The sequence below is a fragment of the Scatophagus argus genome, chromosome 11 (assembly GCF_020382885.2).
Source record: "Scatophagus argus isolate fScaArg1 chromosome 11, fScaArg1.pri, whole genome shotgun sequence".
NCBI lineage: Eukaryota > Metazoa > Chordata > Actinopteri > Scatophagidae > Scatophagus > Scatophagus argus.
In genome coordinates this window covers 22702862-22847040 of record NC_058503.1, presented here as the reverse complement: position 1 = coordinate 22847040, position 144179 = coordinate 22702862, and the positions used below count along the sequence as shown (strand labels likewise).

The window sequence follows — 144179 nt, the reverse complement described above, 5'->3', positions numbered from 1 at the left end:
CTTCTCCTTCGTACGTCTCCGTCCTTCCTTTATTCATCTGCCCGTCCCTCTTCAGAATAAGGTGACACACACGGGACCAACACTGGCATATGGTTTAACAATAGACATGCGTGTTAAAATATTAACTCGCTGCACCTCATTAGGGCTCTCTAAGTCATAAAGCCCTTCTGTGAGGTGGCACTATAAACCCTGGTCCAACCCCTGGCTCTCCCAGTCATGATGCTTGTCAGGCTTAAACGCCAGCAGGAAGCGCCCCCCCTCCTGGAGCCTTCACAAAGGCCAGTATGGCATCGTTAATGGAGCATGTTGGCTTAAAATCGACCTGCAGCTTAGCAGGAGATGCTCTATGAAATGGCGTCTCCAGAGACACCAGGGGGGCCTGATGTTTTGTGTACCAGTGTGTGTGTGTGTGTGTGTGTGTGTGTGTGTCTTCAGAAAAGAAAGCTCGGAGCAGAGGGGCCCGGGGCTCTGGACACATGCTCACTTTGTACAATGATTCAGAACTGAAGTTAAGAGGCTTCTGCGCTCTAAACATAAGGTTTGTTTGCCTTAATGGTCTGCTTGCTCTGAATGTGTGATAAACTGTGACAGTTCAGGGACTTCCTGGACCCGCAGGCAGACTCAGCAAACACGATCAGTAAGGTAAGAACTCGCGTTTACACCCAAGTTGACATGTTAATTATTACGCAGGTTCCTGAAAGCCACAAGATCAGATTGTTCTGAGAGACTTGATTTGATTTAATAACTCACAGGTTGGTGCCAGGTGGGCAGGTATTGTGGAATGTAGGGCAGGTGACACATCAGGTTTTTCCTAACCTTCTTCCTGGTATACTGAATGTGGACTTCAGAGAGGTCGTCGGTCAGGGTTCGAGTACTGGCCCAGTTCAGTCCACATAGTCCAAAAGCTCAGAGGGAGTCTTTGTGCACATGTTTTCTTGCCTTGAGAGCCGACGTGTCTAAACCTCAGCGAGTATCATGTTATGTGTTTGGCGTTAAGCAGCGGCGAGGGCGGCCACAGCCAAAACCACAACTTTTATACCACAGTTTTCATCCTGCAACTGTTATCATGGCAGGGGTTCTTCTTCAGGGGCTGGTGATGTGAGCAAACACACTGAAATCCCACATGCAAATTACCACACGGTGCTGGACTCTGTGCTGCTATGGAACAAGTCTGCACAACCAAGCACAAAAATTTGTCTGTAGACCTCCAAGAGGGGTCCCAGTCAGACCTTCAGACAGCGAACCCGGACCACCAGACGTACAGAAGAGGGTCTGACTGACTATACTGACATGACTGCTGTTTTGCACTAATTGTCTCTAAAAGTGAGATGAAAGATGAAACACTCATTTAACATCTGGTGTGACAGGAAGTGACATCACGGGCCCGTGGCGAGGAGGATGACCACAGGATGTTAGCAGCCTGATGTCACTCAGCACAGAGCTGCTTTCTGTACTCTCATCGCAGCCGTCCTGGCAAAGTGAAATGTACTGTGTCTCTAACACAACAGCTGTCCTTTCAAAGGAACTCCTGTCTCTTCTCCACCCTCACTCCTGCTGCCTCCACCTCTTCCTTGTCACTGATCCCTGTCCTCTGGGAGGCTCCTTCCCCTCTGCGTGAGCCTTTGCTGTGGGATTAACTGTCAATCAGCACTGTTTTCCTTTTTCTCTCACCCCTCCTCCACCACCTCCACCTTTCTTTGGGCCTTTTAATTGAACGTGGAGTTTTTGCGAGGAGGGGGAGGATGTTTTTTTGTCCCGGTCTTCCATTCCAACACTTGATGCCTCCTTTTCCTCCACCCTCCACCTCCTCCTGGCAGGCCGTTTGCTCAGTTCTGGGTTGCTGAGTTTGGGGATGGAGGGATGAAGAAGAGTAAAGGAGGAGGAAGGTGCAAAAGTTTGATAAACAGGCTCTCACTTTTGAGAGCTCTCGCCCGTTTATTTTAAAGCTGGACGGCGTGTTGCCCGGCGACGTCTCCTGCGCTCGCTGTTGTCCTCCATAAACATATCTGTTCTTCTGGCCGGGAACTGAGATTTGTTTCCAATTATTCACCGTGATGAATCTGCATTAATACGCCGATGGTTTGCTCACACGTATTTCGTCATACATGGATGACAAGGTGCAAATCCGGCTGACGTGATAGCTGACAGTATACACAAGGGGAGCAGCAGGCGGGACGGCGGGAGAGCGAAAGCTTTACCTCCGCCTGCCTGAAGCCAAGCGGTCTGAACTGTTCGCTCAGGAAACAGAGCTCTATTTACATTCTCATAGCTTGAATGCGCGTTGACCCTTTCATGTTGTGTCTTTTCAAGGGGCCAAATATTTACTTTCTACTTTCCAAAAGTGATTTCATTTTTCATTTTCCCGCTATTTGACACTTTATGTTTGTGTTGGCTGCGATTTTTTTTTTTTTTTTGTCCATGAGCAGGAGGCAAAGTGCCGTGTGGTGGTTTGGCTTGAAACAAATACCACTTTGAAGCTAAACAGAGGTTTCAAAAGGGCTTTCAAACATTCCCAGAGATGTTTTTTTTTCCAAAGAAATGTATTTTAGATCCATACACACATGCATTGCCTCTGACTATACATCAGTCATGACTTGCAGGAACAAAGAAAGGCTGCTAGCTCATAAAGGCCAGGTAAAAAACAAGATTCATCCTGTTAATGCAATTATTCCTGAACTGATGCCAAGCTGCAGTCAGTGAGACTCAACACGTCTTTCACTTTAAAGTCCCACCATTAAAAGTTAGGTAGGAAGAGTTTTAATGTGACGAGCCTGCAGGAAGCGCCGACTTTTAATCAGGAACTATTTTCATTGCCATTATTATTAACTGGTGGATGAGACGCTGAGATGTTTATAAGCCGCACAAGCCTCTCATCCACATGCAGATTCAGGCCTCCATGTGCCCAGTGATACTGAGAGAAAATAGTCCCTGGATGAAACTGCTCACAGCACAGTCTGTGGGTTATCTTTGCTTTAACTGGGTTGTGATTTCTGGAAAGAGTATCTCTGCATTTATGAAAAAATATTCAAGAAATATATGATTTTTAGTCTGAACAGGTTAACATTTTCAGTTTAAATGAACCTGAGAGCAGCGTAAACAAACAAACAAATGAACCTTTTTCAGCCTCTTTCTCTGACTAAAACAATCAGCTCCCTCACTCTTTATCTGGTCTCTCTGCATCGTGACGCTCGCAGCTCCTATCACATCATCTCAGTGTCGTATTCTCTTTCTCAGGTCAGCAACAACTGCACTTACAGCAGTCAGGATCAGCTTTATCACAGCACATCTAACCTTTCCTTTGATTCTGGACCTTCTCCTGCTTAGTCTCGTGTTACACCAGGCACAAACACGCTCGCGTTTCAGGCTGCCCTGCAGTGACGACAACCAGCAGCAGCATTAGCTCTAACGCCACTCAGGATTCAGGCTTGGCTGAGCTAAAACACGGTCCGCTTAGTGCCCAGCATGTTAAGAACCTTGAAAACAAGCAATGCAGGATCAATAAAAAATCAATAGAAGCTAATGGCCAAGAGCTTTTTACCCCCTTTTAAAGGTCGGTTTGCTTTGTGGGTCGCTATCAGAGCATCAGCAGTTTCACTGGACCGTTAACCCCTGAAGGGGCTCCCGGGAGACCCCGAATTAGACAACAGATGTGTGAGTTCGGCACCAGGATCAACACTGTGAAATACAGAGGACTGAAAAAGAAGTACAGGTATGAAAATGCCATAAGTGTTGCTGAGGACGTGAGCCCTGAGTCTGCAGCCGCGGCCCTGCAGAGCTTCAGTGAAGTGCTGGAAAATCATGTGACTCATGTTTTAATGCTGATTGTCAAGGTGCAGGCTGGCGACGACTTCCACCTGACGGTTCTCCTGGTCAGAAAACGCTCGCACAGTACGAGACGTTTTGGCCAATGACAAACAACACGCAGTCTTCGGTCGTGCAGTGTTGGAAGACTCTGTTTGTTTCCTATGGGGAAATCGTGTGTTATAAATTGTGTACACAAGATGGTTTTGAGAAAATCGTCGCCGACGGGAACGTGTTATTTAGGGTCACAAATAAGTGAGCAGGGTCTTAAACTACGAAGTACACTTACTCAAGTACAGTTTCGAGGTAGTTTTACTTCATTTTCTGCTCTTTTACATGTTGACTCCACTACAGCTCAGTCGTGATTTATTTGATAAGTTGCTTTTCAGATTTAGCTCAGTCAATAATGATTAAAATAACATGTATGATCATCGACATAATACACTTTAATCTAAAATACGTCATCCTACACTCTGAGTACTTTCACTTTTGGCATTTTATGTTGATGCTATGACTGCGCACGACTTTCACTGGTGTTGCTACTTTTACTTAAATACAAGATCCGAGTACTTCTTCCACCTCTGCTCTTAAGATAAAATGTAGAAAAGAGTGGAGAGCAGTGATTTGTTCTGTCTGGGCCTCCATAAGTCTGACGTTCGCCTCACACGTCCTGCAGTGGAAACAGAAAAACGCAGACCCCACGCAAACAACCGACAATCGAAGAACACTGAACAACTGACGGAGTGGATGAGACAGAAGAAGGAAAACAACGGCGTCCTCCTCTCTAAGGCCTGCCACAAGTTTCCAGCTGTGGGAAACATGTGGGATGGAGTCATCAAGTCGAATCAAATTGAGGGTTTATTTGCCAACAACAAAGCCAATGTGTTACTTCACAGTTCAGCATAAAGCTGCTCCTTAATGCCCCTGAATATCACACACACACAGGGGGGAAACCGCTGGGCAGACTCTTCACTTCCACAGTGGAAAAACACAGAAAAGTCCTCCTGTGAGAGACTCTTTTGTTCCAGCTGCCTCCATCATGTCTTCACCCTCCACGGTGACGGAGTAGTCCTCTCATTCAAAGCCCCCAACTCTGCAAACGCTGCAGGTCAGCACCCAACCCGCAAGGCCGGATTAAAGGTCGGCTTCACCGCTGAAATGATGATCTGACGGCCGCCGTGTTTGTGTTATTGCTCATTCTGAGAGTGTGTGTGTGTGTGTGTGTACCTACCTTTTATCACTTGGGTGGTTGTGTGTAGTCAAGGTGTGAAGGTGTTTAATCCTCCACTTCGGAGGCGGCGGAGGCGCTTTGTGATCCTCATCTCACAGCAAACAGCAGGGAGGCCTGCAAACAAGCACACACAAGAACAAACATACACCTGAGTGCACACACCACTGATCTGAGATCTGCATGCACAAATGTAGTAAAGGTGCACACACACACACACACACACACACACACACACCCCACCCCTCATTAACACAAAGCTGTCAAGGCTTGAGTACTTTTTATTTTCTCAGTAGTACTTGCATGGATGACTTTCACTTTTACCAAAGTGATATTTCAGCATACTTCAGGTACTTCACTGATAAGAAGCATGCAGCTGGCCCAAGGCTCCGTCCTTCCACCGAGCAGAGTGGGCACAGATGATGGATGGATGGAAATAACACACTTCTAGCTGACCTCATTTTCAACAAATGTATGAACCGAGTGGACGCTCGCTCCAGGAGTAAACCACACACACAGTATACACAAGTTCCTTTTATACACACAAACATGCAACAACTGTGTTGAAGCAAACGTCCATCGCCCGCTCTGCGCAGTATACACACTGCTAACCTGAGTACACACACTCCACCAGACCCAGCAGAGCATCACGCACGAACAGCCCGAATGCAGCAGGCGTTTACAGCACGTGTGCCGTCTGTTCAGCAGGTATTCATCATGCAAATACATTCAGTCACACAATAATCTGTTCTGTGATCTTTTACTAAAAGAAACACACAAACACACACTTTCACAGACATTTTCATGCCCTCAAACCGCTCCAATCAATCGTCCAAACCAGCAGAATGTGTTTATATCCCACTGAAGTGAATTTACTCTGGGGGGTAACCTTGTTTTAACTTGCTCGTTATTTGGGCTAGCATGTTGCTGCGGCGGCGGCGGGGGGAGCGGACAGATGCGTGGCTGATTGGATCCAGGCTCACCGGGCTGATTAGGGTGATAAAATGGCTGACTCTGTGATGAAGGCACACTTCAAACATAATTCATGGAGTTTTAATAAAGAATCCCTGATGAGGAACACAGCTACAGCATGTTGGGAATTATATTCCGCTGCGGCAGGAAAGAAAAATGGGAATCACTGCAGCATAATATGAGCTCGTTAAAGACGAATTAGCACAACACTTTGAGGGATACGTTCTGTGCAGCCTTACGTTGGCACTGTGCTGTGCTGCTTCTGCAGACCACGGACGGGTTGGCTTTCAGTTTCATGTTGCGATAAAGCCTGGTCCCCGGTCAGGTTTGGCACATAAAATACTCGCCGAGGCTTTAGGAAAAGAAAATGTTTTGCCTTAAGATGTTTGCTGTAGTCTCCACAAACACAGCCGGAAACTCTCCCGACGTGTCGTTCAAAATGTCAACTTATGGCTCCACAGAGAAGGCAACAACATGTTGCCAAAGTGATGACAAAAAGCTCAAATGTTAGTGAGTTTTAAATATTGCAGAATGACTTTTTTTTTTAGTCAAACTGTGTAAAATGATTCCTCAGGCGTTTCAAAGTTTGGCTTGATTCTTGCCTGCCTGGCTGAGCGTTTGCTGTTGTCTGCGCTTTATCACGCGTCACATCTGATGCATCGCTGGGACCTCTGAGGGCCCCTCTTAAAGCGAGAGGAAGTGTGAGAGGAGAGGCCGAGCTGGATTAGCTGTGCTGTCAACACAAACACAGAGGTATCGGATGGATGAGAGGAGGAACAGAATACGAGATGATGAGAGCCGGCTCAAAAGACGGACTTAATCCTCTTATCTTATTGGCCAGGAGCTGGAGATTCCCATCATGCTTGGTTTTATGTTGTTCAAGTGCATCTTAAGTGAAGGAGCAGCCAGTCGGATTTTTGCTGGAGGTGACATCATGTGGGTGTTAATCGATCTGTGGCCTCACTGGTGGCTCTGGAAGGGATCGAGGATATTGCAGGAAGTCGGTGTTTCCTTAAAGTTTAGCTCAGGATGTTGAAAAGCTTCATCTGAAAACTGTTTCATTTCTACACTGACAGACGCACGTCTTTTACCTGCCAGAGTGTTTCCCCCTGAGAACAAACACACCGATTTTCTCCACGTTGCTTCTGACCTTAAAGGAGCAAAGCAAAGCTCTCTGAAGGCCGCGGCGAATAAACTAAGACGCTGCTGGGCAGTGAAAGAGAAAGAGCCATGGAGCACACAAACAAGCCTCATGGAGGGAAACAGGCAGAGAACAATGGGGCAAAGGTTCCCGTCACGGAAGGCTTGAAGGAGAGGAAGAGGCCGGCTGGTCAGGTCAGGTCGGCTATGTTATCGTAACAGCGGCTACAGCAGCGCTAACGTGGGAAACAAAACAGACATGCGAATGGAAACATGGAGGGTGCTGGAAGAGGGTGCAAAACACCTGGATACAAACAGGGAGGCAGTCTCAAACATGAGGTGACGGGCGGAATGGCAATGTGCTGTTTGCTGTTTTATCATCAACAGTGAGCACATGGCAGCAACATCATGTTGACTTTGTTTCGACTGAAACCCTGTCTTAGAGTGGCACGGGACCATAACCGCTAACACCTGAATCTGGGTTCTGCCCAATGAGCTCAACTGGTTTCAACTGCCAAACTGACAAAGGGAGAGGCTTTGGCTTAATTCCAGTCTCCTGAACCCGTCCACAACATAAAAACCACTAATCAGTGAATTCATTTGCTTGTATTCATCATCTTTATCAGAGCAGTTTTCTTAGTGGTTAACTCGCTTTGTGTTTGCATGGAGTTGCAGTCACGTAGTTCCATAACCTGAATCCAGATGCCTCACGCAGTAAGTCGCGTGGGCCTTTAGGTGCTCAGGGGTGGGTACCAAGACTCACCAGGAGGCAGCAGTGCAACAGGAAGTATGGGTATTTGTGCGTTCCATTTGAACTTGGAAATTCTGACTCCCGACTCAGTTATTGGGGTTTCCATTGGGGTGCCCCCTGAAGCCGGATTTCTGACTTGGAACGCTGGGAGAAACTCACCAACCCCAACCTCAAAATCCAAGATGGCTGCTCCATGCATCAACTGTAGTGAAAGCTGTACAATACACAGGTTATCTGCACTTCTGTCTTATTTGCAGTTTATCCACTCAGTTGCACATAGGCTGAAGTGTTTGTAAGTCCGAAATACCACGTCAAGTGCCCTGCTAACAATGGTGGACCTGCAGCTACAGCTATCCATCTTGGTTGTCCTTTTTGTACTGGACCGCAGTCAACTCCGGCGTGACGACATTCCCGACATCCAAAATGAGCGGTAAATGGAACTCAGCATCAGTGGTGGTGGGTAGAGAGCGACCTTAGACACTGGATGTGTCCCTTTAAAAATGAGTAAAACTATGGAGGGAATAAGAGAGATTCTGGTCCAAGGACCATTTTTGTTCTCTTCGCAGCTGGTTTTGTTTTAATACAGTTAAGCAGGTTGTTAAAGAAAAAGCCGTTCCAAGGCCGTCTCTTTCTTGATGGGTGTTGACTTTTTATGACAAAATCCAGATCATAACAAAGATGATTCAACAGCAAAAGCACGATCAGACTTGCTGCTGGCGAAGTGTATCAGCGCCTCCATGTTTGACAGAGCAGTTGTACAGGAAATTAGACGTGAAGTAGACAAACCTGCGCTGGCCTTCGAGCCGTTGCTCGGCGCACGTCAGCTGATGTGAGACGTTGTGAAAGACTATAAGACCGACTGACAGCAGGTGTTATTAGCTGTTATTGAGGGGCTGCATCACAGCAGCAAGCGTTAATCCCGATAAATGCTCCGACATGCACACGAGCCATCCTTCACCGCTGCTTCAGGCTGTATCAATAAGTGCACCTGTTGCCTGATAATGGACTTGTGGGGGAATAATTCATGATCTAAAGCTGAACTTTAAGTGATGCACAACAGCAACACCCAAGAATTCAATGCAGAGCTCAGAGCTTCAGGTGCTGTTTGAGGCGGGGCAGGACACACTGCTGTTTGATGAGAAACCATTAAATATATTTAACTTCATGACCAGCTGATTCCCTTTGAGCCTGTGAGAGGTGAGAGACTGTGACCTTTTTGTTTTAACTTGACCATAAACTTCATCTTAATGATGTGTCTTTGTGTTACGACAAGAAGATATTGTGGGACACTAATTCAATGCACTATCAGTGAACATTTTAACGTCCGTCACTTAGTGTTAGTGTTCTTAGTGTAATACAGATAAATATAAAATTCCACTGTTGTTTAAAAACACACATTTGCTGTTGCAAACAAGTTTATTTTAATTTGTAAAGACGGAAGGCTGCAAAGGGTGAAAAATGAAACCTGCCAGGAAGAGAATTGTTAAGTTTTTTCTAATTTGAAGAAATAATCTTGATTTACTCGCTGACGTGGTGTCAGACAGGCTGGTTTGGTGATACTGGAACCGGTCCAGTCTCAGTGGTTTGGTCCAGTTCTGGTTTAGATTCTCATCTCGAGCTTCTGGTCACAGTTGTGGTTCGAGTGAGGTCTGAGCTTTTACGGGGGTCACAATAATTATTTTCATTTGTGTTCCCCTCCACTGTTTTTTCCTGCAGTTGGTGACTAATCATTTTTTATTCCCATCCCGACCAGGAGTTCATACTGCAGATGCAAAGTTTTGGTCACGCGTTCTTATTCCTGAGCTGCACGCAGTAACCCACGTGTCACTGAGTCTTTACGTGATCCGTTTGTCCTTCACGACCGGAGCAGATGAAACAAGTGGAAACAATAAGCTTTACCTGGATGTACCTGCACATTGTGTTGTGAACAGGTGAGGCAAAGACGGCGTGAAAGAGACAGGAAGTCGCTGATCATCACGGTTAGCTCACGTGTCGGATCCGTGAACACACAGCGGACCGACAGACTTTATACTTCCTGAGAATTTCTCTGATGGTCGTGTTGGACTTTTCTGGTAAAACATGGCCGTTACTGCATAACGGAAACTCTGCTCTGAAAACCATGAAAACATCAGCTCACGCCTCATGCACAATAACGTGTCCTTCGCTCTCACACTCACCAGCCACACCGCAAGCACACCATCACTGCATGAGTGCACAGAATTGTACGAATAAAAACAGTGTGTGTGTGCGTGTGTGTGTGTGTGTGTGGTTGCCAGCCACCACAGCGGTCTCATTATCCCGGTCATGTGGATCAGTGTGTGGGCATGTGGTCACAGGCAGAGAAATCTCTCTGATTGATCGACCTCCCCGAGCGTGACTTGTGGAAACGCACGTATTGATTATTCAGAGAGGTATCTTCATACTTGTGGGCTGCTATTTGTCTCTCTTTGTCTTCGACACACTCCCCGCCCGACTCCTCCTGCCTCTGCTTCCTCGTTTCTTTCTTATCCCAAATCTCTCCGTCAGCATCCCTCGTTACCTGTCTGGTGCGCTTCCTTTTCCTGTTTGCTCTCAGTTTCAACCTGCCGAGCCCTAACACGAGGAGAAAGTCGTGATTAACCTTGAGAGAGGTTGAAATTTAATTCAGGGGTGTGAAGTGCAAATGGAGGCTGAACGTTAATGTTCTGTCTGGGAACTCGAACTGAAGCTCTGACGCCAGGGAGGCATGAAAAGAGTGCGAGGAATAAAAGGTGAGGAGCTTTAACGTGATCAGGAAGACGTCTGAGTGGAACTGAAATCAAAGGCAGGAGGAAAAGGCTTTAGCCTGCTGAATATTTTGTTGAAATTAATTCTGTTTCACACTCGAGGCAACACGACTTGAATTCCACCAGGCAACAGGAACAGACCTCAAACACCTCCAGACCTCGTGAGATTAATTCAGAGATAAACACTATCTCTGAAACCTTAACGGCTCTCTGTGTGGGGGAATATGATACTCAAAGTATTTGCTAAAAATCCTTTGGTGTAGTATCAGCCGCAGTACTGCCTCTCACTAAGTGCAGTGTGTACCGAGGCAATGAGGACGGAGCAAATGGGGCTGAATATTGGCAGGAGTGTCACTTGGCTGCTGTTTCTGTGCATGACCAGGCATGAGAGAACGAGCTCAGGGCGAGACTGAGAGGATTACTGGCCGAGATGAACCTCCAAAGTCGGGGTGAAAGGTCACGCAGCAGCGACAGGACAGTCAGAGGACGGAGGAGGACGGGTGGTGTGGCTGGTGTATGTGAGGAGTGGGAGCAGCTCGCATAAAGTGCTGCTCGACCGACATGGAGATGAAAAAGTGAAAACCGGCCGTGATGTAGTTTAAATATGGAGACCGCATGTTGCACCAGTTTCTATATCATGAAGCTGATATGGAAAAAATCTCAACTTATGTGGATTAATTCATCCATCCCTCTGTGAGAGCACCAAAGACCATTTAGATGTCAGCTCGTGTGAGACATGATTGTTTTTGCCATAAAAATATGAAACATGAACAGGATACAACAACATAATTGTAGGTATAAATGAGCAGTGAAGCAGTAAGCCACAACATCATTAAAACTCGGAGCTCAAACCACTGGCCACCCGTTTGCCTCTCATCACATCATTGGAACGTATTTTCCTTCACAACAACCACTTCTGAGCATCATTTGCCTCGTGTACAGCTGGTCAGTGTGTTAAACTTCAGAATACTCTTGTTTTCACGTGTTGAAACTCACTCTTCAGTAAGACTTGTGTATGTACGAGTTGGTTTTTACATCGCACTTCGTCATCACAGGCAGCACAGGCTCTCAGTGGAGGACGAAGCACCGAGTGAGACTTCAGCTCATTTTCATTTGCATTTTGTACTGCAACACCAGAAGAACAAAAACAGTCAGCTTGAAAGTCTTATCTGACTCCGAGGTAATGCTTTAAAGATTTATTCATGTTGAGTTTGACTGGCGGTGGGAAACCACTTCAACAACACACCACCTGAGGGGTATTCTTAATGAATTATCAGGTCAAATTCCCAATGAAAACCAGACACTTTTAACAAAGCACTGGGACGTTTCCCAGCAGTGTTTGTGGCCTCAAAACAAGGTAAGAAAAACACAATGTTTTCCTCACCAAGTGGAGTTTGAGCCTAAACGCTTTGAGCACAGCGTCGTCATAGCATAAAACTGAAAACTCAACATAAACAGCTGCAAAGTTTCAACATATCTGTGGTTTGCGTTAGCCTACATTTCCATCATTTATTCTCGGGTTGAATGGTTTGCCTCTGTCACCCCGGTCTCACCCCGGTCTCACCCCGGCCTCACCCCAGCCTCACCCCCGGTCTCAAGACTGACTCGCAGGTAGAAGAGGACACAGTCAAGCAACAGACGTGATTTTTGTAGGGAAAAAAGTCTGGATTTCGTCTTTAACAGGTGTAACCAAATGGTTTCGAGGCCCTAATCGAGCTAATCAAGACATTTGAGGAGTTTGTCTGGACGTGCAGACAACCTGCCGTTCATGAGATGTCTTCAGCTTGTATCTGAAGGAGGCAGTCATACGTTTTCCCCTCGTCTTTTAGCATCTGACTAAACCTGTCGCTCCCCCTCCATCTTATAGCCGTGACCGTCCTTCCTGTGATGCTCTTCCAGAAGTCTGACGGATCCACATGACGTTATAGTCATGTCATCCAAATCGAATCCCTGTTCTTCTTCTTCTTCTTCTTCTCTTTTCTTTTTCTAATGAGGCTGCGTGACATCGTGAAACGCTTAACCGCAGCGCTCTACGAGAAAATCCGCTTCGCCTATCATCAGCTATCTGGACGTCAGATTTGTCTCTCTAATCAACATTCAAGGGCCTAATGGACATTCTTTGGTTTCTGCAAGACTATCGAATGAGAGAAGGGGGAGGTTTTAATCTCTCCAATTACTCTGTATCTCCTGGTAATACAATCAGGCCACGCAGGCACGATGGCAAGCCTTCAATGACTGCAAATCAGAAACAAATGCCTGGGAATCGTGTATTGTCTGCTGTTCTGCGATCTCAGCTGAAACGCTGGGGGAGAGAGAGAGGAAGCTGGAGAGGAGGAAGGAGAGAGAGAGAGAGAGAGGGAGAGATCTGAAAAAATCTCTCAGCAAGTCAGATGAGGGGAGTCGATAAAAAGTTTTTTGGAGCGGAATTCCACACCACCATGAAATAGGATTTTCTGCCCAGAATCAAGAAAACGCCGCAGCTCCGATCACCATTTTCCCCCCTCCTCCCCCTCCTCCTCCCCTTTAATCTAATTTGAAGGTTTTAATGGGAGTAAGGAAACGATTTGGGGTTGCTGGATCTCGCTCATCTCTCATTGCCTGAACGATCGTAGATGTAACTGCGATCCTGCATTTATGGAAAGTGCTTTCCTAGCTGGCCTCTCTCCTGGTGAAACAGCGGTTTCTGGATGCGAGGCTGTGAGGTGGGCCTCTCCTGGCACTGCTGTCGGGCCAAACCCTTTGCTCTTTACACCCCGTCGACTGACTCACCTCACGCCGGAGCCAGAACCACAGAGACTATTAAGAAACGAGTGCGAAGAGAATATGAACGAGGGTGTAGAGCGACGGATGAAATGGGTGAGACAGACAGGAGAAACAGATTGTAGTCTGAATGCTGCACTGTCTCACTTTCCTTTCCTGGAAATCGTATCCTCTCTGTGTCGCCCTCTCGATCCAGTCCTGATCCAGTCTTCGAGGCCGGCAAATAAATGGAGCCATCACCCCTCCTGTCTTTCTCGCCTGCTTTCTGACCTTCTGTCTCTCCATCTTTACTCTGCTGTCCCTGAAACCTTCTCCTGGCTCTGCTTCAAACTCAGGAACGTCAACATAAACCACCATAATGGGCTGCTGGAGCCAACCACAGTGAGGGAGAGCAGGATATGAGGAGAGAGAAAGAGGTGGGAAAGAAGAGAGCGAGCAGCCCTGTGAGGCTGATGCACGCCAGCCTCAGCCACGGCGCTCACAGCGACGGCACTAAAACGTAGACGATGAAAAGTCACAAAGGGTCACCGAAGTTATAACAATTCATCCTCGAGGGAACACGAGTGTCTGAAGCACATTTAATGGAAATACACAGAACAAGTCGGTCAAGACGCAGAAACAAAAGAGTTACCAGGATTTGTGAATGGACGTTAAACAAAGAATAGACTGAGAGAACAAAACAGGAAACAAATCAGGGCAATAAAAGACAAAGAGAAACAGGTAAAGGGAGTGAGGCACAAAGAGAGCAGCAGCACAATGAGCTCAGAGTAAAGCCGAGAAAAAGAGGAAAGGAAGCTGAAAAAGGGAAGGTGAGAGACGTGGAGGCTGGTTGTGCACGTGGTGGGATAATTCACTAGTGACCGTGGCGACGGTGGCGCAGCTCCAGGTGATGCTAATTACTCCCATCCGTCTTCTTTAGCGCCACCGCTAAAGCACGTTAGCAAAGGCCTTGGAGCAAATCACACAGGTAGACAAATAAATAAATAAATAAATACATGAAGGCTTGATTTAGAGGATAAATCTTCCTCTCCCGAGCAGCGAGGAGGCAGCACGGAGACCACAGGCCGACCCCAGCCTGCAGAGGGTTATTACAGACCTCAAGTGTGTAGAAGGTCTCCGGGTAAAAACAGTACAGAACTATGTGGTGTTCAAGTACACATCAGCTTACACACACACACATCACCTTCATCCAGCTGCAAGAAACGGAATCACAAAGCGGGCTGCACCACTGACGGAGACATGGCCCAGATTACATTCAGAAGAAGAAGAAGAAGAGTCAGCTTTATTGGCAGTTTACATACGCACACATGCAACACCCAGCAAATCACATGCGGTGAAACACACAGGAGCAGTGGGCTGCCATGTCACGCGCCCAGGGAGCAAGTTGCAGGTTAAATGTAAATGCCTTGCTCAAGGGCACATCAGCCGGCTAAGGGACGGGAGGGGGGGGTATTTCCTCAATAATCACTCCACCACACCTGTTTTTCCTGGCCGTCCAGTGGGGGAATCGAACCGAACATCGAACATTTGTGCTGTTTTACAGTCCACTTTGTAGTCGGCGAGTGACTCGCGGCTGACCTCACCTCACTGGTTTGATCAAACACTGCGAGTCCTGACTGAAAGCCACCATCACAGAGTTCAGCTGCACAGATGAAATGACCAAAGAGAGGAAAAACCAGTGAGACATTTTGGAGATACTTATCGTTTTACTAGAAAACATCAGCCGCGCTTTCCGCCCTGCAGCCAGTCACACAAAGCCCACCTCAGCATCATATTGATGGGCGCCCTCCACCAGCACATTAACTCTCATTACTGCTCCAGTGAACCGCCTGGCATTTACTATGACAAATTCCTCTCAGCACAGGCCCACCAAGACCTCCAATAAAGATCTCAGAGCCCCACACAATCCATCAACAGGCCCTGAGCCTGCTGCACACACACTGCGCGAGTTTCACACGTTAGAACTGTTTCTGAGAGGCAAACTTACGTTTCTCAAATGTCACCAACCTGTAAACCGGCTAATGTGATTGCTAAAAAGTCTCGCTGCCATTTCCAGAATCTGTGAATGGTATTTTGTAGCCAGCAATTAAGTTATTAGACTGGATGTCCAATTTTTCAAATGGCTAATAGTCTAAATCACATTTAGAACGATCACTTAACCTTCAGTGGAACAGCGCTGTTGTGCAATGTTGAGGTGTTTTATACTGCCAGAGTGCTGTGAGAACTGATTAATGTTACCGAGTAACAAAGGGGACTGGAAAAAGAATTTTTCTTTGGCTTCCTTTTGTGTTTCAAGTCCCACTTCAGACAGTCTGTGGACAAACTGAATTGTCTCCCCAGAGAAAAGCTCCAGAATCTACTTCACGCTGATTGATGTCGCTCAAGTATGTGAGGGAGGAAGAGCTCAATTAATGTGTGTGTGTGTGTGTGTGTGTAGGGAGGCAGCATGTAATTGAGTTAAAGTCTCCCAAGGCCAGAACTGAATTAAGAGCAGATTAGAGGCCGAGTGCTGAGTGTGTGAGGGTGTGTGTTTGTGAGTGTGTGATGGTGTGTGTGTGTGTGTGTGTGAGGGTGTGTGTGTGTGTGTGTGTGTGAGTGTGTGTCCCTCTGCACCCTCCTGCATGTGGGCAGCTGAAACATGATATTAAATGTCGTTTGAATTTAAGGGCCTGTTTTGTTTTATTTGGACTCGCAGGCAGCCGTGAAACGATGAGAAAAACAATAAAGTGCATATTCAAGATGTGAGGAGGCCCACAGGGGATTTTTATAACACGGAGGAGCACCAGTATTCTCTACGCAAAGCTGTGCTAATCATCTTAAACAGCACTGTGACAAAGCCACAGGTCTCATGCACAGGTTTTAGCATCTCTCAGCTCACTGTTGTGCTTTTACGAGCGCCGACGTGTTAGCCTGACAGGAGGGAAGCTCTCAGGTGGAGGCTGCGGCGACACGCGATGAAACGCGAGCCTGAACGCAACTGCAGACTCCTCCGCGTGTTAACGTTGTTGTTTTAGGATAACGCAAGTACACAACTCGACAAAGTCTGTCACAAAGGACGCGTTAAACATTCACCTCTGAAATAAAAATGCTGTCCGAGTCCCATTCCGGCGCTGCCGAGCCGAGCCGTCGTTAAGGCCGGCGTGTGTGCACGCAGCCTCGTCCGTGTGCGTGTTTCACTGAGAATCTGCTTTGAAGTACGACCCGGCTGTCCCATTCAGGCCTTTAAGTGCACACCAGGTGCCCGGGATGACAAAAAGAGGAGAAGAAACACATTCTCACAAAAGCTTCACATTCACATCACAAATCCCCCGGCAACCGCCAGAGTCGAGCGGCGGAGTGCAGGAGCGAAGAGCGAACGACACTCAAACAACACTCGAGCCAAACGGGAGACACGCGACACGTTGTTGCTGAATTTATTTCAGACAGTCTGAGGCGAACTGAGATGATGAGGATCAAACTTGTCAAACAAATCAGAGTTTCTATGCGACAACGTGATGAGTCACGTTAAGATGGCTGAATTTTTCTGCCTGAAGACGTGACAAAGAGTTGGTGTACTTCAGCTGTATGATCTGAACGTATGCAGGGTTTGAACTTCGTCTTTTTATCTGTCATCTACTTTTTGAAGAAGAATCACTTTATTGGCAGTATTTATATTTTTACATACACACACTGATTTTGTCTTCTGCACCCGGGGAGCAAATTAGGGCTTATCTAGGGGTCACACCACCACCCGGTCCTGCCCAGTGGGGGAATCGAACCAGCGACCCTCTGATTACAAGCTGCTTCTCCGACCTCTGGGCCACGGCTGCCCCTTTCGTGTGTACATATAAGTGCAGTGCTGTGAAGGTCTTTCAGCGATCGTCCTGGTCTCCGTCCTCTTCGTGAAGACAGTCTTTTCACTGTACAGACTTTGCATGTCATCTGCAGCCCCTTCGTTAAATATCACACGTCCCATGAGCCTCAGCGGCCTTTTGAGAGAGAGTCAGCGGCTTAAAGAAGAGCTCGATGTGTTTTGTCTTGGGGTCAAATCTTGTGTCTGAATTCGTCCTGAAATGAGTTTATTGAAACTGATTATTGTATAATCTTTAGCTCCGCTGGCAGCACTCACAGGACTGAAGCTGTGACTGAATGTTCCTCGCTGAAATGCTCCTTGGGAGTCCTTCATAATTAAGCTTCATACCTCTGGAGGCGCTCTGACCGCCAGGCACCTCGTCTGCGCAGAGAGCAGCTGCAGACGAGCGCTTCGGTGGCATCTGCTGAACACACAAGCTGCGGTGAAGCAGCTGACTCGCGGCTCTGCGTCGCAGGTGAGCCGTCGAGAGGCCGACGGCGTCTGCACGGCCGACGGCGTCTGCACGGCCCCTCTGACTCCCACACGACTCCCATTCCCAGATCAATTCCCACATTAAGGATTCAAGGATTCAACTTTTATTGTCATACCAGCTCACATTTACATGTTTATGGTACGAAATTAGGACTCAGGTCCCAGGAGGAATAAGTAGAATATAAAAATATGAAATGAAAAGCTGAATAAAACAGAAGTATAAGCTAAATGCAAACAGAATATACTTATGCTAAACATTTAAATAAAGAAGCCAGTTCAGCAGCATAAATATGCATGTGTGTGCAAGTATGAGGCAGTCCAGTAGTAGTCTGTAATGTTGCACTTGTGGTATTGCAGACGGTTCGTAAACAAAAGGTTCGTATTTCCTCCTCTTTCGACATTGTGACAGTTTGCGTGCAGATGTAAACGCAGCTATTGTCCATCCAACGTCAGGTCAGTCAAAGCACGGTGATGTTGATGTTGAGATGTGATGCAGAGCCTCGTTTCTGAGCTCGGTGTTCCTCAGACTCGCCGTGCTTGTCTCAGTGCAGGAAGGCGTCCTGAGCTGCACCTTCTTTGAAACCACTCACATATGTTTTACACATTTTAAAAAGCCTCCTCCGCGTTCCTGCTCTGACGCACCGTCTGCAGCGCTGAAAATATGGATGTCGCACAAGTACAAATAAGGCGTCACGCACGGCTGCCCTGCCGCACTGATGTCAGGGTCCCACCCTGCGTTTTGGCAGACTGTGGGTCGGATTAGAAGCGAATTCACCAGTTTCAACCGGTGGCGCTCCTTCACTCTGTGTGTCCGGACGTTCCTCAGTGAACTCCTACATTTTCTTCCTCTTGCTGTGCTGTGTGCCTGACGGGCGCCTCCTCCACCTCACCTGGCGTGTGTGCGATTGAAGGCGGCTGTAAAAATGTCTAACGGTGAATCGACGGAGAGCCTGAGCCTGGCGTGTGGGGGAGTCCATTGTCCCCTCCAGATGTTTCCCTGAGCCACCCAAAGAGCTGCAGCCAGAGAGGAGAAAGAGGCCCAAAGCGCGATGCGCCGTAAAGCCAGGCTGTAAATTCGCCGCATGCCACGGCCCTTATTTGCACCTGAATGGGGCCAGGCGGTTGGGCTCAAGTGGGGTTAAAGGGGGGGCTGCTGAGGCCTACAGCACACACACACACACACACACAGGGGGAGAACTGCTTCCTCCCCCTCACTTGTTGACGAGGCTGTGTAAGAGAAGGTACTTCTCTGTTAGGGAAAAACAATTGTGAGCGGAGGATGAGCTAACGGGGGAGCGAGGGGGGAGCCATTATGTTGCTGTAATGACAGATTTGGTCAGCTGCTCACTGAGGTGAAAAGTGTACTTAATGTAAAGAGAAGCTGAAGCACATGTCGAATGAGATAAACTCTTTTCACAATCAGTTAAATGCTGGTACTCTGACTGTAAAACTGCTCAGCTCACTCCGATTACAAATAAACATTTTTTCCTGTTTAAACGTGGATAACCAACAGCTGATCTGCTGAGGTTCTAAGATACTCAAATCATCTCTCTGCAGTAAGTGACTTCTTAAATGTCTGGTTCTTGTAATCACGGTGGAGGTTTGTCCCTGAGAAAGTTAGTTTTATACACAGTATATTTAACTATAGGAATACAGGAATAAGTAAACCATGGCTGATAAACCTGATCACTGATGTGCTGCAGGTATTAAACTACTTAAACTGCATTGTACTGAGCTGACGTCTCTCGGTAAACTGGTTTCTTGTGTGCGTAGATAAACAAAATGTCCAGGCAGTTCGTGAAACCGCCATGAAATAAAAAGTGGAGCACTCAGTCTGGTTGAAGTTACGGAACAATCGCGATGTTGATTATATGTTCACAGAACGATCAGCTCGTGAAATACTTTGATCTTTAATCTTTGTGATTTGTGCACGTGGACAGGAATCCTAAATCCTTTACATTAAATTCTGTCACCACTGGAAACGTTCATGTGAGACCAGAGAAATGTTCCCCAGGAGTCTTTGTTAGCCAAGTGGTCACACACGCTCAGAGTGAAGTGTTTAGCATTTCCACTCGTGTCTGTTCTGGTTGCTGCTTTGATTTTCTAACGATTTACAACGACGGAGCTGAAAGTAACATTTCCTTTTAATCACACTCCCTCCCTCTCTCCACCTCTTTGTTTCTGCTGCTTACACACACACACATGTGCACATACGTATGTTTACTTTGCTCTGGTCGTGTACTCTGAACGCCACATTAACTCCATTTTGTCACTCATCGGCGAGCCGTGTTAACGCCGTGACCTTTCAGAGCAGGCTGACGGATCATTACTGATACCCCGCCAGAGCGCGGGACCCCCACAACACGACCCCCAGCTCCCAGACCATCAGAAAGCCGTCTAACGACCTTCACGTAATGAGCAAATCACTCCCTTACGCTGCGGTGCAGGCGCTTAATGGAACTGAATCGCGTACACAAAAGTCGCAGCTCGATCAAGCGTCGCTTCAGCTGACGTAGCAGCAGAGGAACGCCGTGTGAACAAACACGTTGGTGTCATATGGGACTGATGCTGAAGACTGTGGTGTGAGCGTTGAGCATCAGGTTAGTCCTGTGAGGGTCAAAGTCCTGTGAAACAGCACTTTAATTAGCTCGACTGGCCCTTTTCTGTTGGCTCGTGTTGATTTTGCGTGTTCATACCGCAGAGCTGCTTGCAAATGGGGTTCATTTTAAATCATTCCTTTTTGTCATTAATTTTCAATTGAAACTTTCAGGCTTTACATTGACTGTATGAGAGGTTACAGAATAAATTCTGTTTCCCACAGTGCTGATTTAATCACCACTGTGACCCTGAACAGCAGGCACAGACATCACAACGAAAGGAAACGAGAATTTGTATTTTTGTTCTCACTCAGAAGAAAACTATTATTTTCTTTGTTCTCCTTGAGGTTGATGCTGAAGGACTGATTTCTAATGAGGAGGTCAGAATTACCCGACGGAGGAGACTCAGAGAATACGTGACCCCCTTTTACAAAATGACGAGACAGAGAATAAGTCATCGTTCTTAAACGCTAACATCTGGACCGGCTGAGCTCAGGCACAATGCAGGAGGCTTTTCAGACCTCTGAGGGACCAAAGACGGGACCCGACCCTTCAGAGGCTCTCTGGGGTCCACGGCTGGCTAAGCCTGGTTTTATTATGTACAGCACACACACACACACACACACAGAGTGGAGAGAGCAGGAGTGGCTTGACAGAAGCACAGTAACGTACACCCGCTGATCCCATTCGAACGTGTTGCTAATTAATGTTTGCAGTTAAAAGTTTCACTGCATGTTGCTGCTGGAAACAACCTCAACCACAGCATTCTCACTATCTCAGTATTTAAATGTGGCCGGGGGGCTGTTAGATGTGTAAACATCACGGTGGTCCAAAACAAGCAGCTTTTCTCTAACGGTTGCCTGTGCAGTCGTAGGAGCACCAGCCGCCGGTCAGAGACTAACCCATCTGGAATGTTCTTCTTGCCTAATGAAAAGGCAGACAGGCCGTCTTTCTCAGAAACCACAAACACAAAGTCTCCACATTTTGCTGTTTGTCTCTGATGTGTCGCTAATTTCAACTTGGCACCTTTGGCCTCTGAGGAGGACTCACATTAGCATAGCGACGGGCCGTCGACAGCGCACAACATGTTCTCCATTTTAAGTCCCGGCCGTAACGCAGCTCGTTTATCAGACACTGGAGTCCTGATTAAGTGTAACAACATCGCCTCAAACGAAACCAGAGCCACAAGTTAAGTTCAATTCAAATCACTCAGCACTTTGAGAGGAACGGGGGAGTTTCGGTGATTCGTGTGAGGACCTTTTGCAGAGGCAGCAATATCCCTTCGTAATTTAAAGTCAACAGGCTCGGGGCTCTGCAGGCCAGACATGGATTACATAGTAAAACAAATGCTTTAGCCCCTGTCCGTGGCTATCAAAACAGCCATTAGCATTTCCGCGGCTGGTAATCGCCGGTGCTAAGAAAACAGGGAGGAAGCCCTCTCAGCTGGCTTCCCACACATGGCTACAAAGTGGCCTTAAGCTCGCCTGCCACTCATGTTGGGAGGCGAGCACGAGCAGCTCACACACACACACACACACACACACACAGAAACACACATGGAGACGTTTACTGGTGGACTTTCACACACACATTATGTGTCACCGGATTCCATGCCCTCAGGCTAATGGTGGACACAACTGGTTCCCAGGGGCAGATCGTGTTGGGCACTTTGAAACCAGTCAGAAAACAATTAAGTCATCAGCGTTGGCTCTGAGCAGGAGGAAAAGGAAATTGCTGGCCATAATTTTAAAGAGGGGGGGAAATAGGATTACAGCCAGAACAATAGGACCTTCTAAGATATCAAATTAGTCTTCCACAGATTCGGCATGAGGACAAATGTCCAATCTTTAATAAAACGGCTCTGATGTGGCCCAGTCAAAGGCAACAGCCGGAGAGGAACTTCAGAGGTCGCTGTGGGCTGCAAACGTCTGCAGCAAGAGGGCTGCATCTCATTAACTAATTTATTTTATGAGGACAGAAACAATTTGGCATCACACATCCTCTCGCAGGTCAGATACCACAGTCTGCAGATGTAAAGATTAAAGATTAAAGTGACATATTTTGTCATTGGAGGGAACTCACTCCAACGAAATTTGTTCTCTGCATTTAACCCACCCAAGTGACGTGCACACACACACAGCAAACCCGGGGCAGTGGGCGACCGCGTGCAGCGCCCGGGGAGCAGTGGGGGTTAGGTACCTTGCTCAAGGGTACCTCAGCCATGGACACCGGGACGGGGAATCGAACCAGCGATCCACCGGTTACGGGTCCGACACCCTAACCGCTGATCCACGACTGCCCCACAATGTAACAATGTAAGAGCTCTTAGAAAAGGAAAACTGAAGTACCAAATGAACCTCATTTTTCAGTTTTAAAAAAAAATCTTAACAATCAATAGTTCAGCCAAAAGCAGCTGCAGGTGTGTGTAATAACCTTTTTTTATCTGTTGCAAAAGCTTGGACCTTGTTGAGGGGACTGCAGAGTGTTAATGTGTATTAGGTTCATGCTTGTGTTCAAGTCTTGTCCTGAGGACATTTCGAGTTGTTCTAAGAAAGGTCAACAGTGAAATCCACAACGGCGGCTTGCGGATTGGCACTTCAGGTGAGCACTCGGCCTTTGAAAAGGGGGTGTTAAAACACACACCGTCACACAAGTTCAGGTTGGTCTGCTCTTTGAACTGCTAATTGTTAATTAACTTCAGCATTTCTCAGGCAGCTGAAAGGCTCAGAGACCATCTGTGATTGATTGTTCCGAGGTGCCGTGTGGCCTTTGATTTATTTCCTGATATTCACACAGCAAAGCCAAGCAAAGGCCAAGCCTGCTGTCTCACGATGGCGGCTGTGCGTTCGAGTCGAGACGATTTCCGTGACGAAATAGTTGTTCAACAGTCGGGGAAAAGCGTCAGCAGTCGACTGAGGGCCTGCATGATGGCAGCTGGTACATGCAGACCGAGTACTCCACTGGAACTACTTCAGGAACACGATATATGGAACTGATTAAATAACTTATAATGAAATTACACAACATGATCATTAAGAACATGTTTTAGTGCGACCAGTTGTTTAAACGTTGCTCCCCTCACTAGTCGGTTATTGATCTAATAATTATCATTCTGTTAATGTCCACGTAGGAGACGTTTCCAAAGCGAAGGACAGCAGGTCAGCTCTGAGTTGTGTGAGACCCACTTGGACAAAGTCTAACCTTACAGACTGACTTTTGTCTCTTTGCTTTTCAGTGAGTTAAGTTTAAGCTTCCTGTTGAGCACCAGCGACGTCCTCACGGTTGTCTTGAGGTTTGACTTCAACAGAAAGGCGTCTTTTACACGCTGAGTGAGTCTGAAAGGTCTTTCACCAGATGGGGAGGCTCTTAATGGTTCACAGTTGCATTGTGGGAAGTGTAGGATCCAACATGCTGCTTCACTTTTCTCTGTTCTTATTGAACGCTGAGAGACGAGATGCTAAACATTTTGTTTGAGCTACCAGAAGTGCAGACGTATAGCAAACTGATCTGTGAGCATCATGTGTCCTCTGAGTGTGTCTTGCCAAGCACCTTGTGTGTGCGAACGAAGGCGTCATTGAATGTGTGTGTGTATGTGTGTGTGTTTACAGTAAGTCCAGGGAGATGGTTGAGCCATCTGTCCTCACCACAGTAGACCTGATAAAGCTGCCAGACCAGCACCGTGTGAATCCCTCCTCCTCATCATCACCTCTATGTCACTAATTACAACCTGTGTGTGTGTGTGTGTGTGTGTTTGCTCAGCAGGAGTTTATTATGTAACTACTTTATTCCTAATAAATACATTTTACATGTAAACTTTCAGGTAAATTTCAAAGTAAAGTCTTTCCAGATTGTGTTATTTGTTCTGTAATTAATGCACTGATATCCCTTCAGCTGTGTGTGTGTGTGTGTGTGCGCACTGACAGGTAACTGCGTCACAGATGGTGACATCACAGCAGGTGGCTGCTCCCCAAAGCTGTTAACGCGGTGAGGGAGGCGGCGCCAATGAGGGAACAGTGACAGGGCCGTCGCCACGGGAGACAGATATACCCTGACAACGTCCTGGATGTGAACACACCCACTTCCTTCCTACCTCACACACACACTTGAGAAGGAGGGAAGGTGACTGATGAGCCACGATACCCGACTTCAGGTGTAACCACTGCGATTATTTCGTAGTTGACTTCCGGGATAAAAATGACGGGTTTTCTGGAAGAGACTTAACGTTAAGTCTGAGGTTCCTCCTTTGGATCCAATCAAGGACGAGCTTGTACAAACAGACGGGAGACAGAAACGGAGATCCTGAGCCATATGAAGCAAAGACGGTCTAAACCTTTGAGTCTGCGGCTTGACTTTGCATCGGGAATGTAATTATTCAAAGCGTGTGAGAGTCTCGGCTGGTGTTGGGCTTCACGTTCAGGTGTTTCACGTCTCCTGGAGCCTCAGACCTGGAGCAGAGCTGAGGAGCAGCTACGGATGGTGATGAGCTCCAGCATTCGCTCTGATGTTTCAGCTGGTTCAACTCTACTCCTTTTGCCTTTGTTTCAAAATGCGAGCACGTTATTCAAGATCAGCTTCATCCAGGATAAACAAATCAGACCTCAGACTGCATTTAAAGAACCAAATCAGTTGGAAGACGATTAACCGTGTAAACACCCTTCAGGTTCACAAAATATTTTCATGGTGACGCCAAACTGAATGAGTCACGCTTTGGCCCTTTTCCTCTGGTGTTTCCAGTGTTTCCTCCTGACAAACCAAACCCCACACATCACATCCAGAAGTGCAGCTAAAACCCCACAGGCTGCTGGTGTGAGCGGAGAATCTGTGAATCCTGGGCTTACGTCGTCCAGGGGGTCCGCAATGTCGAATCCCCTGAAACCTGCCCATGTTAACGTACTGACAGTGTGTGTGTGTGTGTGTGTGTCCTGCTGTGTGTGGGCTGGTGGGAACCTGAGTGTGTGAGCGTCTCCAAGGTCATTTCTCCTCCTCATGACTTCACTCTTTTTCTCAGTCCCCTCCGCCACAATATGACTTCCTGCCCAGGCAACAAAGGGACTATTTTAGACCACAATGATCTTCCTCTGACAGAGACACAAAGTCACATTGGCCAGAGTTAAGTCTCTTCACGTTCAGACGCCTCCTGCCAATAACTGACTTGACAAAGGTACACACTCACACACACACACACACTCACTCACACACACACACACACACACACACACACAGATCAGACAATAAGTCGTGGTAAACAAGATCCAAAATAAAGTGGACTCGGAAAAACTGACTCAGTGTGTGATGATCCATTGATTGGAATAATTATTTTCCCACATCCGTCTTTCTGTACTCACATACAGAAAGTCCAAAGTCAACCGCACAAACAAAAACTTTACAGAGTGACTGTTAGTGTTAGAGCTGCCAGTCCATTAATGGTTTTGTCAGACGAGGGAATTCAGTCACCAACAATAATTCTCAGAGCGAAAATGTCAAACAAGGGTGATAATGATTTTTGATATTTTATAGACTAAACAATTAACCGTGAAAACAATCAGCAGTGGCAGCATTAGAAGCTAAGAGCAGTGATCTCTAACAAGGCTTCTGCCTTACAAATATGAAGCACAGGTGTGGGCCACACCTGAAGGTACCTAACAGAAGCTGTGTTAGGATACCCAGAGGCTGAAGCGCCGTGAGTCTGGTGGTGGTGACTGAAGTCCTGAGGCTCCAGAGTCCAGCAGGTTTAGGAAAGCCTTCAGCCTTTTCACAAATGTAACGACACACTCGGGTTTGTGCTGGGAGAGACGTGGACGAAGTCATTGTGGAGTTCTGGTCTGTTGACAGTTTGTGAAAATCTAAAATAACACGAGCCGTCAGCCTTTAAAGGGCTGATAGCAGTCAGCAGGAAGAGGCCGATGTTGTTCTGATACCGAACACGTGCATGTCGGCTTCACGCCTCTATTAAAGCCATGTGTCCCTCAACGGTAATCTGACATCCAATCTAACATCCTCTAACTCCAAAGTAAATATTACATCATTTGTCAGACAAATCTTGCACTCAGAGCAACTTGGCTGAGCCTGAACCTGATTGGTGTTTGGGGAGAAGCCTCAGCTGACACATAAACCAAAAACAAAACTTTTCTCCAGATAAATCTGTGAAGTCTGTCGATGTCGCTCCGCCCCTGCAGCTCCACCTGGGCTTTGAGCCTGTGACCTGCCGAGCCAGAGGTTACGGCCCACGGGGCCCATTGCCACCCCCACAGATCCGCCTGGGCTGCTGCCAACTCACCCCTTCCCCTCACCCTCCTCCCCCGCTGCTTCCCTGCTCCCTCTTAAATACACTCAGGCCGAGGCCTTTCTCTGTGATTTGTGTTTCCTATAAGTGCGTCTGCTGTGATCGATGGACCTGTGATTGCGATTAAAACGGCTCAGACAGCAACACACTCCGACATCCCCGCGGCTACTGGAAAACTAGCAGAATACTGCTCGTGCTTTCTGGAAATCCTTTATGTGAATGCATTTGCAGCTGCACACTGAAGAAGACGACAGAAGTGGGACTGAACGTAGAGCACTGAGGTCCCACACTAATGTGCTAAAATCAACTCCTTTTTCCCGGGAAAAATGAGGAGCTGTGGATTTTTTGGGGGGGGTCATTCTCCCAGCATGCACTCCTCTGCATGAGGTGCAGGGAACAGGAAGCGCAGGACTGGGTGTTGCTGCTTGCTTCAGGGATGGACTCTGTGTTTGTATTCTTTTTCCCAGAGGCTGCTATATTTATGTCTATTGTTTTGGACAGGGAGCTCCCCTGCATCTCTGCACGCCTGTGCGTGTGTGTGTGTGTGTGTGTCCACTGTCCGTGTGCGCTGTTGTCTCTGGCTGGCCAATTGGCCGAAGTCCAGTAATGAAAATAACACAATGACCAAAGGATGACCGCTTAGGCCGAAGATGACAGCAGCGACTTTCTTGCTCTGTCTTTTGTTTTCTTGGGACTGAGAGATTCCCACCGCAGGTCACTAAACTGAGTTGTAAACAAACGCTGACAGGCAGCACAACAATAGCTGGGAAGATACGGCCACGTCCACCTTTCACCTGAATGCACGTCTGTCTGTTTAAAAATTATTGCTTCCAATCCTGTGAGAAATAAACACAGAAGCTTTAAATTCACCGTCTATGGAGGGATGAAGGAGGAAGAAACCTGTGAGAGGAAGAGGAGAAGAAGAGTCCGACCTTTGACCTGCCACACTACGGGAGAGGAAGAGAAGCCCGGGGTGTGGGCCAGGTGATGAAGATTAATTCTTCCCACCAGCAACAGCCCAGTGTGCACAATCTGTGAAATGCCCCTTTAATGTCAGAGCTATCGCGGGTGACTCAGGACAAAAGCTTAAAAGATTAAAAAGCTTCCAGTCGTCTTGACTTCTCTGTCTGCTGTCCACACTTTTCAGCTGAAAGACCAAGATGTCAAGCCAACTGCGACGGATTTCCTTTTACGAAACATTAAAATGGGTAACACCTGAAACAGCGAGCGTCACTTTGTCTCTACACAATAACATCATCAGAACATCATCATCGTCATTATGAATCCTTCACACTCCTCTTCAGACGCCTCCGTGGTTTGGCACACTTACACGCATCAGGCATTCTGCCAAAACATTCAAACAGCATCTTTAAATAGTTTCAGTGGTGGGAAAATCAAAACATTTCACGTGTGCTGAATACATTTTCTCCATCCAGGGTTTTAAAAAAGCAGGAAAATAAAAAACTTGCATCACCCACAAAGAGCCAGCAGGATGCTCGCGTGCAAAATAACGACTTCTTAACTGCAGTTTGTGCATATTTTCACGAGTTTGTTACCGAGTTGCTGCATGAACACTTTCATGAAAAACACGCAGTGAATGATGAAATCTGGAGAAAGTGGCTGAAAGTGTTAAGTGGCAAATTACTCATTAAACTCTGACAAAATGTCCAAATGTGCTCGATTTCTTTAATTATTCTGATGTAGAATCACACATTTCTACCACGGGAGGCAGGCTGGATTGTTACACACCAACGACCAAGCAGAGGTGAGCGGCGAGCAGCCGTGCTAGCTGCTATAATTAGCCATCAGCTGTGACGGCGGCGGCCGACAGCGAGGAAATGCCGTCAGACGGTAATAAACACAGAGAGGAAGTGGCCCAACGAGGCCAAAGGCACCGTCCTCTGGGATGAGCGCCAAGCTTCACTTTTTGGAAGCAGGGAATGAAATGGAAGGTGTGTGTGTGTGTGTGTGTGAGTGTGAGTGTGTGAGGCTGCTGGATAAGACACCTCGGCTTGATTTAAGACTTTTTGCGCAGCCTCACTTTAGCTGATCAATAGCACAAAGTAAATAAACATCTTTATGCTGCTTGTGAAAGGAAAGTTGGCAGCATGTCTGAATGGTTTACGCAGCTCAGAACTGGTGGATATTTTACAAATATGGAATAATAAATTTCATGATACCATTAAAAAAGTGAACGTGTAAGTAAATTTAATCAATTAAAGGAGCAGATCACCCAAAAAATGAATCTAGTTGTTTTTTAGTGTCACATATATGCAAAATAAGCAATTATTCAGTTTTTATTCATCATTATTCCTCTCTTTTCTCTTTTCTTGAATCATTTTGACTATCCTTTGCTCACAGATGTATAATTATCATTTCAGTTGTTGTATGGGATGACCTGTCCATCCATCCGCCCATCCATCCATCCTCTTTCGAGGTCGGGTCACAGTGGCACTGGGCTAAGCAGGCTATTCCAGACGTCCTTCACCCCTGTGATGTCTTCCAGCCCCTGGGGGATCCTGAAGTGTTCTCCAGCAGGTTCTGGGTCTACTCAGGGTTTCCATCCAGCTGGAAGAACCTCAGAACGGAGGCACCTTAATCAGATGGCCGAACCACCTCAGCTGGCTTCCTCCTACATGAACGAGCAGCAGCAGTTCTCCTCTGAGCTCCAGCTGGATGTCCGAGCTGCTCTTCCTGTCTCTAAGGAAGATCTCATTATGTCGGTCACTACCCAGAGCTCGTGACCGTTACAGGCGAGGGTTGGAACACTGATTGGTTGGTAAATTTGCCCTCCCTCATCATCACAACACCACTGGCGATGGTGCGCCAAACCAACTGCATGAGCCGTTCAGCAGAACACGTGACTGTGAGCTTTGGGCTTTGAGTAGACTCTTCATGTATTCTAACCGCCATCTCATTGCGACATCAGAGCAGCATTAAAGAAATGTGTCAGCCTGTCCTGGTGGCCGTAGACCACATGGCCACCCACCCTGATGGAGAGCAGGGTTTGTGTGTTATCTCAGGACCCTCCCGTGTTGTGACAGTGGACAGTGTCCACCTCCAGCAGCTCTGTGGGGGTGGGACATACCACTGCACCCACGGGGGGTGCACTCATGGCAGGGCTGCTGTGATTGAGCAGCACTTGTTGGTGTTTATCTAGCAAGTCTGGCTGGTTAATTGTTTCTGAGGAGGTCGTCGTCAGGTTGTGAAAACACGAGTTTGCTGCAGGAAACCGCAGCTGCTGATGAGGCGGAAGCTTCAGGAGGGACGAGTGTCGTGGTGGAACACGCACACTTTGTCTCGTGCTGGCTATCAGAGTGGAGCGTCTGATTTCTTGTTGTGTCGCTGTGCTAAATGCTGACTTTACTCTGATCAGTCAGCCTCTCTGGACAGCAGATTGATCCCCATCTCTATCGATCGCAGACCCTTCTCCTCTACTTGCCCTCTTTTACCCACAAATCCCCTCGTTTTGCATAATCCATCACCAGTTCTCACTTTCCCACTCGTTTTCAGCAAGCTGTCCTGTTCAGTTTGTTGGACATTCAAACTATTGTTTTCTTTTCGTGTTTCCACTGACAAAAGTCGTCCTGTTCTTCATTACGTCTCTCTTTTGGTTCCAGGGGAGCTGAGCCCAAAAGGTAGATCTGAAACACCGCCGGCCGCTGATTGGTCAGAATCAACCTGAGTCGTCTTAGTCGTCTTCCTGCTTTGCCCTCCCTTCATCTTTCTCTCACTTTATCTCAGAGCAGCCCAAACTCAGAGTGGATGAACCCTCAGCAGAAACTGAAATCCGTGATGTGACTTAATGCCAGTTAATGTGAGTAAAAGCAGCTTTGTGTGCAACGCTTCTTCAGGCGAGAGTTCACCTCGTCTTACTATCCCATCGGTTTCCTGTCGTGACTGAGTGCAGTGTGACTTACACTACAGAACAACAGCTGCGGGTTTGCACCACGAGGCTAAAACAACAGCTCCGACAGCCAGCGCTTTGACGAAGCTATGAATCTGACAATCCATCACTGGTGATGCTGTCAGCTGTGAGTGATCATCAGCTGTGCTTCAGTAACATCTGAGAGCAACGCAGCTGAGTTAACTGAATGACCTGAACAGCTGCTTCAAAGTTTCCAGATCCAACTTTATTTTCACCACAAATAAACCTGTCATCCCCACTCCTTCAGCCTGCCGGTTGCAGTCCATACATAACCTTAACCCTCTCAACATTTGCTATTGGTCAGCAGTGAAATAAGGTTGAAATCAACACAAAGGGTTTATTCAAATTTAATCCACTCCTGCACACAAATGAAGCTGCAGTTAAAGTGCTGTGAAATTTTGGCATTCAAACGTTTCGACATTCCTACCTGCAGTATTCAGAACCGACCTGAGAGGAAGCAGCAGCAGCAGGAAATGTGCCGGTTTGCATTAGCAGCAACTTAATACAGCTCAGATATGGCTGCAGGAAGCGGCCAGTAAACAGGCTGATATCTGTTAGATGGAATCATTAAGAGGAATGTGGCCGTGAAGCTGAACTCCAAACCACAGCGTGCCGTTGTGCAACAAAACGGGCGAAGTCTATGGAAAAAGAGCATCAGAGTGTTATGGTGCGTGCCTTCGCCCGGTGAGGGGCTCAGATCCACCTTTTCACTTCGTTCTCTTTGGCTGAGCTTGTAGAGCCACGAAGACTCAGGATCAGACATCTTGTGATGAAATGCGACCCTCAGGTCTTCTGCATGAGTCCCTAACGAGACATCTGACAGAGTGAGCGGACCCTTTGACCTAAAGGAGCAGTTCAAGGCATTTCATTTAAAGACTCAGTCAGTGCTTCCTGTGCAGCTGAAACAGAGTTCATTTGAGTTGGACGGCAAAAGTTTATGTGTGTGTGTGCGCGCGAGATGGCGTTTGGTTTGCCCTCACACAAACACACACCTTCAAAGGGTAGAGCTGGCAGTAAATACTGAAAACCGTCTCTCTGCGGCGGCTGGTTGCAGAGGTAAACAGGCAGAGTGGGCAGTGCCAGCTGGTTGAGGGATTATGCGTTTTCACTGGGGGTGCTGGATCTGCCATAACACCTCACAGCCTAAATCACAGTCCCCTCCTGTTGTGGCAGAACATGTCAGCTGGTATATTTAGATCAACCCTTTCACTAATGACTGGGAGTAGAGGTGAGGAGCAGTGAGAGTCAGAGAGGAGATACAGTACACACACGCACACACACACACACTTCAATGAGTGTGATTGACAGCAGCAGATGGTAGCGTGACCTGCAGCGATCCCCTGCAGAGATGAGTGTGGGGTCTCCGCTGACCCCCCCGGTGGTCACCAGTCACCGGTGGACACAATTAGTAACTAGAAGCAGTTCGAACAAACTCCTAAACACACAGAAGCGCAATGCAAACGGCCGTACGCAGCGCCTGCAGCCAGCTGACTCTCTACGCAGTCATTAGTAAAAGGTGATCTAAATATACCAGACAAGTTACGGTTCAGTAAGAGGTGGCTGTGAATCAGGCTGTGGGTTGTTATGTCAGGCTCCGTTCCTCTTTGAATATGCATGATCCCAGATGGCCACATGGCGCTACCCGGTTGCAGGGGATTCAGTGCCGTGGGGTGCGACCACAGTGTTTTTAATGATGGCTAATGCTAATAATGCCGTGTTGAAATTGTGCGACATCGCCACCGCATTGCTAATTAGGTTTGGCCACAATTTTAGCAGCCCCCCCCCCCACCCCAAAAAAAGTGGGCTGTCAGCAGGTAAGAACATTCAGAAGAGTCCAACTGTGAGTCACATTCTTTAACGTTTCCTTTAGTTCAGTACTTTTAACCACAAAGAATGAAGAAGGATCAGTGACTGCATGTTGGTGCTTCACAACAGAAATACAAACAGGATTTGTACTTGAGTCAAGACTTTTAAGACTATTATAAATGCAATTTCACATCCACACTGCCAAAAAAAACAGAAGCTCCAGAAGTTTTTCACGTTAAACATGAACTCTCAAACGAACATGACTACGCAGAGTCGTGTGTGTGTGTGTGTGTGCGATTGGCTTAACATTTTTCTCACTCTAATGTCTTTAAACTCAAATTTAAGCTTTTTCTTGCCTGGAGTGCAGCATTGGTCTGTTTCACCAGGCTTCTGGAGTCAAATCCCATCGAGCCTGCATTACTCACGTTAGTTTAAAGTAAACAGAAACGTTTTCAGCTTGGTTCCATGTTGGTTTTGTTTTCTGGCTTTGTTACTGAGTGATCAATACAAAATTTTCCCCCAAAACACATTTAAAAGCGAGACTGACATCAAGTAACATTAACTTGATAATCCAGTCAGTTTTCAACTGAAGACATTTTAAGGTTTAAAACTCTGATTACTTGTTGAGTTGTAATGTGATTCAGCTAACTTTTTTCAGGTATTTGTGAGTTTACGGGGGCTAACACTTTATTTCATATCATGCAGAGGCAACATAATAGTCATTCAGTGTGGACAGCCACTGAGATGCCTGAAACCAGGCGTCTGTCTGTGGTCCCACAGGCAGTGAATGTGCAGAGCGAGAACCTGAGAAAACTGCTGGGACCCGTGGAAATATTCTGCACTCAAAGCGCTTTCTCACAGGAATGCGTTGACACGGGCGGTGGCTCCAAATTGATATTGACTCTGACCTCGCGCTGACTGCATTATCAAAAATCTTATTTTCCACTACAACTGGAAGTTATTGCCTTTTCCTTCGCAGGGCTGAGACTGTCTCTTTATATCCTGACTCACCTCCTCCGCTGCGCACAGTGCAGGAGATAAAGTCGGCCCCGGCACACGTTTATTACGGCCATTATTATCAGGCAAACCTGTCAGAGTGTTAATGAAAGAGTGCTTGTTAACTCCTAATTTAACACCTGCAGAATGTGCCAGCTGGGGCAGATATGGCCTTATCAGCTGGAGGATGTGGGAGTGCTGGACATCCCCCACAGGCTGAGCAGCTAACCAGAGAGTGTCCAAAGGGTCAGCGGAAGGCCACACGCCGCAGTACACGACGCGAGCGTGTCGGTCATCTTGCTGCAGGGGAAGGCTACGACTGCCGGGGGACGGAGGCTCACGGTGCAGCGATGAGACAGCAGAAGGCGGCTGAAGCAGCCGAGCTGAAGTTTTCTTCACCGTCGGGAATGACTTCTTGATGACTTGCTGATGATGATAAGGCCCGGTGCAGCAGGGAGATGAAATGAAAGACAGCTGCTGGCGAGAGAGGCTGACTCAGGTCACAGAGAAAAGATGGAGACGCGCAGTCACACGCAGTCCAGATGGTGAAAGCGTATTTACAGTAGCACCGCCTGGCGTGCAGGGTGCCGAGAGACTCGGCTCGCTAATTAGATAACTTTGAGGTTGTGCTTGCCAAGAGCGTGCAACAGGAAAAAATGCAGTTTCAATCAAAGGCGAGTAGTTATATTTGATCAAGTCTTAAAGTGATAAATGGGCACATTTGTCGTGGAGACAATCGGCATTTTTCAGCATTAAGCCTTTGTAAAGTCCGGACGTGACAGTCAGCGTGCGTCATGCATGAGAAGAGTCCGCACGTTCAGCTGAAGGTTTGGGGATCAATGATTTGAGTGTGTTTGTGTGTTTGTACGCGGTGGGTTGACAGCGCTAAACAGCTCACCCGGGAGGTGTCACCGTCATGTCATCGGGTGTCATAAGGCCACTGGGCATGCTCAAATCAGGCTCGCACAGTTAAAGAGCCAGTGTCACGCCATTCACCTCCGTCAAAGCAGCTGTCAGTCACAGCTAAAAAAGGCAGCAGGGAGGGGGTCGGTCTCTGGAGTGTATTGGAGTGCTGAGAGACGAGTGTGAACGGAGCTCTTTGGGAAACACTGACTAGTCAAATTCCAGCACCACACTCTGAGATCGGGGACCTCGTCCCACATATCAGGGGACCTCTGAGGACTGAGGACTGCGAGTGGCAGTGTGAGAAACAGTTGTGTGGTGTGAGGCTGTGGTTTCTAATCTTCTGTTTGATCAGAGGTAACCGACAGCAGCAGTTTGGAAGGCCTTACTCGGCTTTTCCGAACAATAAACAGTCCATGCAGTCTTCTCAAAAGTTCAACGGCGTCTTAATCTAATGTTACTGAGTCCACAGAGTGAGATCTCCAAGTGAGCCTGAGCCTTATCTGTGCAATTTATTCACTACTGAAATGTTTTCCGTATTTGTGGCACTTTTTTTGGAGCAGTCACTGCTGTGAGCCAGTGCAACACTGGCTAATGTACAGATGTCAGTGACGATAGAAGTCTGTTCTGTTCTAACTGGATGAAGGATCTGAGTCGCCAGACGTCTGAAGTTCTCAGAGAAACAAGCTAATGTTAGCAGCCTCCTCCTCCTGCACGGATTTTTAAGGTGAAACTGATTCACTCGGTGATTTTACCAGCTTTAATCAGCTCATGTGTTTACTTTGGATGATGATGATGAGGAGGAGGAGGAGGCCTCTGCTGATAATTCAGCTCCTGGTAAAAACCTTGTAAACGCTGAAAACCAAAGGAATCGTGACCTGAAAACAAGCTGAGCTAACATGTGCTGCAGCTCGGCCCGCAGCCCCTCCTGACTTCCCGTTTCTTACAAAGAGTGACGCCAATTTTGGCTTGAAACGGCTTGATTTGGTGTTGTGACTGTTTTGACTGAGGTTGGTTTGTTTTGGAGAGAAGACCTAAAAACCTCCCGAACAACAACTCCCACGTAGCCTTCACTGTCTCATCAGACTATGTTTTTGGGTGTCGTCTTCACAACAAATACAAAAATACTCAATTTTTAAGTGCAAATTAAAAATGTGCATCAAAAACAGTCAATTCAAGTTCCAAAACTTGAATCTTGAAAACAATCTCTGTGACTTTTTCTCAAACTGAAGGGACAACATTTGTGTTGACCTTCCATGTCAGATCAACAGACCAAATAAAATGTTCTGGTCGTCAGACGGTGAGCAGGTTTTATTTCTTTTCCCCTAACAGCCACTTTTCCGGTGCTTCTGTCCCTCGAGGCTTTTATACAAGCCTGCACATGGACGACTTTGAAGTCCTGCAAACACGAGAATTAACTTACTGTCCCCAACATCAACATCTCTGGCTAACAACTCTCCAGAGTAACACGTTTACAGGTCTTCACTTTTCCTTTCCTCTTCCAATTAACAGTCTTTACAAGGCCGGCATGGGCCACATATATGACCGGGGGTTCACAAGGTTTTACTCCGAGTCAAAGGTCAGCTAAGTTTAGTTGCGCCCTGGAGAGGGAGCGAGTGTTTCACCGGAGAGTTTGATAAAAGAAGCCAACTCTTGCAGGAGCAGCTAGCTCCATATTGAATGTGAATTAGGGCGGGGGCTCATCCACCTCTATTGTCTGGATGAAAGAATGGGTTGTCTTTCATGTCGAGGAGTTTGAAGCCCTCTGGGTCTCCTGGTATCAACCCTGCTGATCTCTCCTGCTGCAGGGAGGGACTTTGAAAATGAAAACACTTTAGCTGAGATCAAACTTTGTGAGCCACGTCTTCATTGTGCACTTTGACTGATCACCACACACACTTAGAGACAACACAGATAAGTCTCATGGTGAATTTGCATGCTTTCAGCCTCCTTTAAGTCAGCTTGCAGTGCGCTGACAGTTTTTCCATTTGTCCCTGTACTCCTGCACTTCACTCTGCATCTTATGAAACTCGAGTCTCTCTCTCCACCCATGTTTCCCAAAAACACCAAGGTCACGTCAAATTATCCTTCACGTTTTCTAGAGCACCAGATGAGAGGCGAGTGCTGCATTAGGACGATTTGTGTGTGTGTGTGGTCACTGCCAAACTGCCAAAATGATTTTCAATTGCTTTCCTGTGATTGTCTCAATGCTTGGCACTTGTATTGTCTGACACTCCACCCATCTGGCACACCAGGCAGGTTAAAACAAACACCCAGAGTGATGCAAACACTGCAAAAGATTGCTCCCACTTCTTTTTATGCTCTCTTTCCTTCTTCTCTTTGTTCTGCAGTATGTCCTCCACTGAGTCACATCTTAGTCTGCCTTTAGATTTAGAGAAAGTGTGAAGAAAAAAATAACATCAAACGTGAGATGATTGTCAGGTATTTTCACGATTAATTATTCAGTCTGGGGAATGTCAAAAAAATTATGAAAGATTCTCATCAACAGTCAAAGACCCAAAGAGCCTTCATTAAGTGTCAGACAAAGAAAAGCAGCAGATTCTAACATTTAAGAAGCGGGAACCGGTAAATGTTTGACTAATGGGGACTAACTGATAACTAATCGATGCAGCTGGACCTGACAGAGCCACAAACGCGGCCGTGGGCTAAACTCGCCGCTACGTGAGTGTCAGTCGTCATGTATTTCTTGCATGTCCTTCACACACCAGACGAAATCAAAAATGTACGAATGTGGTGCTCGTGAAACCCGATGGGCCTTTCCAAAGCAGTCACTTTGAAGCTAATGGAAGAATCGATCAACTGTGGGCGACAAAGACAGACAGACATGATTAATAAATGAGCATTCATCATCTGCTATTGGCAAGAGATTAAGACCACAGTCTGCTTCGGAACTGCAATGTGAAAAACTTTCGCTCATATTTCGTGGTAACTCGAACAGCACATGAGAGGGATTTGTCAGATCATTTGTTTTAGTCTCATTTACAGCTCTGAAAAAGGTGAAGGGTCACGGATAGGCGTCAAAATATCCAGCAGACAAATGAGTTTGGGACCTGGCAACTCAATTCAGGTCCACACAGAGGTCAACCCAGTGACAGCGGGGTGTCCTCAACACGTTAACCCGACTGTGAACGGGCTTCCTCCAGCGGACAAGGCCTCCATACATGGCAGGCAGGGCCTCCTGCCGTTAGCCGAGGGCCCCGCAGGAGCGCTCGGGGAGGCTACTGTTTCTGCCACTGTCAGTGAGATGGATGATGGGGGAAACGCAGGGAGAGGGAGAGTTGACTTAGGCCTGGTGACATCTTAGACTGTCAAAATCTCACAAACCCCCACAACTTCTCCCGAACTCTCACAATGAACATATGGTGTCCCCAAACACTTAAACACATATGCAAAAGAAATCAGATTACCACTGACGATGACGACCAGATTAGATTTGTCACGGTCTCATGAGGGAATAGAGAGTGCTCTGCGCGCACACACACAGACACACACACACACACACACGTGTGCCGCACAAAGACTGGAATTCTGCACAAAACAGTTGAGGGATGACACCATACTGTGCCACAGACAGGCAGTGATGGATATGATGGATCAATCACCCTGTTTGATCAGGACATCAGTCACCAAACTGGATGGATGGTGATGGGTGAGGTGGGAGGAGGGGAGGGGGGGACTGGGCGGGGGAGAGCTGGAGGGTCTTTACGACCACATTTAACTCCTGATGGGAATCTTTACGGATTCTGCATTTTTAAATTGGCAACAAGCACACGCTGGTCTTGGGGGATGCAGTCAGGTTGACACCGGAAAAACAGGATGTCAAAAACTGGTTGTGACGTCCACAGCAGCTGATTAGTTTGAATCCTGTAGTGTTGACCAGTGAGCATATCATTTAGTCACAGACTTCACTAGTCTGAAAAATACTTCATAAGCTTCATAGAAACTGACTTTCCACCTTTGCCCTGGTACATATGTGTTGTTTCTATGTATCTACTGTGTTCAGTGCCATTTTTATGCATTGTTGTATTTAATATTCAGTATTACTGACTGCCGTCTGTAAGCCAAGTTGCCCTTCTGGGAAATTAAAGCTGTACTGTGTGGTGAGGGAGGATTTCTCTGCTGTCTCCAGCAGGCTGCAATCTTTGTTTTGATTCACAAAACAAAGGCCCAACTTGGGAAACGGGTGAGAAATCCGTTTATTTTAAATATTTGGACGTAATATCTTTTCATTCCCATGGTCAGCAGAATCTCTTGAGGATTCTGGAGATAAACAGCAAGAACAGAGCAGTGAGTGTGTTTCAAAGGCCTTGTGGGTTCTGCGTATGGCAGCATGTGAAGCACCCTCCTTCGACAAGATGCCCTAAACATTTAGCACAAAAAAGTCCATTAATCACCTGCTGCTGCTGCTGCTCGATAAGATTGTTGCCGCCTGGCAGTCAGAAAGTGAACAGATGAGGGTGTTGATATTTTAAAACCTTCTCTCCCCTGAACAGGGAGAGGATCCTGTTTAAAGCAGGAATTAAAACCGTAAAAACTATATGAAGACAGCCTTTTAAAAATGAGGGGGACATTTGCCCTCAGGCCCTGTGGAAACTACGGCCCTGCCCAGGCTCATTGAAGGGCGCTTCCTGATCCAGATAACACCTTGCTCACAGTTCTGAGAGGTGGCGTGCAAATACATGGGCCCTGAACTCATGCAACCCCTCTGGAGTCACGGCTAAAAGCCTGGAGGGAGCAGGGATGTTGGAGATCAGCACGAGGTGGCAAACTCATCTTAATCCTGCCAAACATCACAGCTGTGGGTGCTTCGTGAGAATGACAGAGCAGCTTCTTTTCACTTGAAGCTGGCGTAGACCAGAGCTGCCCTGACGCAGAGAGGCACAAACCCGACAAGACCCGACGGGCCTGACATCTCGTTCGCTCTGCTGGACTGTTGCCCTGCAGATATCAGACTCATACAGGGAGTCTTCAGTGTTTGGTGCTTGAATTACTACCTCCTCCTCCTCCTCCTCGACAGTTGGTGTACTACCCGTACCAGTCAAGATGAGTTGATTCCTGAACGGAGGCCAGAAAGTCTGAGAGGTGAAACTGTTCCAGTTTGTGAATAGATAGGAATCACTTGTACCGTCCTGATTAAAAACATGCTGTCAGACTGTATTCAGAGGCAGCAAACCAGTGAGCTGCGCCTTGCCTTGAGAAATGTTTGTGCAAGTTGATGAGTGAGGAAACGCTGTACGAATAGCTCTTCTGGAGAAAAGTCCGGTGAGTGATGGTTGGACGTTGAGCAAGACCTTGGCTCCTTCCTATTTGCCGGTTCTTGAGCTTTCACACACCGATGGCTCGCCGCTCATGACGTCACCGTGACCCCAGCCTTCAGGAAACATCCATTGTTCCTGTGGGGAACAGTTGCAAGCATGGAGAGCGAATTGTGAACCGCGCGTGTGTGTGTGTGCGTGTGTGTGTGTGCGTGTGTGTGTGTGTGTGCGTGTGCGTGTGCGTGTGCGTTCGGCGGCAGGAGGAGGGGGATGCGTGCTTGTGATGGATGTGTTTCTCTTCCTGTTTGTAGTTTCTCAGGAGTGCTCTTTTTCCCATGCTGTGGATCGCACACACACTGCCACGCTTTGGGAGAAAAGCAGGCACAAGAAGAAAGAGAGGAGGGACATGAAAGAGCCGCAGGAGTAAATCTCATTCTCCTTGGAACAAATGATATGCCAGAGACACACTCAGGAGGGCTGGGGAGTCTTTTTAACTCAAAGTCTTCATCGCCCGCCCGTTTTGACATGAAACCACAGCGGCGACCGTGCAGGTGCTGCAGCGGCACACAGTGCGGCTCAGGCTCCCGTCAGTCCTTTGCCCTTTCGTGCATCCTTTCAGCTGGGCAAACGCGAGCCCACCCTCCTGAGTTCACTCACAGTTTTTAATTTCAGCTGATAATTGCTAACCTTTGCCCGTTCCAGTTCTGAATGGAATGGTGGAAGGGAGGGACCTCCGGGGTGCTGCACCGGGACAAGAGGAGAAGCAGACCACTCGTCTCAGATGAAGATAGAGACAAGAGCTTAACCGGATCAGCTTCCCAGCCGGCCAATACTTCAAACCTGACCTTTGACCCCTCCGTTTGGCCTGTCAGAATCACCTGTCCTCCTCTCTCTGTCCTCTCATCCCGCCCTCTCGAGAAAGATGATCTTCGGCGCTGACCACCGCTTGTCACGAGTACGTGGTGGTGACAGCCAAGTTCCCTCAGAGTCTTTTGTCGCAGAGGTCATCTCTGAAGCTCCTCTAACACTTAATTACATCTCTTCTTAGGAGGACGAGGACAGGGCTGACACATGCGAGACGGACCCGAGGACTTCACCGGGCCTTGACACAAACAAATCGTCAGGAGGAAGACATTAGGCATATGGTGGTCGGAGTGAATGGGGAGCTCTTTTCAGGGTTAGTGATTTTGAATTGAGTGCATCGTCAGGATGGCTGTTCCTGAGCAATGGTCAATCAGGGCACGGACATCTGGTCAGTGGTCCAGTGGAGGTTGTCGGGGTCAGGCGGTAGCAGATAGAGTGTGACGAATGACAGAGGAAAGTGGCAGAACAAATGAGAAGAAGGTGCAAAAGAGAGGCCCTGTTACTTCTTCATCAGAGCAAACACACACACACACACACACACACACACACACACGATCAGCGAGAAGCTTTGCTAAACAACACATACAAGCAACAATTGCAATTATTTCAGTTTCAGTTTCATTGTACAAGGATATTTGGGTCATGAGTTAAGATTCCCAAACGGAACAACGGAAACATTTTATTCTTATGGAGTGAAGACCCTTTGGGGAACATCTTGGGAAGGACTTTGTCTCGGATTGTAGCCAAGACAAAACAAACTTTAGCTTTACGAGAAAAGTTCTGGTCAAGCTGTGATACTCGACTTTATTATCATTTTGCCTTGCAGCAACTTTAGTAGCCACTAGCCCTGACAGTAAGACACGTCTTCTGAGAGCTTTGAACCTCCATGACAGCAACTGAAATTGACTCTTGAATCTGCTGGTGCTTGCAGAAAATAACGCATGGACAGCTGGAGGATGCCACACAAGCTCAGTGTGTGTGTGTGCATGTGTGTGTGTGTCTGTTTCAGACTGGGTTTGAATGTGATCCTCAAGGCGTCATAGTGTAAAGAGCAACAGAGTCCCCACATGGACAAGGTTGGGGTGGTGGACGGGTCAAACAAACGCAGGACTTTCACCCAGGAGGCCAACATCCAAGTGTCCATGACTTCACTTACATAACAAATTTAATGTAAGTAAACATACTTTAACCCAAACTATCACATTTACATCAATCTAATCAAGGAGTTTTTATGCCTAAATTAACCAAAGTGTGACTGTATGACAATGAAGGTCACATGACGAAAGTCACCTGACTTTGTCCTTTCCTGTGTGTTGAAACCTTGTGAAATGTGGACGATATTAAATGACACAAGAGAAAGGTAAGAAATGCATCACATGACACAAAAAAGCTTTTTGCAGGCCATCCCCTGAGATCACGCAGTCTTCCCAAACTGATGGATAATTATTTAAACTTCAGACAGATAATAAATAACTGGTGCCACAGAGACTTTAAAGAGGCACACGCTGTGATTTATATCATCAGTCTGCAGTAAAAACTAAAGGTGACTCAAGCAAAGTACTGAAAAGTTTTAAGAAGTCAGTGATGATTGGTGCACAAAGGTCACAGTGGTTTCCCAGCCCTCACTGGTCAGTGCTGCAGACCAGGGAGACCAAACCACCCCCTCTCCTCTTTCCTCCACGTCCTCTTCGCTCTCCTAAAATCTCCACCTCCACCCTCCTCCCCCTTTGTCTCCTTCTCCTCCTCACCTCTCCCACAGCCAGCCCGGGGTGAAAGAGCTGCTCTCATTCAGGGCAGTGGAGGGGGAAAGCTTGCTTTCAGGTCCCCCTCCTCAATGGCCCTTTATGCCAAGACCCCTGGGCCATCAACATGACAATGTGACAATGTGGCGGGGCTTTTTAAAAGAGATCCTGTGTTTGTTAAGTGTTTTTGCCCCTGAAGAGCAACCACGGGGCAGGGTCAGGAGACCTGAAAAGTGCCCATGAAAGACAAGGGCCAACTTTGATCACACGATGTGAAAGGGATGGACTTTTTGATTAACTTGAGCCGGCAGATCTGGGTCCTGTGGGTTCTGCCTCGTATGGGTTTTTCCAGTGCAGTAAATCTGAGTTCTAAGGACAATCTGTAATTCATCAGAATTATTTGAAATCATTAAAACTTTACATGCACAAGTTAGATGTTCATCTACCAAGAATGACTTACAGTGTGAAGAAAAGGGATGTGGTATTGGGCTGAACTGGAATATTTTCCAGACTCAAAGATGGCCTTTGAATCTCCGTGTGCAGTTTGAGAGTACATTGACTGGTGAGGTTACTGAAGTTTATCTCCACTCATGGATCAGTCGGTGGGATCAGCAGAAGTGGCAGGTTAGACACCTTCTTTATAATCTCTGCTTCACCTGCTGCAGCGAACAGGAAGTGCTGTAATCCTGTTTAATGGTTTGGCATTAAATTAGTCACTTCATAAAAACTTTAACTGCAACACGTAACTTCAAGAGATCAGCTGTTTAATTAACGCTCGCTGTTCTGGCCTGACTGCTCTTGCCCCAAGAACATTTGCAAACTCGCAAAGTAGTTTGTTTTAACTCCGCCCCGCAAGCGCCATCCTGTCCCCACAAATACCCAGAAGTTCACCAATTCTGAATTATTGACTATAGTCCGCAACAAACTCACTTACTCGCTAACAAATGAATGTATTGTTCTTCCTGCTGTTCACACAACACAGAAGACAGGTTGATCCAGGCTGAAAAGAAGATCAGGACGCCAAAGTGTGAGAAATAATGTGAGAAATGATTTTGGATTTGACAAATGGAAAGTGAAAGTAAAGCTGTTTTAAAGTTAGTCTGTTGCACGTCGAGGCATTCGGGTAACGAAGAAAAGTCCGTCTCAGTGAATCCATATGAACAGATTACCTTGGAGTTCTCGTTCAGTCAGACTTGACTTTACAGTAATACTAAAAGCAGGTTATAAAATCATGAGGATTTTCACAGCTGAATTAACCCTAACACTGCGGGTCGATGGGACATCAAGCGACAAACTCAGTCAACCTGTTGGCTAAAGCTTCAAACAGGTCGTGACACACACACCTTTAAGCCTTGACTGACATGTGCCTGTTAGCAACAGATCCAGATTGTTTCTCCTGACGTTGCCTCTGCATGGCATCCTTTCACGTAGGGATTAGAGGAACACGAAACCTGCTCTTTGGGCTCTTTGAAACCCTCTCTAACAACCCCATCTTCCCGGCTCATGTTATTGCATCTCCTGCGACATTCACCCCAAGCCACCCAGGAGCAAAGCAAACACACTCTCTGCAGATTCTTTCATTTACACATCCACTGCTTCTCCAGCTGGGCTGCTCCCTTTATTATTATTATTTTTTTAATCTTTTTTTAATCCCGTCGGAGCTGCACTGAACTCTTTTGCTCTCCACCTCCATGAAACATTTTCTATTATTCATCAAAAGGCGCTTTAAGCACCTCTCCCTTCCTGTTACACGAGCGAAAAACAAGACATCGCTGGCTCTTTAATGCCAGTTCCTCTCATCTCTGGGAACAGAATTTGTGGATCATTAAAATAAAACACAACCACAAGTTACGGAAAATTGATTCTTTGGCTTCGAGCGCAGGAATAAGAAAGAAGTGGGAGGGAGGGGAAGCTGTTCCTGGATGGATGAACTAAGACTTGGCCTCGATCCTGGCACTAAAATCACATCATTTCTCTCTTTGCTTTAATTCAGAGGAAATTTGCTCACTCAATCTGACAATACAGGCACATGGATGACTGCACATGTTACTCAACACGAGGGCCCGTTTCATTTGTGTGAGTATGGAAGTGACTCATGTGACAAGCGTTGTCAGTTCACAGCAACTAAAAGTATTCTTGATCTACAAGGTGCGACTCCATGTGAACAAATCAGCTCTTTGTACTAAAATTAGACTCAGAGATGCTGAGGGCTGCAGGTAATTAGAAAAAAAATGACAAAACAAATCCCTCTGAAGTTGGAGGACTTTCATTTTTAGCTTGAGTGGTGCGACCTTTTTAAGCTGATTCACTGGGCTTTTGAGTTATGTGTTTTTAAATATAGTAATGCCAGTTTATTTCGAGCACAGCACTCCGGGGAGAGTTATCACAATGGCCTCATTTTAGCAGAGTGGGATGGCAATCTTTTAGTGCAGGACTGTGTCATTGTCAAGTTGTGTGTTTTTTCTTTCCTCCCTCGTTCTGTCTGTTGGTTATCTGATGTTCTTGTTGCTATTTTTTTTTTCTTGTAGCTCCATAGCTATAGTTAAATGTAGGTCAAATCGGGGCAAAAATTGAAATGAGTGTGCTCTGCTCTCTGTCATAAAAAGGCACCTGGCTGTGAACTTGAGTTTGAGGCTAAAAATGACTGGAAGCGACGGAGCTTTTTGTTCTCTCTCAGGTGTTTTTCATTTGAAGACATTAGTGTTTCCTGCAAACGTTTATCTCTTCATTACAGTGTCAAAGGAATTCATACAAACAGCTGGATGTGGTTTTGGGTGATTATTTTAAGAGACAGTTTGTGTTCAGCTCTCAGTGTGCGTTTAGCAGGATTTGAAAAACAGTGAAACATCAACACATTCTGTGTTAATATTGTCAAAATCTAACCTTGAAACTTTCCCAACAACAACATTCCCAACAGTTATTTGTATTGAATGGAAGGGCCTTGACACAGTATGCTAAAGAGAATTCATTTAACTTCAGGAAAAAGAAAACTATATATGACACATTTTGCACCACTGATACATATCTATGATTAGCTGGAGGGAAAAACAACGAGTTTGCACAATTTTATAATTAGATTTACTAATATACTCACACAAACAGCCTGAATGTGAATTATATCATGTGTCCAAAAGCATAAATAAACTGCATTAAACCCAAATGGCTCATTTCCATTACATTTACACACGGTCTGATGCTGTTAGCACTGAGAAGGTGTTTGTGCCCCTCATAACAACCGAAGCTGATGAGCATGACTGAAAAGCCCGTGAAAGTGCTAAGGGGACAAATGGAATGCTGTAGTATTGTGCAATATTAAAATGAAAGATGACTTCAGTTATTGAGAGAAAAAACGAGAACGAAGTTGATGTTGGTTCACACAAGTAAGACCTTTTTCCTCTCTTACATCCTGCAAGTCTCAGTAGGATTAAAATATATTCTGTGTAGCTGTATTTTATTATGCACACAGACGCACATTTCCAGTTACATCATTCACTGACAATATTACTGTATCTCCAAATAGGCGAGTTGGGGGCTGCACATTTGGCTCAGAGACGCTTGAAACAACAGGGTAATCCCGAAGACCGCCGGGAAATACCGAACGCCGCGGTGCCTGATGGGAAACTACAAGCTCGACAAACCGCCATCTTTCTTTACAGCGAGTTATAGGGCAAAAAAACAACCAATTTCGAATGCTTATTTCTGCAAAATAGAACCGTTTAAGCAGTTCCACTTAGTCAGTTATTTTATATAACAAGTTTAAACAGAAGCGAGTGGAACGTAACTCCACATACTGTACTCATATCGGACGAAAGGCACAGTAGTTTGGCGTAAGCGCTCGACTTGTGGAGGTGGTTAATATGGGCCGCTCTCGGAGCCGCAGCTCGTCCCGGTCCAAACACTCCAAAAGCAGCAAGCACAGCAAGAAACGGAGCCGGTCTCGGTCGCGGTCCAGAGACAGGGAGAGGTCTAAGAAGCGGTCCAAGTCCCGGGAATCGAAAAGGAACCGCCGCAGAGAATCTCGTTCTCGTTCGCGGTCCACCACAGCCTCGTCCCGCAGAGAAAGAGCAGCCTCGCCGCCGGAACGCATCGACATCTTCGGCAGGACTCTGAGCAAGAGAAACGCCCTGGACGAGAAGCAGCGGAAGGAGGAGGAGGAAAGAAGGGCAGAGATGGAAAGACAAAGGAAGATGTACGTATATCGCATTTCTGTCTGCACCTTTAACGTTACATAACGTTGCTGTCCTCACTGAACTGCAATATGAGCTAAGCTAAATGCTAGGCTATCTTCATTCAGTTGTATAGACAGCGTTAGTACTTTGTACTAGCAAGCTAATGCTAGCAAGCTATCTGCACCAGCATGCTAACGTCAACTAGGCTGTACAGGCCCCGTCTACACAGGACGATTATTGTCCCTGTCAGAGCAGACCGCAGCTGTACAGCAGGACCAGCTCACCTTCTCGGCTGCACCTCAGCTTTTGGTTTGATCCTGAGGCCAGTGGGATTTTAATATAAGTTATGTCCTTGCAATTCTTACCATTTATTGTATTTGAATACATGTGGTCTTTTTTTGTTCTTAATGTGATGAAACATTTGTCCAGCTACAGGTAGAGTACCACCTAACTTTAAGCCCCTGTTAAGGTCTTCAACGATAATGAAAAATATCTAAATGCTTGAATCGGTACGGGTGCAGCATGGGTCGGACCATCTGCTGCAGCGGTGAAGTTGCTGCTTCAGGATGTGTCGATAAAAGTGTAACACTGTCTCCACTCTGCATCTTTGTTGTCACAAACGATGACCACGACACATTCATTGTCTCCTGCAGCTCAGTGTGTTGGACAGGGAGGCTGCTATTGTGAAAGTGTGTGTGGTAGCCAGAGGCACGGAGACACCTGAGATCTGAGCCACAGTCCCACACCTGGCCTCCTGAGTGGCCCTTTTTTTACTGCTCAATAGCCACAGGGCCACTTAACCAAGCATACAAATGTAAATCTCACGACACAGAGGCGTTGGAGTGAGTTCCCTCCAATGACAAAATATGTCACTTTACTTTGGTAGATAAGGAAGGACTTGGGCCTGGGTTGGGTAAGGTCTCTGGTTTCTGAGAAGGGCTGACAGGGTGAAATCAAATCTGGGGTGGTTCGTTTGTGTGTTTACAGTTGTGCCAGAAGCAATGTGACAGCACAAGTCTTAATAGCTTCCTGTTCAGACTGCATTTGGAGAAGAAAAATAACAATTTAAAAGCATTTTCAAAAGGTAAACAGGAAGACAGGTGACCTCTATCTGCATTCACCTGTCATTCTGCTGCTGCTGTGGTGGACTGGGATCACTCATCCCTACAGGGTTAGCAGACTAACACAGTCAGCCAAAGTACCACACAGCTGTGCAGTATGTTGTCCTTTACCCTTGTTGTTTGAGGTTAGATGAAAGCAAGAATAAACTCTGTTGCCAAGGAGCTACAGAACTACTGCCTACTCATCGTCATGAAGGTCTGAAGAGCACTTTGTGCTAAGTGTCCTGCAAGAGAACATGTTGGACCAGTTTGTCTTGAGGACAAATCTGGCCCGGGTCCTCCACAATGCAATAACCCTGTGGTCGGCCCTGTGAAGGAAGACCGCCTTGTTTAAACCTACTTTGCTAAGCCAGCGGAAAAACTACGACAGACCAAAATCATCATGTTAACTGCAGGGACAGCACATGTAGTTAAACTGTGACGGAGATCACTGATTGCTACATCATGAAGAAACAATGCTGCAGAGGACAGAACGTGGTGTAGGGTGATGTATGATAGGAGCGCACGTCAGCTTCCTGTAAACCGTCCCTCTGTTTGCCTCTTTTCTTTCCCCTGACCTCCAGCCGACAGCAGGAGATCGAGGAGAAGCTGATCGAGGAGGAGACGGCACGGCGAGTGGAAGAGCTGGTGGCCAAGCGAGTAGAGGAGGAGCTGGAGAAGCGGAAGGACGAGATCGAGCGGGAGGTGCTGCGACGTGTCGAGGAGGCAAAGCGCATCATGGAGCGGCAGCTGCTGGAGGAGCTGGAGAGGCAGCGGCAGGCTGAGTTGGCAGCGCAGAAGGCCAGAGAGGTAACGCTCGGTCGTTTGGAACGCAGCCCCTCCTTTCCTTACGTACGTCCCCAAACCCTCAGCCCCCCCTCCCCTGTCCCCACCTCACTCACTGGTCACGTGCTCTGACCGGTGTCCTCCTGCGGGACATGGTGGAGGTTGAGGTAGTTCCCACCTCCCCTGGTTTTACTTTTCAGAGTGTAATCCTGCCATGGTACAAGTTTCACTGCAGGGAGGGTCGATGCAGAGCCTGGGAGTGGCTACGGTGACAGTTTGACCATGAATTTACCTGCACACAGCATAACATGCAGCGCAAGAGGAATCGCATCAGTGTGAGAGTCTCTTCGCTCTTGATCGTTTATCTTCTTGTGCTCTATCTTTCCTAATCCAGTGTTAGAGTAACTGTGGCGATGGTTAATGTGGTCCTTTCTTACAGTTTCAAGCATGTGCAGCAACTAAAGTGCACATGAATTTAACCAAAATAAAATAAACTGCATAGAACGTGCACACACCTGCACCTTAAGCTGTGGTTCCTCAGTGCATATTCTTAATTTTCATGCAGCCACTTAAGGTTTTGCACCGATATGCTGGACGTACAGGACTTTGGATTTCTAACAGCAGGAGTGAATGTCGATTGTCTGTTTTAATCTGAGTGGAATTTCCCAGCCCGTCAGTGAGAGTTTTGCCATGGCAGACGGTTACAGAAACTGACTGACTTCATTTCTTTTGCATCATTTTTTAAAATCTTCCCTGGATCTCCTTGATCTTTGGTTTTTGTATTTGTATGCATCCCGTTTGATATCTGTAATAAAGAGCTCACTTTTTTTTTCTTTTTAAAGATGACACTTTTGTTTTACATTTACCGTCTCTGTACGTTGCTGGCCAGTTTCAAATGTTCCCAAATGCTTAAAAATTGACTTTAAAAAAACAAAAGAAAACAGTAAAACCCTGTCATAGTCATGTTACGTATGGGGTCAGCCAGCCTTTAGTTTGAGTGCTAATACGAAGCTCGGTCCTGTTCTCAAAGGAACCTTTGCTTCTTTGTTTTCTTTTGCACTAAGGTAGACAGCAGTGTGACAAACCCTGTGGCCCACCTCCCCAGGCGTCATTAAGAAAAGGAGGTCTGTTTACACTACAGTAATATTGTATTGTGAAGAGAGGGCCAGCTAAAGCCTAGTGACCCTGACGTTCTCAGCCAGTGGCTCGGCACTAATAGGGTGAGAAATGTAGTCCGAGCGCACCTCCTGTACCGACTCGGACTTATTCGGTCAGCCCTCTGCTGTCTCTATACTTCCACTCCCAGTCAACAGGAGCCGTAGAACTAACGGGGCTCTTCTGTAATTCGGCTTCATCTTTGATGCGGACGGCGGCGTCGACAAGGCGCCGGGCTCTGACGTTTTCAGTCAAACCTGATGTGTTAGAAATGTTGATCACATTTGTTTGATTCACAGACAGTTTGTCCTGTACAGGTTGTCTTTACCACCACCTCCCCCTCCCCCCACCTTCTCTTTAACAAGCCCTGTTATGAGAATCTTCTGCTGTGGGACACATAATGACGGACCACCTCACTTCCTGTTTCCGGTTTGACACGGTTAACTCTCTGTGGTCTAACATCTATCTGTTACTGCATATTTTTACAGTTAAAGAGCTTTTTCTCCCCAGAGGAACAAATGTACTGTGTTATGTACTCATGACTTGCTTCTCCTATAGGGTTGCTGCCAAGTTTTTTTTGACATTGTTATTTTGTAAATACATCTTGTGTTGTTATTTTTGTAATTCTGGAAACACGACTCACCACCTTCCTAACTAGCACTCGACCTGAGCTGGCCTGCAGCCTTTCAGCTCACCTGTGACTTGTGTGCTGTACTGTAAGTGTACCGTGGTCCGGCCCTCCTCGACCACACGCAGACACCACTTTGTGCTGTGCTCTCCTTCGCTCTGCTATCGTCTCAAAGGGGACTGAGCCACTGTAAACAGAAGGAGAAACCTTTTAAAAAACAAACCAAACGAGCTGCGGCTGCAGGCGCAGGTTAAGCAATACAGAGATCAGAGTTATAAAGAGGAATGCCGCGGGCGCAGTATGGCAGAATCCCCCCATACCTACCCACCCACCCACCCACCCCAGGAGCGCTTCTCTGTCTCTGCAGGGGGCCACACAGTCCGGACGAGACAGTAAATATTCAACCGTTTAATGCCGAATGCTTTCACCAGTTGTGTAGGTACACAGGCAAGGAAAATGCGTAGGTATACGTGCATTGGTGAGCCAAAACTATTCCCTCCTTTATTTGTATCCTTTTTTCTCTTGCTTATAATGATGTTAAAAAACAGCAATTGTATTTTCTTCTAGATTGTACTGTCTGTCATTTTATATCTGTCTTCTATTTATGAGTGTGATGAGTGGGTCCCCCTCCCCTTTACTTAAAAAAAAATTCTTCTTTAAGTTTTTTCTCACAGTAAAGCAGTGAGTGTCTTAGGTGTGGCTTAGCTTTTCATTTTTCTAGGAGGGTATTAGCAGCAGTAGAGGAAGGGAGAACAAACTAGCGGGTTCACCCCCCCCCACAGTTTCTTTAAGGCTTTTTGCCCCCCTTTTTTGTATCTTTAAAACAGTTGAGGCTGCAGAGAATGCCACAGTGTGGTGATATGCGAGAGGCTGAACAGACTCCTCTGTGGTGGAGTGTGTGTGTGTGTGTGTGTGTGTGTGTGTGCGCGTGTGTGTGTGTGTAGTATGTACATAAAGTGCTTTGTGGCTGTAGCCTGTTCGTGCGCTAACATGGAGCCGTGTCACCCGTCTAGGAGGAAGAAAAATCTAAGCGGGAGGAGCTGGAAAAAATCCTGGAGGAGAATAACCGCAAGATCGCCGAGGCTCAGGCCAAGCTGGTACGCCCTGCACTGCTGCTTCTCTGTTTGCTTTGTGGAGGCATTCGTCACATTGGGAACCCTGTTTGTTTTGCTGCAAAATGAATGTCACTGTTTTAATAGCCCACGTTTTGTTAAAAATGTGACGATGCAGGTGTCGCACCGTTTTCCATTAGATTTAAAGATCGTTTACTATCGTGAGTTGTGAAGTCCAGTAGACCAGATTTATGCCCTCATAAATCTCATTTACATTTTCAAATTCTTTTTCTTTAAGTATAAATAGGCTACATGGTGATACGCCATATTCTTATTATTGTGAGGAATGTATAGCCAAATTTAAAGAGATTATTTCAAATGTATATTATATTTCAAATTATTTGAAATATATTTTTTATTTCAACAGTCAGTTGGGAGTTTTGAGTTTATCTCAGTGACATTTTGCAGACAATATTCAGCAAAATAAATATTCCTGAGTTCAACAAAACTCCCAGCATTCAGAGATTCAACTGTTCAACAATAAAAAGATAGAAATTCACTTAAACGTCCCGAGTGAACCCTCTTCCGACACAAATCAGTAAAGGATCTCTGAAAGACAGGAAGCAAAAATCCTGCTTTTGATTTCAGCGAAAGTGAAAGCTCGTTTAGATCGATTATTGATTTAGAATTGAAATCGTGACACTGCTAACAACGAGCGCGGTAAGAAAACACACATCATGTCTTTAATTACAAAAACCTGTCCTGGAGGTTTGAACCACAGCATGACGGGGTAACTTAATAATCCTCCAGCGAGAACCTCCTGTGTTCAGCTGATGGTTATCGGCCAGCGTTGGCGTCGTGAGCCGAAGTTTGTCTAAAGCGTGTTTATTCGATTCAGGCTCGATTTGGACGAGCTGAGTTCGTATCGAACAGACGCTGAAATGCTGCGAGTTAAGGAAAGCGTTGAGCGTGTCATTTCCTGTCCTCGTCTGACCTCCTTGTTTGTGCCCCGTCTGTTCCCGCAGGCCGAGGAGCAGTTGCGTATTGTGGAGGAGCAGAGAAAGATTCACGAGGAGCGCATGAAGCTGGAGCAGGACCGTCAGAGGCAGCAGAAGGAGGAGCAGAAAATCATCCTCGGCAAGGGCAAGTCCAGGCCCAAGCTCTCCTTCTCCCTCAAGGCCACCGAATGAGACTGCTCCCCGCCCCCCTTCGTCCACCTGCCTTCATCCCCCATCCAGCTCTCCCTCCTCGTCCTTCAAGCCCCCTCCCGCTCCTCCGCCCGCTCCTCCCCCTCCTCCTCTCTGGAACGCTCGCTTCGTTTTGGAAGTGCTGAAGGAAGGCCCGAGGGAAGGGGGCTCGACCCGGCGTGCTGACTCGGCCCGCGTCGCTCTCTCCGGCCTCGAAGAGGAGGCCGCTCTTCGCCCTCGAAGGACCCGACTGCTCCTTCATCCCCGCCGCACAGATGACTCTTGTTTGTGCTTTTTTTTCAGTTTTATTTACATTTTTAGGGATGTTGAACTTTTGATGTAGAATGCTATAACGTGTCCCTCGCCCTGCAAGTCTTAACTCTGGTGTAACAGCGAGCGGCTGCGGCTGCGTCTGCGGCTGCGCCTGCGCTCTTCTTACATGTGTTCACAGCCAGCAAACTACAATAGAACTCCAGTCCCCGATGTGGAAGAGAGAGTGTGTGACTTTGTCTAGCTCAGCTTTACTGTAGAAGCTCATGTGCAGCCTGGCAGTTGGGTTTGGGTTTTTTTTTTTTTTTCTTTTTTAGACAAAATGGCTGACGCAGCGGTGACAAATCACAGCGCGGCCTTTTTAAAAGCACAGTCAACTTCCCGTCCAGCTGACAGGTTTGTGTCTTCCACCTTCCTTTACTCATAAGCTCGGCTTCTTCTTTCTGTGTGTGTGTGTGTGTGTGTGTGTGTGAGTGTGTGTGTGAGAGTGTGTGTGAGCTCTCATCCTCTAAAGGACACAGCATGGCGTTGAGAGGAGGAAATGTAAAAGCTCGTGTTAGATTTTCAGGCGAACTCGACTCCCAGGCTGCCCATGACTGAACCGAACCTACAACAGGATGTGTGTGTCTCGTCTCCGGTGGGGGTGGGGGGTGGGGCCTTTTCCTGTGTGATGTAATGTCATTAGCCTCGCTGTGATTTCCTCCCTCACTTAAGATTGAGGAGATTGATCCATGATTAGAAAACAAAAAGCCACAGTGAAGGTGAATACTTGAGCTTTGTTTTATCGGACTCGACCACGCAGACGTGTTCTGTCCCTGAGTTTTGTTGTGGTACATTAACTTGGCGAAGGCGCCTCACTTGGTAAGTTCATAGAGGATGGACAAGTTCAGGTAAGCTGAGGTTTGAGGTCAGCAGCTGTGTGTGTGTGTGTGTGTGTGTGAGAGAGAGAGTGTGAAAGCATGTGTGTGCGTGTGTGTGACTGACCAGCTGACCTCAGGTGGGTATAATGTCTTTTTGTTACGTCTTGGGATTTTGAATTTGTCATGTAATTTCCCCCAATTGTCAAGGGACTGAACAATAAATCCATTGAACGCCTCGTCTGGTGTGTGTTTGTGTGTGTGTGTGTGTGTGTGTGTGCGCGCGTGTGTGTGCGTGTGTGTGAGATGCGTTGAATCCAGTCTTTTTTTGTTTCGCCAGCAGTTTAAAAACCTCAGGAGATGAAGCCCACCCGAAGTTCACCTGCACTCAGTTTAATTCAGGGTTCGCGCGCTGCTTTGCGTGGCTTTCGTTCGCAGTCACGTCAGCCGTGACGTGACGTGGTCAGTGACCGCACAGTGAACAGTCCGCGGGTTGTCGGACGCTAACGACCCGTTCGGGAGCGATGCATCAACGTTAAGCAGATTCCCGTCATGAGAGCGTTGAATCAGCTGGCAGCTCCGGTTTGAGCTCTCTGGCTTGAGTACAGCAAGCGGGCACACACAGGCTCCCGGGGCTGCAGTTCAGAACTGCGTTTAGAAAAAGACTGATTTAAGGCAAGTCTTAAAAAGTGATGAACTCGGTTGCAACTGCCCACTCCATTAAAGTTTAGCGTGTCTGTTTTTTCTTTAAATACGACCCTCAGCCCTCCTCTCTGTGAAGCTGTCCACAGTTTAGGACGATCATCCGTGAGTCTGTCTGTCGGTCCCCTCCGGCCTCCCACCGACCCCGGTGCCCGCCGCGCCGCGCCGCGGCCCGCGGAGCTTCCACTCACTAAAACGAGGAACAGCTTTGGTTGGTAAGAAATTCAGCTGACTTTAGAAACTTTATCTCCACACACAAAGCAAAATTTAGAGAAAAACATAACGGGACAGATTATTTGGAAATGTTTGAAAAGGGTCAAAGAATTTTAACTATTTAAGAATTAATTAACGATTCAAGCAGCTCTTCAAACGCTTCTTTGCATCTAATTTAGTTTGCAAATTCTGCCAGCAGGATTTCCATTTGATCCACTTTATCTCTGAAGGAACCACAGACGTGAACGTCCTGTGCAGAGCGCTTTCCTGCTTTCAGAGCTTCACAGTGAGGTGTGTGTGAGTGTGTGTGAGAGTGTGTTTCCCAGCTCTCTGTGAGCCGGGATCGTCGCTGTCCGACGTGTTGAGGGAAGGAAACGATTTAAAAATAAAGAAACTCCTAACTTCCTGCGCGCCTCCAACCACGCGTCTTTTATTCAAACTACAAAAGTACATTCGACAAAAGTACAACTTTACAACATGAGATTAAAACACAGCGACGCTGACTTCTACTTTAACGAGACACTTTAAATAATTTTTTTAATGTTTTTATATTTTTACTGTGAGAAATTAAACAATTGAAAATACACTGCATAGTGGGATTTTTTGCAGCCACTTTTGGATTGTTTGTTTTTCCAGGTGATGTGGAAAAAGTTCCTAAACTACCTCCAAACCTGTCTGAAAACGCGCCACACGCACTCCAACTCCACACAGAAATATTCTCCACATATTTCGGTTTGACTTCATCGCGATCCGCTGCCAGTAACGAAACCCAAACACTTAAACATTTGGAGAAAGTTCCGCGGGGCCTGCGCGCTCAGGCGCACGCGTCAGTCCGGTTAATCTAATACATTCCGGCTTTGAATTAAATTAACGTGAAGCTCACACCGCGACACTAAACATCCAGTCTGTTGATTCCAGGCCCGACGGCAGAGCAGCACGCCGGCTCGGAGTCCTCACACTCATCAGCCTGATTATCAGCTAAGCAAACAGCCACAATCCACAGAGAGAAAACCGCCCTGATCGAATTAAGTCGTTAGAAAGTGTTAAAATGTCACACTTTACGTTCAGGGTGTGTGTGTGTGTGTGTGTGTGTGTGTGTGTGTGTGTGTGTGCTCGTCAAATTAGAGTCCACTGACTAAAAACTGTGTCTGCAGAAGGTGTGAATGTGTGCTATTTCAATTAATGAACCTGTGTTAAAATAACGTTTTAATAGCAGTCTTACAGCACAACACAAGGTCTGATAATGTGATTCATAATAATCTAAATATATTAGTTTGTCGGTTAAAAAAAAATAAAACATCACAAATACAAAACCTCGTTTGGCTTTTTACAAGTTAAAACAACTCGTGGATTTCCCCTTTAAACTCCCTCTGTGTTATGAAATAATCTGTTAAAATAATTTGAGCTTGAGTTGTATTTATTGGTAATTAATACAGTCTATTGTGCGCTTTTTACTTTTCATTTACGTGTCAAATAAAGCAGTTTCTTTGTTTCTGGATTTCCTCGGATGTCTCGGGATTAGCGGGGTTTTCCGCTAGTGGGCGCTCTTGCCTTTTGGAAAAAGTGGAGCCGCGCTCAGTGGAGGCTCTGAGGCTCACTGTATGAGCCTTATGGGAGCAAATGTTTGCTCGTTGTTTTCATCATGGGGGCCGTAAACACGCGAGATAGTGCGCCTTGTCTGAGGAGTAAAGACAGGATTAATTTACATGGAGTCTGGTCTGTTCGGTCAACCTGCTGCCATCCTTTAGGGCCGATATTTTAATTGTAGTGGATTTTATCGTCATATTTTGTGTTACTGGGCTAATTGTATTTGCCATAATTTATTGAAACATTTGTTCATCCGCCTGCCTGTTTGACACAATTCGGCTGAAATTCCTCCCCAGTTTGCTCACTGGTCGCCGTACTGAACCAGTTGCCCTTCTTTGACTGACAGCTGAGTTCCTATTGACTTCCCCGCCGAGGGACCAATCAGCGGCGGCTGGGGGCGGGGCCTGGGCAAAACCAGCTCCACCAAATATTCCCAGTCGCGGTCCCTTGCAGTTACTTTCCATCCAGGTTTCGGAGCGGTGTTGCCGAGGCATCACGCGTGCGTTAGTGTGCGGGCGTTCGGGACGGATCTGCCGCACGCAGCGCCTGTTTTGCGGGAGGACCTTCTAGTATGAGAACTTCCATTCCAGCTCCTTTGATTTCTTTCATTCTCATGTTTGATCATTTTCTTGTTTTTGACCATCCGACCCCATTGCTTCGCCCTTCTCATTTTCCTGCTGCTGTCACCCACAGTTTCACCAGCTGAAAGGGGAATATCTCACCATTTCCACCACCAGCCATCACTGTCCTCCTCCTCCTCCTCTCTGCCGCCGCCGCTCTGGATTTTGGCGTTGCACTGCTGGACTATAACGCAGAGGGATTTATATTTGTGTTGATTTCAGCCTGCAGCCCAGCGGACACGAGCAGCCTTTTCTCTCTGGGGGATGTACAACAGCGGCTGTGCGCTCTGAGCAGCGGAGAGGATCACCGCACTGCCCGCTGAAGGAACTGCTGCCGTGCGCCTTTGCTTTCTGGAGCAGGTCTCTCATCTGGAGATGCTCTAGTACGCCTGACCTGGGTTTGTGGTCCGTGCGCACTGGATCGGGATATAAGGAGAAGAAACCGCCATCTCCTTCCTGGAGCGCTTGTCCTCTGATTTAATTTTTTTGTGGACATATTTGGTTGTTTTGAGACGGATTGTGCATCCACCCGGAGGCGCGCAGGCGACACCATGGGGGAGTCGATGTGGAGATATTATTTTGGAGTTTTGTTTATTGCCTTCAAAGTGGACTTGTGCCGGGCGCTCATCCTGGAGTCCATCTACTGGAACACAACAAATACCAAGTAAGTGGAGCCCAAGCCGCGCCGGTGGCCGCCTGCCCCCGCAGCGCTGTGCCCGAGCGGACTCGGCGTCCTGACCGACTCCGCTCGGAAACAATCAGCCCCTTTAACGTTAGCTTTGCTTATGTGTGGGGAATAAACCGAGTTATTGGTAATTCTTTATAATCCCGAAATATAATTGAGCACACGGTGAGAGGAACAAAGAGCTCTCAGAGTAGCTGATTTTAAATTTTTATCCTGGCCGGTTTTTCTCAGCACACCGCGGCGATCCGCTCGAAACGCGTCTCGACAAATAAATAAATAAATAAGAGATTATGATTCGTAAAAACGGAAATCATTTCGATTCGCACAATTTTTCGTTTTTATTTCAGAGAAATGTCAGGATAAAAGTCCCTAAATGAGAAGTGAACACCTGTTTTCACGTCTGCTGCTCGCTTTAGCCGAACTGATTTGCCGTTCGTGTCCCGTCGTTGGATCTTTACGCGCGGTGAGCAGCGAGGCCCGCTCGGCCGCGCGTCCTGGTGCCATTCAACAGTTCAAACCGCTGCACACTCACTCCGATCCGCCTCTGGTTGTGGCGTTTGGTCTCAGGTCTGGTGTGTGTGGCCCGTTCGGGTTGTGTAGACGTCTGAAGTCAAATGAATGTTGAACTTCGCCACCTCAGTCAGTAAAAACTGGGACTGGCGGGCGTGTTGGAGCCTGCCGGGTCCGCGCGGCCGCCTGAAGCTGCACTCAGCTCATTAGCAGGTTTATGAGCAGACACTGGGTGTTATTTTTATTCTCGCTGATGAAATGATGTTGGGGAGAGGAGAGAATTGAGCCCTTGTTGTGCCTGGCGAGGCGGAGGCTCTGCTGGGACGCTCCACCTCGGCCTCTGGTGCGGTTTGCAGCACTTTGCGTGGACAGAATTAAATGATCAAGTGAAGCCTGAGCTAAATTCACTGGAAATATGACGGAGGAGGCGAGAAGTTTGAGTAGACCGTCGTGCGCCTCCACCCGTTACTGGAGCCTGACAGAGGCCTGAATGTGAGACGCAGCACAGCAGTGGATGCGGTGGATTTGTGGATGTCCCACCCGGTTGTGTGTGTGTGTGTGTGTTTTTAATAACACACAGAGGCCTGCTTCCGTATGACCCTCACCATTCTAACATCGGCTCCGCTTGCCTCCTAAATATTCCTACAGAGCCAGAAAGGCGGTTGAACTCCTTCTTTCTGCTAATAAAAAGGTGTCTTTCTCCTCCTCTCCAGCCTGCCTGCAGCCCGGCGGGGGGCGCCCCTCTTTGTGCCTGCTTCGTCACGGCCAACTCGCTCAATAATTCAGCTTTTGGCTCCGGTTCGGGCCCCTCAAAGCCCCCCTCGGTCTCCTGTTTTTTCCTTAGTGAAACGCAGCGCGGCGTCGACGTCCTGGCGGTCTAACAGGTGTCTGTTGTTGCGTGGCTCGTTAACCTGTGCGGTGCAGGCTTCGCTTTCGTGCGGGACGGGGCTCAGCCTCAGCCCTGCAGCCTCTTGACTGTCACGGCCATCTGCGTCCTCCGAGTCCGGCCTGCGCACGCAGCGACGCGCCTGCACTTCAGAGCGCAGCGGCAACGGCGCGTTTTAACGCTGAAGTTCGGCCGTGGCTGCACTTTGCACGCATGCATTTCAGCCTAAATGGTGCCGTGATGTTTAGGTCACTGCGTGAGAAGCCCCATTTCATGACCGTTTGGTTTTAGATAGATGGATGGATGGATGGATGGATGGATACTCTCAGCAGCAGAGACGGTGACGGTTTAAACAGGAGAGCGGGGGTCAGATTTTAGTTTGATCCCAGCAGCAGGTCCATACATCTCTGTGAATGCTTTTAAAAACATCTTCCGCATATCTCATCCCCTGAGAATGTTTTCTCTCTGTACAGGGACCAACCAACAACTTATTTTGTGCTTTTTTTAAAAAATAAAAAAATAAAAACCTTCCTCGCAGAGCCGGTGCATGAAACCGCCTCCATTTTGGATCTGCAGCTTTTTGCAAATTAGTATGTCATTTCAGCTGGCGCGTCAGTTTTGATTTTAAAAAAGGAGGGGAAAAAAGCAACCGACAGCAAAGAAAGGAAAGCGCGTCCGCCCCTGGAGGAAGTGCGGGCCTCGGGCTGCATTCTTTACGTCGTGTGTGCGTGAGGGGGTCAGAGGTAAAAGGCCAGAGAGACCTCACTGTGTGTTTCTAAATCCCACTCTGTGGCTGACCTGAAAACATTCAGGACGTTTTCACACGGCTCTGAAAAACAACATCATCCAAACTTTTTTTGTTTCTTTGCGTCGTCCCTTTTCACAGCCTGTTGAAAGCCCTCAGCCGGTTATTCCTCCTCGGTAACAGAGAACCCCAAAGCGTGAATATCTTTATTCAGCAGGTCAGCAATATGGTCGACAGGCCGAGTTGTCCTGCCTCGGCGTCTCTCTCTCTTTCAGTTTGTGTTCGTCCTCCTCTTTGACTATTCAGGGAAGGATGAATGTTAGAAATGTGAAGGCTGCGGGCCAGTCTTAATGCCTTTGTGTGTGTAGGCCGGGGGAGAGCATAAAGAAACAGCTCGGCAGTGTGTGTGTGTGTGTGCATCTATCAGAAAAAATCCCTCCACAGGACCCACGGCCGTGTCGATTAAACCTCATTGTTGCTTGTGCTTTACTACTTTCCTGCCCTCATGCATGAACCTCAGAGGAAGAAAAAAAAACAAGAGAATGACCTCCTCCTTCTCCCACCGATCTGCAGCACACACACCTCCTTCTCGTGCTAATCCATTTTGTAGTTGGGAGGGAGAAACAAAAGCGAGGCCTGCTCTACATGGTTTATGTAAAAAGGAGCGCTGCCTCTCTTCCAGCGCAGTTCATTAAGAGATTACACAGAAGCCCAAAGAGCCTTTGTGACCGGGCAGTGACGGGGGCACCTCTGTGGGTCCTTTTGTGAATGCAGGGGTGGGGAGGGCTACAGAGATGCAGCTCCATCATGAATGAGTGACGAGGCCAAGACGATGCCCTCCCTCTCCCTATCCGTCCTCACAAAACCCCCGCGGTGCCTCTAATTCTCCCCCTTTTCTCCCCCAGCTGGGAGAAATCGGTTGTTTTAATTTAGCTACATCGACCGGCAGCGACGGGAAAAACGTTCGGAGGGAAAAGTGAAGCGCTGCCATGTTCGACACAGAGTTCACGCTGCCGGGGCGATGGAGGTTGATGTGGCTTTTTAATGATCGCTGCCGAGAGAAAAGTTGATGATTAAGATTGTGGAATAAAAGAACAGAACAGGGAGGGAGAGAAGAGAGAGTTGGGGGGCCTCTTGGGGCCAGGCAGGGTAATTATGTCTAGGCCTGCTCACATCCCGTAGGCCTGGATTACTGGATGAAAGGTAGGCGGACAGAACCGGGGAGAGGACGAGGGGGGACGGGGTGACAGGCGGCCTGAAGACCTCCGACCCCTCGGCCGACAGAGGGCGAAAGCCGGGGAGCTTGCGATGAAATGCGGGCGGATTAACCCTCACTGCTCCTCGGCTCGGCCTCTTCGCCTGCCGCCTCACTGAGTCCCTGCACTGCAGCTGGGACTCAGAGGCAAACAGTTGCTTCTTGGATCTCGGATGTCTTTGTTTTCTCATAAGTTCAGGGCCACAGGAAGAAGAGGACGAAGCTGAGATTCGGACGAAAGGGGGGGGGGGGGGATTAGAGCAGGACGGCCACCGTGACTGTTTTTGTCTCACACAAATCCAGAGGTTTAAATAGAACGAGGGGGTGGAGGTGGAGACGCGTGGCGACAGGAACGCGGGATCGGTTTCTGTTGGTGTTTCACTGGCGACAGATGCAGCAGTCAGAACCCCTCAGGAAGCCGGCCTACAGTCCTCCTCCTCCTCCACTTTTTCCTTTTGCTCCTTTTGGCCCAAGTGTCCCTCCACCCACCCACCCACCCACCCACCCACCCACCCACCCACACACCCACCCACACACCCACACCCACCCACACCCACCCACACACACACACACACACACACACACACACACACACACACACACACACACACACACACACACACACACACACACACACACGCTAAACAAGACGCCAAACTTAAAGGTGAAGAAAAGCAGTGAGGAGGTGGAGGAGGAAAACAGATGCGACCCCCTGCGTCACACACCTGTGGGTCTCAATCTGCTTTCACTTCACTTCATCAGAACGTGTTGTTGTCTCTTCTGTCCCAGCCGTGACGAGAGCAACACGTGGACGACCGCTGAAGACCGATCACGGGCTTTAGAATCCCTCCTCTGAGAAAAGCTGTGAGCTCTTTATTAGTCCGTCTGATTCTCGCCGTTTCTTTATGAAAGGATGATGAAAGCCTTTTCAGGGTGACAGAAAGTTGGAGGCGGCGAGGACGGAGTTCAGACTTCCCACCAAATGTCCCGACGGCTCGGCTGCTCTCTGTTAACTCCTCCGGCGGCGCAGGTGGTGTTTGTAGGGGAGGTGCAGGTGGAGCAGACAGAGGGGATAAACAGTGAGGAGAGGAGGAGGAGGAGGAGGAGGAAGAGGAGCAGGACTGTCTGATTATTCTGCAGGGTCAAACGGCACGAGAAAACAGTCAAACACACCTCAGCTGTTCCTTCGCCTGTCGATTGTGATTATTATGATTATCATGGAAAATATTTTTTAAAAGTTGACCACATATTCATATTCATATTCATATTTATCTGTTAAATTCAAAAGGAGGCTGTCGTTGCCTCTTCAGGTTTCGTACCAACAGCAGATATGATTCAGTCATTTCTCAGACGGCCGCCGCTCATTCTTTCCTTTATCGATTAATCTGCTGGCTGTTTACACAGTTAATCAATTAGTCTATTAATAATAATCAATTTGACATCTTCAAGTTGCTTCTTTTGGTGCTTGTACTTTGTGACGCTCTTTTGAACACCACACAGAGAAGTTATTTGGTCAGCTTCTCTCTTACGTCGTCACGCTGCTGTAACTCGTCACAGGATGAAACTTTAGCGTAATAAAGGTGCGCGTCGTCGCAGCCCGCGGAGCTCCTGCTGCAGCAGCTGCAGGCCTCTCAGTCCCTCTCAGGAACATTCATGGTGGGGGCGGACGAGCTGAAGGAGGGGCTGGGACAGGGGAGGGGGCCAAGGGCCACCAGGGTCAAATGCATTCACAGTCATGAGACGGTGAGGCGAGCTGGTATTTGCTTTGCTCCTCGGCCCACCGCGGCGCCTCGTGTACCTGCTGGCTTGTCGCAGGTATCAGGCTCACACGGCGGCCGAAGGGGAGCGCAGGACTAATTAATGAGTGTCCGGCTCGACAGCCTGGTCGTCTTCCACGCCTCCTAATCAGCCTCGTGTCGGCAGCTTATCTTTAAACCCACATTTAAACTGTTTTATTCCTCCTTGTCAGCATTTATTCGGTGTTCTCATTACGGCACGTTGCTGTAGATCAGCTGGCTGAAGTACCAGCGTGTATGCACGACTTTCTTACAAAATACTGCACCCACTAACACCCGTTAATGTCTGCATCTGGTCTTCAGCAGAGCTGCCGCGATCAGATTAGTCGATCAGTCAACAGAAAGAAAATTATGATCGATCGTTTCAGTCATTTTTTGAACTATAAGGTCAAACATTTGCTGGTTCCGACGTGTTAAATGTCAGGATTTGCTGCTTTTCTTTGTCATTTATGACAGTAACTGAAGAGCATTTGGGTTTTGGACAAAACAAATGTAACAGTTTAAATGTAACACTGAAACTTATGGGATCAATAAAACAAACCTGTCAGTTTTGGTCATTTTAGTGGAAAAAACAAACACTGAAAGAGTCGTGTGTGTTCACTCTAATTTTGGTGTTAAACGGCTGCAGAGGAAGGAGAGTTTTAGCTGTGCTGTTTTGCTCCTGGCTGTTTGGTCAAACATGTTCAGACTGTGTTTACGTGTGAGGAACAGCGACAGGAGTGTGTGTGTGTGTGTGTGTGTGTGTGTGTGTGATCTCGTGCTTGCTGCTCGCTTCCCGTCCAGATAGCATTCAGGCTATGGAGCGGCCGACGCGACGCCCTGTGTGATAACCTTTACACAAAGATGTCATCAGAAAAGCTAATGATTCAACAGGTGTGAACAGGTGTTTACAGCAGGTGTGGACCTGTGCTCGTGTGAACTCACACATTTTTGATTCTCCAAACCTGGACTGACCCTAAGCTAATGCAAAGCTAAAGATTTAAGCTAATTTTACTTAAAGTGGAATGAAATGCAGTGATGTTTCTAAGGCTTCTCCTTCTCATGTCTGTTAAGTCCACAGCTGGACTCAGACTGTCATTATGTAGTGGTTGGCCTTTCTTAGCTTTTGGACAGGCTAAGTGTTCATGCTAACGCAGGCTAAACCTTTAGCTTCACACTTGAGGCTGGTTTTCAGTTTTAAGGGCACAGAAGAAGAATCTGCTGTTCACCTCTCTGTCCTCTCTGGAAGCTTTGAGATTAACCTCTTTGGAGGGAAAACAAAAAACTGCCACCCTACGAGCTACACACACACACACACACACACACACACACCACTAACGTGCACACATACGTACACAGATATTTAAAATAAGCACATGCATTCTTTCACCCCTGTATAAACACATATTTCCATTTGCACGCATGAATGAACAGCGCACACACACACACACACACACGCACACACACACAGCTAATGCATACACATCCACAGTTTGTGTAGAAGTGAAGCCCCCCCCCTCGGCTTTTCTAAGGACCTTTCTCTTTCTCTCTCTTTCTCTCTCTGTGTGTTCTACTTCTTCCCTCTCATCCCCCCTTCCTCCGCACACACACACACACACACACACACACACAGACGATAGGATGATGCCAGATGGCGCTGCAATGCACAGACATACATCCCTGTCCTCTCCCGCTCTGCCCGTGTCCGTCCATCACTGGACACACTGTACCGCCGCTGAGTGCGTCCCCGCAGGGCAGAGAAACTATTCGCTCGGCCCAGTTAGCCGCTGTGTGTGCGTGTGTGTGTGTGCGTGTGCGTTTGCATGCAAAGAGATGATGGAAAGGGAAGGAGAAATAATGTGTGTGTGTGTCTACATGTTAGACAGACCAGGCGTGCGTGTGTGTGTGTGTGTGTGTGTGTGTGTGTGATGGACACAGAAGAAGAAGAGCTGGAAGCCAGTATGTTGGTATTTATGAAACTGATTGGGATTTTTCTCCCCACCTTTTTCATTTGGTGCTCTTTGTTAATTATGAATGCACTGAGGCTCAGTCAGTGCTGTGGGCCCCCGGGGTGAAGGCTCCCCCGCCGCCTGCCGCGCTGCCAGAGCGGAGAGCGACGTGCTTCCTCCGAGGAAAACAGGTCAGAGTTCGCTCGGAGAAGCTGGGCTGCAGATCTTTGTACAGCACATACATGAACGTATGGCTGCAGGCACGTTTGTGAGGGGAAGACGGGGGACCACAAGCGCACTGACGGTTTTGAGATTTTTATAATTATTTCAGTCATTTTCAGGTGCTTTATATATCATTTATATGCTGTTTATATGTTGCTGACGATACAAATTAATTCCTGATTGATGAACTTAGTCTCATGGACTCATGTTTACTTTTTAGATTAATCGATTATCCGCAGGGCTGTGGGACATAATCAAATATCAAAATATTTTTCACCACATACCTCATCTATCACAGTATCAAATATGGAGATAATATTGATATACTGCCCAGCCCTTATTATCGTTTGGTTCGTAAAAGACATTACAGGAAATGTGTGGTTTTATCTGAGCAACTGCGACTTCACAGTGAAGTGAACGAAGCAAAATGACTTCAAACGATTAATCGATCACCAGAATTTCCTGTCAGTTCTTTCAGCTCTGGTTCACGGGTGTAGAGACCTGTTTCCCACCGAGTCCTCACACACACACTCTGCATATAATCAACATGTTAAAACCAAATGGGCCCACTAGATATTCATTAGTGCACCAGAATTCACAGCAGGCCATAAAAAGCCTCCCGGGCATCCATACTTAACATTTCAAATTGTATTCAAGCGTGGGGTAAATTCGTTTAGCAGATAAATACAAGGTTTCACCTCCAACTCAAGCTCCAGCTGTGTGTGTGTGTGTGTGTGTGTGTGTGTGTGTGTGTGATATGCTGCAGGGGCTCTCAGTGCTCACAGACTAAATGGCAACATCATTTTACTTTTGGGAAGAATTTAGGGAAATTCAGCTGCACTCCCAGACAATCTCCTCCAGGCTTTGAGTGTGTCGCTGCTGCTCCTCTTGTTTTGAGCTTTTATTGTTTTTTAATTTTCTGTTTTGTATGCCCTCGCCGTTCTGCCATTTCCCTCGCATCCGGGAAGTGCGCCGCCTTGGCCTCATCTGTCCGGTTAATTATTTTTCTTTCCGTCGCTGCCACACTGCTGAAGAAAAGCTCTGATTTCGCCTTCAGATACGGGGGGTCACTCTGTAGCCAACACACATCGGCATACGCCACACAATCCGCCATTATCCTTCATCATAAAAAATTAATGGACACAATCAGTAATTACCACATCAATAATTAAGCCGACTTTTTTTGCCAGACATGGCGAGGCTCAATGGCAAGCACTCCAATCTGAAATGCATAATGAATGACTCCTCATCAGTTTTTCTGCAGATAACTAATGCTTTCCCTTCTCTGCTCTTGTTCCCCGCCTCCCTGCATCTCCTTTCAGATTCATCCAAGGCCAAGGCGTTGTATTGTACCCCCAGATCGGGGATAAGTTGGACATTGTGTGCCCCCGCGTGGACGGCGGGGTGACCGATGGCGTGGAGTATTACAAGGTGTACATGGTGCCCAGGGAGCAGCTGGAGACCTGCACCATAACCAAGGCCGACACGCCGCTCCTCAACTGTGTCAAGCCCGACCAGGACGTCAAGTTCACCCTCAAGTTTCAGGAGTTCAGCCCGAACCTCTGGGGGCTGGAGTTCTTCAGGGGGAGGGACTACTACATCATCTGTAAGTACACGTCTCTCCCTGAAGGGGTAATAAATTAGGCCTCGTGTAATTTAAGGGGAAAAAACAGCCGTAAATAAGTTTGGCAAGGTTTAAGAACCAGGTGTTGTGGACATACCTCGAATTTTGGATTGGGCTTACCCTAATCAATAGCTGCTCAAACAGAGATGGTGAACTGCCGTGCTGACATTAGTTTGGGGTAACATTCTTTAAAGACTCGCCGTTTTGTACAACTGCTTTGCAGTCAATGCATATAGAGGATAAACTGAGGCAGATGAGGTTGAAGGGAAAGTTGACGCTGCTTCATTGGAAGACAACTCTGAAAATCTCCTGAACATCACAGACTTTTCCCTACAGATCCTACAGATCCTACAGATAGGAGCACACGAGTAAACAGTTAAGCCTGTTTGAAGTTAAGCTAAAAGTCCATGCAAAGGAATCTGTTTCCAGAGATTGTCCCTGTGGGATTTACTTCTTGAGAAGTCAATCTGAGAAGATGAGAATCTTAAAGCCATGGAAACTTTCCGCGCCGTAGTTTTGTTGTTGTCATCCCACACCTCCGTACCTGTCTGGACAGCACTTCGCTGTCAGACCAGCAGACATCCTTCATCCTCGTGGTGCAGGTGTGGCCACTCTGCTTTGCCGATTGCCTGTGATGTACTAACGCCATCCTGGGAGGAAGTTCTGATGGGGTTTAGTGACGGCCCCCTGGTTTGAAACATGGGAGGTGGACTGAACCATCTGCGTGGCGCTGATGGGGGGTGCGTCGCAGATAGGACCATCTGTGAGGCTCTGCCACAGCCATCTGTGAGCTGTCACAGCAGTGGAAGGCCATATTTCTGACTGAGTAGAGAGGAGAGCGAAGAGAGGAGGAAAGACGAGCAGGAAACTGCTTCTTATCCAAACACTCGACTAAGGTAGAGGAAGCTGAATTTTGCAAAACAAATGTGCAAAGTAGCAACGCACTGTATAAATCCCGCTTTAAACTGCCTGCAGTCGACGACTCCTGCAAATTTAAATGTTCCTCTGAGCTCCACAGCGCTCTGAAGTCCCACAGAGAGATCCGTCAAACAGCTGTTTCAGAAAAACAGGTTCCCCAACAAGATTACGCTCATTCACTTCTGCTTAAGTTAGCTTAAAACCGAGCAGGTAACAGTAGCTGCTCTGTCACTAATGTGTTGTAGCTGCAGGATATTTGCATGGCGCGGCATGTCTCGCTGGCTTCGTCTAACATGTACCTTTGTGGTCTTACAGTCAAGACATGTATTCTGGCGAACGTGTTGGGAGCAAACAGAGCGAAACAAAAGCTTGAAAATGACTCACAAGTGCAAAACTGTGCGACAGTTTGGTGGCAAATAAAGTACAAAAGGCTACCTGATGGACGCACGAGCGTCCACGCCCACAGGAGCCGAACACTCTGTCAGATGTGGTTTGTGAAGGATTACGAAGCCCTCTGGCCGAAGAGGCGCAGACACGCTCGGCGTCCCCTCGGCTCCCGCCGCCCAAACGCTACAGTTAATTATTGATGAGCTGATGCTGGTGTTTACTTACTGCGGCGCTCTGCCTGCGATCACACTGTGGTGGCTCAGAATCAGGAGAGCGCCGGGTCATGTTCAGGCCAATGAAGAACATGCATAAGACAGGGCAGCATAGACCATCGCAGGTGTGTGCGGTTTGGAGAGGCAGGTTGATAATGCACACACTGTGCCTGAGCAGGCTGCAGCTCAGGGCAGCTGTGTCAGTACAGCTGTGTCAGTACATACGTCCAGTGACAGCAACAGACCTCCATCGCACAACCTGAGTGGACGAGAATTTTCGGTTTCCCACAGCCTCTCGCTAAAGCCCTCCTCTCATCATCATCACCGGCCTGCCGAGTCGACAAGTTGGAGCAGAAAGAGCGGTGGGAAAGTTCAATTCGTAACTTTAAAAAGAGGGGTTAGAAAATCCAATTTTGCAGTTCTTGCAAATTCCCTTCCCACCACCATCCTCGCTCCTCTCCTCCACCTCCCCCTGCTGCCGCCACCCCACCTTCCTCCACAGCTACAAAAAAATGCTAATGTCTGGCCTAAAGAGGGGAGGGAGGGAGCTGTTCCTCCATTGGAGTGTGTCTCGTTTTGCTGTTAATTGCCTCTTCGTGGCTTGCCCCCCCCCCATCAGTAGCTTTAACAGCCCACTGCAGTTGCATTGTGGAGCTATGCTGTGTACTTAGTGCTGTTCCTTTTTAATTTGAATCGGCCGCTTGGAGAAGCTCCAGCCTTGCATGGGTAAACACCAGGAGTGAAGTACAAACAAACACCCAAAGGGGAAACAAGGGACAGGATGAGGGAACTGCACAGAGGTGTGTGTAGGCGGAGTCAGATTCATGGCTGTGTAGTGAGCCAGTGTGTGAATCTTTGCCTGTGGGCGTAACTGCATCGGGCGAGTAACGTATGGCAATTAATAGATGGGCTGCATGTGGAGCTTGAAGCGCTTTGTTTACGTCCATGTGACAGCATTTCCATCTTGTTACGTGTGTGTGTGTGTGTGTGTGTGTGTGTGTGTGTGTGTGTCCGACCCTCGCCTACCCTCCAACAGGGCTGTCCAAGATCCACCGGCCTGTGACACAGCCTCAGAAAGTTCACCGCGAGGATTTCATTAGTCTTTTGGAGTGAGCACTCGATACGTAATTAATTAACCAGCGTTTAATCCTCCATTTCTTCTCACAATCGCCAAGGCCCCCACATCAATGCTACGGATCTCAACCAATTGGATTAGCGCTGCCTTGTGTTAAGTATTGTGCCAAGGCTAGACCTAGATTAGACCCCCCCCTCCCCAAACTCCAGACCCTCCTCTCTAGATTCAAACAAGTGAGACATCATGTCTCATTTGACCGTCTCGTCCCACACGACCCTGCAGACCGACAGGCGGTCAGATCGGACCAGTAGAAAAAGGATTTGTGTGTCAATCTGTTAGTGTGTCTCGTGTTGCGCAGGAAGAGGCTGCAGATTCCCGTCACTGCGCTTACATGTGGGCGCGTTTGTGCATTCGTGTGTGCCTTTTTGAAGCGGCGGCGCACAATGCTGCTCCAGTTGAGAGCAGATGAGTCTGATGTGATTGTTTGCGGCAGCATGGCCTGCAGCCGAGAACCTAGTGAGCTAGATGATTACATGAGCTAAAGAGAGAGAGAGAGAAGAATACGGAGGGAAAGGGGGCATAAAGAGAGAGGAAAGAGAAAGTGAGGGAAAGGGAAAAGAGAGCAGAGAGAGAGAGGAGAAACAGAGCTAAAGGGAATGGGGGCAGAGACAGAGAGATGAGCTAAAGAGGGCAGAAGAAGGACAAGGCTGAATTTACAGTCAGAGCAGACACGCACGGGGAAATTTCATCAAGACTTTAATCGCCTTTTGCCTCAGTCACAACAGAAAATAGTCCCGTCACCGCCCTGCTACTCCGATTGGCATGTGAATGTAACGTGAGCTCCGAGGGGGCGACGATTCCTCTCATTCAATTTGAATTTAAAATGTGCTTTCAGGTTTGTGCCTGATTTGTCTCATTGAAACTTCTTCATGTGTCCTAAAGCATCCAGGTTCAAAGTGTCATAGTGCTGGTGGCAGTATTAGCACGTTATGAAAATGGGTGGCAGGATTAATCAGCAATGCTGTCTTCATGGGAAATGTCTCCGTGGGAGAAAAGATAAAAACAACTTGCAGCCAAACTGCACTTTTTCTCACTCAAAATAATGTAATGTTGTTAAACCACTGACTCACTGCTGCAGTAATTGAGCATTAACTTAAATCCAAGTGGATTTAATTAACGGATTTAACGTGTTTGTGTGTTGTTTTTGAGCAGTGCCGGTGATTAGACAGCTTCGGGTATTTGGGGTGACCCAGCTTTGCCCTGGCCTGTTTCTGAGGGTCACCCGAAACGCCAAGGCGCCCCCTGTCACGGGCGATTAGGGCACTCGGCGGTGACGGGTATTGACCAGCCCGTAACCCCAGCTCTGTGATGATGGCTTCATGCTCCACAGCATCCCGACGGATGGCAATTACGCTCTGCGTTTAGATCATAGCTGCCTTTGTCTCTCTCCTTCTTCTTCTTCTCTTTCTGGGACACATCCATCTGATCTTTCTGTAATTCTCTCACTGTGCTCACTATACTTCCTCTCTCCCTTCCTATGCGTCTTTGTGAGATGCCTCTTCAGTGGTTGCCATGCCTTTGCTCTGTTCCAGTATTTATGAGTGGCCCAGCATTGTCTTTCGGCAGCGCATTGTGTATTAATTACACCCACACATTTTGGCAATTGCAGCGAAGCAGCTTTCAAAGAGTAGTATTTCAGGCTTAACGAGGCTTTTCACGGTGCAGCAGAGATGTTTCAACTCTTAAATTCAAATCTTAATAAACAGTGAAACCAACACATTAGCTTACAGCTAATCAGAGTTACAGTTAGCTGCTGATGCCACTTTAAAGTTATGCTAGCTCAACTCGACGGCTGGTGCTACACGCTAACACGGCCACCTGCAGCCATCTGTACTGTCTGAAATGCCAGGACATTAAGTTGTCCAACTTAATATCTAGCGAAACTTTAGCCTACAGCTCATCAAAAGCAGAATAATGCTATTAACCGCTAACGCCACTTTAGCATTACGTTACCTAAACTGTAAAACTAGCTCTGAATGCGAGCGCCGTGGTGTCTGCACTGCAGGAGGCTTTTCCTGCTGAGGAAGCAGGAAGCAGACATAAGAGCTCAGTCTTCATGCGGATTGCAGCTCACAATTGACTGTCTCGTTAAACACAGGGTGATTTTCCACCCTCTTGATTCGATAAACAGGAGAAAATCAAGTTAAGGAGGTTAAATTAAGTTAAGGGGGGTAAATTAAGTTATGGGGAAGGGTGAGGGCGGTTGGGGGTGGGGTGACTTGGGGTGCATCTTATGATTGTGGTTTTGTGCTTGTCGCGTGCTAATGCTAATTTTACAGGTGGCTCACACAAACACACACACACACACACGCACAGGCACACACTCAAAGTGAGGACACTTATTTGACACACTTGTACCATTTGTTCGAGGCTACATGTGACTGTGTGTGTGTGTGTGTGTGTGTGTGTGTGTGCACTGGGACATTTTCTGCAGTCCCACTCAAGCTGTCACTTCGGTCTCAAGCGGTACTTTGTCACAGCCAGTGAGTGATTCTTCCTGATGGCCTTTTCCCCCCCCGTTGCGGAGCCTGTTTGTGCATTTGTGTGTGTGTATGGGACCTGCATTTTTCAGCCCAAAACCGCATCTCAACCACACTGCCAGTTCGAAAGCAGCGAGAAAGCAGACTCTGTAATTCACAGTCAGGACGGAGCGAATTGTGAAGGAAAATCAGACGCAGCTTCTCTTTTTCCGTCTTGTTTCTCTCCCATTGTTTCTCTCTGAAGGTCACGCACAAGCACAAGCAGTGGGTTAATCTTCCTCTCTATTTCTTCTCCTTTTCCGTCTTGCACTCCCCCACCTCCCCTCCCTTTCCTCCCCCTCTCTCTGAGTCTTATCTGGCTGCTGTAATGCCAGCGGTAGTTGGTGACTAAATCCATTTGTGAGGGTCTTGTATGAACCAGGTCTATCCCACCCCCCTCCCCACAACGTCCTTCCCCAGCGTTATGGATTAGCTGGTTAACTCTAGCCGGCTAACCAGTGCAGCCCGGCCTCGTCTGGCCGGGCCTGAGGAGGGCCAAGTCATTCAGCCAGCCTTAGCCGATTCAACAATCACATTCTGTTTAAATCCAAGTCAGGCTTGCCTGGACTGCAGCCTTGGCATAGTGAGTGTGTGTTTTACTCTGCATTTAAAGGGGAAGGAGAATTTAAAGTTCAACTTCAGATTGGGTGATTTTTTTTCTCGGTTTCTTTTAAATGTCAAGGAAATGTTGCCACCGAGTTTTAAAAAAGATCTGCTGTTGGAGGCTTGACGGGGAAGATGTTTTAGTTTTTATGCCATCAGTGTTGATGTGTTAAACGGGTTAATAGGGCCAAGAGAAAGAGGAAGAGAGCAGGCGACACAAGAGGCGAAATGTGTGGCAGATGAGACCTAAATACACCTTCTGTCCAGTTCACCGCCCTTCTCGCCCCGTGAACTCTGACCTCTCAGGCACAAGTGGTGTTTTAAACGCCTCACAAACACAGCACCATCATGCCGATCACTCAGTAAAGTAAACGGCATCAAGATGGTTAATGGCATCCTGTGGGGTTGTAAGATTCATGCGTGTTGTGCTAACAGGTTTATGAAATGAACACATGCACACATGCACACATGCACACACACAAGCCCTTAAGGAGCTTTGTCTGTAATGTGCTTTTCGGTCTCCACTAGAAAGCCATAGGTCAGCTCGAGAAGGAGACAGAGAGAGAGAGGAGGCGAGAGGGAGGGAGGGAGGGGAGGGGAGGGGAGGGGAGGGAGTCCTTGTTAACATGCTCTTTGTGTCCGCTCCCATCACCATCTTATTGAAGCAAGGGGATTCGGATCAAAATGATTGGTAGCTGGGAGGGCGGAAAAGGAAGAAAAAGAAGAAAAGGGACCGGGAGGAGGAGAGAGTGGCAGACTATGCAGGGCTTAATTTTTCAAAGCTATTTCAATCTCGCTGAAGCACCTGCCTTTCAATTCCCGTGCACTTGATGGAAAAGCTTCGGCTGCAGCAGGAATGTGTGTGTGGGGGGGTGTGTGTTGAGGTGGCAACATGGAGGGGTGGCGAGGGGTAAAGGGGTTTAGGGGAGAGGGTAGCAGAGGCAAGGCGGCTGCTCCAGAGAGGAGGAAACTGGGAAATATGGGGTGTTGTTCAAGGGAGGAGGAGGAGGAGGAGGAGGAGAGGAAGCTGGTGGGGGGGGGTCAGTCATCGTGAATGAGGGCCACTGCTCGCTGGCGGGAAGCCAATCCGCTAAGCCCTGGCAGCTCGTTAGCCTCTGTGTTACTGACCTGATAGACCACAAGCCCTACTTCCCCCACCTCCCCTGTTCCTCCCTGCCTGTTCCCCGTCCCACTCACGACCAGCTGCAGTTCAGCCCGCAGCCTCCAGGGGCAGCGCAGGTAAAAGCAGAGGACAAGAGAGGCGGAGAGAGTGGCAGCTAATGGGCTTTGAAGCTGACTGAGAGCCATTGCATGTTGTCTGTGTGTGTGTGTGTGTGTGTGTGTGTGTGTGTGTGTGTGTGTGTGTGGGCCACATCTGCACAACACAAGCTGAGATTTCTTCTCTCAAAGCGCAGTTTTTAACAGGCCCTCACAGCATCTGCTTACAGGGCCCGTTTTGTTCCTCCTGTCACATGTGGGACGTCTTGCACCGCCCCTCCAGATTCCTCTCCCAACATCTGCTGCCGTCCCTTAAACACAGCGTTTAGCAGTGCACTTCTGTTTCCTCCTGTGTTTAAATGTTTTTGTTTTTTTACGGTCCTTCAAGCTCTTTTCATTTCAGGGCCATTGAGGTATTTATCACCTCCCTCTGTTCCTCTTAATTTTGCTGCCTCCCATGGAAAACTGCTCTGTTTTTTTTATTTCTCATCCCCTCCTGTTGACATCCCTGAATGTTTCCTTTTTCCTGTTGTCAGCAGATCCCTCCTCCTCCTTAAGTCAGATCTGAGGGCTTTTAAAAACCCAAAATTGTATTCTTTAAAAACCAGCTACCACTCTCTGGAGCATCGTTAGCACTAATGCGCAATAAGACGCCACAAATTTTCCTGCGGCTTGCCAAGATGGCCGCCGTCATCGCAGCCATCGTTGCCTCCCTCTCTGTGTGTCTGCTCGCCTCCCTTAACGGCCTCCTTCACGAGGCCCATCAGCACAGTTAGAGATATTACAGTCACAATTACTCAAGCTAATTGACTTTGGGGATGTGAAATATTCCTCCGCAGCGGAGCGACTGAGGTGATGAACGGTTGAATTGTGATTTTATTAACGGGGGTATGACTCATATCCTCCTCGGCGGACGGCTCTCAGCGCCTCTGTTGTCTTTGGGAAGGGGATGTTTTTCCTCGAGGCTTGAGGCGTGCACGGCAGCACAGTTTCCCCAGCATATCGTCCCTGCACCAGATGCTGGCAGTGACAGCCACTTCTAACCTTGTTCCTCTCTCTCTGTGTGTGTGTGTGTCTGCTGTAGCTACATCCAACGGCACCATGGAGGGCATCGACAACCAGGAGGGGGGAGTGTGCAAGACAAAGTCCATGAAGATAATCATGAAAGTGGGACAAAGTGAGTATTGTATTATTGAATTACGGCAGCCACAATGCAGAGCTCGTACATTCTGTAAAATTGTGCGAGCGTCTCAAAATGCCCTAATAAGGTCATAGGAGGCTGTGCAGCGTGCAGCTCCATCGTCTCCATGACACCTGGGGCTTCGATGGGGCAGGAGATGTAATCTAGCGGAAACACACACACACACACACACACACACACACACACACTCAATTGCATATGCTTGGATGCACACTGAAAGCATCTGCCGTTACACACTCTCTCAACTAGAAGGCTTTGAACTCGTGCAAGGTGCTCATGAGTTATGATACTGTATGTGTGGCACACTCACATAGTATATGAGCATGTGAGGCTCCCACAGTCACAATGGATTCTTAATTAGAGCAGTGATTATTCATAAATAAGTTGCCCGGCTGCCACCCAGAGTGGTAATTTCCTGGGGGTTGACCCTCTCGTCAACACCTGCTTCAGAGCTACTGGCTGAAGGTCGGGGAATTAATCGAGGCTGCTGCACTGAGAGGAAGGAAAGAACAGGTGCTGAGCAGACCTGCGGCTAGTAGTCCTGAAAATCAGCTCCGGTGCTGAGAAGAGTTGCTTACAAATCAGTGGATTTATTAGATAAAACGTACGGCTGAGCTCGGTGGTGGATGGATTATAAAAGCAGATGCTCAGTGAATTACTCCAGCATTTAGTGTGACTGTTTGGGAGATACAACAGCCACTAGCTAATAGCTGCTCTTAACCGTTGATTACAGTAATATCTGCATTGTGGGCTATGGTTTGCTTTCATGTGGAACGAGCTGGAGAAGTCAAGCATATCTGGTTGCATGATGAATTTCTAAGTCCACTGCTGAAACACAAAAACCGTCCTCAGGACCACAAGCAGGACAGACAGGGCTGGAAAAACTCCTGAATGTGAGCTCATACAACATCAGCAATGACTGATGTGAAAAATAGTCTCCCATTAACTCCTCTGCATCTTATCTGCGTTCTTTCAGATCCCTCCGACCCTATCTCACCCAAAGACAACCCCACCAGAGTACCCCACCCTCCAAAGCATGCCGATGGCAAGGACACCTACAACCCCAACGATGTGCTGGAGAAGCCAGGTGGGTTCACCTATTTGCAGCTTCAATCCTGACAAAAAGGGAAGCGAGTGGAGGATTTACTGAAATGATTTGGCACTTGGGCTGGCGATTTTTCAGCCAGCTAAGAGCGGATAGAGTTAAGAAAGCGTGTGTGTGTGTGTGTGTGTGTGTGTGAAAGTGAAGGAAAGAAAGGTCAGCGATTCATCAGCCAGTAATTGAATGTTGGCCATAAAACTGATAGGCATCTCCGGCCTCTCAAGGACTTATAAGGTATCTCCACACTGGCCCCATTCCAGCCTTAACCCGCCGCTTAAGTGACATTTTCAGGAAAATGATCTGATCGCTGTCTGCCATCTTTTTAACGACCTGCTCTTAGCACGGACACGCTTTTGTTTCTGCACCGAATCACAACCCAGACAGACGTGCGGCTACGTGCAGGCTGCTCTTATCTCTGCTATTATGTTGCAGTTAGAAAATCTCAGACCAGCAGTTTCCGCTGGGCTGGGAAATAAAAAGAACTAAAACTAAAACTAAACAAAACAAAACAAAACAAAACAAATCAGGAACAAAAATAAGCTAACCTGTATTAACAGTCCTCCAGTAATCCTCCCGCTGTGCTGGTTCACTGAGGGCGTGGCCTCACCTGACTCTTACAAATGCAAATCTGCCTGTTAAATCCATGCTGGCACTGTTCTCTGCAGACATCAGCATCTCGTCGTTTTCCCGTCCTCTCTCATGCTCTTTTTTTAATGCCGCATCCCTCCATCCTGGGATGTTAGCAGGAGCATATGGGCGTCAGAGTGCTGCGGGCAGAGCGTCTGAGGCAGCATAATCCCCTTGTAAAACAGCGAAAGGGTCCCTGCTTCGGGCTGCCTGCCATCCCGTGTCCACCCCGCCTTACGACAGCCGAAGCAGCGCTTTTAGGCCCTCAGGAGGACAGCGGCAGACAGGGAGACACAGTAATCCTGCCTGCTCCGGGACGGCGCTCTCGTCTCGGGGAGATTGGACGCGAACCAGAACGTCCATCGCTGGGAGTCAGAGCACAGCTTGGCTTTCATAATTGATGTCTCATGATGACATCAAATATTTCTTTCTTGTTTTCTTCCCCCTGGGGCTGCTAGTTAGAAAATTAAGTTACTTTTTTTATATACCATTCAAAATGCAATTTATCTAAGTGCCATTTGCCTGTATCTGCCCCAGCCATCGTATCTGCTATCAGGCTGCGCTCGTCCGAGTTTCAAGGTTGCTGTCTTCACCGGCTGAATTTGAATAGCCACCGATCGAATGTGACCTTTATACAAAAGGCTTCTATAGGCAGGCTTCACTCTGAGCTGCTGGCCTGCTCTCCACACCTTCACTGAGGCATGATGAAAAGACTGCGAGGAAACAAAGGGAAGGACAGGAAGTCGCTGCTTCTTTCTTTCCCTTTATACACGCCAGCTGAGGTGTGTCTTGGATCCTCGAATAGCATTTGAGACCCACGCCTTGTTGACAGTATCAGAATCTCTTCACACAGCAGTCTGTTCAGATTCCAGCTTCTCTCTTAAGCTCATTTTTTCCCCCTAACCCAACAACTACACATGCGCACAACCAAATTCAACACCGCGTGGGAAAGAAGGAAGTGTCTCGCTGTGCGGCCTTTTGGGAAACCTTTTGTCTTCAGATGAGCTCGATGGCATATCGAGTCTGACTTTTCTGATGGAGTGACAGGTCTTCACATTAATGTGACTTGTTACTCATTTTGTCTTCTGTCTCTCTCCGTCTTCCAGGTGTGGCACCCAGAGAAAGCAACGACAGCGACAACGGCGGAAAGTCCTCGAGCGCCATCGGCTCCGAGGTTGCCATCTTTGTGGGCATCGCCTCGGGCAGCGTCATCTTCATCATCATCATCATCATGCTGGTCCTGCTGCTGCTCAAGTACAGGCGGCGGCACCGCAAGCACTCACCGCAGCACGCAGCCACGCTGTCCCTAAGCACCTTGGCCACGCCCAAACGGAGCGGCGGCGGCGGGAACAATAACGGCTCGGAGCCCAGCGACATCATCATCCCGCTCAGGACTGCAGACAGCGTCTTCTGCCCGCACTACGAGAAGGTCAGCGGCGACTACGGCCACCCGGTCTACATAGTTCAGGAGATGCCGCCTCAGAGCCCGGCTAACATCTATTACAAAGTCTGAGGTGGAACTTTTCAAAGGCAAGCGACGAACTGGAACAATCCCCGGGCAGAGCGGGTTTTTGGTCTCGCCTGGCGCCACCGGCACGCCCGCGAACACTCTTTCTCTCTCTGTGTCTCTCACTCTGTCAACTCCTCCTCCTCTCCTCTGAGGTTTTGTCACTATTTTTGTTCTTTTTCAAAGTTTTGCTGATACCTTGTCGCTCTGGTTTGGTCACAGTCGGTGTGGACGGACAGGGTCTGGCCTGCTGCCGCCACTGCTGCCGCCATTGCTGCTGCTGCTGGGGAAACGGAGAGGATGGTCTCCTCTTTCTCCAGCTTTGCTCCCTGTTTAGTTTTGTGCACTGCGGCCAGCAGATGTTTTTCGGAAGTGTTGTGGGATCGGAAAGTCGAAAGGATGCATTGTTTTCTTTTTGCCGAATGGGACAGACAAATGGATGAAGGTTCCCTGGCACGAGAGGAGGGGAAGAAATTTTTCTGCCTCACCTTAAGAGAGACTACTGCTTTGGAAAAGAGAGGGAAAGAGACAAACAAACAATCAAACAAACAAACGTGAGGAGGAGAGGTAAAGGAGAATACGGGCTGACCAAGAACTCACAAAATGGCTGCCCTCCCTTGATGCTCACAGCCAGAGAGACTGTGTGGATATACCAGCTGGACGTGGCAAAAGGAGAGAGAGTCTCCCAGCGATCGTCTCTGGGACTTTCCTGACTGACTCACCCATTCACCCTCACCCTGTCACCCACATCCTCACCCTCGCCTTCACCCACACGCACAGACACACTGTCTCAATGTGAACTGTTTGGGCTCAAAGTGTGGGCTTTCTCCTCAGTCCCAGATGTGTTATCAGTAAATCACTTCTTTCAGGTGTTACTTGAAGGGTTGTTGTTCTTTTGTACTGGCTAAACTGATGTTGTTTTTCAGTTTTCATATCCTGGTGTGATTCAAACGCAGACAGACGTTTTCATTTCCTTTGGTGACATGTCATATTGTGTGTGACGCTCAAACACAAGTGGTTAGGAGTGGCGAGAAAAGAAAGAGTGAGGACTATTTCTTTTTCTTTCTTTTTTTTTTTTTTTAACATTTGGCGCCCTTTAGGGAAAATGGCGCACGTCAGGTCTGCCCAGGTGGCTTCTGGGAAGAGTGGAGGACTTTCATATACATTAGAGCAGCACTTTTAACCCCCTTTCTTTTGGTACCTCCACTCTTCGCAGCAGTCTGAGAGAGACACAGTGATAGCCGGAGATGGGAGAGCGGCCGTATCCCGTCAGATTCAGTAATGAGAGCTCGCCTCAACTCCTCTAGAACCTGGGCTTTTCACACGGGCAGGCGTTAGGGGCAATAAGAAAATCCAGTTCGCCTTAATGCCATTTTTTTTTTTGTTTCACATCAGGTGAAGACGAGGCCCGAGATCTAGTTGAGGTTAGCATAGCTGGCTGAAACAGCTCTAGGTACTGTAATGTTTACCCCTAGGGGTCCAGTGATGATTAAGGGTGCCCTAAGGGCCCAAAAATCACCGTGAGACCGGTGCTCTCCTATTCTAAAAAACAAACAAACAAACAAAAAAAAAAGCACAGGGACATCTACTTACATTGTCACTGTTTCCATTAGCATTTCCATTGTGTGAGGTTTTTCATTTACTTCTTCTTCTTTTTTCTTTCTTTTTTTTTTTTTTACAAAATAGATGTACATTAAAACAAGGACATTACAAAGATAAAAAAAAATAAAATAAAAAGCAGAATTTATTTATGATAGACACATAGAGCACAGGTGTTGTCAGGCGGTGTGGAGGAGGAGGAGGAGAAGAAGTTATGTTAATATATTATGGTATAAGTGCACATTATGCAATCTAGGTTTTTGATTATTTGATATCTCTCGACCCACCGAGTCCCGTACTTTTCACAAGCTCTCGTCCACAGACGCAGGGCTCGGTCCTGGGAAGGAAGACCAGGGGAGGGCAGCCTGGGCCCCCCGGTCCCATGGGGAGTAGAGCGATCTGACCCAAAATAGCTCACATTGGTGTACACGGGGGGGGAGTAGCTGTGTCTCCCACACTCACTCAGTGTAGCATCTCCCAAAGGATAATCCCCACGAACGCCCCCGATTGTCCTCATACACACCCGTCATGTTCTCTGTGCATGTGCGTGTGTGTGAGTGTGTGCGTGTGTGCGTGTTGAGCAAGTCTATATTTCTTCACATTCATTAATATCTTTGGCTTAGGATCATGACTTAAGCTGTCCCCTCCCCCCACCCCAGCATGTTTCAGCCCATCGTTAATGTCGTCATGAAGAACATCAGATTTCACCGAAAAGCCAAGCCTTGTATGATCTGAGGTTTGTGCCTCTGAGAGGCTACAAAATCTGCAAATATGCAATTCTTATTTATTTTTTTAACCAATTGTGAGAAAAAAAAACAAACCACACACATGGAAAGTGTTCTTAACCACCGAAAGATGTAACGACAGAACAGACGACACAAAACTTAGCAAAGAACATCACACAAGCCTGCTGTTAACTTTTATTTCCTGCATTATTTGTTCCTTTAACCTTTTCTGTTTTAACTATGTGCCGTAGTACAAAGGTAAACTGTGAAAAAGCATATGTATCACACCCGGAGAGGCATTTAAGGGGAAAACACACACACACACACACACACACACACGCACACGACAAAGAAATGGCTGTTTAGTTGTCTGCGGCAGAATATGACAATCTTATAGTTTCTTTGAATCTGGCGTCCTTTTCTTAGCGGCCACTCGACTAACTCTCTCCCAACATTGAGCGGGTTTGTTTGGCTCACCCTGACGTGTCGTAGCGATGCTGTGAGAGTCTTAGCACACGGGCTAGGAGAAGCACCTCAGGCTACTGTAAAATGCCTTGCTCGTATGGTCAGCCCTTGGTCACTTGACTCAGTAATTTTGCACCGTACTTCTGTAGGTAAGAAACTGTAAATACATTAATGTTTGTATTGTATATGGATCCTGGGTTGTTACAATAGCCTTATTCACCTTTTTAGGAAAGTAAACGGGGGGGAAGTACAGAAAAAATGGAATACACTTCAGTAAAACAGAGCATACTACTTTTTTGGTAAATAGCTTATGTAAATATTGACGAGAACCCAATAAAAACATTTTTTATAAACTCTTAAAGTAAGATGTTTTGTATAAAATTTGAATTTTTTGCTATGTATTTTAGCTAGCGCTCGATGGAAAGCCCGTGTCCTCCCCACTCCCTCCCCTTTTGCACTGTTTCCATGGTAATTTGGTTTAAAAAAAAAAAGAAAAAAGAGAAAAGTTGCCAAACCGACTGCTGCATATTTGTGCCATAAGTGTGTACCATAAATATTTATTGAATTAGTTTCTTTTTTTGTTTTGTTCTGTTTCTGATTTAATTTCAGTCCAGTTTGTAAGTAACACAGTATTATATCTGCATTGTTTGTTTGTCGACCCCTGGTTTTCTTTAGTCACGTCATGGTTAGCGGGTGGCTGTAGCCCTTCCCCCCCCTCCTTCCTTGCAGTATGAGATGGCCAGGCTGTGAAAAATGGTTTTCAGCATTCAGAAATTTAAAACAAGTGAGGATAAACGACACACATTCCACCAGTCTGTTACAAACTGAAAATGTTTTTCAATAAAATGTTTTTCCTATGGACGCGCCGTCTGATTGTGTCGCTCTGTTGCTCTGCTGTCGCGCAGCGTGAATTAGGAAATGCCACAGTTCGTGTTCATGATGTTTTGTGTTTTTTCAGAAAATATTTTACATCACATTTGTGCCCTGAACGTTTTGATTTTAGGAGAAAAAAGCAGCAATCCAGATGTTTAATTCTCAGTTAAAGTACTGTACTCTAGGTGCAGTTTCGAGGTATTTTACGATATTATTTCCATTTTCTGCTGCTTTACAGGACGCATTATGGATTAGGATAAAACTTTATTGATCCCTGAGGGGAAATTCACCACCAGAAAAAGTAGCAGTGAGATGACCTTCACCAGCTTCAGCATTAAAGTGTCAAACTCATTCGTGCATCAGTACTTTAATCCAGTTCTGTGGTACACATTATTCTGAAATACGCCTGACGAATACTTTACGTATGCGAATACTGCTACTACTACATTTTCATGCTCACACTTCTGTACTTCAGCAAAAATGTAAATTCCCGACTTTTCCCCAGAGCTTTTTGTTGCTGGTTGTTCTCCATTTCCTGTCGAGTCTGTGACAGAAAAAACACGACGACGTCCACAAAATGTTGTGTTTGGGCCTGAGCTTCGTGTTCATACAGAGCGCGGCTTTAACTCAGTCTTTCCACTGAAAAAGGACGGTGATATCATCGTCAAAACAACACTGTGTTTTCACACGCCGGGTAAACTGATATGGAAAATGTGACAGTGCCAGCTGAAACCAGTAACTCAGCCTCAGGCCGAAGGAAGTGGACGGAGGTGTCCACATAGTTTTGATCACGTATTGTTCAACACAAGGGATTAATGTGGCCTTGCAACACAGCGAGGGAGCAGTGAAGGCGTGTCCGCCATGTGTGCTGTGGCTCACTCTTTGCTGCTGTAACATGGAGCCGGTGATTAAGGGATCCGGTTTCCTATCAGTGGCATGATGGTTGCTCTCTGAAACAGAACCAGCACAGGGCCAAATTGTCACTAAGCCGGTGAGTCAGTCTTGTTGTTTAGTCGGCCAGTATATCCAGGCAACTAGCCTGTACAACCAGCTATTCTGCCAGTGAGTCAGGAGGAGGACCTGCCAAAGCATAACCAGGCAGGGACACAGCCACAGCAGGCCAGACATCCCTTCCACCATATCGGCTCTTAGAGCCCATCAACTCGCCACCGTAACTCTCTGTTCAGCCAAACGGTCTGCAAGCCAGGATATCGAGCAACAGGCAAGATTATAGCTGCGACGGCCAAGCATCCACAAGCCAGCGTTGTTGGCCAAGTCCAGATTAGGGCGGTCAGAGTCTTGGCTTCACTTAAGCATCAACATTAGGTCACTGCTTTCTGAAAAAGCTAGAACCACTGAATTTCAGAAAGATCGGAGGTATCAGGCCAACAGAAAAGGTGTCTTCATAATCTTTGTTTTTTAACCGAGCTTTCAGGCCGCCTCACCCTCCTGTTTGTCACTAATGTGTTTGTCATCAGTGTCAGATGGTTGGGGTGGAAGGATGATTTATGTGGCCAAATAAACTGAACTTTGAGTTAACAGCCACAAGGAGCCAACAGAACAACAGAGACACCTGACAGTAAACTGTAATCCTATGCAATAACCCTCTGATATTTAGAGCTCGAGTAAAAGCAGTCAGAGGGATTCAGACAAAGTGCCCGTCGGCTCGACAAACGCCGTCTGAACCTTTCTCGCCTTGCTGGCTACATGCGAGGACCGACACCGCTTTCAAGTCTGCACGATTAATACGAAGCTGCCGACAATGAGCTCGACACAGCCCTGTCATATCTCGTGTGTTTCACCCCTACGCTTATCGTCCAGGTGAAGTCTCTTTCATCAGTCTATCAGTTCTCGTCTCAGCAGCTCATCAGACTGCATCCAGAAGGCATTAAAAACTTGATTTCAGAAATACTAATCAATAGAATGAAAGGACCTCAGTGTCGATGGAAGGGTATGTACGCGCCAACGTGCTTCATGGGGTCACTGTATTGTTATGTGGTTATTAACCAGGAAAGAACTTAACTTGTTCCTAAAATGAGAATTCAATCCCCAAACATGACACTAGAGACAAAGGAACCACCTGTCATATCCACGTTTCCATCACAGGTCATCCGAGCTGGAGACGATGAATACCTGTGGCACCTGCACAGTCACCAATGCTGACTGACTGCACCCTTTTCACACTGAAGACAAAATCCTCCTGCATCGTACTGGCGGATTACCACATTGCAGCTCTTCCTCTTATTTTGGTGACCTCAGCCTTGTTAGTCCTCAGACAAGAGTTGTGGCTAAAACCTGCAGTTAAAAGCTTCCAAATGGAGCACAAGAGCCTGGAGTTGAAAAGCAGTCACCCTGCTTTTTCCTCTTTTTTCCGACATTATCTAACGCCGTTCTGTTCTTTGCCACATCCCTGGCGAGTATTGAAGATATTAAAGCCACTGGCTATATATTCATCATTTCTAACCACATTGTCTTCACAGCCCTCTGTTTATGAGGCCGCAGCTGAAAATGAAAATATCTTCACGGCTCTGGAGCTGAGCTCTCGACTGTTTATCAGGGAGAAAAATGCCTGAGAAGAAAAGCAGGAAACAAAAAGAGAAAACAAAGTGTGAGCCTCCCGTCGCTCGCTCTCTCACGGTGGTCCGTCATCTCCTCGCATCTCGCTCACAAGCTTTGATGAGGAAGAGCAGAGGGAGGGAGAAAACTTTGTGATGTTTTTCCTATTTAACGTTTCCGTTTTATCTCCCTCGCCTTCACGGCTTGGACCGCGGCGTGCTGTTGAGAGGCGACGAGGCGTTGCGGGAGTTTAATGGGTTTTTCATTGCGAGGAGGTTGAAGAGTTTATCAAAGTCAGGTTTTTAGGCCCTTAACCTTCTCTCCACATGTCTGTAATTTAAGACTGTGCCGAAGCCGAGGGCCAGGAGGTCCCCGTGCCAACCGCTGGGACTTTGGTTTGACTTGTTGGGTAGCATCAAGTCCACTTTGAAGGCAGACCTGACTGTGTTCTGCTGAGAAAGCTGCTCTCTTTTGGCATGCTAACGTAACTTAAAAACGTTACGCACTCCTGTCAGCCACCGAAGAAAACTCCTGATGTTCCTCTGCGGCGTTGAGCCAAACGCTGAACACGCCGGCACAGATGAGCTCTGCTGGCTAAGCTAATGACTCAGTCGTGCAGGTGGTTGTTGTGTCAGGTGACTGTGCAAACGCATCGCAGCTTCCGATAACGTGGAGGTAGTAAACAAATGTCATAAGGATGCATTCGAGATCTAACGTTAAGAAGATAATCCACATGGAAATTCCTGCTGTGCGACTCATCCGGGAACACAGATTCCTGTCATGGGTGTGCTCACATGGGAGACATTCGTCACGTCAGGGAGGACGTTACACCAAAACACACACACACACACACACACTCATGTCTCTGGACATGTTGGTTAGCTTCACCGCTGACTCACATTTAGTTTCAACAAGTAACTAAAGACAATATTTGGCCTTATAAATGATCAACGTACGGCGTAAAGTCCTTCACTTATATTTGTTCTTGTTCTATATTTGTATTACTGCAGTACTCCTGTGTGTTTTTACATGGTTTTTCAATAGTTTTTCAGTGGAGCTCTGACTCAGCAGAAGATTATTTATCAGGCCGTGGATACAGACATAATACTTGCTAAAAGATAAGCTCAGTGTTGGTTTTGGTCTTTTTATAGGATTTGTTGACAAGAACAATCAGAATGTCATCAGGGCGGTTACTACTTACATAAAGATATGATGTGTAGCATTTCTGCATTCAAATGTGTGAAAGCTGCTGTGTTGCTGTTAAATATTTTAAAGTTCAAACCCAGAGAAAGCCGTCATTTTATTCAAGCTAAGTTTCATTTCCTGTCGCTGTGACTTGATCCGTCTGACTCGATGACACGAGACTGAAACTTAAAAACATGAGAAACGAGACAGATTTTCACCAGCGACAAAGAAGACAACAAGTCCCATGATGCCACGCTGCCCCACCACATCATCGTGGGTGAACAGTCCCTGTAAGCTCAGTGCCGGTCTGCTTGTATAAAGACGGAGTTTGATGACACGAATAAACGTTTACTTCAGCGTTTGTACGGTTAAGTTCGTTCAGCGTGTGGAAGTGTTGATGGGGCTTCTCAGCAGGCTGTCGGAGCCTCTGAGTTAGCTGTCAGGGTGTTTCAGGTTTTGTACAAATGCTGGCAAAAGAAACGTGTTTAAAGAGGACTTTCTGAATAAAAGACGTGATGGTTTTTGTGGTGACGTCCTGTCGACTCAGACGAAACCTTGTAATCCACACGTGCTCACAGAGTTTCAGTTTGAGCAGCTGAACTGTGACAAACCCACTGCGGTTCGTCATGACCTGCTGGGCGGCGACCTCGCTGACATGTCACAGAGGTATGTAAACACAGCCGCCACCTTCAGCTAATCACACAGCAGCACACACACCCACCTCTCAGAACAGCGCTTCCAGTCTCTCGCCTGCTGCCCTGCTCAGGTGTTGTGCACTCAGCCGGCTCCACCCCTCTCCTTTGTGTGGATGAATGGGAGGTATCAGCATCCGTGGTTCTGTGTTAGAACAATGGACAAAAGAAGAAGAAGAAAAAAAGGATTTAATGCCTTCAGTGTGCCTCCTCAACCTGCTTCACCTCCTCCCAGCCAGTTTCCCCCGTGACTCCGTCTTTCACTTTCCGTGGTTTTGATCACACGTGACAAAATCATCACGGTCATCATCATCATCATCATCATCATCAGATTTAGTCACATCATGTGTGTGTGACAGAGTGAAACTCGACAGGAAGGATTTGTGCATTTTGTTTCAGATTTCATGCACATTTCATTTTCTCGTTTAGCTGAATATTGTAAAGAAATTCACTTTTTGAATCGGAGATCCCTGTGAGTCACATTAGCTTTCTGTATGACAAAATTCACATGTTAACCAAATGTACTGTGTGAACGGAGCTACAGTGGCTCTCGGTTTATTTAAACCAGCACCTCCTTCTGTAATGCAGTATTGATGGTGCAACACTAACATGAGGCAAAAGGATCAACGACAGCTCGTCACAAACTTCCCAAAGCGGCGTCTTCAGGTTGTTCTTCTGTCCAACCGACAGTCCGAAAACCAAAGACTCTTTATTTACTGTCAGAAATGACAAAGAAAAAGCAACGAAGTCTGACATTTAAGAAGCTGGAACCAACAAATGTTTGGAAAACAAATAATTTTCAACCAATTCTCAGTTGAGAATTGATTAATCGACTAATCGTGGCAGCTGCATTGTCAGGTAAAGGTGAACATAAGCTGCCTCAGGCGTTTCAACATATGGTCGTTTTTGTGGTCAGTTCCAACGAAAAGCAGCAAAGTCTGGGAAAGTTTGAACACAAAGGTCAACTTTGTGATTTCGAGACCACTGAACATAAGTGAGAGTGTTTTGGCCCTTCATTAGGAAATCTAAGCGATCTGATGTGGGGTGAGGAGATGAGCTGAGCTGCAGCCATGTCACCATCACATGTCAATCAAACTCACTGACAACAAATCAAGAGCTGCATCGATGCAGGAAACCCCCCACCCGCTGTCCACGACGACCCGGGAGCCGTCACTCATCCCGTCGTCATGGGACCCTCCTCGCCTTGAACCGCTCAGCTGCCACAGTCACATCAGCATCATTAGAGCCACATCGGTCCCACCTTCGTCCACCCCCCCTCGGGATGAGCCTGTGCGCCGTTTGAAGCTGCTCTGCTGCCGTCCTGCTGCTGAAGCGCACACCAACGCTCACATTCTGTTTCTCTTCTGGTGGTTTTGAGAAAACCCCTGAACACTTCAGGGTTTTGAAAGCCTTCTGAATCTCAGTGCACAAGCTACAAACCCAGCAAGACTGTTTTCTTCCTCACACCAATGGCAGACCAAAACACAAAAGTAGACGCCAACAGAGGCTGATTTGTACATTTATGTAGTCTGAAACCGTTAAAGCACAGCTTGTTTTTACATTTTGGATTGCACAGATTAAACAAATGTGATGTCACATTGAAATATTGGAGCGTTTGATGTGATGTGCAGATTTCTTTAAAACATAACCAGGCTAACTGTTCTCCCTGTTGCTGAGCCAAGCTTATCTACAGATCTTCTCATCTTATTGAAACGGGCGGGACTTAAACCATTAGTGGACGGGGCTTAATCCAGAAGATCTTCATTTAAGCCTGAATTTGACATGAGCTGATCAGGTGTTGGACTAATGTGGGAACATCTAATGGGTTTTACAAGCCCGGATGCTTCAAATAATAGACTACTACGGAAGCTCTAGAGCCCAAACAAAGTATTTGGTATTTGGATACTCGCTTTGCTCGAACTGTAACGCAGCCTTGGCAGCGTTAATGTACTTTTGTCATGAAACATATGTTCACATTCAACTATTTCAGGAACTGTCAAGTTGATTTTCATATTATTCTTCCCATGAATGGGAAACCGATAGCTGCCTGACAGCCAGAGAATGGACTGCAGTAATTTCACATTCATGATTTTCAGTTAATGGACTAAAACACCTGAAATTGAAAAAATAAGCATACCCGAGTGCGATTTGCTTTAATGGAGCCATTGTACCGTCCATGTGACCATTTCATATGAGAGGGAGTGGCAGCATTAGTGTGTGTGATAGCATTATTTAAAGACCTTCTGGAAGCTGCTGCTTGGGCACCGGCTTTTTCACACTGAATGTGACCACGGCACTGCAGTTTTGGAAGGCGGAGGAAAAATTGGATTGTAGCATCAAGTGTCTGAAATACGTCCTCGCCCCATCACCGTCCAAAAACTAATGTGCATCACCTCGGAGGGGATCATCGCACAGCGTGGAGAAAGCAGGAATCCCGTTCGAGCCACGGCCCGACTATTTAGCTTTCACTTGGCTGCTCTTCCCGGTCGCTTCTGCCCCTCGTTTCCTAAAGGGGATTGACCTTATTACTCCAGTCAGCAGTGCAGACTCACTTCCCCAGTCCTTCATGCCCGGCTGAAAACTCATCTCTTCAAAAAGTACCTCATGATCACATCCCTTCACTCGTACGACTAACGACTACTTCCACTGCGATGGAGACAAAAGAAATCTTTCTTTCTTTCCCTCTTACTTTCTGCAGTTCTTGTCTCTGAAATCATCAGCCTCAGTCCTATAAAAACACACAATGCTGTCTTTCCTCTCTCAGATGTCCAAAAGTTTAAAGCTAAAATTTCCTGAAATTCTGCACAGGATTTGGCTTTAAAAGAGAACATTTTATAAGCGATAAAATGTTATTTTCCTTTTAGGACATTTGGAGTATTAACACACTTCGATGGAGCAGCAAAACTGATCCAATGATCAGTTTATTGGATTAAGTTCCAATAAAGGTTAGTAAACGTCATAAACGAAGCTCTTTAAAGGCCTGATGGGCCTCAGCAGCAGATTTCAGTGCCTGTTTGTCACATCTGCGTCTCTTATTATTGCCAAAACGATTTAAGCGTTAAATCCACGCGAGTCCCACCTCGTCCCTGTTTTCTCTCAGCCCACAGCAGTCATCTCTGTGTCCTGGTGCTGAGATCAGGGACCTCTTTTGTCAGTCTTATCAGCTCACTGTGGTTTTGTCATTTCCTAATGTTCAGTGGCGCATGACTACAGCACAAAGGTTCAGATCCACATCTATCTGAGGGTTTTGGGAATATCGAAAAAGAGACAAATTAACAAAGCAACTCAATTTCATTTGCATTGTTCTAATGGCAGAGTGGAAGCGGTTTTGCATACATAAATATAAATGGATGAATTAGCCCTTTTGGATCAAAGAGTGAGAGCGTCAGCGGCAGGTTTGGTCCATTGTGGTGGAGGTAGAAAAAGGAGCAGCGAGCCCAAAAACAATAGCTTGCTTTTCTTTCCTCGTGCTCCAGCCGGATCATCGGCACTGATCCGTATGATTGGCTGATGATGAGGTGTCTCTCGCGCACACACAGTATAAGACGCGCTGGGATGCAGCACTAATCACAAGCAGGGTGACTGACGACTGCATGTTATGGTGGAACAATGAGAGGACGGCCAAGACGGGACATGAGAGATTTGGAAAAGAAGAGATGCAGGATGGACGTCAGAAGAAGAATTAAGCTTACGTGACTGAGTCAACCTGTGAGAACAACCCTGGACAAAAGATTCCTCTTCTCAGCCACCTGCCATTCAGCCGTGTTTGTGTGTTTACCCTGTCAGTGGGGAAGGGGATGACTGGGAGAATCCCACTGGGTTAAACTTATCCTTCACTGATAAATAAAGGAAATTTGTCAGAGGAGCAGGTGGGCAGCAGGAGCAAAAAACCAAAGTTTACCAAACTCAACCTGAACCATTTCCTTCACTCCACACCTGCTCCACAATGCACTGATTGCTGCAGGAGAACTTCGTGCGTCTAAACGTTGGTGTAACGTGGCCTTTCCAACATGCTAACTGCATGCGTGCATCCTTGAAAAGTGAAGAGGGAAACACAGTCAAGATTACAAACTTTCAAGTCCAACAAGCTGAAGTTTTCAGGAACTGAAACAGTCGGTTTGTCTCCTGTCAGGGATTTGTTCTGCCAAATCAGATTTATTTGTTTCTCAAATCAGATCTTTAAGACAGACTGTCCAGACATCACAGGCCCGTCAGCATGGGCTGCCGTGGTGTCAGGAGCTACGCCGGCAGCGCAGTACGAGAAATCATCTCGCCTCTCAAACAAAAGACGATTTAATTCAGCGTCTGTCCACAGACTGCCGTCCTCTGTGTTTGATGCTCCTCCGTCACTCTGGATTTGTCATCATGAAAAGTGATCTGAGTGGCCGGACGCGTCTGTAGAAATCCAATTTGAGTCGCTTTTCAAACCACCTCCAAATGTGGTTTGCAAAAAAAAATCGTACTTTTTAAAATTGATCTTGATTTGCGACAAATGGATTCGTCTGACTGTCAGCAAAGTCTTCGGTTGTTTAGATTTTGACGCGTGGCCTGAGGTAAAAGGGAAACGATGCAGGATGCACCTCAGTCGATCCTGTACTTTAATAATTCAGATTCCTGAGCGAAGTTGCAATTAATCAAACTACTAGCACAAATAACGTTGATATTTTCGTGGCCCCTTCAGTTTCATTTTCAAGGTTGGGGAAATCCAGCATCGACTGACAGAAAGAAAAGCAGGAATAAAGAAATCCAACAAGTGTACAAACAAAAGGAATATGACAACGAGATGCATAAAAAACTGCAAAGGACGAGGGGGGGTTCATGTCCTTATCTGTGTGCATTCATTATGTATGAATAACTTTACACAGAGCTCAGCCCCGGAGGCTGCATCTTCTCCCATGTGTGCTTAGAAAGATACAACCATGAAATTATATGGTCATATATAAGCTCACTATAAATATCATCAGTGTTGTGTAGCCTGTCATAGTGAATGTAATCCTATAGAGTAATACATCAGAATCCCTGGAGCCTCTGCAATGAGAACCACTACTACATTAAAGTGAAAATAATCCACACTAAAACTGGGTTCGCATACATTACTGTGTAGAGCTCAGCCCACTTTATTAAGCACATAAACAACACGGCCTCAGTCACGCCGCAGCCCACGACGCCCCATGCTCACGTGAGAAGTCACCCCTGAGATGAAACGTGGCGCCGATCCACCGAGAGCAATTTGGAGGCAGGCTGGAGAGTGACGGCGTGTTTACTCTGAGGATGCTGGGATTTGATCAAACTGCAAAGCTCGTCTAAATAACCGCACCCAGACGGTCGTGAACGTGGGTTTCAGTCGTCTTCCAGGAAAACTGTGAGAGTTTTATCCAGGCCAACAAGGAAAACAACAGCAGACAAACGAGATGGATGGCGGTGGGATGACAGGTTACCTAAACTCTCTCAAGAATAAACAAATCTGAATGATGTTTCCAAGCTCAGGTTTTGAATGGAGGAGCTTCTCCACTGCAGATCTCACAAAAGAAAAAAGTTCTTTGCCTCAAATTAGGGCTAAAATGTGCCTGGATTAAAACCTCTAAAACCTCTCTGAGTGATGCAAAGGCAGCCACAAAGTCTGACTGACGGTGAGAGGAGCAGATTGAGGATTTATCCTGAAACTATGGTTTAGTCCAGCTCGGCTTTATTCAGTAAAGACACGCCGTCCATCATGTCAAAGATCTCCTGAGGGATTCATCTGCTAAAAGCTCCACTACGCTGAGCAGGAAGCATAACGTTGGCTCGTCAAAACTCGCCTGCCGCGCCTCAAAACAACCTCAAGGAAAGCAGATGAGAACAGCGAAGCTGCAGGATGCTAAAGCGCTGGGTGGAGCTGAGGGGAGCGGCAGGGCTGCAGGTGATCATTTGATCCATTGTTAAAGTAAAAGTATTGATTAGTGCAGCTTCAAATCGTCTGATCAGATCATCACACTAACTCCACGATTCAATCCAACATCTCAGCGCTTTCTCGCTGACGACGTGCAAAAAACTGCATCATTATTATACATGTTCAGAAAAGAAATGATGTGCACTTAGACTGAGGCTGCATGTCCACCTGAGGCTGTTAACTGCACATCTGTTTCTTCTTCTGTTGTCTTACAGCAGCGCTGCGTCTGTTTGACTTTAGCCCAGGTTTTTTAGTTTATTTGCACAGTGAATGACAACAAAATAAGGATAAAAATACACCTCACACAGAGAGAGAAGGCAAGAAAAATAACAAACTGGCTCAGGTTAGATTAAAATACCCCGGGGGGGATAATGACTGAACAACAAACTGCACAACAACACAAGAACAGACACTAAAATGAAGATAACAAATGAAGACAACCTGTTGTTTAATAAGGAAGGGATTCTTATTTCAGGCAGCACCTCCTCAAATTAATGCTCCAAAAATTTGTGAAGCTGAAAATGGGTACAAGCCAACTCTGTGTGTGTGTGTGTGTGTGTGTGTGTGTGTGTGTGTGTGGAAGCTTCCCCACCTGCTGACACACTGCTCTATCTGTCTGAGAGGCTGGTGTCTGTCAGTCAGCAGTCACGGCTGACCGAGCTCCACCATTGATCGTCTCTCTTCTCCTCACCACACATACACATGCACCCACACACACACACACACACACACCATCTGAGACCACATACTGGGATGGACACGTAACTGATGTGTGTGTGTGTGTGTGAGAGAGAGAGACGTCTGTCCAGCATTTCAGGACCTCCTCACCTCTAATGACTTGACTTTGACTTTCCTCTGGTGGAAGTGGATCAGTCGCCTGCCGATCATCCTGCCGTCCGCCCACAGTCTGCTGCTTCACAGTCCTGAGACAAGAGCGAGACATGGTCTTACGATGCGTCCGCATTACACTTCATTCCTGCAAACACCCGCTTGGTCTCCCAAATCACAGGTCAGAGGCAGCATTTCCTCTGCTAACAGGAAGGAGTTTTTCCTTTAAAAGTCCCTGAAAAAGGCCCAATAACACTAAAGTGTGCGCAGTGCAAGCTGTTCCTGCACAAATCTGCTGACTCTCTGGATCCCCGTCGTTTTATCGGAGGCAGGAGCTAAACATGACACCCATGTGAGGTGGAGAAGATGTGCTAACAAAATACTTGGGTGCTGTTTTCAATATAAGGTCCGCATCAGTACCTTTAATACCCGACACAGACAGACAGAACCACACTGCCGCTCTGTGCAGGTCTGGTATGCACAAAGTGCTTTGCTCTCAGACAAACGGGGGTCACTGGATACAAAATGTGAACCCTAACCTGGATTTTATGCATTTGCAGACAACGAAATACCTGACGCGAATAAAGCAGAGTTATAGAATAAATAAATCAAGCACATGGAATGAGACTAGAGCGGGTTCAGCAAATTATTTTATTAGAATGTGTCTGTGAAAGTGTGTTTTAAGAAGTGATTTAAAAGATTACAGTGATATCTATTGCTGATCTTGGCATTAAACACTCGGATTTTTTAATTCCTATTCAGATCTGGTTCCAGCGGGAGGATATCGATCATCCTGTGAGCTGTAAAGCAGCCCAGCATTAACATCTGCATTATGTTAATGCTTGCGAGCAGAATGAGAACATTCCTGGACTAATTTCGATATACACACGAGTGCAACAAGCTGGCAAAAACAGAGACGGCAAATCCCAGAACGAAGTGTTCCTGTTTTCTTTTTTCCTTTATTCTTTTAATAGATGCATGTGAGGTCTAATAAGTGAGATCATTTCTCACAGTGACACTTTTCGCAGACATTAGCCCAGTGTAACCCAGTTTAAATATGAATGTGAATAGGCTCTCTGGGAGGTGCAACGTGACCCGGTTGTGTACACTCATACATACAGATGATATGCATCAAAGAGGAGGTGTGAGCGAGACACTGAGGCGGAGGGAGGGTCTCAAAATTCAAATTACAACAGCTACTTATAGACCAGAAATCTCAGCCTGATAGTAATGTATGCAGGCTGCGAGAGGAAGACGAATCCACGAGCTGATTTATGTGTTCAACACGCCACCATTAAAGGGCTGCTCCGTGTCAAAAGCCCCTTTTACACAGCCGCTTCACGGCGGGTATGTTGTCGCTCGCTGTTCCGTATGAAACATGAGTGTGGGGATGTTTTGTTGTGGGTAAGAAGGGTGAGACGGGGGAGGGGGTTTTCTGGTGTCCCATCAAAGTCACTGATTAACGGCACCATCAAATCTGTGCATGCTGATCAGCTTCGAGTCACGGGGTGAGAATCGGGTCTGAGGAATGAAAGAGTCCGAGGAAAGTAAATTCACATGGCACAAAGAGACAGAAACTGAGCTTGTAACCCAGAATGGACAGACAAGTTCAGTGTCTCGCACATGAGACCGTGGCGATCGTTCACAGTGGGAATGTGAAGGCCTGCTGCCAGACAAAGCACAGAGCATCTTTCACGCAAACAAACCCACTCAAACCTGAGCTGAGGACACAGAAAACAATACAGCTAAAGACACAAAGTTAGCATTGCAGCAAAATCTGTAAAAACTGAACAAAAGTAAACTAAAAAGTAAAATCTGACCACCATGTGAGTTGGCTCAGGGGGGTGAGCGATGATCCTAAATGTTGTGCTTCCTCCTGCTGAATGAGTTTGGTTATTTTAATTTCTTGTTTAGCATCTCTCTCTCTCTCTCTTTGTCTTTCTGCACCCACTGAGACAAACTCATCAGAGGATCCCGTCGCCGCCTTTCTGCTTTAATGTGTTTTTTTTTTCCATCTCCCACTGCTGTACACTAAAGTTATTTTTTCTATCCACTTAAGACGTGTGCACATCAACCGCGTTTGGGCCAGTTTGTTTGGAAGTGCTTCCTCTTTCAGTGCAGTTTGTTTGGCCCGTGGAGACAATGACATTTGAATGTGAGTGGCTTCACATAACAGAAGCAACAGAAAACGTCTCCTGTGAGGAAGACGTGGATGGTTTGTTAGAAGTGACAGCATAAATAGAGGGCAAAAGTTCATGTGAGGTTTCCCACTGTGGGCCTGAGTGCTCCATAACTTCTCATAACGAAGTACAAGCGCTTGGTAGGTGAGGTAAGCATTCATTCTGCTCTGCGCTTTGTGAGAACTTTGTGAAACGGCCGACTTCCCCTGAGAGTTTCTGAAAGCCGCTGATTTTCTCTGTCTTGATTTACACCTCTCATTATTCCATGTTTCAGAAATTCCATGAGCAACGGGAAACCTGGCAAGTGAGTGCAGTGAAAACAGAGGAGCGAGTTGGAGGAAGAAAACAAAGCCGTGACTGTGCAGCTAGCGACGATAGCATCACGGCCAAAGTCAAAGAGCCGGTCTGTCTCCCTCGACTCTCAGAAGCCCTGCCAGCGAGAGAGAGAGACGGTGAGACGGAGAGAGAGACAGAGGGGGAGAGATGAGACACAGTGAGCGGTGATGACATGTAGACCTCATCAATTATCATTTGATTTGAATGTGATCTCAGCTGTTGGCTCTCAGCCGTCTTCATCTCTGCTATGGAGAATACAGCAGCCACTTAGCTAATGTGCTAACGTTAGCCAGTGGTGGAATACGCATTAGTAGAGATAGCACAATGTAAACTTCTTCTTTTGCAAATTAAAACATCATACTTAGTCTGTAAGTGCAGACATTGATGTATTATGGGACATATTCACTGGAGCCTTTACAAACTGGAAAACAAAATCTGAAACAATGGAGACTGTGATGATTTACAGAATTGATTTTGGGCTGAGACAAAATAAGACGGCATTGATCTGTTAGCTTTCTGCTTCACCTCCCTGTAGTCTGACAGAATTGTTCTGTCATGTCAAAACAGAAAGAAAAAGCAATAACTTTTTACCGTTTACCCATTGATCTAGCTTGACTCCAGTGTTCATTCTTTATGTTTCGGTGTAATGAATTCGGATGTTGCCTGTGAGTGGTGACAAAGCTGCTTAGATAACCACGAACAACTGCCAGTCTCCTGTCCCCTCCGGATGAACTCATTTACAAAGCGTAAGAGATGTGGACAGTTAAAAACGGTCCCGTCCCCACACCCAGCAAGCATTTCCTCTCCTCCTGAAGACACAACAATCCTCTCCGAAGCAGGAATTAGCCCTCAGTATCTTGCTAGTTTTGCCTCAGCGCGAGCCCCTGTGCCGCTGAACAAACGGAACGGCGTTTGACCGACCTCGCTCTGTCATCTCTGACGACGGCAGACAAAGAAATCTCTTTATCCTCGTCAAAATGTGTGCTCTCCGCAAAACCAATTAAATGCTCATTTACTCAATTGCGGCAACAACGTACACCCACACGTTTGTACGCACACACACACACACACACACACACAGGCTGGACAATTTGCTTAACTACTCATATGACGGGCATTTCCTGTCTACACTCACAATGGGGAAAATAATAATTTCTTCACACAAGGGGAACCCCAGATTTTACCATCTGCTGACATCCTCTTATTGAGTTTCTCTACAAGTGGAATCACAGGGAGATGAAATATTTGGGTTCCCATTCAGTACACAAGACAACACCAAATAACTGACTCATCAGTTTGGTGAAACAGGATGTTGTTTGAAAACTTTAACTGTTGTGGCTCTGCTCTTAAAGTCCGGTAAGGTTTGGGCACAAAAAACACAAAATTAGAGTTAGGAAAAGATTATGTTCCTAAAATGTCTGCTTTAGTCTCCCCAAACACAGCTGGAAGACCTCGCGATGGGTCGTTCAAAATATTTGCTTTTGATGTCACAAAGAGGGCTACAAAAGGTCTGGATGCTTGCTAAAATGGGCCGGGATGTTGGTCGCTTGAAGTGGTCTTGAACAGTGGTCACACCACCAGCACTGGACCCTTTGATAACAAAGTTAGCATGTAATCTGAACAGGACAGTGTAGAAATGCTGACGTGTTATGTTGAAAAGTACAAAACGCCTCTGTGGTTTTCAGAAACATAAAATGCCACATTTTCTTCTGGCAACCGGGCTGCAAATTGCTGCAACCAGGAGGACTTGAACTCCTCATTTTGTATGCATGGACTTTGTGGACTCCACCTGACAGAAATATTGGCACACACCCCCCCAATAAGACACTTGCTGATCCCTTTTGGCTGCAGTGTTAACCCTGATATACTGTCTGTACTCTCACCTGGCTCCACGGGGCTCCAAGGGACAATGAGGAGAAGAATAATCTCTGTAATTAACTTTAAGCTCTTCCAGTGAAGAGGTCTCCATGTCTGTGTCTGTGTCGGGCGTGTGGTCACAGTCTCACGCCTACATTTGACCGCGAGCTGATAGAAACTCCCGACCGTATGGACCGTATGTGCAGGGACACATCGTTTACGTGGGAGTCTTTTCAGACACGATGGCCTCAGCCAGCCTGTCTTCTACATTTCTAACACTGTTTGCTGGATTTAAGAGCAGATCTATCAGACTTAAAGTGAATCTAACAGAAAGTGGCCTCTTGAAGTCTAAATAACTTTTATTCTTACGGACACAAAACCTTGAAAAATCAGAAAGCAGCATCTTGTTTGATAGTTAAAATGATTAAAGCACAGCTCAGCTTAAGAATTCTGATCACTGACTTGCTGAACATGTGAGATTTTATAGTAGCCAGGTTACCAAACTGCATGTAAACAGAAGGTAATGAGTATTCATCTTGGTTAAAGTGCACCGTTGTGACTGCTGCTGTCACAAACAGAAAACACATCGTTTCTGGTGCGAGTGGGGGATTTGTTCTCTCCAGAGTGTCTCTAAACCTTGCAGAGGGTAAAAGGTGGACACTGAATCTCTCTTGTGTCAGCACATACAATGAAAATGACACATATTCCCGTGAAAACAGTGCAGATTGGTGCTTGAGCTCCCAGTAACACTGAGGGACAACTTCCTCCAGGCTGCTCTGGTGCAATGCTGACAAACAAAGCCGAGGAATAACAACAGGGAGGCAGTGGAAGCCTGTGCACAGCCATCAGTATAGATGTTAATTGCTCGGAGATGATATGCATGCATCTGAGGAGGTACGGGCATGTGGGCGTATGTAAATGTGTGCAGGCAGATGAACCTCGGAGACGATTTATTGTTTGCACAGATTGACCATATGCTTCCCCACTTTTAATGGGTTATTCTGAGTCGATGCAGCAGCTTATTTATACATCTCGGCTGATAATATGCACCTGATGTTTGCATAGAGACACACCCACAGAGATAAACACACTCGCATGTAATATACACCCGCAAATAACACACCGGGATTCCTGTGATAGTGTGTGTCTGAGTATGTGCACCATCTGTACACATTACTGCTGTTTATGTGTGTGCGGCTGAAGTGTAAAGTGGGCCTTTATATGAGCGGTTCTGTGCTGGAGGAGAAAGTTGATGCTGGTGGACAGATAAGGGTCTCTTCAGACAAAGATGTCCTTTGTGGGCCCGGATCGCTCTCAGCCGCTGCAAGACAATCTGCCGCAGCCCCCTGAAGCATGAAAAGCCTGCCGCGTCCCAAACCGAGCGAAACAAAGTGGCTCCAGAGCTGCTAACAAGAGCCAGGAGCCACTTCCGAGCACTGAGGGGGGACAGGGCTGAGCTGGGAGGACTTTGGCAGGGCAAAGGACAAAGAGCTTGGGGAAACCACAGTGTGCATCCCCTGTGAAAACAAACATCGCTAATACTTTTCCTAAGCCTAACCAAGCAGGTTTGAACTTGAACCTGAGACATTTCATGTTAAGGTACTTCAGTTAAAAAGTACCTTATGTGTCTGGGATGAGAACTCAAAGTGTGACATTTATATCTTTAGTGCACAGAAAGGCACCAAGTCAGACGCGGCTAAATTAACCCAAATACACCTGAAGAAAACGCTGAGATTAAGGGTGCAGCGTATTCTAAAGTTTTACAGCGAGGACTGACAGTTTGAGTCCAGGTGGGATGAAAAGGGATCTGAGGAGAGAGCAGAGAAATCTGCAGTGGGCGTGAAACTACAATTAAAAGTTCTCTTGTAAAATTAGAGTCAAGTTTTATTGGCAGACAGCTTTTACTTGGCTGCTTTCCTGTGTTAATGAGCATCGACTGCGTTTCCGTCCAACTGATTGGTTTGTTATGGGTCAGGTTAAAGAAAACATACAAATGGAGTTATGGAACATTACTTTTACCAGAGTCAAATCACCTTTTCATTCGTAACAACACTCACATTTCACCTTGGCTGGAGGGAGGTTAATTGTAATCTTGCGCCCCCAAGGTCACATTATAAGATGTATTGCTTTGTTAATTATAGTTCTGAAATGAAAAGCAAAAGGGAGAAAGGTCCCCGGATACCATGAGGTGCTCAACTGGAACCAGTCACCCACAGGGTGAGCTATTTCTGGCTGTCTTGTCGAGAAACCAGCCGCCTTGAATCTCCATGTGTGTGTTGTGTGTGTGTGTGTGTGTGTATGTGCTGGTGCGGCAGGTGAGGGTGGAGGGCAGGAGGTGGGGATGGGTTCAAGATGGAGGAGAGTAAAGCACAGGAGGAAAAGGATGCAAATCTTTTTATTCAAATGCCTTTTGAACAGTTAGATGGAGAACTCGAGATAATGAAGCAGTGAGTCTAGCTGAGGTGGATTTAAACTACAGAGTCTGTGGGGAGCTCGGCCCTGTTTGTACTTACTTAATTGGTTATTGAAGGATAGTAAGCCCTTTCACACCAAAATATTATTTTTTCTGTGACTTTAAGTGAAATGGCATTTCACGGTCCAGAATCAGGGCTGTTGTTGTGGTATCTCAACCGTATTCACACATGACCCTCTAATAGCTGTCAAATTAATGGCTGCATGTGTGAGACCACCGGACGAGACAGTTGGGTAATGAAACAGCTGCTGCGGCGGAGCAGACGAGGAATACAGATCAGGACGTACGCCGTTTGATTTGATAATCTGCGTGTATTCTGACAAACTGCGACGCAGCAGATGTAATCCCTTACTTCTCCAAACACACACTAAAAATGTATAAAATTTAACAAAACAATAAAAAATGTTGTTACTGGAACTGAACCCTGCATGCTAGCTTTTAATCGTATGCGGCTGGCTTGAGTACAAGACTTAATTTGACATTTTTGAACGTTTCGATCCAGCTCTGTACACTCTCTGAGCCTCAGGCATGTTTTATTTTTATCTGCCTTTCTTGAAAGGACTGGGTCTGGACTGGTGGATTGGAATCTGGACTTTGGGGTGTCTAATTTTGTCGCGAAGCCTGAAAATACATTACAGGCATTTAAGTGTTAGAACAGTCACCTGTTTTCAATGGAACTTCCATCAGGCACGCACAGTGAAGGCCCTCATTTAAGTGTCGCAATGCGATGATGCATCAAGTCTCACATAAACACTCTCACATGCACATAGACACACCCACCCACTGTGTGTGTCTGTGTGTGTGTGTATAATATATGTGTATATATATTATACACAGAGATGCACTTGACTGAAAGCACACACAGGGAATAAGACACACGTGTGGTGATGCATTCAGAGCCACAGAAACACACATGCATGAATACATGTGGAAGCATCCTGAATGCTCAACAAATGAATGCAGCGTCCAGGCTCATGTTCACAGTCTCAGGCGTGTGTGTGTGTGTGTGTGTGTGTGCAGTAAATGGAGCGAGCTGGCTGTGCAGAGCTATGGTGCTTAGGGGTGTTCTGCTACCGCCTACCGCCCTGATCTCTCTTTGAACTTTGCCATCAAGCAGCCTCTCAGCAGAACACAGCAGTGCGACTGTGGGGAGAGAGACTGGAGAAAAGACAAAGAGAAAGTGAGACAAAGAGAGAGGGAGAGAGAGAGAGAGAGAGAGAGAGAGAGAGAGAGGGAGGGAGAGAGAGATAGAGAGAGAGAGAGAGAGGGAGGGAGAGAGGGAGAGAGAGAGAGGGAGGGAGGGAGAGAGAGAGAGAGAGGGAGGGAGAGAGAGAGAGAGGGAGAGAGAGAGAGAGAGGGAGGGAGGGAGGGAGAGAGAGAGAGAGGCAGGAGAAAACTGAGGTAGAGGAGGGTGTAGGAGAGAGGAAGGAGGGAGACCATCTTGACTGTTTTCAAAGGCACTCACTTGTGTTACTGTGTGTGTGTAGCTGCCTGAGAGTGTGTGGGCTGTCGACCACATACAAATTATATATTTAAATGAACAATGATCTCTCTGCTTTGAGACGGTGCAGGGTCAGGACAGACGGGCAGCTGCCATCCTCACAAACAAAGTGGCCCTGAAGCGGCAGACAGGCATGGGGAGAGGGGCAGGTGGGTGCTGTGCATGCGTCCGGGTATCGGGGTGGTGGTCACAAAGAAAAAAGAACAGTGGGTGAGAGGACGAGGGACGAGAGGTTCTGATGTCTTGTGGTGAACTCAAAGACAGACTCCCAAGATGAAAGACGGGCGTCTGCAGAGAGGAAGACAACTGAGGGGGAGCGCTGGATTGGAACCAGTGTGGGATATCGCCGAGAGGCAGCCCCTCCACCCCACGCTAACACACACATCCTGGCTTTTGTGTGGAGACAGAAAGCCTCAGAGTTTAGGGACAAAAACCCTCGGAAGGAAAAGGAAGTTCGTTTGTCACACGTGACGGTTCATCCAGGTTACAGAAAACGTTTTGGGATGTGGTTAGCCTAGCTTAGCATAGAGACCGGAAACCGCGGCTTGTTTGCATCTTATTCTTTTAATTAGTACAGGAAAAGTAAATACGAAAGCAACAGTTTGCGACTTTAGAAGATTTATGTCTTAGCTCGAGAACTATTTCCTGAGAGACAACAGCGTATCCTTCCACCCACTCCCGTTGTAAGGGCCACTGTTTTGCTTGTGGTCTCTGCACAGTTAAAATGGTACCAAACATGGCAAGATCACTTTGACAGCCAGGCTCAGCAGCCCTAAACTGTTGTGCCGCTTATGTACAATTAGTGAGCAGAATAAAAGGACTTTAGTTAAGGTTAGAAAAAGGCAGATTTTCTCACCATTTCACCAACTGCCATGAAAGCCGGTTTGCAAACACACAACTGCAGCTTTACAGCTACAGGACACTAAAGAAAGTGAACCAGCTGGTCTGTTGCTGCTGTACTGAGAGTGTTGATCCAGACAGCCCCGATGATCACCAAGACACATCCGGCTGCCCTGGAAGGAGCTCCTGCTGCCTGCAGAAAACATCCTGCATCTGAAATGATCCCCCTCATCTGTTTGTCCCTCTGCCTTCAGGAACGCGTGTGTCTCAGTGCAGAAAGCGCCTGAATGTTGTTGTTTATATCCATACAATGACAACAAATAATCCTATTCGATTCTAGAATATGCAATGAGGACATAAGGCTGCCTGATGCATGACGTTTCCTAGGCTTCCAGGATGCTAAGCTAGGCTAACCTCATGACATCAGTCTTCGTCCTCTGAAAGAAAGCCAATAAGCTCAAAGTGGCTCCGGGGCTGAGAGCCAATAGGAGTTTGTTACATCTTTCACTGCCGTGTGTGTGTGTTTTACTTGTGTTTGAGATGCTGACAAGCGAGGCCTCGCCGGTGCGACGGCCACAAGGGCAGAGGGGCATCGGTGTTGTCAGCACTCTGCGTGTGAAATACACCAAATATGAGTCCAAAACCTGGGAGTGTGTGTGGTTGTCAGAAGAGAAACATCTCGTTTCCTGTCATCCTGGTGCTTCCCTGCTGCAGAGGAGGACCACAGAGGAACAAAAGTTTCCGGCTCGTCTCTGGTTTTTGTCCTTCAAGGTTGCATATCAGGGGTTTCAACCTGCGCACCGACTACTCGCCGTTTTAGCTTTCAGATCAATGGAGCTTAATGCAATCCAACTTAATTTAAATGGCGACAATCTCCGCCTCGTGTCTCGGTGTGCATCAGACGAGGTCGCTCAGTCCCTGAGCTCGCCGCCTGCTTTCATCTTCCCTTTGGTTTTCTTTCTCTAAAAGCGGAGCAACAATTTCTCTTCATTATCGCTTTGTCTCTTCCTTTCTCTCTGACACACTGTACTCAACACCTGACCTGCTCACACACACACATACACAAAACGATATGAGTCCCAATGTTCACTGCTGCCAGGCAGACGAATCATATTAAAGAGACGGTGTGGATCAGACCCCCTCTTCTAATGCTCCTGTAAAGGGCTCCTCATGGGACCACAAGGAGCTCGGCTACATAAAACAACCATTTCCTCATGTCATACCAGAATGCACACGCAAACATGCAAACGTCCTCGTTTTCTGTTCTCCAGGACCTGCTCTGTTTTTAATTTTTGACCGCAGAAACAAGAATCCTGTAATCCAACCAGATTCTCTTAATTTCAGCTAATATCATTAAAGGAAGACCAAACACAACAATGAATGTGTCCTACTAACAAATATCATCTGCATATCCAAAGCCTGATAGTGTGATGTAGTGCACTATGACCATGAAATATCATCAGGCTACAGAGAGAATTATTCATGAATAAAACAGATTCCTTACTTCTATAAATGATAAATGAACAAATATACGTGTGCGTTGTTGTTAATACATTCTGAGAAGGTTACAAGCAACGCGACTTTGACAGGCTACGTCTTGGGGTCGTTTTGGGCAGCCGTGGCCCAGAGGTTGGAGAAGCGGCTTGTGATCGGAGGGTCACCGGTTCGATTCCCCCACCGGATGGGCAGGAAAAAATTGGGTGTGGTGGAGTGATTAATGTGAAAACCGCTCCCCCCCCTCCATTAGCTGGCTGATGTGCCCTTGAGCAAGGCACTTAACCCCCCAATATGCTCCCCGGGCGCTTGATGCTGCCCACTGCTCCTGTGTGTGTTTCACTGCATGTAATTTGCCGGGTGTTGCATGTGTGTGTTCAACTAAGGATGGGTCAAATGCAGAAGATGAATTCAGTGTGTGTATGTAAAAATATATATACTGTCAATAAAGTGATTCTTCTTCTTCTTCTAAAGTGCTTACAGAGAGAGAAGTTTGCAAACTGCCTCAGTGACAACAACAACATCTAAAATGTCAGCAAACTTCAGCCACCACGTAACAGCCGTGATCCAGGCTCAGTTTTCACAGACGAAGTCACGTTATAAAGTTTTATTCACGTTTAGTCACGGCTTCCTTCCTCGCTCTCTGCAGGAAGTTACAGCCACAGGAAATGAAACGCACGGTTGGCTTGAACAAAAGCACGGATTTCTTTGTATTTGAACATTTGTGTCAATGCAAATACACAACTCAGCAAACTATATAACAAAGGTCGAGTGGTTTTAGGACAGTTTCATGAGGAGAAGGTACATAACTTAACTTTAACTACAGCAGTTTGACTTCTTACTTGCAAGAGGGAGACATGCAGTCATTTCTTTTCTTACAATACCTGTGAGGACCCTCACTGTGGTGCAGCCACTCAGCTTGGACACAGTGTCCTCACTTCCCATTAATGTCCTTCATTCAAACTTGTCCTCACAAAGGCAGCAGAGTATCCTCATTCACAGAGGAAGCAGGTCTTTCAAGGACAGAAACAGAGACGATGGAGAGGGAGAACAGAGAGGAAAAAGAGCAGCAGATGAAGGTAGAGGAGGAGGAGTATAATGATAACTCTGCAGACATGCCACACACACACACACACACACACACACACACACACACACACTCACTCTCTGGTTGCCATGGGGACTGGCTATGGCTGCAGATTGCTCCATGGGGGGGGCAGGGGTCCGGCTGAGATCAGAGAGCCCAACTGTCGTCATTTAGGATCAATATGCCCCCCCCATCCACACAAACTCTTTCCTCTCACACACACACACACACACACACACACACACAACCTCGAGTCCAACCCCACCTCACTGTCTCAGCCTTCATATCATACTGCAGTAAACTCTCACTGCACAGTCCCATCCATCCCGACACTAAAAGTGGTGATTTGTAAGTTTCAGACGTGCTCTCACACGGTGAAACCCCCCCAGCAGTGGATGGTAAACCCACTTTACTCTTTAATGTGCTGAAATAAAAGGGGATCATCTACTTATTAAAAGCTGACATAAATCTGCCTTCACTGTGACGCAGGCTGGCCTGTACGATGTGTTCCTGGGAACTTGAAATTCCCTCTAGCGGCTGTCGACTCGAGGCAATAGCACGCACTCGGTTTGTTTGGGTACGATACGTATGTATGTGACGGCGTACAAACGGATGAGTAAAACGTCATAATAAATGTGGTTTATTATCACGCCATCTCATGCTGTATGAGTAGCACATCACTTTCTTTCTCTGTTGTGTTCCTGTTGCTTGCTTTCACACGGGACGGGAACGCTGGACTCCTGTGTTTGTTTGGTCACATGGGAATAAGACTCATTTATTTCACACATCGCAGTTTTGAGGCAAAACAACTGAAAGGACGACGACTACATCCTCTCACCATACGAGTGCTGCCATCTCGTTCCGCAGCCGGCCAACAGGGGGCGCACCAGATGTTTTGGCTTCACCTTTTGGGGAGCCCTCACGTCATCCGTGTCCAGCATCCTGTCGATGATTTAACCTTGATGCGACAGCCTTCAGTGCAGAGTTGTGCCGTACTGGAAGACTTAAGTAAATGTTGCCATAGCGTTACGTAATGCGCACTCATTCAAAATTCCTGTCAGATTTACATAACGAGGTGTGTGTTTAGATAGACAGATGGATAGTCAGAATATGTATCCACACTTTCTGTCTAACTTGAGAGCGAAACACAAGAAAAAAAAAAGAGACTGTGAGAAAAAGAGGGCTGTAATTGCAATTCATTTCCAGCCCGGGCCCCTGGGGTACCATGAGTGCGTTTGATCCCAAAGGCGAGCGAGTGTGGAAATGGAGAGATGCAGTCATATGTATGCAGAGGGAGAGAGGGAGGGGAGCTGGGGAGAAGCAGAAAGCCTTTTAATATTCCAGGCCATGGGTTGAGATGAGAGACTGCTCTCATACCTTCAGGTTCATGAGCATAATGAGATTTTTATTTTGCTGAGTGCAGTCTGTGAGCAGGCGTGTGTGTCTGTCTGTCACGCACAAAACGCTTTGTGATCAGCGGCGTGTGCACGTGAGCGCGCATGTGTGTGTGATGCAAACTCACCCTGTGGCCCTTTATGTTTAAATTTCAGCATCTGTGAATACGTGTGTGTGTGTGTGTGTGTGTGTGTGCTGAGACACAGACACACATGTCAATTAGGCAGTCAGGGTCATTACTCTCAACAATTTTCCCTCAGCTCAGATGACATTCATTGACTACAATTGACTTAAGTCTCACAATAAATACTCATAACATTAGCACACTTTCCTATTATCCTCCACAATGGGTGCTTTCCCAAAACACCATCTCCTACTATTCCCACAATCCTTAGGGCTGAAAAATGATCAGCCGAAAGGCAGAGGAGTCATCTTCTACACACCTGATACCTCCGTGTGTGTGTGGGTGTGTGTGTGTGTGATGCACCAGTGCAAACACACACACACACACACACACAGCCATCCACACCCAGTGTGAATGCAGTGCAGGTCTGCACACATTCGCTCTGGTGTCCTTTTGTTCTGACTCGTCTGCTGAGCTCGTTGTCAGGAGGAGCAGGAGTCGTGTTTCGCCGCGGCGAGCCGTGCACTGCACCACACTGACTCCTTTGTTCGGAGTGTGTAGAGGTGCACATGCGTGTGTGTGTGTGTGTGTGTGAGGACGGGCCGTGGATGTGTGGGAGAATATCGTATGAACAAGGTGTGTGTGAGAGAAAGAGGCCTTGACCAAGTCCATTAAAGGGCAATTCCACCTTATTACAGTTTGGGTCGTTAGTAGCTGGGGATGTCGTTATTGTCGATGGGTCTAGAAACTCGAGGCTCCAGATTATTAAACGGGTGGTAAACACTCGTATCTGCACGAGAAGATGAAAGTGAAGACTAAAATTAGAAACCAAACGATGGGATAACAGATCAGAGCAGGACACGAACAGAGATGAACTTAAGGGAGGAAGAGCAGTTGGTGGTCACATGACTCCCACGTGAGATGGCTTCCAACCCCAGTTCGAGATGGCGTTCACATTGGGACATTCTGCAGCCATTTTGTGTCAAACATGCGGTTTGAAGCTATCCGTGGTACCAAACATCTCTTCATTTCCACTCAAAAAGGAAGGAAATCCCTCTGGCCAATGAGCTGCGTGTTTACTTGTGAGCAACACCAAAGACGAATTTCCACTGCTGTGTGACAGACATTAACGGTTTTCTTACGTGAATCTGCCGACAACATTTTTTCAGTTTACTCTTCATCAAGCCAGAGAAGCAGAATAATGTTCACATTTGAGTTAATTTGGCCTCCTCTGAGCTTTTATCTTACACTGCAATTCTTTCCACTTCTTCATCTGCCACAATAAGCCTTAATGTGTGTGTGTGTGTGTCCTCGATGTGAGGATGACAGCCACTCAACACTCTCCACACCTGGCTGAGCTTTCCATAATCAAAAGCCACCATCTCCTCCAGCTCTCCTTCCTTTCCTTCTCCTTCTCCACAGCTGCTCGTCGTCCTCCCGCGGCGACGCTCGCGTTCACCTTAAACCTCATGTTCTGTGTTTCAAATCCACTCTCACTCTTAATTTTTCCATCCTCTTCTTGTCCTGTCAGCCCCCCAGTCACCCATCTGGACTTCTCTCCTCCGCTCCCCTTGTTTTCCTCTCCAGAGGTGGTGGTGCTGCTGCAGATGTGTGTGTGTGTGTGTGTGTGTGTGTGTGTGATCTCGGCGTGTCATCAATCCTCCGCGAGACGTTGAATAATTAGGCCGTGCATGCGTAACCCGTGGATGTGGAGCCTCTAATCCGCTGGAATCGTGTAAGTAAACCATCACCTCGGCAGTCCCTCGCGACCCCATACCTCCCCCACAAACCCTGTTTAACCCTCCAGCCTTTTTAACCCCCGCCTACACCCAACACCAACCATATTTCCTCATCACCTCCCACCTCCCTTCAACATGCTTAAAGGCCAGTTGGAAAGAGCTCGTGGATTTATGGCCAAGAGTGCAACGTGCGAATTTTAAATTCAGTTTGAGAGGTGAGAAAATCAAGTCTCACCTCCCCAATTTCAGCCAAAAGTCTGGTCGTCACCTGCAGCTATTCCCACTATGACACAGCTGTAAACCAAATGAAAACTTTTCCAAACAAAAGTTCGATTAACTTCTAAAAGATTGCGGGGACGGTTTGGTGGAATCACATTTGTGTCTGCTCTGAGATAAACTCTGGCCACAGTTTGCTCTCCTGCGGCTCACACGCTTTGCCTTCTTCTCTACTTTCCCAGTCAGTAAATAAAAATGCTAATAAAAATGGTGTCCCTTCTGAAAAACAATCCTTATCTTGCTGCCCTACTCGACTCTCGGTCTCCTCAGTATGGAAATTTGAGTGTTGATGCAGGCTCAAATATTTTCTTAGCATCCATTACTGCATCATTACTTTACTTATCCGTCCTTTTATCTTTCAATTTTCCATTGCAACAGCCTCGCTCCACTCCATCTTTCCACACTCACCCCCCAAACCTCCCCTCTCTCACCACATCCACCCTCTCTTTTTGGTTTATTTTCACATCCCATCACTTCCCACTCTCCCCTCTGCCATCTCTCCTTCCCACGGCGTCACAGACGGACAGGAAAGGAGTGGGACCCAACACGCCTGCCAATCAGAGCGACCCTCCGCTTGGCGTGATGCATCACGGCTGCATCAGGACGAATGTGCGTTGCTCAGTGAACAGCGCGAGTAGAGCAGTGCTGTGCAGAGAGTCATATTAATGGAGGCCAGAGTGGCTGCCTCTGCACTACTTTGTCAATCGATGAGTTGCTCGCCGACTGTTAATTCAATCAATGGCGACAGAGCGGGGAGGTACCGTGCTTTTCCTCTTCTCCTGTTTTTGATGTGAGCTCATCAAATGTCTGAGCCCCTGACGCCTCGGCAGCTTGCTGTGGTTAAACTGCGGCCTCTGCATGTGCACAACCCCCCCCCCCCAGACAAAACAGAGATCTGCCTCCAGACGAAGACTTCTGCTGCAATGTGTTTACCCCCAAATTAGCGTAAACACGACTCTGCGAAGAGTCAGCCTACAGCGAGCGGCTGAGTCACCGCCAGCAGACGCTCAGCACCTGTTTGTGTTTACCAACAGCTCAAATATATTATTTTCTCCCTGCACAGGATCATGTGAGTAAACAGGAGGGACGATGCTCCCAGTTGACCTCGCATGATTCCTCTTCAGTTGTGTACGCAAAGGTTGGACTGCAGCAGGAAGGAAGTGATTAGCATTCGTGATGATTTTGCACCAAGCTATTTGTATGTACACACCATCAGCTCCTTGGAATAATCTGCCTGCGGCAAACACAAATTGAATTTAGATTACTCGCTTCCTGATATTCTTTTGCACGAGTGGAAGAAATGTGTAATTTGTTTGTTCTGATTGCTGCGTTCTTGCGAGTCCTGCTGCAATGCAAATTCTGCAGTCACGCAGCCCCCTGAGAGTCCTGCTCTGCACATGCACGCCATGGCGTCGCTGCGGCTGCAGGGTCAAAACCCTGAAAACCGGATTTCTACAGGCTCAGCAGGACTGAGTCAACGTTGTGTGCAAAGCTGCCTGACTGCCCTTTTGCAGAACACAGTGCAGCTGAATCTGCTCACATTTTTCACTGAATTAGTAGTCGTAGTGTCAGAATGCATTACAAGCCTCATCAGTCAACCTCTAGTTTGTATCCATGAGACACTTGAACTTATAATCCATTACAGGTCACATCTATAATGTTTTATGACTGCTGATGCAGTGCATAAGAAAGCATTATAGTTGTTCAGGAGTCATAAAGCATAATGAATGCATTATAATACACTATGACTGCCTCCGCAACACACTTTAGATGTGGTCTTTGCACAAAGTGTTACCGTTTTCCACATTGTGTGTCCCGTCACGTTCAGATTACACCTGTGTCAGGTGGTGGGACACCTGGCCCACGCTGGGACGTTTTGTAGCCATCTTTGCAGCACCAAAGCCGCGCATTTTCAGCCAACAACATGAACTTATAACCTATAACAGGAGTGTTTTATGTATCTAAAGATAAAATTTAAATGCAAACCAAGGTTCAGACATAATCCCTGGTTTGCAGAAACGTACTGTCCCAACATCCACCAAGACTAAAAATAAACATGTCTGTCTCAGCGGTTTAGCATCCAGGGGCTCAAACACGTCATTTATGAAAGGCTGCGTTGTTGGGTCTTTGTAGCGGCACTCAGACGGTGGCAGGTAACATGAGGGCAGTGCGGGCGACTTATTTACGTTAACTGTGACACAAGATCGACCCCAAACAGCCACAGGCTGTCAGTGGAAATTCCCCTCTTATGGCTGAGTCAACTCTTCCTGAACCCTGACGTCGGCACGTCTCATCCTTTGGTCTGCCACTCACCTCTGGGAGCCCCAATCACATGTAAGGATGGACGGCTTCATAAATGATAATAAATCAGTAAACAGAGGAGATAAGAAAACAAAGACGTCCCTCTGCACAAAACACACCATTATCCCCAGTCTTCATAAACAGATTCATGGACAAGCGTTTACGAATCACAGAGGGCGGCCAGTTACCCATGAGCCTCTGCTCTTACCCTGCAGTCTTGGATTCAGATTAGTTTTGCATTTTGCTTGTTATCAATCGAAATCAAACAAGTGCATCAGCCGCTGTCCATTCTGAATCTGAGCCAGATCCGAGCGCTGCTCAGTCTGACCCCGCTGCTTTCTGAGTGTTTTCTCTCCACTTTGTGTCTGCTGCATTCATACCAAACACCCGAGGGGGAGGGGCTGTGGTTTCACTTCTTTTTCTATTGCACAGTCTGACCCTGCGCTGAGATGGAGGGCTAATTATACACTGTGTGTGTGTGTGTGTGTGTGTGTGTGTCTGTGTGTGTGTGTGTGTGTGTAGGGGCAGGATGCCCGAGGCGGGATTTTGGGGGTGGTATTAGTGCATATGGGGTCTAGTAGTCTGACCTGGGCAAGCCTGCCAGCGTGAAAGGCGTCGGCGTCCGATTGGCATCTCGCCCACACACACACACACACACACACACACACACACACGGTCTTCTCGGTGAGGGGAGTATGGAGTGGGGGTGAAAGATGACTTCAAACACATTGTATAGATAAATGTGGTCCACATGATGCTTGCAGTTACACACACACACACACACACACACACACACAGGAAGCACAAAATTCAATTTTGCACCTGGACAAAAAAAACAAAACAAAACAAAAAAAACACTTTGTTTGTAGGAGAGTACTCACAAATATGTAAATGCACATCGTGAACACACGCACACACACAATATTGGTCAAGGAACACACGAAGCCAACTCCGTCACCATGGAAACCCACCACTCCATCTCCAGCCACAACCACTTCCTCTATGTTTCTCCTGTTTACCTCAGCGTCCTCTTATCTCAGCAGTAGCTGCCGATCGTCCGTACTTCCTGTTGTTTTTGCTTTTCCTCCGCCTCCCTCTGATCTCTCCCTGCTACTTGCTTTTATTTCTATTTTTTTCCAGCCACCTTTACTGTCCTACTGTATCCTGAGCCGAGAGCCCAAATCCTGTTGATTACTCCACAGTGAGGCTTTCAAAATAAAAGTGAGACGAGAACAGGTTGAAGAACCTCAGCATGTGGTTGATTTATGCCTTTAGGTTTTCTCTAAACTCCTCAACGATTTGTTCGCTTTTCTGCATTGGCGTCTGCGACACATGACTAAAGGCACTAAGATCCAGGTTAGGATCTTACAAGGCCGTAAAGACCGGCAAAATAAACCCGGGGACCACTCCTCGTTCAGCCGGTCCAGGATAATAGAGCCACCTGAGGGGCCGCTGGTCTGGGGTCAGCGGATCAGCCTGTTCCTCCCAGCTGGTGGCCTACCTTGAATGCAGACAAATACGGGTCCCCTAACAAAGAGGAGCGGGGCCCCATAGTTAATCTTGAGTGTGTGTTTGTGTGTGTGTTGCATGTGTGTGCCTATTTACCCATACATGTATGTAATGTGTGTAATAACCAGCTCAAGATGTTTTTTTTTCCTCTGCTATGAATTTTTCATATGTATAAACATTTTGACACGCACCTAATCAGTCATTACTACACTATTAGATCGATTAAATAATTTCACCAGTTTGCATTCATGTGGTGCTTTAGTTCAAGGACGCTGCATGAATCAAATTAGAAAACTGATGCAAATCAGATTTTAAAAAATTGACACTGTTATTAAATTGCAAATAGAGCGCATTAGAACGCACTAAATCCCAGTTTTTTAACGGATTCTTTTCTCTGAGGCTTGTCAGTGGATCTTTAGGTTATCATATCTAATGGCTACTGCCGTGTTATTTAATTAAAGCGTAATAAAACATGTTGCTACGCCTCTATTCGCTATATTTATGCACGCCTCACATGCAAAGACAGGAGACGTCTGGAGAGTTGGTCTGTACGATTTCATACTGACAGCTTTACTCAGAATTCTCTATAATGTGTTGGAAGGCAAGCATATAAGAATGAAATCTCACAGGAAACACTAGATGATAAAAAAATAAAAATATAAAAAAACTCAAATGGAATAAATTAATAAAATACATGAGAAACAGCTCAAGGTCTCAAAGAGAGCAGGAGGGAAACAATTGGACTGAAAAAATAAGAGTGAAGCTGCCAGCTCTGCAGGCTGGGAAAAATTGACTTATTGAAAGTCCAGACGGATGCATTTGCATATTCAGGAGCAACACAACATTAAAACAGACGTTTGCATCTTTTGTCTTTCTTACAGCAAACCGCTGAAGGCGTTCACTCATGCCGTCAGGTGTGCGGATTCAAAGCAGATTGATCAGCTACTTCCTGACACGACGGGAGCAAATGTTTGAACATACGTTAGTTTGGGGCCATCGGCTTCAAATGTTTTTAAAGTTCAACAAAGCTGACATTTGAGGGGAATCTCTTTATGTACTTTGTTCCCCAAATAAGAGCTGCTGTATCAGTTGTGACAGCGTGAATCTTTGTTTTACTGATTCCATTGTTACTTCAAATTCATGAATCAAAACCAGACGGTGACGACAGATCAAATGATTTTCTTTTAAATAAAACACAAAACCCCTTGAACGTCGTTTGAATAAAACCGACTGGAAATCAATAAAGATGACAAATGACACAACCACCCAGCATTTAACAGACTATTACTTATTATTACTGCATTCACTGGTCTATTTTATATATATATATATGAGAAGAAGAAGAAGAAGAAGAATCAACTTTTATTGGCAGTATATATATTTTTACATACACACACTGAATTCGTCTTCTGCATTTGACCCATCCTTAGTTGAACACACACATGCAACACCCGGCAAATTACATGCAGTGAAACACACACAGGAGCAGTGGGCAGCATCAGGCGCCCGGGGAGCATATTGGGGGGTTAAGTGCCTTGCTCAAGGGCACATCAGCCGGCTAATAGAGGGGGGGAGTATTTTTCGCATTAATCACTCCACCACACCCAAATTTTTCCTGCCCGTCCAGTGGGGGAATCGAACCGGTGACCCTCCGATCACAAGCCGCTTCTCCAACCTCTAGGCCACGGCTGCCCCCAATATATATATATTTTGGAGTGATTTGTGATAAAACCACCAAACCCCAGTGAGTCAAACTGCTGAGTCGTGCAACATCGCGCTGCTGCAGGTTTTCTGGTCTCGTGTTCTGCGTAAACTGACTCTGTGGTGTTTACATGTTGAGGCACGCTGGTTTCTCTGAGTGTTATCGAGCATTTGTGTGGTTATTTCATAGGTCTCCTTTACCGCCCCTAAAGTGTGCTAATCCCATTATGCTTCATTTTGAAAACGCTCTCATAATGTGCCCTAATGACCGTCTTGAAGCACGGCTGACACACACACAAATGGATAATACGTACAATTTTGAGCTTTGTTTTGTGGATGATACATGAAAGGCCTACGCCCTCTCTTACACGCAAACTACCTGTCAGACACCCACACCTTGTCTCTCTGTCTCACACACACGCAGAGAGAGAGAGAGTGTGTGAGATAAAGAGAGACTGTCGTATCTTCGTCCATCAGCTCCATAAACAAATGGAGAGAAAAGACTTCGCCTCCCGGCCACTTCCTCCTACCTGACGCCTCACACTTTCAGTCGAGCTCGACTTATCTCGTTGCTTTGATGTGTGCATTTCTGGTAGCGTGTGTGTGTGTGTGTGTGTGTGTGTGTGTGTGTGTGTACACGATGAGGCAGATCAAACACCACAAGCCCAGACAGGACGTTTGCACCCCTACAGCAAAATGGGAAAAGACGAGTGCAAAGAGGAAGCAGGGACAGAGGAGAGAAGACAGGGACAGAGGAGAGGGGACAGGGACAGAGGACAGGGGACAGAGACAGAGGAGAGGGGACAGGGACAGAGGAGAGGAGACAGGGACAGAGGAGAGGGGACAGGGACAGAGGACAGGGGACAGAGACAGAGGAGAGAGGACAGGGGACAGAGACAGAGGAGACAGGGACAGAGGAGAGGGGACAGAGGAGAGGGGAGAGGGACAGAGGAGAAGAGACAGGGACAGAGGAGAGGGGACAGGGACAGAGGAGAGGAGACAGGGACAGAGGAGAGGGGACAGGGACAGAGGACAGGGGACAGAGACAGAGGAGAGAGGACAGGGGACAGAGACAGAGGAGACAGGGACAGAGGAGAGGGGACAGAGGAGAGGGGACAGAGACAGAGGAGAGGGGGACATGTCGCTCATTAGCAATTCAGTTTGCAGCATCACGACATGAAAACGCGGTCTACTAAAGATCCCCCGTGACCATGACTGAAACCCTGATTCAGAAGCAGCTTTTAACAACAGACCAAAAAACGTATTAAGTACATAGAATTTAGTGACGTCTGTTTTCAGTATGATATTGCAGATACTTATTATTATTATTATTATTATTATGGTGTTTTGGTCTGTACTACACAATCCATGCTAATAGTGACCGACTTACAGACTCATATGTGCTCTGTGCTAACACCTTAGCACCTGCATTCCAAAAGTAAGAAAACCACAAATGATGAAACTCCAGCACACGTTTGGTTCCCTCATGCATCTAAAGATAGCAAATTTAATAAAAAAAACAAACAAAAAAACATTAACCCTTTTGTGCAGGTAAAACTTTAAATGCTAACAAGTTCATTGAGGGTTCAAACTGCAGCCTCGGGTTCTGTAGAAACTAATTTATCTTCAGTTAGACCAATTGAAGAAACCTTTGCACAAGCTGGTGGAACAGCGGCTAGTCTGCACGTGACCTTGGGACGGACAGACACTCCAGAGACACCATGCTAGCAATTTAGCACAATTTAGCGTATGTCTACACGTTGATGTCCCGACGAGCTATCACGCAACACTGCTCGTGTGTAAACTGATCAATGTCTAAACTTCGAGACAGCTTTCTGACTTGGGAAACAGTCGCTGTTGGAGACAAATCCCTCTGACAAACAACATCCGCCAGCGATGAAGAGCTCCACTCTCTTCCCTCGCTGCCGTCCCGCCGACTGACATGATAATTTCTCGTCTTAGTGTCTTTTGTCTGCATGTCCCGGGCCCATCACGGTGGTCAGGGGTGAAGTGGTGTAAAGAGGTAAGAAGAGATGGGATCAGGCTCAGCAGGATGAAGCCGTTCACATGTTAATCTGTGGTGTCCCGGAGGAATAGTCCGGCCAAGGCTTTGATTAAAGATTCATAGAGTATTAGGCCCCATATCATTATGGCTATACATCATCTCACTGCTCTATCAAAGGGGTGTCTCAGCTTAAGCCGGCGAGCTAAATCCCAGGTGCGTAGGTTTGTGTGTTAAAATGTGTGTGCGACAGTGTGAGATTAACAGTGCAGAAGGGATTAGGTCAAAGCAGTATTTTCTGAATCTGTGCTTCTGTGGAGTAGCAGCTGATATTCAGACACATGCATAGTTTTTATCTCAGCACAGCTCACAAAATGCTCACGTTAGGTTTAAATGGCATGGGAAGTGGCTTTGCACTGGCTGCTACTCCTCCTCCTCCTCCTCAGATGACACCCAGTGTGAGGTTTACTGAGCCTTCGTCGAGGTCAGTGAAACAGGCAAAGGGCTACTGATTCACCTTCTTTGTGTTTCAAGATCCGTCATCAGCCCAGATGAGGTTTCCCATATATTCCTGCTAATGGGAAGACAGCTGACTGTGGTCAGACCTTTGGTAAGTTCACAGCTGATTGGGATCAGCCCTTCGTTCTGGCTGCACACCGTACAGCAAAGGTTTAGGGAAAAACTGGAGAAGTCACATCTCGGTGTCGGGAAAGTAAATGTCAACCTTTTGCATATGATAATTTGAATATGAATGAACATGGAGCGGTGGCCTATTCCCTGGGAGTGGGAGACAGAGCAGGGAAAACAAATGTCATGCTTTGCGAGACGTTCAGAATTCAGGAAAGACGGCCTATCTGTTTCCAACAGGTTGGAGCAGTCTGGCAGCGAGGCCTCATCTTCCTGTATGATGCCCTTAAATTTCCCTGTTGAATAGCAGGCCTTGTTCTTTTTCACTGAGTGTTTTGGATGGCAGTTCCATTAAGAAAGAAGAATTAGTATGTCCAGATGGTCCGAGCCATTTACTCTTGGCTGGAAGACCAGTCATTTTCTTGCAAAAACATTGTCACTGTAATTGGCAATAAAAATGGTCTCCTTTATGAGAAACTTGCGGTGGTTCATCTTTGGAACAGGTCTTATATAAAATGTCAGTCCACTCCCACAGTTAGCAATAGCATTAGGGCAAAGAATAGTTCAAGTCACAAAGTCCTGACAGCTTTGGATTTCTCCATATGCTGAAGGTGGAAGTGAAACCAGAACTTCCAGGTTCTGCTCCAGATTTAAGACAGCCTTGTTCCAAATCCCATTAACATTTATAACAACTTTAATAACCAACCTCGTAACAAAGCTCTTCCCAGTGCGTTGAAGGCAACAAATGTACGAGGACGTCTCTTAAACCTCGTTACTCTGCCTCACTTGTAACGTTTCGTGGCAGCTGTAGTTTTTTCTGTGCTCACAAAGTAACTGTTGTTCAACTTTGTTTATGTCACAAAGGCTTCACGCAGAAGGGAGAGTCTACTCATGGACGAGAAGCTAGCTAACGAAGCTAACCAACGTTACACGAAGACCGATTAGTTTGCATGTCCATTTAACGATGGCTCTGATCTATTCAACAGCTCTGAGACTGAAGAAGCTAAATGGAATGCAGCCATTGATCATTTAATGACTTACACCTAATAAGCAGTGAATGTGGGTCCATTGTATTAAGGATGTGAGCTCAGCCAGTTGATTATTGCCTGTCCAGAGGCTGAACTGCCAAATGCAATTGAGCTTTTCGACAGACATTTGCTTTATTTCCCCCCTCCTTTTTGCACACACACACACGGTGTTAAGGTTGCACAGATTTTCACACTCTCTCAGCTCACGGAATCGAAGGCTCGAACACCAGATCATCGCAGCACAGCTGGGCTCAATCACTGACATCATCTTTAAGTGCTGTACACCAGCATCCTTCCCTCCTTCAGCTGCACTGAGCAATACTCATAACAAAGAGATCAAATCTATTGTGGCTGCATGTCTGTCAGGCATCACAATGCTGCTCAGTTACACCCTCCATAAGAGTGTGTGTGAGTTGTACGCATGTGTGTTTCATTGTCTGCTCAAATCATACAGTATGAGTGTTCCCTGTGTTCACGTGATGAAGGGGCCCATTTTCCTCCTCGGTGTGTGCGGAGTCCAGGTGTACAGCGACTGTAAGGGAACAATGAGGTGTGTGTGTGTGCTGTTCACTAACGCGCCACTGGCAAGGACAACCAGTAATCAAGTCCGCTCGCTATTCTTTCGGGCAAACTATTCCTGTAACTTAAGAGTGATGTAAAAACTAGGGCAGAGCTCGTGGAACACACACACAAAACAAGCTTGCACTAAAACAGATTATGGCAATTAATGCCGACAGACTCAGATACGTCAGGCTTTTGAGGATAATAATGAAAAATGCCAGGCTTTTCAAAATAAAAGCAACACAGTTGTATTGCATGCACAGCATAAATACTTGCTCATTTGTGTTAATGAGTGACCGGCCGGAACAGGGTGCCCAAAGGGCCGTATGTGGCCCGCGGGCTGTAAAATGCCCAGGTCAAAAAGGTGACTCAAGTCATGTGATGATGCAGTTAGCTCATTTCAAATTAAAATACCTGGCTGTTCAGGTGCAGGGTGACGCACACTGAGACCTCGACACACACAGTTTGACTTGGCGACAGGCTGCTCAGTGATACCCGAGTGCTGGAGTCGGGACTGGGAGTGTGTGAGAACCACAGTGAACTGATGGGAGGGTGTGGGAACTTGTCATTCTGCGAGGAAGACTCAGGTCCTGTTACCGCAGGACTGGGCTTTGCTGTAACCCAAACCTCACTCTCCTTTTCCTTTCGCCTAAACACACTCCGTCTCAAATGTACACACACTTTCTCAGACACACAGTCCTGAACTGGGAGGATTGAGGGTTTTGTTACAGCAGGCGGTCAAGTCAGATTAGGCAGGATGTTGATATCTATGAGAAGATGGATACAGTTTTATTTTTCCGTTTTATCAGCTGTTGCCAGTTGCTTTCTTCCTCCCCAAGAGCAGAGCAACATAATCTAGCAGCAGCATCCTGAAATAGCCTGTAACACAACATTTCAGCACACGATTCCAAGCTCAGGACCTTTGTTGTGCCCTCAGGGCCAAACTGTGGTTGGGCTGGGCAAAGTGTGACCACAGAAACACTTTAATTCATTACCAGTGGCCTAAATACAAGGTAAACACACCATAAACACCATGCAGTCTGAAGACGCTGAGACGCTTTCCTACAGAGGACACAATCTGTTACTACGAGCCACGTTAGCGTCACGTTAGCTTACATGCTAACAAACACGCGACCACACACGTCAGTTTAGCCCTGAAAAACTCATTACATGATGACTGGTGCACGGAAATACACGACGTCACATCTCTGTCAGCCAGAAACAGGAAAAACAAACAATACAGTCAGCAGCCATGTGAAATAACCAAAACTCTTCTGTGTCGTGTAACAGGTGCCAGCAGACAGCTGACTGATTTTAAATTCAGGTCTTTCACGCTATGCTACAGAAGGATGGAAATACTTCCACCAGCTGGGTTGTGAAAATGTCCAACCAGTTGATTCTGGTTGCTCAACGACCCTCGACTCCACCCCCTCCAGGATCCTGCAGTTCCTGCAGATGCTCGTCACAGTTTTCACCTGAGGGCCTTTTGCTCCTCGTTACTGAGAGAGCAGTTGAAAAACAATACGAGGGCGTTAATTTCACAGCTTGTGGTCGGGTAACGCTGAACCGGCAGGGTGGAGTTTGTGCCATTGGTAAAAATCAGACTCTCTAAACACCATCAACTCAAAGGAAACCACGGACAGGCAGGCATCAGGACTGCGTCGGTTCATTTAACGCTCGACTAAATCAAACCACAATCGGTGTTGTCCTCTCAGTCCATTTGTCTCATTCAGCGATGCGCTCAGCACATCCTGCAGATGTATGACAGTGTGGGCCTCTGTCCACACAGAGCTGTGGCATTATAGCTCCACAGCTTACTGTTCAACAGCTCTGGAGGAAACTGGACTCTTCCTGCCGAGCGCATTGATTCAAACACAGCTTCACTGGGAGCCGACTTGCACCCATCAAAGACGTTATTTCAAAAAAGTGCGTGAAAACGATGCCGCGTCAACCTGCATCAGAGTGCGCAGGAGAAGCACTCTGATGCAGTCATGTGACATCGCATTTTCATATTTCGTCAGGTGCTGCGTTCAAAAGCACTCCAGGTGAAATGGCACAGGCATGATGGGAGGTCAGCCAGAGGGGAACAAATCGACAACACCTGAGCTGTTGTCTGTCTCGTCAGTCTCTGGGGACGAGTCGTTACTGTGGCATCTCTGGTATGCTGCTTGTGAGTGTAAATGAGACAAGCCCCAGGCCAGCGTGTGTGTGTGTGTACCCTGTTCACACTCACACAGCTACACACAACCACACCTGGAAGCTTCCCAGTACAACCACTGATCAGCTGGGTGTTAAGGCTTTGCTCAAGGGCACCTCAGTCGTGAAAACGGGGTCGTAAATCCACGTCTTTATTCTTTAGGACACCATCCGTTGTTTCGCCAAACTACACTTTCACAACGACAGAGTAAAGATTTACAACCTGAATCTCACAGTCTGTGACAGCGCAGTCGCAGCGGGACAGTAAGTTTGCACAGCTGATTTAAATGTTACATAAATCAGAAATGTTCCTGTGATGTGGAACCCTAAACGCAGCACCGTAAGCTACGACGGCGCCCTCCATCGTGGACTCGCTCTTTGTTCCATCAAAGGTCAGGTCCGTCAGGCTAGCAGAGGGTTCGGCTGGACGCTAGCAGCACAACCTGCTCTGTGTTGCAGAAACACTGCAGAAGATGCACGTTCAGGAAGTCAAACTTTTCACTGAGCAACGTGACATTACATTCTTTTAAACGCTTGTGTGGCTGAGCCTTAAGAGGCACAACAGGAGAGTGAAGTCTGATCAGTTAAAGTGAGTGACAACCCCTGTGGGAAGGGGACTTGTACCCCATTTGAATTTATTTTTTCATGATAAATTCTCCTCCGAATTCCTCAGAAACCGAGCAAACCTAAACCGGATCATAAGACCAACCACACACACGGCTTTCTAAAATCTCATCTATCCTCATTGGACCTCTGTGTCTATAATTAGCTCGTACTGCCTGCCGTAAGTCTTATTGTTTCATCTGAATTAAATTCAGCTGCGCCATCAAAATGCTGAATTTACATCATCTTGCATTAATCTTTCAGCTCGGGGTCTCACACACACACACACACACACACACACACGCACACAGGTGGGCTTGCAGTGACACAGGCATTCAGCAAGACAGCTGAAGACAGACCGACTGTCCATCATGGCTGTTACCTCATCACTGTGGCATTGAGGGACTCCGTGATCTTTGTCCCCACTATTGTCTCTTAATCCCCGTCTCACTGTGTCTCTGCCTTCCTGGTAGAGCTACGTCATACCCACCCACACACACACACACACACACACACCACTGGTTCCTGACCGGTTCAGTGTGTTGCCTTGTGTATTAAATGTGTGGATTGCCCAGACTTTGTGGCGTTATTTATTTTCAATGATTGGTTTAGTCTGTCATCAAGTAGTAGCCTAAACATCACAAGCAGACATCTAAAAAAAAAAATAAATCAAAAAACACTTTTTTGTCCAATCAAGTGTCAAAATCTCAAAAGGGAATCAATTTACATATCACATAAAAGAGAGAAGCAGGAAATCATCCAAACTGGGCCCAGCAAATGTTACACATTTACTGCTTTATAAAGGACTTAAATTAAAAGCACTTATCAACATGTCACTTCTTCAGAGCACACGGGACCCCTCATGTGGATCCTGCTTTAGGACCCGATCACATGACTTAAAGAGGGGCCCCTCATGCGTGAAATGTGCTTCAGCATTCCTAAATTAGTTTGTGCACAATCAAGTGACCACACAGAAAACTGCTGGCAAGTTGCTTTTCCAGCTGAGAGTCACTGAACAAACAAACAAACTCTTTTTGTTTGGGACCCGCGAACAGATTATTCCAGCTGTGTGTCAGTCGACCAATGATGAACTGTTTACAGTGCATTTTGGTTTACAGTATGGTTGGCCAACACGTATCTGAATGTGGGAGGTTGTTTTCAAAATGTTTCAGCGAGATGTTTCAGTTCAGGCTTTGAGGATGACTCCGACTTATGAAGGACTTGTTCAGTGTTTTTGCCACCGTGACTTTCAGTTGTGAAAACAGATTCACAGAAGTCAGAGCTGAGAAGGCAACAACATCAACAGTGAAGCCTGCAGGCCTGAGTTGGTCCACCATGAGGTTCAGTCTGGCCCTGCAGAGGTTTCTATGATGTAAAAATGCTCTTTAATGCTGGATCCCTAATGATTTAAAGTTATTTTCCCCCCATGATCAGAGCAGAGCAGACACTTTCCACAGGAGGTCAGTGAATTAAGGGAACTTAGGCCCTCCTTCAGACATAAACGACTTCATCTGGAGGTAAAACTGGCCTGAAAAGTGGCTCATCATCCTCGACTGCATGTTATAAGTCAAAGCAGTCGGTCAGTCTGTAAACTGATGTTTAAATTTAACGCTCTGGGCAATAAGTTCTCAGTAATTTTTGTTTTCTCTTTGACTAACGTGGGAGTTTGTTCACAGCCTGTCACAGTAAGACAGCATGAATATGTGACGGCTCTAAGGTCGACCCCTGAACCTGAATGAAGCCTGGTGTATCCGTGTCCGTGTGTGTGTGTGTGTGTTCTTGTGGGTCCTCGGCTGCCGTGTGGGGTCATACATCTTTCATGGCTCTTCCTGTGACTGACTGAGATAACATGCGTGGCCACAGCCTGCACATGCAGCCCGCGCTCTGCTCTGCTGAGCAGCTCCACGCCGATGCCGCCGCCGCCGCCGCCTCGCTCCTCTCTCAGTAATCCATATTCATACAGCCTGTTGGATGAATGGGAGAGAGCGGGCAAAGCGGCTAACGCCAGCTCCATCAGCTGCGCTGGCTTTGATGTTCGGGGAGATTCCTTTGTAATTGATCTGGAGGAGGGCGGCGGTTACAGCACGGCGACTTTAATCCTCCAGAGGAGGGCCTAATTATTCTGTTGCCCCAATCAATGTCTCCGATTGTTCTGCGTGATGTGGCAGGACTCAGCATTGGAATAATGATTTTTACAGTTTAAAATGAGATGATGGAATTAGCTAGAAATAAGATTGTTACTGAAGCTGAGACTGTAACTGAGGTCCTGGGTATGATGACGGCTAATTATGATCATACTGTAGCATAAGAAATAGTGGGTGGAGCTACAGTGATGTCGTCCACTGGTTAATGGACTACAGCTTTGAGTTCGAGGCCACAACACAGTAACTTCATCAAATTAGTATGCAAAAAGATCACAATGTGATGTGGTTTTCTTATTTAATATAATATAAGATAATATATACCCCAGTCTGAACCTTCATATCCAAAGAACTTGGTGCTTCACTTCACATGCATTATTAAAACATTAATGTACTTAATGCACAAAAAAGTCACCATGTTTTCCCAATCCTAACCGAGTAGTTTTGGTGACTGAACCAAACTGAATGTTAGCATCAAAGGAGCTCTGTTCTTATCGCTTTTGGGTACCGTGATGTCGACCATCTTGGTTTTTTTGGAGCCAGACGCGATTACATACGAAATATGAAAAACCATATTGTTTGATCCTGAGGCAGACTGAGGATCCACACATGATTTGTGGGTTGTCCCCATCAATGCTGTTGTGCAGCTGGTTTTTAACTTTTGTGTCTGTGTATTTTATGTCATGTCATGGTGTCTGTCATGTGATCCTCCTCTAGAACCAGGCAGGACACACACACACACACACACACTGTCAGAATTCAGTTACATTTGCAGCATTAAACTCATACTTGACCACATTCCAAAGCTTAACATTGTTTTTCTTCCAAGTGCTAATATCCTCCTCCTCCTCCTCCTCATCCTCGTGCTAATCCGATGGCACAAGTCAGCGCTTCTCATGCAATCACACAGCACTTACTTAACTCCGTGGAGATGCTCAGTATCTCCCGAGCGTTCAGAACCCTACTTAGTGTAAAGCGTGACCAAAACATTTTGCAAAGGAGTCCACCGACCTTCTCTGCACATAATCTCTGGCTCACATTAACCGGATTTTACAAGAGGTGCTTTGCAGTAAAAACCTCTATTACTTCTGCCGTTCTCCAGATACTCATCTGTGACGCCAAAGTGATTTTGCTAATATCCGTCAGGCTCTCTTCACTGCTCTCCGCGTCTCTCACCCGATCCGTCTCATTCACCCCAAATCTCCCCTTTCCAAACATCATGCGCAGGACCTGGAAGTGCTCGCAATTAGTGGCAGTCAAGCGAGCCATCGTGTGAATCACTGAGTGGCTCTTAATTATACAAGGCTTTTAAAGTTGTACGACACTCGAGGCCTCCCTAAAAAGCATCATTTGGGCTAAAGGCCTGTTTTGCCAAGTTTCTAAGATTTAAAATATAGATGGAGCCGCTGTGTTTTTCTGCGGCAGGGCGCGAGCACAGAGACAAAATCTGGTTCTTTTTGATGTATCACAGGGTCAGAGAAGAGGCTTTGTGGGTGCGCAAGCATGTGTGGATGCTTTGCCCCCTCTGATATATTTCATAATTCTGGAGCAGAGTTTGGAGGAAATCACCATATCGCCCTCTGCATCTCGTCCAGATCCACCGCTGACACTTTCACGCCGTGCTGTAGCTGAACTTAAAGACAAAAACTGACTTCAGACATGGACGCTGCACCACGAAAGGGAGAGAATCGTGAGGCGGCGAGCTGTTTAAATATGAATGAGTGCTGTGTGAATGCCTCTGCTGTGATATTTAGACGTGAACAGATCCCTGTGCTGCTGCTGCTGCTGTGTGTTTAGCAGCAGCTCAAGGGAATGTTGCTGCTGCTGTGCTATTTTGCAGGGTGGAAATTCTCTCGAATCCTGCAGAAACCCTGCATCTTCAACTTCAGTAGTTTATTTTAATTAACAGCTTCTCACCCAACACGTCTGGTGAGCCGCTGCTTCACTTTGCCGCACAACAACCCACAGAAAGAGTCTAGAATCACTAGATTTTGCTCGCTTTCTGGCCTTTGAAGGCTCAGTGCTTCCAGGCCACTGATGTGTCCACAGTGCTGCCCTCACCGCTACCCAGAGCCCTGCAACGAAAGTGTTACTCAAGCAAAAGTACATAAGTGTCACGGGGAAGAAGGACCATGCAGAGGCCCTGGTAACAAATAAAAGCAGTTACTGTTCAAATCCAACGACTCAGTCAAACATATTTTCTGAATTTGTAGATTTTGCAGGGGGCTCCGTCGAAAGCGGGTTTCTGGACTGTTGCTGCTCTTGTATTTAGGGTTTATAAGCCTGGGAATCAGTGAGTACAGATGTTCAGGCCCACCCTGGATTCTAGTATTTACAGGACTGCTTCCATCCTGGAAACATGGCCCACCTCTTGTAGACCAGTTTCAGACAGGAAGGACTGCCAAGAGCGACACCTGAATAAGCAAGCACACAAGCTCATGACACATGCATAAGCAAATCAGTCAGATGAGACACACACACTCTGCTACATACAGCCGCTGTTTCAGCCACACACACACACACACACACACTGGAGGGGTGGGGGTTATGAGAGTCACTTCAGCAGACTGCAGTGAGCACCAGTGACTGGCAACTAAACCCCAATCCGCTCAGCTCTCCCCTGATGATGGAGGATTGAGGGAATCGGATGGAGGGAGAAGGAGGAGTGTGTTGGGTTTGTGGTGCAGCAGTGGGGGTCACGGCAGCGAAACCGTCGGAGTCGACTGAGGAGGGAGCCGAGCGAGTCGGTGAATTAGAAATGAGAACGAGGAAACGAGGATGGGTGATCAGCGAAGTGAGGTGGAGAAAGAAGAAAGAGACTGACAGTTACAGTGAAAGAGCAAGAGAGAGTGACGGCTAACAATGAGAGAGAGACTGAAAGCCAGGGAGAATTCAATGACGGCCGCTGGAGGAGGAAGTGAGAATGAAAGAGGGAATTGTCGGTTTCCATTTGCATAAATTAGGGTGGTTGAATTAGGATGGAAAATTTTGGTTTTTCATTAATGTACTTAAAAAAAAGGAACACTTTTTAAAAAATGAATTTGCTTAAGCATAAATTCTTATAGATAAATTCAGTGCACCATATAGTAAACAAAGGACTGGGTATCATTGCAAAGTTAAAGGAACCATTCGTCCAAAAATGAAAATTCACTTTGTATGCACACTCAAGCTCAGGATTAGGTAATGACTGAATTTTCATTTTTGGCTGAACTGTTCCTTTACAATGAACAAAAAAACCCCCCACAACAATACTTTTTTGACATCTTACTTTGCACCTATTTTTCCACAAAATTATGTCTAAATTTAACAAAAGAAGGCAAAGTTCCAAATGTTGAATTGCTGAAAGAACTTTTCCTGAATAAAATACTTTTTAAAATGAAAGATCAGAAGATAATTATAAGGGTTATTGTGAGAAGGCAGTGACACAATAACAGTCTGCTGCTGTTAAGACTCTTTGAAGACTATGATCCACGTTCAGGAAGCTGAACCGAGCGTCAGTCCTGCACCTCCTTCATACGGTGTTACTGGCAACAGAAAACCCACTGAGCAGAGAAATGACTGGATGGAGGCAGACAGACAGGCAGGCAGGCAGGCAGACAGGCAGGCAGGCAGGCAGGGATGAGGGTAAGAGACAGACAGTTGTGTGGTGCTGTAATTAGAACAGTTGCCCTCCCATCATCCCCTCCTCTTCCTCCTCTCACCCTGGCTGAGGGATTGGGTTATCCTCCAGAGGAACCCTTGCTGGCTTGGCCTTCTTACCAAGCTATTAAAAATACAACACACAGTCACCCCTACACACACACACACACACACACACACGTCAAAAAGCTGCTATATTATTGATTTCCCCCTAAGTCACATGACCCAGCACAGTCTGCAGGATAAAATTTTGGAGTTGTAAGTTTCTGCAAACCACAGAAATGTTAAGTTCATGCGTTTCATACACACTTTTGCACTGTTTTATACGCACACACACACACACATTATTATACACACATTCGCGTTCATTCAAATTATCCCCTGCCATTTTCTTCCTTAACAACTGTGTGTGTGTGTATATATATATATATATATATATGTGTATATATATATATATATATATATGAGTGCACATCTTATTTTTTTGTTTGACACTGGCTTCTACAATTTTAATATTTTAATGCTTTTGCATACTTTTAATTTTATTGCTGTTGATGCTGCTGTATTGTAACAATTTCCCTTACAGGATCAATGAATTACATCCATTTATCATCAATATTTCCACAAAGCGTATCACAATGTGTTCACATTACACGTATGTGAGCCCACTTTGTAATCAGGTCCTCCTGGTGGGGACGGCCGCAGGATCATTTCCAGGTGAAAACCAGGTAGTTTTAATGAGCCATCAGCAAAAGCAGGTGTTTTCCACAGCTCGTAGTTTACAAATCGCTCCTTTAAGCACAGCAACACAAAATCCAAAGTCAAACAAAGAAATGTTTAGTTGCAACAGTTTATGGTGACTCTAGGTTACATGACCAGAAAACATGAGCTGAATAATTCCCATAAAATGATGATGATGAGTCAGTTACTGTGTTGTCAGAGTTTGATGTTAATTATGATGTTGGTAAAAACTCTACTATGAAGATCATTAAAATGCTGAGGAGTATGTTGACGGTGACACATCGTCACCGACACAAAGAGGTGAAGTAAAGACAGCTCGAAGTTCTCATTGTCTGCCTGACGTCGTGAACAACAGCATCACGACAGGAGAACAAGCTGAAGGCAAACAACCGACAGAAGGAGTAAAAACATGGAGATTAAACTTTTCTGAAGAGGTTGTTCCAGCTTGCAACAATCTGATCATCTTTTATCAACAGTCTAAATACTCCGTTACGGCTGCGTCAAGGCAGATGGCGGAGTTTATTTTTGTAATTTATTGAATTTGAAATTTGTTTGGATGAAAGATTCAAGAAGCGTCAAAATGTGACACTTCCAAAGTAATATATTTTGTTCTGAAAACGTGTGTTGTATTAATTAGTACCCTGAAACAGCTCAGCAGCAGCTGCCGGCTTCGTGTGCTCACCTGGATAACAGCTGTAAGATCAGATCAACCACAACAGTTTAAATGGACACAGCAGGAGTCCATTAGCACAGCTGCCACATTCAGGCACTCAAAAGGTTCCCAGCAAAAAGTTACTCAAACATTAAATTTAGGTTGTTTTCCTGTGAGGCAAACAGGAAGAAACAGTGGGTACTATTTTTAGCTGCGGATGAATACATGTTTAGTCATGAGGGAACAGTGCAGTGGAGTTACACACACACACACACACACAACGTCTGAATCCACCTTCCTGTTTGTCATCAGAAAGCAGAAAAACGAACAGAAACCGCAGACTGACTTCCATGTTTGGCTCGGATTCCACCACATACATGAACCTTTGATGAAAGAGGCCAGTAACTGCATGTGTTTGCAGACCACCTGAAACCCCATGTTTCTCCTGAACCGACAGCGGAGGGGAGGGGATCTGGTTGGACTCTGATCTGAACACGCCAGACCCTGCGGTTGTCTTACACATTCACAAACACATGCAGTGTTGGGAGGGTCCATTTGATGCCCACTAGCTGACTTTTGAAGGCCGCGGTGAGATCACACGCTGCACTTTGACAGGAATAAGTTGAAAGCAGCGAATGTTTAAGACTCAAACGTTTTTAAAACATGAACACCTGCCATAACTAATCCATGACTCAACATACCTTCAGAGATGGCAGTGAGAAAAATAACGTTGTATACCGATGACTTCCCTCTTTATGATCCGCATCGAGTCTCCACAGCTTCATGAAATCAAAGTGACTACAACTGCTGTCAACCACAACAGACAAAATCTGGAAGACGTCTGCGGTTTGCAGCCTCTCCTGATCTAATACGAGGCGTTCTCGGAGAACAATGAGGGTGACGGGGCAGACAATAATTCATAGCTTGTGTTCCTGCATCAAATGTGACATTTCAAAAGGGCCTGATTTCTCCCGCCGGAGACAAAGCGACGTTGTGAAAGAGATTAGGCCACGAGGGCAATCAGAAGTCAAATAAAAACAGGCTGCGTTGCAGCTTTTGTGTACAACCCCTGATTCCAGCAAAGTCGTGATGCTGTGCAAAAACAGTCGACCGCAGTACAAAAACTATGTTTGATGTTTTACCTCATTAGCTTCACTGTGGCCTCTTGTTGCATGTTTAGTCATTTAGCCAAAACGAATGCGCCTTCCAGGTCATTTGGGCCTTCAGTGTTTCAAACTCGGTGACGACTGGGCTGCTTGAACAAAGATGGACGGAAAACCATTCAGGCACCAAAGTCCAGACCTTCAATCCGTGTTAAAGCATTACACAGCGTGTCCACCTGGCTGTCATGTTTCCATCAAAGTCCTCCCACTTTCAAAACAGTTTTGACTATCTTGTCATTGTGCTCATTTCTGGAGACGGTTTGGTACAAAATGTTAACTGATGTGACGTCTGCAGGTTTGTGAAAATGTTTCGGAACATTTTGGCATCGGGTTTCAGTTTTTGATTTGTGTCTAGTTTTTAGTTTTTCCGTGGCCCCCTGCTGGAGTCCACATATCCTGTGGTTTGACACGGCGTCTCCACCGTTTGTTCCTCGTGCCTTCTCCTCTCAATGCCATCCTCCTTTTCAAGGTTTCCCTTCAGCAGTGCCACTTGACAGGCCTGCTGCTGCAGCTCAGAGGAAAGCAGGGCTTTCAGGACCCCTCAAACAGGAGCCGATTTGCCAGGTTGGCTGTTTGATATCTCAGTGCTAACAGGCCGCCTGGGCTTTGTGGTACTTCTGTTTCGTCAGGTAGTTAGCCGGGAGAGGCGTGTGGGGTGTATGTGCACTGGACAGCCACGCATTGCAGTGGAAAATGTGTCCGTGAGAAAGACTTTTTTCCTTTTACTGTCTCTCACGTTGTCATTTCCTTACCTCTGCTTTGAGTGTCTTGACATCTCCTCCTCTCTGCTTACCTCCCATCTCTTTTAGTCTTTCCATCTGCAGTTTTTCTTCCCTTTTTCTGACAAACTCCTCTCCATTGGCCGATATTCTTTTCTCCCCTTCCTGTCTTTTACTGTAAAGACCTGTGCCACAGTTCAGTGGTGCCTGTTGTTTGCAACGGCCTCTGCCACTGGGGCAGCAGAGGGAGGAAACATTAATGTAAAACCATTTGATGCCGCATCGCGATTGGCTCTGGCTGGAAAAGTCCATCCATCACGTGAGACACGAGTCTACAGCAAATTGAGTTGCGATGCAGAAAAGCTTCAATGGAGCATCATTAGTGCAGGGTCTATTCTTTACTCGGGGAAAGGTCACTTTCTCAGATCCATGTGTCTTCTTGATGGGAACGCTGAGGTGCTTCCTGTTGGGAGGTGCTCTTTCCAGGAATTAGCCATAAGCAGGCTGCATGGAAGTCACAAAGCACTTAGAGTAGGTATAACTTCTGGAACAAAATACCCAGTTGAGATGTCTCTCAATGAAACTGCAATTTAAATTTAGCTCGAAGTCTGTATTTGTGTTCTACACTGGATTTAACACGTACCAAGAACCATCACAAACAAGCAAACTAATGTTGCTGACTGATGAAATCCGTCAAGGATTTAAACACATTAAAGAAAATTTACCTTCAACGTAAACCTGGCTGGTGTATCGATGATTTTGTTGGTTTAACCAAGATGTATTTACCCCGGGGGCAGCCTTTGTCACCTCAGTTAATAGTATTCAATTACAGTATCACCTCAAGCACTGCACTCAGGAGTGCTTTTATATTTACTGAGAGCAGCTAAAGAGTCAGTCAGAGGCAGTTTGTCATTATCACCCTGACGATACAGCTGGCAGACCTGCTTTCTAACTGATTAGGCTAATGTTAGTGTTACTTTCACTACTTAAAGTAACTTGTTAAGAGGCAGTCAATTATGGGCGTCGTAATTAAACCTGCAGGTCTCATGTCAAAAGCCGCCCTGACACATGCTGCTAATTCTGTTCGATGTCAAAGCTGAACCTCTTCATCCTGGCCAGCTCTCAATGCCTGAACGTCTGTGTGATTGTGCTGCCTCGATGAGGAACTGGAGTTCAGGTTTGCAGCTTTTCCCTCTCCCAGTTACTCCAGGATCTTATTACATGATGGCGCAGTTGAAGGTCCTTCTGTCTTTTCGCTCTCCATAACCCGAACAAGGTCAAAGAAAGCTACTCAAAATGTATAATTCCACATATTTTAAATCACACTGGAAATAAAACTGCAAAGGGAGAAGTACTTTCTCGACAGTTAACTTTATAGAGATGTGATGTTTTTATTGGGCGCTGTGGTTATATTTTCTGCTCTGTGGGCTGCCTGGTGGGTCTCCTGGGTTTGCCTTAAAGGCCTTATGACTAGTGGATCATTAGCAGCTTGGCTGGGACACTGGCAGGCGCACACAAGGATATACACATTACCACGCATGCACACGTCAACACACACACACACACACTCATTTTATACCCATTAAAAATAGTCTCCTCTGATCTCGAGTCAGCTGCATCAGCAGAACTGGAACTACTTTTTTTCCTGCTGCCTTTTTCATATCATCTCATCAATACATCTTGAAAAACTTTACAAATGCACATCAAAGACACCCACACATGGTCTCACACACACACACACACACACACATGTTTCAGCTCTTTTTTTTATGATAAACATTCATTTGAAATTGCGGTATGTAAAAAAAATTATCCCCCAGAAGTGCGATTCCCCTGCCACATCCGATGCCTGGTCACGTTACTGTTCACAGGCCTGAAATTTCACAGTGAACCAAAAAATGTATTCAAAGAACCTCATCCACACTAACTGCCCTCCCGCGTCGGGGATAAGTGAACTACAGCAAACTAGCAGGAGCTTGCTGGTGGCTCAACTACATTCGTATCTGCACAGCGATTCGAGTGGTTAAAGTTCATCTTTGTGCAGTTAACCACAGAAACTGCAGCTACGACTTGGGCCATGAAAAGAAGGAAAACCCATCACCCTTTTTCTCAGTGCACACACACACACACACACACACACACACTACATAAAGGTTTTATGTAGTGTGTGTGTGACAACATCAGCATGGATAAACCTCCCACATATGAGCCGACGGTGACGTGTATGAATAAGTTGAGTGCCTGCATGTCGCGTTTTTGTATGCTGTATATCATGTTGCGATAATTTTGCATTCCATTTACGTTTTCTGTGAGTGGACACAAGCAAAGTGACACAGGATGACGCAAACTGAGGCAGATAAAAATGTCTCAGTTTGAGTGAAAAAATGTAAGTTTCATGAGCATATTGAGTATAAAGGAGATGCTGCAGGGAAGAAACGGGAGGGAAATTCCTGCTGAGTTCTGAGATCTGAGTCTAACACACACAAAAACACACTCCTGCAGTAAATCCTACCTCCATCACTCATTTGGTTTAGAGGCTCACATTTGTGTTGCTGCTGAACTGAGTTGCTCTACTTAGCACTTTGTGTTTAGAGTTTGGTGAAAACACTCATGTTTTAGTAAATGTATTACGTGAGGCCACTTTTTCAACTGATAAGTGAATCCATTATCTCCATATCTTCCCTCCTGAGTCCAGCCCTCCTGAAATCATATCAAACTGCATTTGGTTAAGCTGAGTGTGCCTAATAAACTGGCCACTGGGTGTTTATATTCATGTGCACGCTTGCAGCTTCAGCTTGGATAATGTGCTTTGACTGCTTCTGCTGCAGCCCCCAACTGAGATTAAGAAAAGAAAACCTCTTCAAGTCACATGTGCTCGCCAACATGTCCATCACATACACGAGAAACGGCAACACACTCACATGTCACGCCAGTTCGTCCACAGCCAACCACATGTGTCCCCCAGCAGGCCTCCAGCGTGATGTCCATCTGCAAGGCAGACCAAACACTGTGTGAGTTTGAATACATGAGGCGACCGTTTAATTTTCACTGGTGATCAAACATGTGGTGAAATAAGCTCTCACTGACAGTAAATCAGTCTGATCAGAGCAGAAAAGTATGTTCATGCTTATGTCTTTTATGTGAGTGTGAGATGAAAGACGGCCAAGGGCACTTATGGAGCATAAAATGTAGTCCAGAGGCTGGTAGCAGAGGAGAATCCTGGGAAAGGTCAAAGGTCAGTCTGCTGTGGCCCCCCCCTGGGGGGACATTAACCCCTGAGCTCTGTGTGTGTGTGTGTGTGTGTGTGTGTGTGTGTGTGTGTGTGTGTGAGAGACAGTCAAGACGGGAGAGGTTGATTGGCATTTTAGGATGAAAGAAGTTGGTAAAACAGTAATCCTGGTAGCATGTGTGTGTCTGTGTGTGTGTGGGGGGGTACATTATTGACAAAACACAAATGGCTGATGATCTGGCCTCCTGTGATGTCATGCAGACAGTGTGTGTGTGTGTGTGTGCTCTGAGACGCCTGTCAGCACGTCTGTCATCAGGTGAATTAGCTTCAGTGAGGAGAAGGGACAGAAGGGGAAGGGAGTGTGTGTTACAGAGAGCAGATGGACTACAGAACCAAAAACACCTTAAGTGGACCTTCTTGTCTTCTTCAGTTTGCTCTGAGCCAGTATGTCCTCTGGAGCTCTCCTCAAAGACCCAGTCTGGGACCCGAGTCAATGTCCAAATTACATTCAGTCTGATCAGGCCAGACATGGTCTCAGGTCTGTGTTCATTACCCTGAGTGGACCTGGTCAGCACAGACTGAACTCTGTCACCAGCCAACACGGGTCCAATCAGGTCCTTGACGTCCAAACTAAACCAGCTAAAGCTGAAAAACGTATCATGGCCTCACGAAAGCACAAAGCGGATGTTTTCTGTTCCCTCTCTCGACAATCACTCACTGAAAATAAAAAGCGAGATCACTTGACAAAGGTGTTGTCACTAACTGCCTTGTATTAATTTTGCAGTCTTATCGTAGCGATTAGATCAATAAGCCGCAATCGCATCAATATGCCGTACTGTGAGATCAGCTGCCCTGAAACAATGTGATCAGAGGACTGAGCCAAGGTTCAACCCGCTGAGACTCGGCAGAGGAAGCTTATGTCGACAACATCACTGCTGTTGAGTGTCTGATGGATGAAGGTTTCTACCAAAAAAACACTAATGTTTAATGGGTCATGTTTAAAATATCGGCGTAATTATTTCTTATGACGTTCTAATCCTGCCTTCAAGAGAAAATTGTTGACGTTACCAAAACTTGGGATGAGAAAGTTCCCTAAACTTTTCCCTGATTTGTTTATGCCGTTTGAGTTCTAGTTATGTCATTAGTGGCTCTAAAGGGGGTAAACAGTCCGCTTTCCACTCCAGTTAAGGTTGTTTTGGAGAAACACGGATGAAAACCAGTTTCATGCAATAAATTCCTCTTATTCTTTCCACTCTCGCTCTGCAACACAAACTCCCAGATAATTCCTCAAGTTGTGGGCCCCGTGGGATCTCTTTATAACTGCCAATTTGTTAAAATGTGCCCTCCCTCAACCATCTTGTTTTGGTTAAAGCGTGCAGGAAATAAGGTATTCTGCAAGCACAAAGTCACTCTGAGCCATCATGAACCAAACCAGAAAGCTAAACAATGGCATTATTAACTGAAAAAATGCTGTTCACACATTCCATTCACGGAGAATCGCAGTAAAACACACATTCTGCAAGTTTCACACAGTCCAAAGCCCTTAGCTAACGCTGCACGAGCTCATAGCTGTGAAAACCATCAGAGCTTCCCATTATGCACACACAGAGGAACCTCTCTGTGGGATCACAATGGCATGGCTGTGTCCAATAGCCGTCACCAGATTCCTAACATTTGTTTTAACCTGCTTAGATAGCCAAAGGGTTGGGCCTTTACGGCAGTGGAACCGCTCGTGTCGTGATTTTATTAACATGGGCTCATGTAAGAGCAGCTGAACTGTGGCAGAGACCACTTTGTAGTGTGAACCACAGTGATTTGATGTATAGATCCATCGCATCCTGAGCCATTCAAAAATCAACAATCCACACCAACAGGAATATTGATCTCTGTCATAAATACAATAGTCGGCCAGTGCAATCGATGATGTTAGCTCATGCATGTGGACGCAAACATGGACAGCTATCAATTTACCGATGGTTTCCAAAGTCACTAACCAGGCCAGAGTTCATCGACAGAACTGTGTCATCATGTTACCCACAACGAACTAACGATCACTTCAGAACAGACTGAACCTGTGGTTCCGGTGGTAAACTAAGGCCTCCACTTTCTTTGTGGAAAAACAGTATGCAATAATGGAAGGAGCGACAGCATGTAAAAATAAAGAGCTGCTGCCTCTTTATCCTGGTGATATCTTGAACCCCGTCGCAGAGCTTATTTTAAAGCCTCTCCATTATTTTTAAAGGATCACATGACTGTAGTAAATGTAAAACTGTAAATTGCTGCGCCTTTCAGCTCATTTTTTGGTTTGACTTCACAGTTTTGGTTCACTCTGAACACTTTCATCAACAGCTAGCTTGTTTCAGGACAGAGCTCCGATAAACCCACAGTACACAACCTGCTCACCAGCCACCAGCAGACAGATAACGTTAGCAAATAGCAGGGAACATTTAGCTGCTGCAGAAGCAGACATTTCCTCTGAGGAGCTGGTGGAGACCACAACAGAGCTAAAAGGAGAGTGAATATTGGACTACTATTTGGAAGGTGGACACAAACATAACTCCAAATGACTGCTAATGTTAGCTTTCTGTTCCTCCAACAAAACAACACACAAACAAACATGAGGACCCAGATAGAAACACAGGAGAAACCAACAGAAGACTTACATGAGGATGAGGCAGGCCACGGTCAAACCCGGGGAGGAAGTCCAAAAAGGCCGTTCCACAAGAGCAAAGATCCAAAAATGAACTGAACTAAACACAAGGAAAAGCTAAAGCCTGATAAACATGGTACCACAACAAAGAAAAGAGGGAGGGAAAAGCACAGACTAAAAGAGACTGATGAGGGAAGGCTAATGGAGGGCAGGTGAAACTAATCAGCAATCAAAAGGAGGGAAAAGACACAAAGACAGGAAGTGAAGTCACAGAGAGGTGAGGTGATTTCAAAATAAAACAGGAACAAACTGGGTATAAACAGGTTTTACAATTTACATCTTGCTTTGATGCATTTGAATGGTCAAAAAAAAGAAGTTCGTAAATAACTATACTATTTTTTTTATCATTGTTACCTTTTAAATGTTTTTATTCAACTTTGTGTTTTAATTGATGATATCACACCATAACTTACAATCTCTTGTAGTGGACCAACAGTGAGGTTATGACAGTACAGTGTCAGTATAACAGCTTGTTGTTGTTTTGTCGGGCCTCGCTTCTCCTTCCATGGAAGTTTCTGAGACTTTGGGTTTTTGTTTTGGCTTTGACCTTAACTGCCTCTTGCATGTCGTCATATGTGAAGTCATGGAAAGAGAGTTCACCAGTCAGGAGAAACAAAAGCTCAGGACAACCAAAGGGAAACACAGAGAGAGTAAAGCTGTGAGCCTGAAAAACACACCTTATTGCTCTTATTTGCATGATCAACAGTGGCATTTTTGGCTGCTGTAAAGGTCAAAGGTGACTGGTCTTTCCTGTCATCTGTAGCCCTTCACACACACACACACACACATATCACTGTTCACAGGAAGACCCAACACAGCGGTCCCACGCTGTAAGTCAAAGGCCACTCGTATCTCCCAGGGGAACATGAGTATTTGAACTTAAACAGGGACTGAGGAAGAAATGAAAAAACACACACTGACCCCATTTTAACAACGAGTACGCAGTGGATGAGCACAGCTTTGATCGTGTTCCTGGTGTTTGGTGCCTGTCTGCAGGTCAGCCATTCGTTCGACCTGCCTTTGAATAAATTCCTCCCTGTTTGGCTGTGAATGTGTGTGTGAATGTGCGTGCCTGATATCGCAGTCTTCAAAGGTTTCTTCACAGCATGACAGAGTTGTGATGAAGACCTTGGAGCTTTTAGGAGGAATTCCTGGTATACAGCAGAAAACATTCAAATCATTTCTGTGGTCGGTAATTACTCAGAGATGATTTACTGCCACGGAGAGGGCATGGGAGTGGAGTCAGGGTTAACGCAGAGCCAATAACAATACACAGGGCGAGGAAGGGCGATTACACAGGGCAGCGGCAATGTGACAGTAACACGACTGAGGAGGCCTGCTTCACTGGACACTCAAAGAGTGAGAATCAACCAGCTGTTGGGCCACAGTGAAGAGAGTTCATTTAGATTACCCACCCAAAGCAAATCCTGCTCCTGGTCTGGAGACACCTCCCTCATGATGAGATTCATCAAAATTGTATGTTCTACTTGTATTACATTGCCTAAACTCTACCTCTCATCAAAATAAAGCAGAATAGTGTAAGAGAGTTCCTCTGAATAAAAAGTGAAGTTGAAGTGTCATTGCCAAAACAGCGGAAACAAATGGACGTCAGAGCAGGTTCTTGTGCACCTGATGTAATTGCTTCCTCCATGTTCTTGTTCAGCAGACTTTGTTCACAGATTGTTCACCATGACATTTCTAGATAATTTGTCTTTTTCATTAGGCTTAGAGGATGCGTACGTGTTTAAGTTGATTCAATAAGAATGAAATAAAATTGAACTCCTGGACAGAAACTGTTTTTTATTCATAATCAACAGTGTTTTATTAACAGTATGTGTGTGTTTTTTATCTGTTTTCACAGTTGCTTTCTTTATATGTTGAATAAGTTGACTTGGAGGTGAGTGGGGAAACAACCTTGTACAGTCATTTTAGCTGCTGTTGCTGGAAACAAAAACAGTTTAACAACTGGAAAACTAAAACAAGAAGCCTTTGCAGAGCTGAGATGAACTGTAGGTTGATCATTTCTCTTCACATTGCAGTCACTTGAACAAATGCTAATACGAAAATATCAGTGAGTGCGTCTTTAACACAACAAACTTGCTCATGTCGTGCTATGCGGCCTCATCCTCAGCCGACACGGCTTGCAGTCGGATCCCAGGCCGTGACGATGACGCCACACCGCAAACTCCGTCGTCGTCTTCAGCTGTCAGCGCGTGACAGTAAACCCTCTCCGAGAGCTAACTCACAATCTGACAAAGCTCATCCGTCAGCACCACCTGTGCTGATGCTAATACTCGCCGGCTCGCCTCAAACGGAGCCTCAAATCACTCACATTAACACAAACTCAATGGTGAGCGTTTTCATTGTGCAAGAAGACGCAGCGAGTGAAGCTTTCAGCCCGGGCACCTGGGAGGCAGCTTTCTGTCGGTTTGTGGTGGAGTGTCAGTTTATGGAGCGGAGCAGGAGTGAAGCACAGCTTAACTAGGACACGTAAAGAACGTTTCCAGGGAGAGGGGAGCAAGGACAAGCAGGTGAGCTAGATTGGTGTGATATCACAGGAATGGCTCCGGGGCTGGAAGTGTGTTTGTCAGAATGACGTGAGGCAGCGGAGACTAATACACTGAAAAGAGCCTTTCTTCTTCAAAGGCCTCTGATCACAGGGCTTCACACACACACACACACACACACACACACACACACAGACGCGAGTGTGAGCGCACATCTTTCACTGCCCTCTTCCTTCTTCTCTTCTCACCTCTCTTGCTTTTGTCACAAACACACAGTCCTCATGTAAATGTACAAAGAGTGTGTGTTTGTCAGGAGCCCCGAGGGGACACGGCTCTTATCGTGGCATGTACTCGCCGCATCGTCTTATTCAGGAAAAATGAGGTGCACAGAAGTGGAGAAACAAAGTCAAGAAGCTGAGAGTCACAGGAGGAAGAATCTTCCTTCTATTATAAACACACATGGTAAATTATAGACTGCGCACACACACACACACACACACACACACACACACTGTACGCCTGTGGAACACATACGGTGTACTGTACATATGAAGAAAATATACTCTTCTCCAGCATTTGGATCAAGGCCATAACCTTGCAGTAAACATCAGGGTGGGGTAAGGGGCTGTCTTGTCTTTTAAAGGGGCAGTTCACCCCAAAAGAAAAACACATTCCTCGTCTAATCTGTAGGGCAGTTTGACTATGCAGACAGTTTTGGTTTGAGCTGCAGAGTTTCCAGAGTATCAGCTGCCTCCTCCTGAATGTAATGGAACCACATGACACTTCACTTGTGGCGCTCAAAGTGACAAAAATACATGTGAGAAATCATGACCAATTCAATTCAATTCAATTCAATTCAGGTTATTTATATAGCGCCAATTCACAACAAAAGTTATCTCATGACACTTTCCAGTTTGAGCAGGTCTAGACCAAACTCTTTAATTAAATTGTAAATATATAGAGAGCCCAACATTCCCCCTTGAGCAAGCACTTGGCGACAGTGGCGAGGAAAAACTGCCTTTTAGAAGGCAGAAACCTCGGAGCAGACCCCGGCTCAAGATGGGCGGCCATCTGCCTTGACCGGTTGGGTTGAGAGAGAGGGAGAGAGAGAGAGAGAGAGGGAGAGAGAGAGAACAGGAGAACAGAAGAGCAAGAGAGAGAGAGAGAGAGAGAGCGAGCATGATCAGGTTTCTCCAGATCATCCACAGGGCTTGTTGTGAGTGGTTTCACCCCAGCTGGCAACACTGTGCTAACCGCTGCACCACCATCACCTCAGTATAGCATACAATGCACTCACGATTGTGTCAAAATGAGGCTCTAAACCCTGGAATATACTTATTTTATGCACAATATGCCATTGCGACATATTTTTCTTAAAATAAGTCATCCTGATGAAGATAAATGTAATTTTACTTCTACTACAAGGAATGAGACTGGCCTGCTAAAAGAAAGAAATTAATCTCAGCCAGTAGTGAAAGTATAAGACGTAAAGCAAGATGAAAAAACAACAAACCTGCCTGGCTTAAGGTTACAGAGAACCAGTAAAAAAATCTCAGCATCAACATCTGATTAAGCTTTAAACAAGTGAAATGCTGAGAACAATTATCTTGTCAGACAGAAAACAAGCAAACACGGCCTTGATTTCAGATGTTTCATCTTACTCAGATTTCACTTTATGCATACAGCAAATAAAACACACAATTTACTTTTAGCTGCAATGACAAACTGTACAACTGTGCTCCTTGTTATGCACGTGAACTTTCTTCTTTGACACTTTGTGTGATACACAAATGGCTCCTCTCATTAGTTCATATGGGGGGAGGGGGGGTCTGCTGTGTTTCAAGCCCCGTTTCCAGTTTCCTCATCTGTCCCAAGCACATCCACTGTGTCACCCCGTGGCAAAGACTGAACAAATTGCTCTAAGTCTGTCACTCCTGAAAGCGAGATGTCATTTTTGAACCCAATTACCCACAGACTCTGCAGAAACTGAAGCCTTTCTGTGCCTTTGGGAACAAATGATTTGGAAATAAAAGGAAATAGGCAAAGGAGAGAAGACGGAGAAGTATTTATCACACATGGGAGTAATGCGATCAGAAATGGAAGCATGCATCTCTCAGGGACTGTTGGCTGCATTTACTTCAGTTTATGTGTGTGTGTGTGTAATGGTGCGAGACAATGTGGTCGTCAGGAGGGACAATGTCACATCTCCCGCAAAGCCAAGCACATTATGGCTGCAGAGGAAATGTGGTGTGCTGTGATTTACTGTGTTTAATGGCTGATATATGGACAGAGATGGGAAATGAGTCAGAGACAGAAAAACAGCCTAAACTTGCTGTTTACTGAGCTGCACAACAACGGCAGACTGAAGGAGACGAAGGAGCTGAAGGAAAAAGCTTCCATTAGCAGCATTCTCTTCGAGTGCCTCACAAGCTAACGGTCGACGTACCTGCGACCTTTGACATCTGCTTTCTTGAAAGAATTCAGGTCGAGAGCAGCTGAACGAGTCTGAACTGGGTCACCTCTTCAAGCTAACGAAACCATGATGCAGCATGTCTGTTGCAACACAGCAGAGTCTGCCGTGAGGACAGACCCGGGCGATGCTCACGACTTGGCTGCCTGTTCTGCCTTCAGTTGGGGCTGTGGTTCAGAACGGCTGCAGGGCACAAGAGAGTGATTCAGTATTGCACAATCGGCACTTCAACCACGGCTTTTTAATTGGATATCGTTAGCCAGAGACACACCTAAAAGACACTTGCCAGAAACAAATACACTGCGATTATGAGGTGTTGAAATGTCAGAATCAGTTTGTTGCAGTGGCTCATTCTCTTAAAAATGAGGCTTTTAATGGGAGACAGCACCTGATGATCACACTGTCTGACAGCACACCGTCTGCCATTGGGGATCCGCTCAAACAAAGTCCCGTTCTTCTCAAAAGCTTCACGTCATGTGACCTTAAAACACACGCATTGGCAGTTGACCTCAACACCTTCACTGCAGCCTGTGTTCAGATAGTTACTTCAGTGTCATTATTGTGCAGTTCAAATGAAAGATTTCTTCATTTCTTGCAGGTTTACTTGAGTAATCACAAACTGGACATGTAGATTCTGTTGTCAGGACCTTCCAGTTAAAGGACTATTCCCGAGACTTTTCCTCATAGCCGAGTGCTAAGCGAGATCCTCTGACAAACGGAGCAAGAGCCTCGACACATTAGCAAAAATACTAATCGCGCTTAAAAGATTTATATCTTATATTTGATGGTTAAACCTGTTATCGGGCTTCTCACAAGACGCTGAACCTGCTGCAGGAATCTGAGCATCACTGAGGTCCAACACTGATGATGGGCGGTCAGTTGTGGCTCACAGTCCGAGTTCCAGTTCATCCCAAAGGTGTTGGATGGGGCTGACGACCACACCAACTGGGCAGTGCTCCTCATGCAAACAGGAGTGGGAGCACAGGATCGGTTTGCATGCTTTGGCACTGAGATTTCTATTAAGTGAAACTGAAAAGGAGCACAGCGGCAGCACACAGGAGAAACAACACCAGACCAAAAGTAGACGAAGGTGCATTTGAAGAGACATTCAACTTCCTGCTCGCTGTTGACATTTAATCGGATGTGTGCCACCATGTGACTCCTTCAGCAAGATTTTTCTTTGAAACACTTTGCGACTCCCTGATTGTCCCTGAGTGCTCCTCACCACCAAAATGTGTGTGTGTGTGTGTGTGCATGGTGCCCATTGACTTTCTCTCCCATTTGTATACACACTCACCCACCGTACTGCAGTGACACCAAGGCTGTTTGAACACAAAAGCCTGCTGGCCGTGACCTATGTGGGCTGAATGCTAACAGCGGCTAAGGAATGCATGCCACTGGGGCAACCTCCACGCACACACACACACACACACACACCTTTCTTTTTTTTGAGAAGCACTTAAAAACGCAGTCAGAGTTGTTGACTTGTAGCTGCTTTGGGACAGGAGACGTGGTGAGAGGGATGGGGGTGGAAATGCAGCACTCTGCACGCCGACAGGCAGCGTCAATGAAGGGCACTTATGAAAAGAATGCTCACTGCTTGTAAGATTTTACAATGAATGGCCAAGCATTATTTTTTTGCTAATGCTTGTTTTTCCTGTGGCTTCTCTCTCTTTCCCAGAGGGGGGATTCTTAGCAGAATGTCCCTCAGTTTGATACTGTTGGTTGACTTTTTGCAAACAAACTGCACAAACTGAGTTATTGAAATCATTTCTAAATGGGACATTTTGTTCACACTCCTTCGGACCAAATAGCAAACTCAACCAAGCAGTTATTCTGTTGTTAAGCTCTCTGGGTGATTCACAGAGTGCACTGTTAAAAAAAAAAACAACATTGATGTTCTCATTCAAACATCTTGACAAAGAAAATGGAGTCTTTGTCTGAGCCTCTTTGATTATTTCTCCAGCCAATGGCTACAGTTATGTCAATAAAGTCTGGATACCTGTGTGTGTGTGTGTGTGTGTGTGTGTGTGTGTGTGTGTGTGGTTTCTTTCAGTTTTGTTTATTGAGCCGCACTTTGAGCAGTTGCCACCCTAAACTATTTTGACTGCCAGAGACCACAAACAGCCATGAAACTGCCCACTGGATTCCCAGATTGTCTGGCAGCATTTAGCTTTGACCTTTGGCCTCAGAGATCGTTTTGGGCGACTGTGGGAACGCAGCGGCGTGCTGGTGATTTTAGGGTCTGGCTCATCTGATTCATGGGGGGCAGGAAGGAGAGGGGTGGAGAAGGGGGAGAAGGTAAGAAGGAGGGGAGATAAAGAGAGGAGGTGTCGTTAACTTGACAAGGAAGGAAGATTTTATGTTGTTTTTTTTAACAAGGTTCCACTGAGTTTCAGATGCTTCCTCTCAAGGTGTCTTCCTCCTGCCAATCAGCATGTTTGTAATGTGCTGCTTTTCACTACCTTCAGCTTCCCCTTCCTCTTTTTATTTTTGTCCTCTCTTTGACTTCTAACTTCCTTTAAAAGCCACTTTTGGAAACAACCTATTTTGTCTATTTGGCACAATGTTGTTTATGTCCAGTATTTGTTTCATGGACACATCATTCCAGAGGGTTTTAAAGCATAGTAAGACAATACAATACAATGACAATAGATAGACAAAAGTATCCAGACACACCTCTTCATGGGGCTGTTCCTCAGGGTTTGGACTGTGTCCTCTAGCTTCCAGTGAAGGGAAATCTTAATGCTTCAGCATACCAAGACATTTTGGACAATGCTATGCTTCCAACTTTGTGGCAACAGTTTGTTGAAGGCCCTTTTCTATTCCAGGATGACTGTGTCCCAGTGCACGAAGCAAAACACGGACAGACTCTCGAACTGCTGGGTCCATGGTCATGGTCAGATCGTACTGTCAGGTTTGGACAGACTGGCTTGGATCCACAGAGCAGACCAGAGGAAAATAGGTGTGGAGGGAGGTTTATTACAGTCCAAGGTCGATACACAAAAAGGCAGTCAGCACAGGCAAAGGTACAAAAAAAAAAACACTAGGCAAAAGGTAAGTCAAAAAACTGGCAGGAGTGAAAAACACAAGGAGGAGATATTAGACTGAAAGTTACTACACAAGGACAAATTGCCTGAAAGCTACTCATCAGGATGCAGACGACCTGACAACAAACAATGGGAAGGGCAGGTCTATAAATACACATGAGGGAAGGGCTAATGAGACACAGGTGAAAACAATAGACAATCAAATAAAGTAAAGACACCAACAAGAACACAAACAGGAAATGAGGGAATCCTAAAAAATAAAACAGGAAATCAAACAGTGAGAGACCTGACAAAAGCTCCATAAAGACATGGTTGGATGAGTTTGGTGTGGAAGAACTTGACTGGCCCACACAGAGCCCTGACCTCAACCCCATCCAACACCTTTGGGATGAACTGGAACGGAGATTGTGAGCCAGGCCTTTTGGTCCAACATCAGTGTGTGACCTCACAAATGCTCTACTGCATGAATGGGCACAAATTCCCACAGAAACACTCCAACATGTTGTGGAAAGCCTTCACAGAAGAGTGGAAGCTGATGTCATTAAATTCCCCTTTGGTGTAATGGTCAGACATCCCAATACTTGCGTCCATATAGTGCAGAAAAGGACAAAACTACGTGAACTCACCACATCTCTGTGATGAGATGGTCCTGGAAACTTAAAGGTGACTTGTGAACCTGACAGAAAAACTTACTTCCTTATTTAACTGTGCTGACTCTTGTCTTGACGTCCGTGGCCGTGACTGTACCCATCACTGTAGCAACTGAGTGCTCTGGAGTTCAGTTCAGGATATTGAAGCCAATGACATTAAAAAAGCATCGACAGCCACACAGAAAGTCTGAGGTCTTCACAGTGGAAAATGTAAGCAATTAAACCACAGCAGGAACCACATGTCAGCAAAACTAAAGCACTTTGTGCTTTTTTTATGTGTCACA

At 46.5% G+C, this 144179-nt stretch overlaps 2 protein-coding genes and 1 long non-coding RNA gene across 4 annotated transcripts; 2 read left to right on the top strand and 1 right to left on the bottom strand.

The window, feature by feature from the left end:
* The first annotated feature begins 45738 nt into the window (after positions 1-45738).
* arglu1a (arginine and glutamate rich 1a) lies at positions 45739-52698 on the top strand. The gene is made up of 4 exons (XM_046403131.1): positions 45739-46325; positions 47990-48215; positions 50988-51071; positions 52052-52698. Exons 1-4 carry the CDS (start codon positions 45994-45996, stop codon positions 52214-52216), a joined length of 807 nt encoding a protein of 268 aa, XP_046259087.1. The 5' UTR covers positions 45739-45993; the 3' UTR covers positions 52217-52698.
* Positions 49981-135411, bottom strand: LOC124066605. The gene is made up of 5 exons (XR_006844632.1): positions 135172-135411; positions 132201-132267; positions 92395-92489; positions 85667-85782; positions 49981-50161 (listed from the first exon to the last, which is right to left on the bottom strand). It is a non-coding gene; the product is annotated as an uncharacterized LOC124066605 (long non-coding RNA).
* efnb2a (ephrin-B2a) lies at positions 55984-81192 on the top strand. Of its 2 annotated transcripts, XM_046403130.1 has the most exons (6): positions 55984-56411; positions 56536-57126; positions 65812-66095; positions 74190-74282; positions 75283-75393; positions 77142-81192. In XM_046403130.1, the coding sequence occupies exons 2-6, from the start codon at positions 57014-57016 to the stop codon at positions 77546-77548; spliced, it is 1008 nt and encodes a 335-aa protein (XP_046259086.1). In that variant the 5' UTR covers positions 55984-56411; positions 56536-57013; the 3' UTR covers positions 77549-81192. The 2 variants fall into 2 exon arrangements, with proteins under 2 accessions (XP_046259086.1, XP_046259085.1); XM_046403129.1 differs by having other exon boundaries at positions 55984-57126.
* Positions 135412-144179: the final 8768 nt, after the last annotated feature.

Excerpts from the sequence above, each read along its gene's own strand:
- efnb2a (XM_046403130.1), top strand. The coding sequence starts at position 57,014 with ATGGGGGAGTCGATGTGGAGATATTATTTTGGAGTTTTGTTTATTGCC. Across the intron at positions 57,127-65,811 it reads TGGAACACAACAAATACCAA|ATTCATCCAAGGCCAAGGCG; the intron begins GTAAGTGGAGCC and ends ATCTCCTTTCAG. Across the intron at positions 75,394-77,141 it reads CGATGTGCTGGAGAAGCCAG|GTGTGGCACCCAGAGAAAGC; the intron begins GTGGGTTCACCT and ends TCCGTCTTCCAG.
- arglu1a (XM_046403131.1), top strand. The coding sequence starts at position 45,994 with ATGGGCCGCTCTCGGAGCCGCAGCTCGTCCCGGTCCAAACACTCCAAA. Across the intron at positions 46,326-47,989 it reads ATGGAAAGACAAAGGAAGAT|CCGACAGCAGGAGATCGAGG; the intron begins GTACGTATATCG and ends CCTGACCTCCAG. Across the intron at positions 51,072-52,051 it reads CCGAGGCTCAGGCCAAGCTG|GCCGAGGAGCAGTTGCGTAT; the intron begins GTACGCCCTGCA and ends CTGTTCCCGCAG.